The 120,930-nt window shown below is 36.7% G+C and overlaps 1 protein-coding gene and 1 long non-coding RNA gene across 2 annotated transcripts; both read right to left on the bottom strand.

The window, feature by feature from the left end:
* Positions 1 to 8,388: 8,388 nt before the first annotated feature.
* On the bottom strand, positions 8,389 to 10,129 carry LOC123575730. Its single transcript, XR_006700959.1, has 2 exons — positions 9,881 to 10,129; positions 8,389 to 8,793 (listed from the first exon to the last, which is right to left on the bottom strand). It is a non-coding gene; the product is annotated as an uncharacterized LOC123575730 (long non-coding RNA).
* Positions 10,130 to 20,077: 9,948 nt separating this feature from the next.
* On the bottom strand, positions 20,078 to 104,915 carry ZCWPW2 (zinc finger CW-type and PWWP domain containing 2). The gene is given in 9 exon segments (XM_045436402.1): positions 20,078 to 20,725; positions 24,054 to 24,178; positions 30,349 to 30,416; positions 31,500 to 31,558; positions 55,471 to 55,517; positions 67,524 to 67,638; positions 92,789 to 92,948; positions 104,580 to 104,893; positions 104,895 to 104,915. Coding segments are annotated over 9 exon segments (1,071 nt in total). The 3' UTR covers positions 20,078 to 20,563.
* Between the last annotated feature and the right edge of the window lie 16,015 nt (positions 104,916 to 120,930).

Here is a 120,930-nt window from a genome sequence, read left to right as displayed (position 1 = left end):
CAATGCCATGGATATGACAACTGGCTCTTAAGCCAGGACCACAGTAGGGCTCATTCCTTCGGCAGTGCTAAGGGGCAGCGGTCTCAGATGTGCTTCCTCCTTGTTACTCATGAGGCAGGGAAAAGAAGTGAACGTATTGAATAGATGTGGGAGGCTAAGCAATCAATACAACCAAGATGCCCCCAGAGCAGCATAGAGGACTGCATCAAAGGCCCCGGTGCTCATCTCTCCCTGTGGCATGAGCACTGGTCATCCCTCTCCCTGAAGACGCAGAGTCAATCCCCCTGCCTTTGCGACTGTGCTCAGCTACGTAAGTTGTTTTGGACAAATAGAATGAGATGGAAATCACAGTGTGCAAATTCCAAGCCTGCTCTTTGGAAAACCTTGCATGTTTCTGCTTGTTCTCTTGTGCTCCTGCCATGAGAAGAACATGCCTCAGCTAGGTCTCTGCCCCGTGAGTGGGTGACAGACATGGAATAGAGTTGTCCCAGTTAAAATCAGAGCCCCCAGACAGTCCCATGATGCATGACAGACAACTACTAAATGTGTGCATTATACTAATAAATGCTCGTTGGTGTGAGCCACAGAACTTTGGGGAAATTTGCTACATAGCTAGAGCTAAGTGATGTCACAGGAATTAGGCAGAGGCTGAGTCCCAGCATTCAAGTTGATAGACCTTTTCTACAAACACTTTCCCTTAACCTGCAGCAACTCCTCCTTTCTGCTTCTGTTTCCAGTTCTAAACTCCTGAGAGGGACAAATAGCTGGGGAGGATGGAGTACAACCTCAGAGAAGATAGTTTTCTTTGTGTTCAGGGGCCAGAAAACCTTTCCAAAATGTCTGCCACCGTGGGGCCATCTTCCCAGGCCAAACACTGTGAGTGATTCCTCCTTCCACCTGTATCTCCATGCACTGCAGACTGTTAAACATCTCACCCCATTCCAGATCCAAAGTCAGCAATCAAGAAGAGTAAATGGTAATAAGAACAAAGCACTATCGGGGCACCTGGGTGGCTCAGTCAGTTAAGCATCCGACTTCAGCTCAGGTCATAATCTCACGGTTCACGAGTTCTAACCCATGTCGGGCTCTGTGCTGACAGCTCAGAGCCTGGAGCCTGCTTCAGATTCTGTGTCTCCCTCTCTATCTGTCTCCCCGCGCCCCCCCCCCCCCCCCGCCCCGGCCACTTCAGGCTCTGTCTCTCAAAAATGAATAAAGTTTTTTTTTTAATGAATAAAGTTTAAAAAAGCATTTAAAAGGTTGTTTCCCTGGACAAGCTGGGACTGGTCCTTTGTACCCCAAAAGGTAGCTGTTCTGTGTCCTTTGGATGCTCCACATGGCTTATGGAGACTTGGGCCTGTCACAGGCTTCATTTGAAAGCCTTATCATAGCCTTTAAAATCCAAGTAAACTACTTTCATAAAGTCCTGTGAAATAGGGATGCCATTTTTGTTTACTCTTTTCAAGAATTTAATAGCTAGAATGATGTTCCCTTCCAGAAAAGGTTGTGGTTACCTGTTTATTTTTTTCCCACTTTGTAGTATGAGGTCTTGAAATAATATCTGAAAAACATCTTTTCTGGAGCTTAGGGGTAAAACTCACTATTCTATCATTTGGGGGACCACTTTATTCTCTTTTCAGAATACAGAATTAATTTTGGTCTCTTGGCTACTTTAAATAACCACATTTCCTTTTTTCTAAGGTTTTTTAAAAAATGTTTATTTAATTTTGAGAGAGAGACAGAGACAGAGAGAGAGAATGAGAGGGGGAGAGGCAGAGAGGGGAGACAGAGTATCCAAAACAGGCTCTGCACTGACAGCAGAGAGCCCAATGTGGGGCTCCAAGCTCACACAATATGAAATCATGATCTGAGCCACAGTCAGATTCTTAACCAACTGACCCACCCAGGTGCCCCCCATTTTCTTTTTTTATGAGAATAAACGAGTATTTCCAACTTTGAGTTCCCTGCATTCACATTTTAACTTTGTCTTAATAGATTTGAGACCAAAAGAAATTTTGACTGTTCATTTAAAAAAAATTAAGGACTTAACATTAAAAAAAAAAACCCAAATAATTGAAAAATGGACACAAAAAAGTGCACCATAAAAAAAGATGCATGATAAATGGAGCTTCCTTCATATCAGATTTTCATTTATTCTACTACAAACTGGAAAGAAAATACTTAGACTTACCTAACTTAAGCCATTCAGCCAGTAACTCTTGAAAAGCTGTGCTACTTTTCTCACAATGTTTTCTCTGTAACCCGCCTCCTGTTTTGGGGATATATAGCAACTCTTCTAAAAACTGGGGCACCTGGGTGGTTCAGAAGGCTAGGTGTCGACTTCAGCTCAGGTCATGATGTCACAGTTTGCGAGTTGGAGCCACATGTAGGGCTCAGCCCTGACAGCTCAGAGCCTGGAGCCTGTTTCAGATTCTGTGTCTCCCCCTCTCTCTCTCTCTGCCCGTCCCCTGCTTGTGTTCTCTCTCTCCCTTTCTCTCAAAAATAAATAAATAAACATTTGAAAAACCATGAATAAATATGCTAGAAGGAGTGATAATGCAACTTTGTCATTAAAATCTTTTTTAATGTTTATTTTTGAGAGAGAGACAGAGACAGAGACAGAGAGACAGAGCAAGAGCGGGGAAGGGACAGAGAGAGAGGAGATACAGAATCCAAAGCAGGCTCCAGGCTCTGAGCAGTCAGCACAGAGCCCAACGGGGCTTGAACCCACAAACCATGAGATCATGACCTGAACCAAAGTCAGATGCTTAACCAACAGCCATCCAGGCACCCTATCAACTTGATCATTTTAGACAAAGACATGCCAACCAATTTGCTAAACAGTTTCAGCTCTTTACTTGGCTCCAAAGGTGTTTTTCTGTTTTGCAATTGTATTTATTTTTAAAGACTTTATTTTTAAGTAATCTCTACACCCAGGGTGGGGCTCGAACTTACAACCCCGAGATCAAGAGTCACATGCTCTACCGACTGAGCCAGCCAGGTGCCTCTATAAATTTATTTTTAAGTTTAATTTGATTTCAAGATAACCATGAGTTCCTAAAAGCTTGAAAACTCAGTGAAAGCCAGGGCACAGAAAGAACACATGTTCCAAAAATAACTTCCTCATCACATTCCTCCACCAAAATGAGTGGGAAAAGGCACCGATGTGCCATTTTAACCCAGGGACAGGCCCAGCAGTCACTGGGAAAGCTATCAATAGATGACAAGTCAGCAGTGTTGGCACTTATGTTTTAGGCAACGGTTAGCCATGAACACCAATGAACTCTGCAAATGGCTGCAGAGCATGAAACTCAAACGTGCACTTACGAAGCAGATAGGGCTGGGCACAGCCGTCCTGCATCTCTCTAGCCTCAGGCATTAGTATGGCTGGTAGTCACCATGACTTCAAAGAGTAAGAGAAGAAATGTAGACTGGTCAAATCACATACACTGGGCTATGGAGCAAGACAGTATGTGTCGTGTGGAAGGCCACAGTTTCGGAGCCTGGCTGAATCGGAACCCCCGCTTGGCTACCAGACTCGGCAAGTTACAGAAGGTTTTTGTGTGTCAGTTTTCTCATCTGTAGAACAGGAACAGTAGCAATGCCCATCTCATTGAGTGGCTATGAGGATTAAATGTGTTATTTCAAGCCTCTGCACAGACCACAGTGCCAGGAACATAATAAGCGTCGAGTGAAGTCAACTACCATCATTCACGTAAAGGAAAGTGGAGTGTCAAAGCAAATACACACCAAGTCTGATTTTTAAACTCTCGATAATTAAGGCCTTCAAAATGCCATTTACACCCATCACAAATTTTCTTTCTCTTGAAAGAAACATTCAATTGAAAAAAAAAAACAAACCACAAATTCAAGGGCGCCTGGGTAGCTCAGTCGGTTAAGCTCTCCATTTCAGTTCAGGTCACGATCTCATCGTTCATGAGTTTGAGCCCTACGTCGGGCTCTGAAATGAAAGTGTGGAGCCTGCTTGGGATTCTCTCTCTCTCCCTCTCTCTCTGCTCCTCCCCTACTCATGCTCTCTATAAATTAAAAATAAATTAATTAAAATAAATAAAATTAATTAATTAAAATAAAAAATTTTTTAAGAACTCACTTAGCTTTTCTTGATTCTCCACCATAAACTTCCCATGGTTGTTACTCTGTAATAAAACAGAATGAGTGTCAGACTAGTAGATGCTGTCTGCGTGTCTCCTATCACCTTGTTACCATCAGCCTGATCATCTCAGTCCATTCTAATGTGCACAGCAGGCCAGAGGCCTGGGGAATTACCATCCTTCAGAAGAAGCCCTTAACCAGTGGGAACGGGTGTATAAATACCCCAGGTTCCTCACCCCCTGGGTGGGATAGCTCTGAGGCATGTGCCCTATGCTGGCTCCCAGGGTTCCCCAGCAGGACTGAGCTCCAGTTGCCCGTGGGGGTAGCTTGCTGACAACACAGCTTCGGTGACCTCTTACTTTCCCTGTGTCACTTCCCCACCTTCCTACTATACTGTTTTGTCTGGCACAAATGATCTGTGTTAACTATCCCAAATAAACCACTTGAGCCCAAGTCTTATCTGATTCTGGGGGAAACTCCAACTAAGACAACCAGCAATACAAACACACAATCTACAAAAATGTGTTTTAAAACATATTTGTCCTGAAATAAAAAAAAATTATTGGGGCACCTGGGTGGCTCAGTCAGCTGAGCACCAGACTCTTGATTTTGGCTCAGGTCATAATCTCATGGTTCATTAGATCAAGTCCCACGTTGGGCTCTGCGCTGAGTGTGGAGCCTGCTTAAGATTTTCTCTCTCTCTCTCTCTCTCTCTCTCTCTCTCTCTCTCTCTCCCCCCTCCCCTTTCCCCTGCATGCATGCACTCAATTTCTCTCTTTTTCTCAAAAAACAGTATATATATTAATGCACACCAAGCAAATTTCTCAAGAAATTCCAACTTATTCGTAGAATTTGTTTTGAGCTTTAGATATTTAATGGTTTCTGAAGAACTTTTTCTTTTTAAAAACCTTTGGCTCACAAATGCTATCACACAGTGAACATTTCTTTTCTTTATTTCAATCTCATTTGAGACTGAGAGAACAGCTTTGACCTTGTTTAGAGTCACTTGAACTCTGTGGGCTCCAAGCTAACTTTTTCTCTCACACCCCAAGCTCCATTTACTGCCAACAAAACATGACTTTCTGGTTCAAATAAAAATACCTTTGAAAAGCCTTATAAAAAGGTTCATAAGATGTGTTGGTGTTTCAAATGGATCTGAGGTGTATAAATGAATCAGGAACACAGATTAAGTTTCCTTTGAAATATAGTTTCCAAAAGAAAGGAGTCCTTGGGAGAAAATATTTATGAGGATTTACTGCTTTGTTTTGTTTGTTTGCTTGTTGTTTTACTTAAAACAGTTAAAGGAGTGCCGAAAATTTGTCTTCAGTAAAATTACCCTTGAATTATCTTTAAATTTATTTTTTTAATGTTTATTTTTGAAAGAGACAGAGACACAGTGTGAGCAGGGGATGGGCAGAGAGACAGAGAGAGGGAGACACAGAATCCGAAGCAGGCTCCAGGCTCTGAGCCGTCAGCACAGAGCCCAAGGCAGGGCTCGAACCCACGGACCATGAGATCATGACCTGAGCTGAAGTCAGACTCTCAACTGACTGAACCACTCTGGCGCCCCTGCTTTGAATTATCTTTAAATTGCTGTTTAGAGACAACCATTTCTCTGGAGAATAAATATTTAAAGTTCTTGCTACTTAGAGAACCAAATTCTTGAGTTTCTGTCAATCCAAAAAAATTGTTTTAATGTTCTTAAATCAAATGTCTTTAAGGATTATGCATTTAACACAAACAGATTTCAGCATATGTTTACATTTATGCCAAATTTATAAGGTCACTGGTATTACAGTTCATAAAAAAATCATTTGAAAGAAAGATTGAACTTTCTTTACCTTTAAAATTCATTTGCTTGCTTTCCATTGAAGTTAATGATTTTGGTAAATCATTATCATATTCAAGTGTCTCTATATTTTAAACACTTCATATTAATTAAATATGCACCAAAGAGAGATTTTTTAAAAATTTGTTTTTAATGTTTATTTATTTTTGAGAGAGAGACAGAGTGTGAGCAGGGGAGGGGCAGAGAGAGACGGAGACAGAGAATCTGAAGCAGGCTCCAGGCTCTGAGCTGTCAGCACAGAGCCCATTGTGGGGCTCGAACCCACGAACCGTGAGATCATGATGTGAGCCAAAGTTGGACTTTTAACCGAGCCACCCAGGCACCCCACAGAGAGATTTTGTTAAAAATTCCTTTGCCTATACACAACTAGGCTAATAAAAAAATTCTGTAGAGATTTAAAGAACTCGCTTTCATAACCTATGAGATAAAGTAAACACATTTAGAACTGAGAAAAAAATTCATTATAAATGATACTACATATGCCTGGTCCTCAAGTATTTTAAATTAATTTGCTTTGATAAAAATGTACAGCAGTAGGTTTCTGGGTAAAGTATTTATTAAGAGCACTGCCTTTTGGTTATTTGTAATATTTTGCCTTGTAATTTGAATAGCCTCTTATTTAAGAAGAAAAACACGTACAGTAATTTTTTTTCAGTACTAATCTTTTTTCTTTAAATAACATACTGTTATTCCTTCCCACAAACAAATCCTAGCCTTTAAATAGTTGTCCTTTCTCCTTTCTAGTTATATCTCAGTGGCAATCTCTCTATTCTCTTCCCCCTGCATGCGCACGCGCGCGCACACACACACACACACACACACACACACACGTGCACATCCTCCAGTATTTCTGTCTTTGCATCTATTTCTGTGTCTCTTTCTGGCTTCCTTTCTGATTCTTTCCCTCTACCCTACTCCCTGCCTTCCCCTATGTCTCCCTCTCTATGAAATCTCTTCAGAATTAAAACACAAATAAAATAATTCATTAATTTGCCAAGATAATGTTTATGAAACAGAGCAAGCAAGAAAGAAAATCAGTCACCTTTGTATCAAGAGAACAGCAATTGCTGCCATAGGAGAACGTGCAGGAGCTCTTGTTTACGTGATAATTTAAAATGTTAAATGTGAGTTTAAGTTCTGCATTATGCCTCTCAGAGGGGTGTTTACCTATTAAAGATAAACTTGTTTATCTGAGGTGAAATGCAAGATTAAAAAATTCAGATGTCTATGAAATACAAACACAATTTCATTTATTTATGATCACGAACATGCTGTAATCAAAGCAGAACTCATTATTCAGTGATCATTCGATTCATTGTGACATGTGTTTCCTCCAGCAAGAGAGGGAAAGGAGGTGAAACTTGCAGCAGAGAATGACAGAACATTTAGGAAACAGAGTTTTATTTGTTCTTCTGTTGGAAGAGCTAATTACTCATCGATTTGAGACCTAATGTCTTGATGAACATATATTGATTGAGCCTGATTATTTCCTGCAATGTCAGAAACATTCACACATATTTGTGTTACTACCAAAGCTATGTAATTTATTGGTGGGCACTAATGGCTTTAATGAAGTCAGAAAGCTTCAAGTGCAGAAGTAATGAAAGGAAGATTGCAATCAGTGAATTGTCTAATTCTTCATTCCGGCTACAAATATTAGCCTATTTTGACTCATTAGCTGTGTTCCTGTTTATATCATGATTCATTTACATAAAAAGGTCTGTTTAAATTACACCAGTATCTGGTGCCCTGGTCAAATTCAGAAAACCAAGGGAAAGTGGGGTCCGAGCCCCTGAGACAGATTTAAATGTGTAGTTGGACTGGCGAGAAATACAAGCTAACTAGTGAAATCTGCAACAAATGGCGGTCTCAGCCTTAGCCGTGTTGGCCCTGTTGAATGTGCCACATTCTTCCAGTCTCATGGCCTTTGAACTGGCCATTTCCTCTGCCTGGGATGCTCCTTCACAGGTACATGCACAGTTGTCTGCTCAAATGTCTTGACAGACATTTGATATGACATTTGATATCAGACATCATGCCTTCCTGACACCCAATATCAAATATATAAAGTAGCATGCCCATCTTTTATTGTTGTTCTGAGCTTCATATCTTCACTGACTTGGTCCATATTTATATTTTCAATTATTATATGTCTTATCCACCAGCATTTACTTAGTTCTTTTTTGTTTACTGCTTTCCTAGAAGAGTGTCTGGTAGGCATTAAATATTTGTTGATTTGACTAGAAGGTAATTGTGAAGTATTAACATCATTTATTTTGGCTAATATCTCAATATCATGCAGGTCACCATGAGAAATGAAAGATATGATTCTTTTTTTAAAGATGCTTATAATCTATTTGTTGGTAAAAGCCTGTCACACATTATATTAGTTATCCGTTGCTGTATAACAAATTACCCCAGAACATTAGTAACTTCAAACAATGAACATTTATTATCACACACAGTTTCTGTACATCAGGAATTGAGGAGTGCTTAGCTGGGTGTTTCTGGCTCAGAGTGTCTCATGGGGTTGCAGTCAAGATACTGGCCTGGACTGTAGTCATCTGAAGGCTTGACTGGTGCCGGAGCATCACTTCCAGAAGAGCTTAGTCAGGTGGCTGTCAAGTTAGTGCTGATGTTGGCAGAAGGCTTCAGTTCCACCACGTGGACCTCTTTTAAGGCTGATTGAGTGTCCTCATGACGTGCAGTTGACTACTTCTGGATGAGTGATCCAAAAAGAGAATAAAGTGGAACCCACAATGTCTTTTATGACCCAGCCCTGGAGGTCAGAGTCTGTCATGTTTGAGATATTTTGATGGTTACACAGGCGAACCCTGTTCAGTGTGGAAGGAGCCAAACAAGAGTGTGAACACCAGGTGAGAATCGTCTTAGAGACTGGCTACCACACATGAAATAAATAACGGCATATACATGCCCATGTGTAATTAAGTGCTACATGGTAAAAACATTCAAGGTTCAATTAATTTTGAGAATCTAGACTTAAATAATTAGAAAGGCTAAGTTGGATGGCAAATTTAACCCTCATTTGGGCAAGGATGTTTAAACATTTATAAACAATATTTATTAAGGCCTTTTTTCTGTGCTAGGACCACAGATTATGAATAAAGCCCAGACCCTGGGAAGGGAGTACTCATAGTCCATTGTGTGGAAGGTCATAATTTTGGAACAATAATCATTTTGAATGAATTTAAATACATTTTGCAGGGCAAGAATTATCATCCAAAACCAGTTTTTCTCTGGGCACTAAAAATAAAAAGTACAGATACACAAAATAAGCACATATGTGGATGGAAAATAAAAGTCTTCATGTTCTCATTACAAGCAATTTCAATTTAATACAAGAAAGGTGGATTTTAGGAATCATCACCTAAGTAATCTAACATCAAAAACTCACCAATCGTGATTTTAATACACCAGCAGAAGCCATGTGACTACCTTAATAGAAGTATTCAGTGAAAACTGGTCTATTCTCTCAAGCACCTCGATTTCCCTACTCCTCCCAAATTGGAATGTAACTTCCTAGATTTTTAATTTTATCAGCCGACCAAAACGTTTTCCAGACCAATGACTCTGCCCTAGTATTTGTCACAATGATTGACCAAAAGGACATCTAATGTCCAAATCAAGTGACCATTGTTTCTTTTCACATTTGCCCATTACCTGGTTTATTATTCTTATCTCAGTCACCTTTCAGCCTGAGTCTATGGCCTATGTTAATGCTAGTCTTCAGCCTTCTCTAAGGAATTAGAAAAAAAAAACAAAAAAAAAACAAAAACCTACCATCTCATAGTCATTTAGTTGATGTTCTTTAAGACAGAGATTAACCCAACGCACTGTTTTAAGTAACATAAAATTCAAGTAGAAACCAAACCCCAGTCTAGCAGAGAAATAGACACACACCTCTGGTGGAAGATAATAGATGATAGCCACAAAAAGCCTTGCAACTGTGTAGACACTCTGACTTATTAATTCCTCTTCTAGAAAAGAGTTGAAAGAAAAGTAAGGTACACAAAGATAAAATGATAAGGATGTTCATGACAGAGTGGTTTATAATTGTATAGTTAAAAATCTGGAGGGGCACCTGGATGGCTCAGTCAGTTAAGCGTCCGACTTTGGCTCAAGTCATGATCTTGAGGTTTGTGACTTTGAGCCCCATGTCGGGCTCTGTGCTGACTCTCAGAGCCTGGAGCCTGCTTCGGATTCTGCATCTCCCTCTCTCCCTGCACCTCCCCCACTCATGCTCATTTTCTCTCTCTCTCAAAATAATAAACATTAAAAAATTTTTTTAATTAGAAAAAAAGAAAAGAAAATGTGAAAACAAATTAAACATCCATTAAGAGAATATTTTGTGGTATGGATAAAAATACAATGCAATCCTTAAAAATCATGTTGTAGAACAATATCTCATGGCATGGGACTACATTCACAATATATGGTTAAGAGAAAAAGGCTATGGAAATAACTATGTGGTTGTTGCTCCTTATGTGCATTTAAGAGTACATATTTATTTGGAAATAAGATTGTAAGAAATTTTTAAATGTCACCAGTGATTTATCTGTAGTTGGTGGAATTGCAGGTGATTTGGATTTTCTTATTGGAATTTTTTCTTACTCTTGTTCCTCTGCTATCTCCAGGACAACATGCCTGGGCTAGCGTGTTGCAAGATGACAGGTGGTGCATAAAGCAGAGCTGAGTTGCCCCATTTCCCCATCTAAGACTGTTAGCTGGTCCTCGATAGGTAAGTGAGCCCACCTAGTACAAGCCACAGAAGAACCACACCTGAGTAGACCCACAGCTGCCCACAGACAAGTGAGATCACCTGAAAGTAGCCAAATTGGCTGAACTTTTCAGGCTCCCAAGCTAAGAGATGTGCTTTGTTGTTTGCCATTGGCATTTTGTGGTCACCTGCTACCCTGCATCACTGTCGCGATAGATAACAGATAGAGCTAGAGCTTGTCAGGGTTTGGGGAACTGGAATCAAAAAGCAACAACCACCTGAGATTCAGTCCAAAGGTGCTTGAGTATAGAGCTTGTTAGAAAACATTTTTGAACAGGCTAGACCGGCAGAAAGTTCAACATCAATCTAAAAATAGAACTGCTGTTCTCACATGTGCGAGGCACTATGCTATGGTCTGGGTGGGTCACAAGTGGAAGGACATGTAGCCCCTACCTCCTGGAGCTCACAACCGCAATAGCGGGAATTTCTGGACCCAGATGCCGCTCTCAGAGAGTTAGCAGCAATTGTATTAGTACACTACAGCACCAAAGAGCTTCAATTTGCTGAAGTTGGTTAAAAATGCATTAGCTCTTCTCCAACATGATTCTGAAAGCACAGTAAAATCAAAAAGTCTGTTCAGCTGCCCGATGAACTTGAAGTAATGAGGTCTATAAGCTGACTTGAACAGAAGAAAATGATATTAAGCTTTCATGGAGGACAAATGAAAGTATCTACCTGTAACCTTGCTGACAGCCAGAGACCCTTTGCCATTTAAAACTCTGTGGTGCATTATTCCCAGGCAGCTGAGAGTTTAATAAGACTTCGCAGAGACACCTAACCTCCCGGTCCCCGGCTGCCTGCTGGCAACCCTAAGGCACTCACTGTGGAAGCTGACAATCCGAGCTAACATCAGGGCACAGATTTCCTCAGACACAGGGGCACAGGTTGGCATAGCAATGTCTGCCTGCTGCCCCTCCGTGCATGCAAATCGCACAATGGTCTGGTTCCAAGCTGGTCATGGTGCCCAGCACCCTTGGGTGTTTGATCTTGGAGATTGTGGTGGTCACCGCTCTTCATCATTGCACTAACCTGGCTCCCCTGCTGAATGAAGAGCTGCCATTTAGTGTGATATACAAGGCTTTCCTTGAGCAAAGCCCAACCTGCTTGGTCCAGCCTTAACTCCCAATATTCTTCGAATCACACCCTCCACCCCCTGCACTCTGGTTACTCGGCTTAGGTATTTGCTGTTCCTGCTTTTCCCACCTTTGTGCTTTGTTCAGACTGTGACTTTCATCGTCTCCAGCCAGCCCACTCTTCCACCTTCCAATTCTGGCTTTGCTTCACAGGTCTCTCCCCAACTAGACTGTAAAAATAGTAGTGATACTTACATAACATGCAATGTGCCAGGAACTTTGCTAGGCACCTTGCCCATCTTAACTCATTTTATTCTGTTCAACAACTCTAGGAGATGAGTGTTATTACTATTATTATCATCACCATCATCCCAATTCTCAGATGAAGAAAGTGAGGCTAAAGCAAACTGCTCAAAGTCAGAATCAGCTCCACAGGTTTGGAGATCATGTGTGCCTTGTTCACTGTTGTATTACTAGCGCTTCGCATGAAACCTGGCCCATAGTATTGAGTGAAGGAATGAATAAAATGCCACCACGAAGCTGTGTCTGCAGTCAGAATTAATCTTCCTCTCCTCTCCTTTCACAGGTCTACTCCAGTACTTAACACGTAAGTACCTAACACATAACCTCGTAAGGTTGGACCCCCATTTCCAAATAATCTGCACTTTCACACTTCTCTGTACATCCACACCCTAACCCTCCTTTGCTTGGAAGAAGTCAGGCTTTCATAGATCAGGTAGTTTCCAGCTCTGGTGTTGCCTGAGAGCAGCTGCTGCTGAGAGATGAAATTAGGAGTCCATGGGGGAGGTGGAAGAAAGACCGTTGGCGGTAGTTGGAGGCTGTGTGGCCAGTCCTCTACCCTGAAGAAGCACAAGGCTGCTCCCCTCTGCAGTGAAAGGGCTCCAAGAGCTTGCTGGCGCATTTTGAACTCCTCTCCAAGAGGAGTGTCCCTTGCCAACCTCCCCTTCTGTGCCTCCCACACTTTGGCTTCATCACCGAAGCAGGGGAAGTTATGGAGGTCATGGAGGAACAGGGGGCAATGGATTGCAGCCAGGAGACTCAACAGGAAGTGGAGAGCATAAATGATGGTGATCCCATAGAGGACCTGGGGTCTGATCCAATTGTATTGGTAAAAGCACTGAGTCCCCTTAGGTCAAGACCTTATGGGGTTTAAAGATCAGGTGTCATTGTCATTGGCCCTCTCCGCAATTCAAGAGGAACCAAAGCAGGGCTTGAGTGGGGAGCCCTAGTTCTGGCTTAACTCCCTCCATGAATAGCTGTTGGCAGCTGAGGGCTAAAGCTGTCTGTAGACGTCAGACTCCGTAGGGTGGTTTCTCACTTCTGGCAGGGGGCACCTGAGACTAAAGGAATCGTATTAAAGGATTTTGTAATTATTGACTCTCAGCTATCTAGAAAGAGAACTCCCTTCTGCTTTTAGACATTCCATCTTCAAATGCATTTTCTGCTTTGTGGACCACCTATATTTATTTACATTCTTCCATCACTAGATTGTAAGCTCCAGAAGAGAGGAGCATGACCATATTCATATTTCTCTTCTGCCTGCTCCTTTCCCTCTGCAAACTGCAAGAGGCTTGTTGTACAAAATTTTAAATCTATGTAATTTAATTGTATGTCATAATAAGCAAGTGTCATTGCCAAAATAGACTAATTCTGGCCATATATTTTGGTGAGCTTTCTGGCTTTCAAAAGGTCTTTGGAGCCAGGGCCTAAATTCCAACTTGCTGGAGGAGGGCATGCTGAAATACAACCCGTGCTCCCTGTGAAAGGCATCCATACGTTTATTGGAAAGCATCTAAAATGCCACAGAATCTGCCACTACTCATCAATACTGAGACTCCCCCCACCCCTTTTCTTTTTTAATGGAATGAAGAAAACAAGGTGATTTAAAGCCATAGCTAAAATTCAACAGTGAGGGGCGCCTGGGTGGCTCAGTCGATTAAGGGTCCGACTTCAGCTCAGGTCATGATCTTGAGGTTCATGAGTTCAAGCCCTGTGTCGGGCTCTGTGCTGACAGCTCAGAGCCTGGAGCCTGCTTCGGATTCTGTGTCTCCCTCACTCTCTGCCCCTCCCCTGCTCATGCTCTGTCTCTCTCTCTCCTTCAAAAATAAATAAACATTTAAAAAAGTTAAATTTAACAGTGAGATAGATGTCCCTTAAAAGACAGACATTGCTGTTAACACGCCCATCAGAGAGAGGGTCACATGCCGCCAGTGATGGTTTCCAAAACTTAATTTTAAAAAAGAGAAAAAAAAATTCTGATATTGATGACGGTAGATGGAGAGATACAAGAGTAAGACAAGTGATCATTTCAAATGCATAAATTACATTTTATCTCAGTAATAATTAATTGCAGTGTACTTAAGCACATACTCAGTTTCCTTCAGAAAGAATAAATAGAAGATAAAGTTGATTTACGAGCATTTTCACATAAAATCTCATTTATTCCTCACAACAATGCTTTTGTTTAGATAGTTCCATCCTCATTTTACATAGGAGGAAACTAGATGATCATTCCACCACCCACCTAGTAACCAGATCATTAAAGAATATAGACAGTTATAAAGGGAATGGGATCTGAACAAACAGAAATGTACTCAAATTCTGGCCTTTCCATTTATTGGTCATGTGACTTAGGCAAGTTGGTAAAATCTGAACCCCAAACTAGATTTAGCAACTTAAAACCCTTTGATACAATACCAAAAGGGTAAGGAAGACTTGGAAGACTTGAGGAACAGAAAGGGGATGGAAATATATGCACACTTTTTTTTTTTCTTTTTTGGCCAAATGAGATATTTCACCATTATGGGCCTATCTACCTTTTGTAATTATTATAGAGTCTAAAAATACTTAAAAAAGAAGTGACCCACTCTTATGAACCCTTAGTGATATTTTGGTGGTGCTGGTATCCTATTAACTTATAATATCTCTATATATGCTGCCTCCGTGATAAAGCAACCTGAGGCTGGGCAGGGAATGGGCTAAGCCCCATCAGTTGAAGAGCCCATCTGGGCCTGATCCAAAAAAAAAAAGCTGGAAGGGTCACTGGGCAGGCGTTGGGCTAGCACGCTGGGTCCAACCCAGGAGACAGGGCTATTTTGATAGAAGCTCCACCCTAAGGAGAAAACAACCCATGGGTCAGATACAGCTGGAAAGCTGCCACAGCTGGAAAGCTGCCACCACACCCGACCTGTGAAACTGTTGCTGGAACCAAGAAATCAAGTGTATCAGTTGACTACTGCCACAAAAATGCTGTGTAACAAACAACCCCAAAACTCAGTAGCTAAAAACAATAATACTGTATTCTATTCTGGACCTGCAGATCACCTGGGGCAGCTCTGCTTCATTCTGCAAGTCTCTGGGTCTGGGTCTTCTCCCGGGACTTTCATCCTCCCTGAATTAGAGGGCTTGTCGCGGCATGTTCTTTTCAAGACAATGCCAGAGGTACAAGAGGTAAAGAAGAAACACCAAAAGCCTCTTAAGGCCTTGACTATGAATTGGCCCCATCACTTCAGCTCTATTTCATTGATCAAAGCAGGAGGCCAAGTGCAAAGTCACAAGGCCCGGTACTAGTACACTCTGTCTGTGATAGAGCCATGATAATTATACAATGCAGGGAGATACAAAGAACTTGGATCAGGAACTCAATCAATGACTGTCCACCTGCTTGGCTACATTATTCGCATCTCTCCAATATGAAAACAGCCCATCCCCATCAAAGGACACCACAAGTCTCACCCTATCATGTATCAGGCTCAACATTTAGGACTTCATGATTTACATCTGGTCCAGATATGAATTGGACCTATAAACTGAGAAGACAAATCACAGGCCCCATCCCCTTTCCACACCCACACAATATGCATTGGTATAACAGAGACAGGAAAATCACAGTAAACACCTCATTCAAAATGAAGAAACTTGTTCCTTAGTGATTCTGAAATCCTTCTAGGCAAATTAGCCAAGTTTCCCTGCCAAAGGAGGAGGATATGTTTCTTCATCAGACCTTGGTCCTGCTCCCAGGGGAAGGGAAGGTGAGCTGGGGGTGGGGTGGAGTCTGGTAGTGTAGGAGGAAGATCTTTGGTCCATTGTTCTCTACAGCTCCTAGCTCTGTCCTCTGAGACTTCCTTTTCCATCATCTTCCTCATTTGCTTCTGAAGAGGACACTGAAACTTCTACTTCTTTTGGGTGGCTAAGTTTTCCTAGCCTATTTCCTACATAGAAAACTGGGGGCTCAGGGGTCTTTTTTCCCCTCTCATATAGTTTCAGTCTCGTTTAGTTCAGGCTATTAGTACTTAAGGTGGTGTCAGTTTTTCTACAACTTAGTGGGTTTTCTATGTATTTGATTCTAGTCCATTCTATGTGTCAAAACCACAGTTATTTTCAAGACAGGCTTTTCTCTCCAGATTTAATTACTAGCACTTTGGGCATGTCAGGTGGCTGCACTACTATACCTTTAAGCTTTGCAGGAGGTTTAAAAGTCATTTTGTAATAGTTTGTAATGTTATTAGCCACACCCCTGATTGGGTCCTTACCCTGAGGCCATGTTTTCCTGCAAGCCCCCTAGATTTGGTCTTTGTCTCTCTTGCTGTGATTCAACAACCAACCCCTGGACTTGATCACTGTCCCCAGGCTACATTTTAATTTGAGAATCTTTTTCTGGTTGGAGAGGCTGAAGATTAAAAAGTTTTATTTTTTAACCCAGCAACTTCTGGGCTGCTTGCAAACTGTGTTTTATTTTGTTTGGTTCTGAGCATATCTCCTTTCTCATAGTATTTTCCTATATGCATTTAAAAGAAAACAAGTCATTCTTTCAGAATTTTTCTTGGAAACAAGTTTCTCCTCTCTCCCCTACCCTTTCATTTGCTGCTCACTACTCTGCATGCCTATACCATGCAACCACTCAGTGGGTGGGAAAATCCTAATATTTAGATTTGCGTACCTAGAATATCCCACTTGGACCTTAACGTCAAATTTGTCTTTACTAAACAACTCTTTCAGAATTCTACTAAGTGACAGCAAGAGTTGGCTCAGACCTAAAAGAGAACTTAGAATTTTTTAATTGCACTATGTTTAGACCTCTTCTTGGAACCATACAGAGGAAGAAATAATAGAGCAGGATTTGGGTATTTCTATTTTGGATTTTCAAAATCTTACCTGTGTCCCTTGGAATGTCCACAGATGCAAATTCTACTGGTCTGGAAGTATCTGGAACAGAACTATACCAATTCTTAACCCCAATAAGTGGTGGAGTTATGGAATGCCAGCTATTTGGTAGAGGCATTAGGTTATAGAATGGTTTTGTTCCATGAAAAGCAATACACAGTTCACTTCAGTTTTCATGAATAAAAGTTTCCTCCAAAAAGAGCTAACTGCCAATTTTTTCCACAAAGCCTCTAGATAGTTTATGATAGTGCTTAGGTCTATTAGTGGACATATTAACTATCTGTGACTCATCACCCTCCACTGCAGAGCCAGGAAATTCAAGGCTGTAGACACTACAGACTTTTGCAAGTGCAAGGGTGCACTCCTCTCTTTATCCCACTGGTGGCAACAAGTCAAAATACGTAGCCTGTCTCCACTAAAGATAGAGCTAAGCTTCTTACCACTGGAAATACCTGCATAAATCCAGCTTCTGCATGAGGCAAATGGACCAGGACTTCCTAGAATATAGGGCAACAGAGTTGGCTTTGGTGCTTAACTTTCCACAGTCTGTAGATCTAAGTGGGGACTCAGCTTCTGGTGGACCCAGCCCTTCCATAGGTTCATGGAGGCTACAGACTAGCTGGTCAATTCATTGCAAAGAGGATTAGTCAGCCACTCCTCAAACTAGACAAAGAGGAGGTCTTATTCCAACCCAAAGGCTCAGGCAGAAGGTCCTAACATATTGCTTTATAGCTCCCATATCAAACTTGGTATAACTAGTGTGCTTAGAATTTAATCTCCCTTGATGAGCAGATACAATTTCCTTATAATGTCCTCCTCTGGGCCTAGCAGGAGGCCCTAGCTATAGAGGCAGGGTACTGTCCACCTCCAGGCCTGCCCTGGGAGTCAGCAGAGTCAGAGAAGTCTTTGGCCCCAGTCCCCCAGAAGCAGGTGTATTACCTCAGGTTCTGCTGAAAGAAGCACATTTAGGCTTTAGGCTTTAGGCTTTAGGCCTAGGATAACCAGGCAGAGGCAGTCAGAAGAGAAATGCTTTTGAGACAACAATCATGGTCATGACTTGCATAGTTTTCTGTGTGTTAAGATTGCTCTATGCATTTTATGTCTATTCATACATTTCCTTTCACAGCAACTTCTACTCTATAGATGGAAAAAAGCCCTGGCTCAGAGAAGTTAAGTAACTTGCTTCCGGTCTCCCAATGAGTCGTTGGCAGCACCAGGACCTGAAGGCAGGCATTGTGTTTCCACAGTCCCACTGCTATGCCCTGGTGTATGTTGAGCGGCCTGCCCTGAACATGGGGTCTTTACCAGCAGGTAGGGTTTGCCAGCCAGCCAGGCAGGATTCTCAGCCTTGAGGACAGAGATGTTAGTTGACTGCTCCTTCATCCGTTTTCCTGAGCACATTCTATCTGGAAATTTGAAAGGCTATATTCTCACATGGACAGAGGCTCCCCTCTGTCCTCTTCTTGGAAAAGGCCTTTTCCCTACGAGCCTCTTCTTGGAAGGAGATTGAAGTTTCCTCTGCAGACAGAGCCAACCCAAATGTTTGTCCTCAGGACCAATTTGAACTGCCCAAGTGCACAAAGACTTCAGTGGAAATTCCGGACTTCTGCAGCTTAGAACATGGCAGAGATGAATTCAGTCTGGAAATTTCAGTGTCTTACCCATGGACTCTAACTTGGAAGAGCACTGGCTGTTCCACCAACAGGAATTAGCTGCAAGTGATCTAATTAGTCTACCACCTGGGGGCTTAGATCAAACACTCGAATTGTGGGTAAAATCTTTCAAATACAATTGTAGTCATTTTATTGTTGATTCTAAGAAGTAACAGGAAAATGGGATCGATTACTTCTTGAGACATTTTGTAGGCTGTGAATATAAAATCATAGCGGCGAGAGAAAGAGGCAAAGTTTTTCTGAAAGGCTATGGAGTAAATTCTGTTAGAAGAAAACGAGGAAGCCTTGGTTTCCACTGTTTGATACCATTTAGAAGTAAACATGATGCAGTGAGAGAGTAGTCATAGTCACTCTGGCTCATGGCGTGGTTCTGAAAGGCAGGCTCTGTCAAAGCACGAAGAGTTTCGAACCTTTGCTGAACTCACACAGTTTCGCCCCAAACTTGGTATCTGCCCCACGCTTCTCATCTGCACCTATTCTGACCTTCGGTGAACAGCACTGTGAATACAAGAACCCTGAAGTCGACCCCACCTCCCCCCTACTGTCGCATGCCTATTTCCATTCTCAAAATCCTAATAATCCATTCATTGATGTTAATGCAGCTGGAAACCATTCTGCTCTCTCCATATAGCACCACCATATTCAGGTTCGCATAATCCTGCAACTGGATTTCCCAAGCAGCCTCCTAACAAGGAGCCCCGTCTCCAGTGCTCTCTTGCTCACTCCATTGTCTGTGTCGCTGCTGGTGTGATCTTTCTGAAATGTAAAAGGGACTCCACGGTCTAAAACTCTTCACTTGGCCCCTACAGGTACAAGTTCCTTAGCCTGTGTACACAGTGCTACTCATCTGCTGTGGCTACCTTCACACCAGCATGTGGTTACTCCGGCTAATTCAACTAGCAATAGGTCCAAGATGCTGAAAGCTTTCTCTTCTCTCTTCAAGCTTTGTTTTCTGTTTCGATGTGCCTGGAATGCCCTTTCCCTGATCCCATACTCCCAAGAGAGACATGGAGAGAGAGCGAGAGTGGGTACTAGAGATGGATGTGCGTTAGAACACTTATGTGGAAGGACACCCACTGAAACTGCTCATGGGAATCCCTATGGAATGGGGTTTCAGGGAGGCGTTAAGGAGTGGTATTGTAGGATGTACTTTTTGCTTTCCTATAACGCTGAGAATTTTTTTATTGTGAGTATGCTTAACTTAATCTTATATTTTTCACCATGTTTTCCATCCTCACCTTCAGAGATACTGATTTAATAGGGAAGCATCCAGGATTCTGATCTTCCACAGCCTCCCACCTCCACTTAATCAGGTTTTGGAATCATGGTTGAAATGATTATTTCCAGTATAAGGCAACTGACACCTTTGAGAAGAACCCCAACTCTAATATACAATAATTTTTTTATTATTTCCTTTTATTTTATAGTAGCTTAATTCCACTACCAATACACATACTCAATCTCTACTATGCTTGAATTATATGGAAGAATTATAATAGCCTCGACAGCCATCTAAATAGCCACATTTGAATAAAGGGCCTAAATAATCATTGTAAAGCACGTGTTTGCACAGTAAGTTTCATAAACCATTTTAAAATTAAGGCAAACAAGAAAAAAAAATCTACAAATACAAGTATCAGGGTTTCTTAAATGCTAAATTGTTTTTTTAAATCCTAAATCTTAACACTAACTTGAAGACCATTTGATTGGCTCTCAAAACAATGGATATTCTAAAAGCATAAAACAGGAAGTTGTTACAAATAGCAACTTTGGTATAACATATACCTATCTCCCTACATGTTTTCAAGTTTTTGACTTTCGAAAAATATAAACACGTAACTTTTTATAATTAACTTTTGAAAATATCAATAATACCTTAAAATTCAGACATTAGAGCATCTATTTCTTTAAACTTGTTAGTTATATCTTCAATACATTCTCCAGCTTTTAATTTTATCCCATCAATTACAAGACAGTCTTCTTCATAGTGGTTTTCAAATGGACCGCCTGCAGGAACTTCAGGGCTGCATTCAGATAACTGTAAAAATAACCATACAATTCATCAGAACGATATCAAATTTACTGGAACACCGGCTTAATTATTTGAACCAAATGTAAAGTAGTCAGTAACTCCACAAGCCACAGCAGTTACCCAAAGTGTTCTGTTATGCTGGTGGTCAAATAATGATCCCCATGTAGAGTATAATGTACAAGAAATGTGTTCATATAAGAATAACTTATTATTCAGGTCGTATTTCTTTCCCCCAACATTATACATTTTTAGGTTTAATATTACGTGTTGGAAAAACATGATCAGTTTCATTCTATGACTTTTCTATATTTATTTATTTTTATAATTATTATTACAGGGAATACAGCTTAAAACTGTTTTGAGTCACACCTTCTATGCCTATCTTCTCCTAAGCCTCTGCATGACTTACAAATAGCGATAGCTTGATCTAGCTCGGTGGGAAGAGACACAAGTAAAAACAGTGCAGATATACATAAACACATACAAGATTTATAACTTCAAGATTCATTAAAGGTAGAGATAACTTCCATGAAATTAAGAAAAAAAAATACATGTAATTTATACAAGTATTTTCATGTAACATCAAAAACTGTACCTTTTAATACAAATAATTATTCAGCAAACTCTGTTTTATTTGTATATGGCTTATCTAATTTGTGAATTATTCTGGAAGATTTTATAAAAATCTGATATTAATTTCCTCTTCTTGCTTACAAAGTTGGGGCATGAAAACCAGTGTTAATATTAGCTAAGGAAGAGCATAATTAGGAAGGTGACTCTACTGAGGAAAATATTCTCATAAAACATTTCAACGACAGATAGAAACGAATTTTGATTATCCATGTGTGTATGCTTTCTTTTTTATGTTGTCACTCTCGCTCATTGGTATAAATGCTTGAGAGTTATCAACCTCAAACCTGATACATGAAATGAAGAATGAAAACACCATCAAATTTACAACTTTGAAAATAGCTTAACCAAATCTGCTTAGAGAATAAACATGCTTAGCACCTTAAAATTATCAGGTGGCTCTTTTTGGTGTGTTAGCTTATAAGAGGCCACTTTCTCCTACAAATAAAACACAGCTCCAGCGTTAAGCAGTGTTAACTTTGGAAGCCATATTAATTTTCCCTATTAACTTGAATGAATGAATGAATGAAAGAAGAAAGAAAGAAAGAAAGAAAGAAAGAAAGAAAGAAAGAAAGAAAGAAAGAAAGAAAAGAAGCCCTTGTGGTGATCATTTCTTTTCTTTTAAACTGAAAATTGTCCCAGCTTTGATAGTTGGTTTCATTGCTATTTTTCTCATTTAAAAGTGAACAAGGCCCTAAATATACAGAACCTGGTGTGAATGCCAGACTTAACAAAGCTCAGTGTGGAGAACGGCTTATGAACCAGTCTGCAGGAGGCACTCACCTGCCTGCCAGCAAGTTAAGATGGTTAATTTTTATAATTCTTAAGTGGCTTTTGAAAGCATAAAATATTACAAGAATCTAAAACAAAAAGCAAGCTCCTGCCTGGTGATATATTATTAAAACTACGTATTTTACCTTAAGGAATAAAAATCCAAAGTAATTTTCTGTTCTATCAAGTTACTAGTTATAATGGTAAAATAGAAGCCAATTCTGTGGCTGTAAAAGCTCCAGGACATCTCTATAAAAAACCAACCTGGCTGTATTTTTGAGAAGAGAAACTGCAAACACTGAAAACGCGTTGCACAAAACCATATGGTGCTCAAACAAAGCACACATTTGCTGGAAAAGACTAATTGCATATTAATTATATGTCTATAACATATATGTTGCTAATCTACAGATCCTGTTTGACAAAAGGTAAGATCTATAGAAAGAAAAATTTTTTTTTTCAAACAGGAACTCTAATTGGAAAAATGGCATTCACAACGGTACAAATTCAGGCACAAGTTGATATTGCTGGTGCTACTTAAGAAAACTATGGTTTTCAATGTGGTAAGAGTTTTTAGCATTAATTTTATTTCCTTTTGGTGTATTGCTCTCTTTAACTGTAAATCTTGTATATTTTGATTTCCAACTCGGTAAAGGAGGTGTTTACGAATCATCTTTATTCTTGTTGAAGTTCTGAATGAAATCATGCAATTGGGCAGTCTGCCAAAGTGGGTAAACAACCTTGTCCACGTATAAATCCACCTTTTCCAGCATCTGAGAAGAGACAGACTCGGGAATGGGCAGTTGCTCAACAGGAGAATGTGGGAAAAGAGAGGAAGTAAGGAAGTCTCAGCACTTACTCTCTCCAGGACTGCCATTGCCAATTCTCATCTGTAATAACAGCTAACCTTGGGTGTCAGTTACTATGCAAAGTACTTTTCCCGGTTTGCCTTATTTAACCCACAAAGAAATCCTCTTGGGCAAGTGATAAGCAACTGTGCCAAATTACACAAGTCCTCCCTGGCAGGACTGGGCTTAGGACATTGGTATTATATTCCAGAGTAAGAACTCCCAACCAACTCCCAACTCCCAATTCCCAAGTCCAGTGTTCTCTGGACTCCAGGCACAGCATATATCTAAATGAATGAATGAGAGAATGAATGAAACCTTAAGGATACATGACTTCTTGCTGCCATTTTTCTTCCTATCTGGAGAACAGCTGTACTGCCTTGAAGAAGTGTCTGCCTTATGACTTATTTTTCTCATACCTACCACACTGCTGCTCTGTATTAATGACCTAGGCTTGTACCCTCATTTTATTTGCACAAACATGGAGCTGCTTTGCTGGGAAGTTTGGTAATTTATGTTATCACATATAAGAACTGAATAAAGTAAGCATGCATGGCCTTTCTCAGTCCAACATAGCTAGCCAAAAGGAAAAAAAAAAAGACAAATCTAGTTATGAATGGTGAAAAGTATTCCAATGAAAAATTCTACCTCCAGTGTGTTGATAATGAGGTTTGTCCCTACAGAAGTTGTCTCTGTGCATGAACCAGGCAGGGCAGATTTCCTAGCAAGCTGCTCTTGTCCAGCCTCCTCTCCTGACTGTGAAATTGGCAGCGGTAGGCAGTTCTCTCTACGGTGGCACCCGACCGACTACTGTGAGCTCCTTCCACTCTTTCTTCACCCCAACCTCAAAGATCCAAAAAACAAAGGGCTCCTCCACACTCACAGATTTTTTTTTTCAAAAACTGATAGCTGTATTCTGACCTTTCAACAGGTTACTAGTTTATTCACTTCAGGATAATCAAGGGCTCAAATTTCAGAAGGGAAAAATGTTTTTCATATAATTAAAATGTACAGCCAGGAATAATTTCTGCCATTGACAGAATCTGAACTTGCTATTTAGGCCTGATAATGATTACCGGTGCTACCTTTTCTCCTGTGTTCACTTCTTCTCCACGCTCCTCTTCAGACTCATCAGGCGCTCCTGTGGGCTCTAGTGCCTGCTGTAGCATTTGCTCCAGCTCTGTTAGTAAAACTTCTGTCTCAGAGACAACTAAAAATCATCATTAATATAATAGAAAAAATGCTACATTTTAATTAATTCAATCTAATCCATAATCTTAACCAACTCAAAAGAGAAAATCTAAATGTTACAAGATAAAAAACAAATATTTTGTATAGTTCTCACATATGGCCTCTGCTTAATGCAAAATAATTAAGGATTTCCAGGTGAATATTTTCCAATTATTCCTGTCAAAATGTAGGTGATATTCTTGCTATGTGTAGATCATAAAAAGCTCACTAGAAGTGTCTTGTTTTGCCTTTTTTTTTTTTTTTTAAATCAGGGCCAAACTAAATTGTTTTTTATAAACCAGAGGTCAGCAAACTTTTCCCATGAATGGACACAGAGTAAATATTGCAGGCTTTGTGGTCTCTGTCACAATGACTTCATTCTGCTGCTATAGTGCAGACCATACACGTGTACCTAAATAAATGAGAGTGACTATGTTCCGATAAAACCTTATTTACAAAAACTAGTAGCCTGTGGGCCAGTTTGCCATGCCTACAATAAACTATTAAAACTACTGTTAAAAGGAGAGACGATGTAATTAAGTGGTCAGGCTAAACACAGGCTAGTCTACTCCTAATCCGAATACCAACACATCTTAACTGCCTAATATACGTATTATATATATGTGTGTATATATATATATTTAAATACCACACTTACAAAATTTGTGTGTGTGTGTGTACTACTGTGACATGAATTCACTGAATTTGCGGACATAAAATAATATCCCCACAAAAGAAATGAACTCCTATTAAATAACTCTATAGTCTCAACTACTGATTAATAACATGCAGTTGGATTCCTGACTTAAATAAAATAAACATTTTTGTTTCATATAGACTTGTTGAAGTAAAAATCAAGGAAAGGAAGTCACATGTGGCCTGCTGTCCTGCACAACAGACAGATGGAGCATCTGAGAAGTCGTTCCAAAGGCAACACAATTCAAAGCGAAAGGCCATGAATACACACCCCATTATTTTCCACTCGGGTGACAAAAACTGGACATAGTACCCTCTATTATCCACCATTCTTTGGCAGGACACCAAAAATCCCACTACGTAGAACATCTAAAAGTTCATGGAACACGAAAACAGACCCACGCAGGACATATGCTTTGGAGCTAACCTATTATCAGTGAATATGCAAGCAGGGCATTCTCAGCACTAACATTCAGTTTTAATCTAATTGTTGAACATATTTAAAATTCTTCTAACTAATCATGTTTAGGAAGATTGCATATGTATATGCATCCCTTTATGTTCACACACACACAGAAGTATCCTTGTAAACTAAGCATGTTTAAAGGTAAAAAACAGAGATTATTAATGTGAAAAGTCTTATGCACTGTTTCCTCCAGTTCAAAAGAATCCATGTTTTATTAGAATCTTCTTTGTTGGTAATTTCCTCTTATCTAGTACTCGTAAGAAAGAAAGTTTAAAATTCTGCTAGAACGTTATTAAATAATACTGTCAAAGTCATGGGAGGTTATGAAATAGAAAATTTTCCCTTTGTTGGTTGTCACTACAGTATTAAAAAACAACTTTTAGTTAACATTTTTCACATCACAGTTTTGTCTACAAAAATAATTTTTCTGTCAGTACTTATCACTTTCCCCAAGTACTTTTTTATTCAGTCAACAAATATCAATTATGTGCCTACAAAGGGCAAGGGACTCAAGGGCAGGCATTGACCAACGAGCCTTCCTGGCCATCATCTCTTCCTAGCCAATCTCAGGTTTTCTCTATGGAAGACTTCTTTCCAAACAGTTTGAAAGTAGCTTTCTGATAAGCCATTTGCACACCTTAGAATCAGTTCCTATGTTTAAAAACAAAACAAAAACTGTAGCTGACATGTTAGTTGTGTCCACATAGATATGTGTGCTGTGGTAATTGGTAAAGCGTAAGAACACAGAGTTTTAATTATTACATTCTAAAACAATGCTATTCAGAATTTGATGGGCATAAGAATCACTGGGAGAATTTACTAAAAAAATACATGAATGCAACCCATGTTTACCGAATCAGGATTTTCTAGAGGAATGTACATTTTTATTGAAGCTATTTTGTTTAACGAATTGACTTCTCTTTATGATAGATTTCTTACTAGTAACCTGTTACTGAACAGACAACTACTTGTGGTTATCTTCAGACTGATTCTCCAGTCCCACTTACAGATGTTGTGTTTTCCTACTTTATATTCTGAGTCTATGGAAATTGATACTGACATTTAATGCACTGTTGAGAAGATGAATTTTAAGCTATGCTGTAAAGGAAAAATGGACACAAACATCTTTATATTTCTAAGGCTAGGCTAAAATACAATCAATTTATGATAATGAATGTCATTGCCAAATGGCATTGTAGGCTCTCTGTTTTCAAGTGATCTGGAAAAATATGTACACTGCCTTCTGCTCAAAGGGTAGACAAAGTAATGGATGACTTCATAAATCAACTAGGGTTCATAACATCAACTTGATTGATGTCAAATTCTGCTTCCAGAGCAATGGGAGGTTTGCTTTTCTAAATAGGTATTTCTATATTGTAAACTGACAGAATTCAAAAATAATTCTCAAGAAATAGCAGTTACCGTAATGTACAAACTAGGTTATCAAAATTGGCCAATGATATCCTCCAAAGATAGAGGCAGAATGAATGCCTTTGCTGATTGCATGACCAATCATCTTCTATCAATACTGATTATCCTGTGGTTTCCCTGAGTTGTTTCAATTTGCTGTTTAGAGTAAAGTGGTAGCATTACAGTTATTCCATCACTCAGAAAAAGTTTTTTTTTTTAAAAGGTAAGAAAAATATATCTCTTATATTGAAGTCCATACCTGGATTTTAAAAATGAATTTTTATAAAATAATCTGTGTAGTTTTTCCATTCCTGATAAGAAATAGCTTACTGTTTGTCTCTTAAATAAATCAGTCACTATTTTAAAAGTCTTCAAGGTATACTTATGGGGTTTTCTCCAATCTGTATTTTTCTACTAAATGTTTAAAGAAGCTGTTTATTTTCTTGTATACCCAAAGCTGGTATTGAAAAATATCATCTGAAATAAATTTGCAGGGTCATTTCAATATTGAAATTTTGAAAGCATTCTTACAGAAGGAGGCTGAGGAGGAGGAAAAAGTACTTGGTTTTGTTTTGTTATTAAATAACCACAAACACTCCTCTTGTGTGCTTACAATTTAAATGTAGAGATGAGTACAATACAAGTTAGAATGTAATGAAGAAGAGAGCACCATTCCTGGAGACACAAACAGAAATAGGAGGCAAGGAGCTTTCTAGGAAAGGGGCATGTGGGCCAACCCCACCTTTTACCCTAGAGGCTAAAGCTGACTCCAAACCAAGAGTAGGTGGGCAAAGTTTGTCCTGAGCAGCAAAAAATCACCTGTCTCCCTGTCCCCCTTCTACCTCCCAGCCCCAGCCCCTAAGGTCTTCATGCTCCCCTAGGGCTCACCCCATGATCCAGACCTTTCCTAGATTAACCATCTTTTTCCATGCTTATCTATCTCAGGTGGCTGATGAACACATCCTTTGCTAATTTGATAATGAGTGTCATAGATTATCAGTTGGTCTGGGATAATCTGCCAATCTTTTTTTAAACTTTTATAGACTGTTTACTACGCAAGAATAAAGGAGGTATTTTCTAACAAAAAAAACCATGATACAACAAAACAAATGACTAAAACCAAAAGATCAAAAGAAATCAAAACCAATTCATTAAGGGGGATACAAAGGGCAATAATGAGATTTTAAAAGTGCCTAGGTCAACTACCAGTACTGTGCCCAACCCCCCTGTATTTCGCTTTAAGTTTCCTGATACTCAAAGCAACCAAGGAAACAGCTGCACACTTTGATTAATTTTAAGAAGATATGTGACAAGAGCACCTGGGTGGCTCAGTCGGTTAAGCCTCCGACTTCCGCTCAGGTCATTATCTTACAGCTCCTGGATTCAAGCCCTGCACTGGGCTCTGTGCTGACAGCTCAGAGCCTGGAGCCTACTTCGGATTCTGTCTCCCTCTCTCTCTGTCCCTCCCTCACTCATACTCTGTCTCTCTCTCTCTAAAAATAAATAAACATTAAAAAAAGGAAGATAGTGACTGAGAAAAACCATATAACCTCTTAAGTGCCTTAGTTTCCCCATTGATAAAATGGGGGATATAATAATATCTAACTGTTTATCTTATATAGCTCTTGTGAGGGCTAAATAAACTAATATATTCACAGTGTTTAGAACAGTGAAGACACAGAGTAATTGATACAGGTGTTGGTATTATTAGTTCATCATCATAGATGAATTTTCTTGTCCCTAAACACTGAAAAAAAAAAAAGACTTATAGGGACAATACAAATATAGCACATAATATTCCTGGTACTAATTTTCCCCAAAACATAGATATGCTCCACAAGTAGTTATTTCTTAGATTAAATCTATATAGCCATGGGCTACAGTTTAAAATATTTAATGATTTCTATTAATTTTCTATTAATTTCTATTCAATTTTTTCTATTAATTTCCAGAAATTCTCTCCTTGTTGGATAAGAGGGCTTCTACTGCATGTCTTTATTACAGATGAAGCAACTGATACTTGGACAGGTAAAGTAGCACTTAGTTAGCTCTCCTCCTGATCTCTAACTAAAGGACAGAGAAAAGAAATGGGTAGAGCTTAAAAACTAGAAAGGAACAGCAAATCTGGGTAGTAGGCTGCTGGGATACTTTAGCACTTGGGAGTGTAAGGAAAGTGGCTCCAAAAAGTGGGGCAGACATTCAAGAAGAAGACGGTAGAATTTTCACTTGATCAAGGACTGATCCTACCTCAGGCTAAGAAGAAAAGGAGTGATATCAGAGACTTAGATCAAGGGATCCATGGAAATATGAGTAGGGGTAAAAAAACTGAGGAGGGTTAATTTACTGAAGAAGAACCACTCTTTCCAGAAGTAGTCAGCTCTTGCAAAGCACACAGTAAACTAGATATTTCTGTTTTTTAGTTGTTCACAATGTGAAGAAGGAGTAAGACACAGATCAGGTTCACGGTCTGAACAATTAACTACTGAGACTTGAGAGCCATTCAGAATGTGAGACTCCTAAAAGGGTATCAGTGGATATTCATGGAGATGTATTCACCCATTTACACAGAAGAGTGATTTCCAGTCAATGGAGTCATGGCTGTGATGTCCTGGGGTTTCTTCCAAGGTAGCCCATTTGAGTCAGAGGGGGAAAGGATCCCAGCATTGGAGCCCTCAGCTGCAGTGCCAAGGTCTCCTAGTGGGAACTCAGTCCAGGGATGAGCAGACTTTTGCCTTTCCACAGCAATATCTGAACTAATCATGGGAGGCAAAGGGACAACTTGGCCAAGAAAAGGCACCTGAGTTAGCAGGAAAGCAGCAGCGGAATACATTTAAGAAGAGATAGAAACAACAGAATTTTGTGGTGGTTTAGGACAGGAACAAAAGGATTTTTTAAAAAATAACCACTCTGTCCTTCTTCTGACTGCTTTCCTTTCTTTTGATAAGACTAAAAATGAATGGCTGATTTAGCCATTTGAAAGGCAGTGCCATAGGACCTGGGGGTGGCCACAAAGGAGAGGGAGTATGGTGCGGGCAACTTCTTGGGGTTTAATGGGCTTTGAAACCTCTTTGCGTGGCTGCCAAAGTTCCATCTTGCAAATAAGCATTTGCCTACTTTTCAAGACTAACAAAAATGAAGGAAGAGTGAAGTGGTTTTGAAAACTTAAACTTTCTCCCCACATTCACCCTACTGTGTTCTAATACCAATGGCAATTAATTCAGCTGGAAGCCCCAAGCTGCTGCTTTTCTTCTTTCTCTCCCATTGGCACCCCTAGGCCCCCAATAATTTTGGAATGGGGAGGTCTGGATTTTAATGTATTGATGTAGGTATTTCCTCCCACAACTGCTGGTGCTTTATTTTTAAAAGAAATTAAATACATGACAGAGCCAAATTTAATGCAAGAGAATAGAAACCCAAAGACAACCCAAATACCTAGTATGAAAATTAATACCAAAATGACTCACTAAGAGTTCTCTTATATGTATATATACACAACATTTTTTTTCTTCAAAGAATGACAACTACATTCGGTAGAATTAGAGGTATAAGAACCAGAAGCAGGACAGGCCTTCACATACCCACATTTTCCTTTGACATGGCGTCATCTGAACAAACACTTTCGAAAGAGTATTTTAAAATAGGTTTCCTAGAAAAAGGATTTGACAGAATTAGTTTCAAAAGATTAATCACGTATATTTAAATGGCCATTTATGTATATTCATTGATCATTGTAAATTATGAATATATTTCTTTATCTTGAGGTAATTTTCCTTGGTTTTTTAATACAGTAAGGCAGCATGATGCAGTGAAAAACCAAAGGGGAATAATATTGATCTGAGCCCTCACTAGGTGAAAAGCACTAATGATCTACCAAGTACCTTACATAGGCTTTTTTATGTAATTCTCGCCCCGAAAACCTACTAAGTAATTGCTGCTCTCATTTTATAAAGAAACTGAGGCTCTGCAAAATTGAGAAATTTGACAATGTAGGTAATGGTTGAACATGACAGGGCTAAATTCTTTCAGACTGCAAAATCCATGCTTTTTCCACTACCTGTGTCACTGATTTAGAGTTAGAAAACATTTGTTCAAATGTATTTTCTCTAACCATAAGATCTTGAGAAAGCCACTTAATTTCTCTAAGTCATAAAGTTTTCATCTTTTAAATAGAGATGATTATAACATACCCCCTACCTATTTGATGAGGTTACTGTGAAATATAACTAAGATAAGGCAGTAAGTCTTTTTAAAAAAAGGTAATTACTCATCCTCTGAAAAAGGACAAAGAATAAGAGGAGGACTATCATATCAGAGCCAGTATTTGTCTTTGAGCAGGACTACTCTTAATACAGCACTAATTATCATTCATCAAAAAAATAAACTGTATGGTTGGTTCAGTGATAAACACTAAAACTTGTCATTGGTGGCTTATCAATTCATTATAAAGGCCTGTTTCTGGTTTGCACTATTTTAAACTAAACACCTGCTTCTCATATGGTTGCTCACCTGATATTAATCTTATACTGTTCTGGTTCAACATATTTATATAAACATAAAGCTTTCTCCATACTTCTAAGACTATTACTTATCACCTTAATTCTTTTAGAAAATTTTAATGCTTCCCTAGAGAAAAAGAATCAAGAATCAGGGGTAAATGTCATAATAATTAAATCTATTTCATACACTTCAATTTCATCACAATACTTTTCAATTAAAAAAAAACCCATACCTTATCCTTCTTCTAAATTTTGGTTTCTTTTTGCCAGTAGTGTTTCTGGAAACTTGCATCTATAAAATAACAACAAAAGGATGAATTAGTTCAAATGAGACTAGATGAGTTCAGTAAGATAATGAGTCCAAATGGCCCAAGTAATTTAGTCCAGAAGAAAAACTCTGACTGTAGGTCTCAACCACACCTATAACTCTAAGTCAACCACCTCATAGTCACTACAATTACACCAATCTTCTCAACTTCCAGGAATGGTAGACTAATCCAATATGAATTCCTATCTACTTCCCTTCCTCACTTCACAGACACATAATAATACAAAGTAAAACAATCTTTACATTTTTATACATACATGACCTTTAAAAAAAAAAGAACTATTCAGATGCCAGAAACACGTGGAATGCAAAACTATAGATAGGAACTGACATGGTGAAGGCCTACCAAAAGTGTATACCAGGATAGGGCCAAAAGGGCTTGGGATTTTAATGTCTAAGCAAAGATGAGATGAAGGATGTGGAGAAATTGGAACCTCCCTACATTGTTGAAGGGAAGGTGAAATGGTGGAGCCACCCTGGAATATAACTTGATAGTTCTTCAAGATGCTAAATGTAGAATTGCTATGTGATTCAGCAATTCCATTCCTAGGTATGTACCCAAAAGAAACAAAACTATTATGTCCATACAAGAAAATGTATATAAATGTTCACAACATAATTATTCATAATAGTCAAAAAGTAGAAACAACCATCAATGGAGAGATGATATGTGATCTATCCATACAATGGAATATTTAACCTTTAAAAACAATGACTAATTATACTGAAAAATACTAAACATGGGTGAATCTTGAAACCATTTTGCTCAGCGAAAAGTGAAAAAAGTCAGACACAAAGACCACATGTTGTAGGATTCCATTTATCCAAAATGTCCATAAATAGGCAAATCCATAGAGACAGAGAAAGATTAGTAGTTTCCAGGGACTAGGAAAAGGTGGGAAATGGGCAGTGACTGCCAATGGGTACGAGGTTTTCTTTTAGGGTGATGAAAAAATGTTCTAAAATTATACAGTGGTCTTGGTTGCAAAACGGTGATTATACTAAAAACCATTGAATTGTATACTTAAAAAGAGTGACTAAATTACATCTCAATAAAGGTATAATTTTTTCAAAAACTTGGTGACATGGAAAAATGGAAAGTAAAGAGATAGGATATATCAATGACTAGCAAAAGGAACCCAATGTAGCAATATTACTGTTAGAAGAAAGCATAATCAGAGATAAAAAAAAGCTATTACCTAATGCAAAAAGAAACAATCCACCTAGAAAGTATAACAGTTCTGACCTGTGTATACATAAAATCTTAGCCTTAAAATATATAAGGCAAAACAGAAAAGAATTACAAGTAGAAACTGATAAATTTACAGTTAAAATGGGATATTTTTATTTACTTCCCATAAAAAACTTATAAAGCAAAAAAATTAGCAAAGAAACAGGAGAATTCAACAATACAAATAATAAGTTGAATCTAATAAACACATATAAAAACTGGCACTGAATAATTAAAGAATACATACTGTTTTCAAGCTTGAAACATTTACAAATTTGACCACCTCTTAGGTCACAAAGGAAGCCTCAAAAATAGTAACCGCTGTTTTAGAGGCATATTCACTGACTAATATACATTAAGAAATCAAGCCCCAAAAGATAAGTGAATAAAATTTGTAATCAATTCATAGATGTAGACGAATTTATACTGTCCCATAAATCTTTCTGTGATAAGAGTTATGAACTATGTCATTTAGGTCAGAGTTCTTGTCTCATATTTTAGTTACTGGTATATGTGACTTAGCTTCTCACTTGGTAGTACATTTGTCTCCATGCCATACCCTGCATGCCATAGGTGCAGATAAAGTGTTCGTGGAACAAATGAATGAGTAAGTGTTCAGACAGAGATACAATAAACACAAATATCACAAGGAGAATACAGTGTCAGTGTTCCCGTCCATTCTGAACTGTCCTGTTTGTCGATTTAGGCTTTTAATGAATTCGTACGATTCACCCTCATTTCCTAAGACAGAACCTCAATGCCACTTTCACCTCTATGTTTGTTACCTTCTTTTATTTGTCTTTTCACTTTTACCTGCTAAAGTGAGCAGTGTCTCAACCCATTTTGTCTAAATCTTTCATAGTTACACTGATCTTAATTTTACTGATCTTGAATTAAGTATCCACACTGCAAGGGTGGGATTTTTTTTTTTTTAACATACTAAATGTTTAGCAGCTAGCAGAGTGCCATTCATATTGCTATGTTCAAACGCATTAACTAGAATGAGATGAAGGTTGAATTTAATAACTCTCAAAACATTATTAAATAGCTTAAATACCTTAATAATCATTCAAGGGAAGTTTGTAAAAAAACACTCAGGGAATTCATATTATTATGATGCCAAAAAAATAGGTGTTTTTTTGTGATCTTCAACCTCAAGTTAATATTCAAATATTTTTTCCACCATTTGTTTTATATATATATGAAAGTAAATAAGGTAAAAATGTATATGGAACTAGATTGTCTAAATCATTGATCTACATCTCTATAAAGACAATGTACAGCTATTATTTTTAACTCATTAAGGATCAGCTTAAATTATGTGCATATTTGAGTTTAAAGTGAAAGCGTTGCTACAAGGGGAAATAAGATTAAGGTAACAAAGTACAAACTATTTCATAGGTATTAATAGAAAGAAATACTGTTAAATAGCTACCATAAATCAGGAAGATTTCTGTTAGAGATAATAAATTCCTTCCTACTTTGTTAAATATTCCACAGCAGCCAAAATGAACTAGTCAGTATCACCAAATGTCCTGTGCTTTCCTGCTCCAGGGCTTTGATAAAATATGACATGATGGAGAAGAACACTAAATTTGGAATGACAGGATCATGATTTGAATTTAATCCCTGGTACTTATTACCTGTATCACTTTTGGTAAGTCACTGACCACTGGAATATCTAGCAAGAGCCTGGTATGAAGTCAACACTTAACAAATATTTTCCAACTAAATGGCTATTCTGAATTTCAGGATATTCTTTTACAACTACTGCTTAAATAAATAAATAAATAAATAACTACCTCAGAGCATTTAGGGGTAAGATGAAATTAAAACCATGCCAGAAAGTATCTAACAGTACTCAACAATTAGTCTACGTTTGATCATTGTTTGTTTAACCTATTAGACTACTCCACTGGATTAGTGTCAGAATTCTATCCTTTTTCCTTAAAGCATATGACAAATGGAACTTATTAGCACTTTGGTATGGTTGGACTTATGGTCCATTCGTTCCCCAAGGTTGCCATAACAAATTACCATGAACTTGGTAAAGCATCAGAAATTGATTTTGTTATAGGGCTGTAGGATAGAAGTATGTCTCTTATGGACAGACTCTTGTGTGTGTGTGTTTGAAAAAAAAAATGTTTATTTATTTTGAGAGAGAGAGAGAGAGAGAGAGAGAGAGAGAGAGAGAGAGAGAGAATGAGGAGGGGAGGGGCAGAGAGAGAGAGAGATAGAGAATCCCAAGCAAGCTCCACACTGTCAGCACAGAGCCCAATATGGAGTTTGATCCCACGAATCAGGAGATCATGACTTGAACTGAAGTCAACAGTCAGATGCATAACTGACTGAGCCACCCAGGTGCCCCTGGACAGACCCTTAAGGACAATTTCATTGGGTTAGGATCCACCTAATTCAGGATGATTTCATATAAAAATCCTTACCTTAATTACATCTGCAATGATCCTTATTCCAAATAAGGTCACATTCTGAGGTTCCTGGTACTTTTGGGGGCTGCTATTCACCCACAAGTAGATACTATAATCTTTATCTATTCCACCCCTTCCACTTCTCTTCCTGTGTTACACTGCTGATTCTCCTATGTCGCCGAGCCCCAGGCTATTCAGAGTCAGGACCACCATGTGAGAATCAGCAACAACTGAGAGTTTGTTAGACATGCAAATTCTTATGTCCGTCCTAGGCCTACTGTGGGGTCCAGAAATCCATTATTTAAATAAGCTATTCAGATGACTTGTATGCAAACTGGAGTTTTTCAGGCATTAGTCTATCTAGCCCACACCCATCCATACAAATATGTTATATATTGTCATTGATTATAAGGAAACCAAAGCAAGTATTAATTCTTTTCTTGTTAGATCTAAAAAAAAACAAGAGACGTACATAAAGAGGGCAAATGCCATTTACTGCGAAAAAACGTGTGTGTGTGTGTGTGTATGTGTGTGTGTACATATATATAATGATAATTAGGATTACTGGCTTGAATTGCAAGTGATAGAAGTGCCTCTAATTGCCAAGATCAGATAATCCATAGGAATTGTGTTTACATCAGATTTATATAATCTTCATAAAGTGACTTGACATTGTCCATTTCCTTAAATCACTATTCATCTAAATGAAAATCATTTTATTTTTAAGAAGAACAAGTTTGCTAGCTGTGTTAAATCTGAGGACATAAAATTTTGATTCAGCATTTTATGCTCATAGAAGACATAAATATGTTTTGTAACCTTCCATTGAGAGTAATTATCAGTCAATGATCACTAAAGAGATGCTTACTTTGACAGAATTTCCAAACATGAATCTGTGCCTTGAATAATGTACACAAACTCCTTGTCAAAAGTTATCATATAGAAGGAAATGCCAATATTCTCATTTCCCTTTGGAAAATCTACTGGGAAAGTATGCTTGGAATAAGGATGAAAACCAGTTTTATGCAGCATTGTAAGTGGTGGTTATTACTTAATCTGAGTATCTGGAGAGTACAAATAATAAAGTTAAGTCTTCGGACCTAGATAATGATTGTTTTTCAATCTTCTTTGAAAAGGGGGAAAGTTAAATAATCATTTTCTAGCTCTATTTTAAACACGATTTTAATAGAATACAAATCTAGTGCTTCTTACATAAATGTCAGTCAATTACCATATGCTCCAGTCCAGTCACTCTCACTAGAGTTCAGTATTCCTGCAAGATTTGGACAATATCAGAGATCAGTCCTTGGCAATATGATTTATAAATATCTTGCTGTCCCCTGCACTATCTTTAGCCATGTCTAAGTTCTCACTAAAGTACTGAGGATTTCTCTGCTTTGAGGGGCTTAGCAGAGAAAACACTGGAGTGTGTACTCAAGCAGTGAGCTGAGACACAGGAGAATATTTTCCCTAAAAATAGAAGTTGACCACTAGACCACCTTAAATAGAAGGCATGAAAGACTTTCTATTAACACCTCCCAATCCTGGCTGAGGATACAAGTAACAGCATACTTCAAGAAACTCTATGACTAGCTACTTCACTGACAATTTTTAAAGTCTTGGACTTAATTTTTTTAATAGTTTTTGACTATCTATAGCAGGGATATAACACACAAATTCACTATGGTTTTTAAAAAAATAGGAAAGATTTCAATTATATTTATAAAGAGATTAAGAATACTAAAAGCCAATAAAAACAGGGTGTCTAGAGACTCAAAGACCCCCATGAAAAGCAGCACTTATGTCACAGTTGTTTATCTGATTAAATGGTACCAGTAAATTAGATTATTTCATATCTATTTTGATATTCTAAGAATCCAAGTCAGTTGCAAACAATTCCTATTTGCACATAGTTTTTTCTAAAGCAAGAGGAATGTTAGGATAACATAGAGTCTCTAAGGAAGACTTCGCAGAATTGACATACAGGCCTACCTTGAAGATATTATAGGTTCAGTTCTAGACCACCGCAACAAAGTGAATATTGCAATAAAGTGAGTCAAATTAATTTTTTTGGTTTCCCAGTGCATATAAAAATTATATTTACACTATACTGTAGTCTATTAAGCATACAAGAACATTATGCCTATGAAAACAATGTACATACCTTAATTAAAATACACTTTAGGGACATCTGGGTGTCTCTTAAGCACCCGACTTAGTTTTGGATAATGATCTGACAGTTCATGAGCGAGTCCCACACAGGAGTCTGCGCTGACAGGGTGGAGACTTCTTGGGATTCTCTCTCTCCCTCTCTCTCTGCCCCTCTCCCACTTGCATGTGCACATGCATGCTACCCCCTCTCAAAATAAATAAATAAACATTAAAAAAACACTTTATTGCTAAAAAATGCTAATCATCATCTGACTTTTCAGTGAAACCTAATCTTTTTCCTGGTGGAGGGTCTTGCCTCAATGTTGACGGCTGCAGACTGATCACAGTAGTGACTGCTGAAGGCTGAGATGGCTGTGGCAATTTCTTAAAATAAGGCAACAATGAAGTTTGCCACATCAATTGACTCTTCCTTTCACAAACAATTTCTCTGTAGTATGTGATGCTGTTTGACAGCATTTTACCCATAACGGAACTTTCAAAATTGGAGTCAATCCTCTCAAACCCTGCCACTGCTTTATCAGCTACATTTATGTACTATTCTAAATCCTTTGTCATCATTTCAACAATATTCACAGCATCTATGCCAGGAGTAGATTCCATCTCAAGAAACCAGTTTCTCTGCTCATCCATAACAAGCAACTCCTCAATTGTTCAAGTTTTATCATGAGATTACAGCAATTCAGTCCCACCTTCAGGCTCCGCTTCTAATTCTAGTTCTTTTGCTATTTCCACTATATCTGCAGTGACTTTCCCCAGTGAGGTCTTGAATAACTCAGTGTCACCCATGAGGATTGTAATCAACTTCTTCCAAACTCCTGTTAATGTTGATATTTTGACCTCTTCCCATAAATCACAAATGTTCTTAATGACATTTAGAATGGTAAATCTTTCCCAAAAGGTTTTCAATTTACTTTGCCCAGATCCATCAGAGGAGTCACCCTCTATGGCAACGATAGCCTTTTGAAATGCATATCTTAAATAATAAGACTTGAAAGTTGAAATTACTCCTTGACCCATGGGCTACAGAACGGATGTTGAATTAGCAGGCATGAAATCAACATTACTGTCATCGTACATCTCCATTATAGCTCTTGGGTGACTATATTCATTGTCAATGAGCAGTAATATTTTAAAAGGAATCATTTTTTCTGAGCAGTAGGTCTCAACAGTGGGCTTCAAATATTCAGTAAAACATATTGTAAATAGATGTGCTGTCATCCAGGCTTTGTTGTTCCATTTATAGAGCACAGGCAGAGCAGATAATTTAGCATAATTCTTAAGGGCCCTAGAATTTTTAGACTGGTAAGTGAACATTGGCTTCAACTGAAAGCCACCAGGTACAATAGCCCCTAAGAAGAGAGTCAGCCTACCCTTTGAAGGTTTGAAGCCAGGCACTGACCTCTCTCCAGCTATGAAAGTCCTAGATGGCATCTTCTTCCACTATATATAAGGCTATTTCATCTATAGCGAAAATCAGTTGCTTAATGGAGCCACCTTCATAAATTATGCTAGCTAGATCTTTTAGATAACTTGCTATGGCTTCTACATCAGCACTTACTGCTTTACCTTGCAATTTTATGTTATAAAGATACCTTCTTTCCTTCAACCTTATGAACCAATCTCTGCTAGTTTCAACTGTTTCCTCTATAGCTTCCTCACCTCTCCAGCCTTTGTAGAATTGAAGACAGGGCCTGGATTAGGCTTTGGCTTAAGGGAATGTTATGATTGGTTTGATCTTCTATCCAGAGCACTAAACTTTCTACATATCAGCAATAAGACTGTTTTATTTTCTTATCATTCATGTGTTCACTAGAGTAGCATTTTTGATTTCCTTCAAAAACTCTTCCTTTGCATTCACAACTTGGCTGTTTGGTATAAGAGGCCAAACCTTCGGCCTGTCTCAGCTTTTGACAGGCCTTTCTCATTAAGCTGAATCATTTGTAGCTTTGGATTTAAGGTGAGAGACATGTAATTCTACCTTTCACTTGAACACTGAGAGGCCACGATAGGGCTATTAACTGGCCTAATTTCAATACTGTGCGTTTCAGGGAATAGGGAGGCCCAAGGACAGGGATGGTAGACAAAGAGGGTAATGGATGGTCATTGGAGCAGTCAGAACGTGTTTACCAATTAAGTTTACTGTCTTACACAGGCATGATTTCTGACACCCCAAAACAATTACAATAGTAACATCAAAAGTCACTGAACACAGATCAGTGTCACAAATATAATAATAATGAAAAAGTTTAAATATTGCAAGGATTACCGAAATGTGACACAGAGACAGGCAGAGAACAAATGCTGTTGGCAAATTGGCACCAATAGACTTACTCAATGAAAGGTTGCCACAAATCTTCAATTTGTTAAAAAACACAACATCTGTGATGTGCAACAGAAAAAAATGCAATGAAATGAGGTATGCCTGCATTTCAATTAAATGCTAAAAAAGCTGATGCGTGAGAGCATCCAATGGTTATAGTACCCATATTACACCTTTGTTCTGGATAAAAGAATGAACATTGAGAGCTTCATTATCTGTTTCTTTGCTCCATCAGCTTGAGTGGTAAAGATAACCAGCCTGATTCTCTGACCCATGGACACTGTCAAATCTTCTGAGCCTTTATCCTCAGCATTGTGCAAAAGAAGATGATCTCTCTTCTATGTTGGAATACATAGACTCTACACAAGAGCATAATTAAAAAAAAATATTCTTTAAGAAATTTTGTCTAGATCCAAGTCTTTAAATCAACTCTCTGAGGATTTCAGAAGTTGAAATGGAAGACATTCTTGCACTTACATTCATGGGAGGGCATGGAGGATATATCTCCCTTTAATCTGTATGACTATGTATGTCCCCACTATGTAGGGGGCATACAGATTTAAGATGTGTGCCTAATATATGTATTTCATGATACAGCAAATTATTTTGGGATCAAAGTGAAGGTATTAAATACACAGGCAAAAAGAAAGATAAATATCATTTCAAAGTCATTATAATTTTAAGGGATTAAAAGGTAATCATTTATAGGTCTTCAAGAAGGCAAGAGGGTTGCATTGTCTAATATAAATGAAAAGTTGGAAGGCTTGTTGGAAGAAGCCAAATGTTTATAAATTTGAAATTACAGATGAATTCTAATATGTTATGAGTAAATTCTCCTAATTTTCACTGACATTTTATTTTTTCCAATGGTAACTCTTTCCCTTTGCAAATAGAAAAACAGTAGTTATTACTATTAGGCATAGAAAGATCATTTAATATCTAGTGCAATACCTACAGTCTATAAAATACAAACTTGGGGCGCCTGGGTGGCGCAGTCGGTTGGGCGTCCGACTTCAGCCAGGTCACGATCTCGCGGTCCGTGAGTTCGAGCCCCGCGTCGGGCTCTGGGCTGATGGCTCAGAGCCTGGAGCCTGTTTCCGATTCTGTGTCTCCCTCTCTCTCTGCCCCTCCCCCGTTCATGCTCTGTCTCTCTCTGTCCCAAAAATAAATAAACGTTGAAAAAAAAAATTTTAAATACAAACTCATTATTCAAATTCCTATTATACATTAAATCAATAACCACTCTCTATTTATTACTAACATTGTTTTTGGTTTTAATGGAATGGGATAAGGAAGGTGCTGGCAGATGAGACATATTCCAAGCTTTAGAAGAAAAACAGATTCATCTTGTATATAGGTTGATGTTGGAGACGTGACCGATGGGTCTCTGAATCAGAAAGAAAAGATAATACTTGTAATGAATATAATCAGCAAAATAAGTGGAAGAAAGCTGCATAACATAACCTTTAGTTCCAAATAACAAAAAGGACAATACCTAGAAACTTCATGTGACAACCAGGACTCAACATGAAGAGATTTTTGTTCTTAACAAAAGAGCAATCACATTTTGTAGAATTATCTCTATTGCCTTCTGGCTCAACATTAAAATATAGAGTAGAAAACAGAGAGAGTAATAGTTGAAAAGTTTTGAATTTTTTTAAGTATGTAAGAACTCAAATTCCAAGTGAATTAATATTTTGAGTGAATGTTTAAATGGGTATTATGTATACAGAAGCAAAAACTATTCTGTTCAACACTTCTATTATTTTAGTGTCAACATTCAAAAATGATACTTTTGTTTGTTTTCAGTAATTGGGACAAAAACAATTCTTAAAAGAGAGAAAATTATTGATAAACATAAATTTCTGTTTACCAAGTACCACATCTGCATAACAAACCTTGAATTTTCTCAGGTAATCACTGCACTGGAAAAATTACTGGTTTAAGAAGGCATCACCAATATTCCTCTCCACTTGCACCTTCTACAGCACCCCTGAGAACTACAACCCCAACAACAACAGGCAGCCCAACAGCCCTGAGATGGTAAAGATGCCTTGAATAGCCAGCTGCTAGCCAACACATCTTCCACAGCAAGCAAGCCCCGTGAACTTGGAGAATAGCATGCATGACCTTCACACTAGGACACTGTTGCTTCATCTCCAGGGAAGATAAGGCACATTTTCCCCCTATCCCCCAACTCCCACTGACCATCTTATTAGAATGACAAGGAGACAAATTTGGCTAAAGTCAGATCCATGGACTGAAAGTCAGGGCAGAGAAAGAGTTAGGCAAATATTTAAGTCCCAAAGTAAACTTTGTTCAAAAATTTAAGGACCAAATATAATCATTCACACCAGAAAACAGGTACTCTGAGTCAAGGGATCTTTGTTTGCTCTCATAAGTGGTATATAAAAACCTCTGGGGAGCGTCTGGGTGGCTCAGTTCTTTGAGGGTCCAACTCTTGATTTTGGCTCAGGTCATGATCCTAGGGTCATGGGATTGAGCCCCACATCGAGATGGGTGTGGATGCCTGCTTAGGATCCTCTCTCCCTCCCTCTCCCTCTCTCTCTCTCTTTCTGTCTCTCCCTCCCTCCCCCTCTGCCACTCTCCCCAACTGGTGCACTCTCTCTTGCTCTCAAATTAAAAAAAAAAAAAAAAGCTCTGGATATCCAAGATCAATCCACTTTCTAATTTTAGTATTTTACTGCTAATAGTTACCTATAGAACTCCCATAGATTGTAATTCAAGATAAAGAGGGAAATCTTACAAACTAATTAAGCATTTTAGTTATTAATTTACTAAAGAGTATCTTGTTAAAAACCAGGGGCACCTGGCTGGCTCAATCGGGGGACCATAAAACTCTTGATTTCAGAGTTGTGAGTTTGAGTCCCATGTTGGGAATAGAGATTACTTAAAAATAAAATCTTAAAAAAAAAAAACCACTTCCCTGGAAGTCTATTTCACAACACTGCTTTATAGTGGTACAGGATAATTGAAATTAGTATAAAAAGATGATTTAAAGTGTTAAATGGATGATTTTCTACATTAATATATATTTATATGTATTTGAAAAAAGCAAATGCACAACAAAATAGTACAATTACATTTTAAAATTTAGATTAGGAAATGTTTTGGGGTGATAAAAATATATTCCTCTTTTTTAAAAAAATATATTGATTTTGGGAGGGAGCGCAGGCAGGGGAGGGGCAGAGAGAGGGGGACAGAGGATAGAAGTGGGCTCTGCAAGGACAGCAGGGAGCTGGATGTGGGGCTTGAGCTCACAAACCGGGAGGTCATGACCTGAGCCAGAAGTCTGACCCTCAGCAGACTGAGCCACCCAGGTGCCCCTATATTCTCTATTTTGATCAGGGATGGTAGTTACAGGATTGTATACACTTAAAAACTCATGAAACTCTACACTTAAGATCTTCCATTGTGTTTAAATTTTACCTCAATCAAAAATTAAATTAAGAAAAATGTAAGTCAAATGAAGAAAACTGTAGTAACTAACAATATAGAAAATGGCAAAATGGTGATAGAATACCTGAATGATTCAAGTTTGGGGAACACTGGCCTATCTATGGAAAGGTGAACGACACCCACAAAGAATCCAAAAGGAAACTAAGTGAGTTTTGAATTCTGACTGTGACTCTTCCCAAGGGGTTCTTCTGCTTACTATTCTTTTCAGAGATTTCTCTCTGCCTGAGGCTAGAAGCCAGCATTAAGGATCTATTATAATATTTATCTTTGGGGAAAGATGCATATAAAGCTAGTGAATCAAGTGAGTTGCAGTACATGAATTCCATATTAACAGCAAGCTTATTAATTAACACAAATATTTAGACATCTAGTCATAAAATATAAGCAACTTCTACTGAAACTGGGCTAATGAAAATTTCCTGCTTTAGTATAAAGAATTTTTGCAATAATTTTAGGGGAAAATATTTTTTTCATCAGAAAATATAATAGCCTAATTTCCTCATATGGAAATGTATAAATCAAGAGAGTGATCATTAATTTTGTCTTTCAAAGTGCTACAAGTTAAAGTCTTGGCATTAATAAAAGCAAAGTGTTAGGAAAAAAAGATACCCATACATGCACATTATAATCTCTGTATATAAGCCAAATTAGAAAGCCAAATGACAAAGAGATCCTTTTCCAATTAGTAACAATATCTGAGATAGCCTTAATTAGAAATATATAAAATTTTACACTAAAAAAAACCTAAAGAGAAATGAATAGACAGTTATGTTTCTGCATGCGTTTATTTAGTATTATAAACATGTACTTTTTCCCTAAATTAATACAGAGATTTTCTACAATGCCAATCATCTCAACAGAATTCTTCTTGGGACTTCACTAAATAACTCTAAAGTTCATTTGTGTGTAATTGAAGCTATTTAAATTGTGCCTTTATTGGGGCGCCTGGGTGGCTCAGTCGGTTAAGCGGCCGACTTCGGCCCAGGTCATGATCTCGCGGTCTGTGAGTTTGAGCCCTGCGTCGGGCTCTGTGCTGACAGCTCAGAGCCTGGAGCCTGTTTCAGATTCTGTGTCTCCCTCTCTCTGGCCCTCCCCCGTTCATGCTTTGTCTCTCTCTGTCTCAAAAATAAATAAACGCTAAAAAAAAAAAAAATTAAATTGTGCCTTTATTGGGGCTGCTAAAGGAAAGGCAAGATAGGGTAGGGTGAACTGTTCAGGATTGGCTAGTTTGAATAATTCTGGAGGGCTCTGGCCTATGGGAATGGTCTCCAGTTGCCTGGTACTTGATTCTGGGATGATTTAGGGCAATGGAAGTAATGGCTTCATGTTTCAGAGTTTGGTAAGAAGGTGGTTGAGGGATATGGGCTTGGGACTGGTTGGTTTACCTATGAAAGATGTACCCTTTGCTACCTAAAGCGGCAGTCCTTCGCCCACTAGAAAGTTTTTTTTAAATGGCAATACATCATAATATACAGAAAACAGAAATATACATACATACACACACGTATACACAGACACAATACAATCTGAAAAAGTAAACAGACAAAAACCAGGAAAACAATTTTTGAAAAATTAGTCATGAAGGATCACAAATTCACGCATTAAAGATAAACAATAATTAAAGCAATTTGAAATCTGTTTTAAGACCAGATAGATTGGGGCGCCTGGGTGGCTCAGTTGGTTGAGGATTTGACTCTTGATCATGGCTCAGGTCATGATCTCACAGCTGGTGATTTCAAACCCTGCCTTGGGCTCTGTGCTGACAATGCAGAGCCTGCTTGGGATGTTCTCTCTTCCTCTCTCTCTGCCCCTTCCCTGCCTGTGCTGGTGTGTGCATGTTCTCTCTCTCTCTCTCTCTCTCTCTCTCTCAAAACTAAATAAATACACTTAAAATACAGAGACCAGATAGATGAATAGATATAGAAATAGGTATTTTGACATGTTAAATGTCATGTGTTACTTTATGAAGAAGATATATTATACATTATAAAGAAGATTCAAAACAGTAAAGAAGGGAAAGATTACTTGTTAGTCAATAAATGGTATCGGAGGGACACCTGGGTGGCTCAGGTTAAGCATCCGACTCCTGGTTTTGGCTCAGTACATGATCTCATGGTTTCGTGAGTTCAAGCCATGTGTCAGGCCCTGCGATGACATTATGGAGCCTTCTTGGGATTCTCTCTCTCCCTCTCTCTCTACCCCTTCCCCACTCATACTGTCTCTGACTCCCTCAAAATAAATAAACTTAAAAAAAATTAAATGAATGGTATTGGAATAACTAGCAGTATAGGGGAGGAAAAATGTCTTTTTCCTCTATCTTTCTAAGTTCTCAGTTGGGGCCCCTGTAACAAAAAAAATAGATTAACAAGAGAAAAGCATATGGATTTATCTAATTTAAGTTTTATGTGACCTAGGAGCCTTCATTAAGAACATGAAGACCCAAAGAAGCAGTTAAACCTGAGAGTTTTTATGCTACGCTTGAAGAGTGGAAGGTCATGGGAATATGTGACAGGACAGGAAAGGGTAGGAGCTAATTGCAGTAAACTGTGGGAAGCAGTAAGGCTTATTCCCTCAGATTCCTCTTGGGCTCCCTTTGTCATCAGAGGCAAGAAAGCTCCTTTTCTTCCAGTCTAGGGATGACATCTCACATGAGGCTCTTATAACCTGCTCCAGGGAACGTCAGAAAATCCTTCCTGCACCTGCCATTTCACAAATTCCTTCCGCTTGAAATACTCAATATACCAAGATGCCATATTTGGGGGTAGCATGTCCCGAACCCCATCATTAGCAAGTTGTGTAAAATTTTTACACCCTATTCTCACACCTCATATAAAAATAAATGCATATTCCCATAATAATAGGAAAATGCATAAAGCTATGAAATGCATAAAGGACATAGCACTGTGCTTTGCGCTTTACACAAATTGTCAGAGCAGTCTTACTTTGCAATACTTCCATTCTTCCCACTTAGCAGGAGGAGACTGAGAGCTTAGAGGTAAGCAGCTAACTTAAGACCACACTGCTAGAAGGTGACAGAGCCAGGATACCTTGACAGTCTACCTCTAGATGTCCTCTTCTGTACTCACTCTACTGCATTAGTATCTATGAAGTCTATGCTAAGTAATAAATAAAAAATCTCAGAAATGTAGATGTGAGCACACCACATACAAATACTTCTGTATTTCCAGGGGAAAAAATGACAGAAAAGCAAGCATATATTGAAACTATGACAAAAAATTAATATTTTCATTACTAGTATATAAAATGTTCATCTAGGGGTGCCTGGGTGGCTCAGTCGGTTAAGTGTCTGACTTCAGCTCAGGTCATGTTCTCACAGTCTGTGAGTTCGAGCCCCGCGTCAGGCTCTGTGCTGACAGCTCGGAGCCTGGAGCCTGCTTCAGATTCTGTGTCTCCCTCTCTCTCTTCCCCTCCCCTGCTCATGCTCTGTCTCTCTCTGTCTCAAAAATAAAAAAAAAAAATTCAAAAAATTAAAAAATAAAAAATAAATAAAATGTTCATATAAATTTGTAAGAAAATATTAAGAACTCAGGCACAATTTACCTCAAGTCAAAGAAATGCAAATTAAAAGAATAAAGTATGATGTACCCTGGCAACAAAATCTTTATGTAATAACACCTGTCGATGACTGTGGTGTTTGCATGCACTGCTGGTGAGACTGAACAACCTGACATGTTCCTATTTATTGTCCTAGGGATCCTTCTACTGGGAATTATCAGAAGGAAACAAAACATGTGGTGGGAAAGGAAGCAATATTCACAGAGATTTGCATCAAAGTGTGACCAACTGCAATAGGAGAAAGATGAAATGAATCATAACATATTTTAATAAAGGGCAGTCTTTTAAATCATGTCACAAAAGCCCTAAAGTCCTAAAAGAAAAAGTTTTACTATATATAAGCACAGCAAGAGAACTAGAAAAAAACTTAAAAGGCAAACCGAAAAAATGTTTGCAGCATATTAACAAAGTATTAAGGATCAATAACTAAAGAGAGCACCTACAAATCAAGAGAGAGAGAGAGAGGCAGAGGCCAGCCTACGGAAGAAACGGGCGGGAGTATAAATAGGCAGTTTTCAGAAGAAATATAATGTCCAATAAGTACATTAAACAATACTCAACTTCATTAAAATAAAAAAAATAAGTAACAGCAAATGAAAGTAACAATGACATGTTTTTCACCTTTTAAATATTGGCAAATATATAAAGATTGGTGATATCTAAAGCTGGCAAGAGAGTGAGAAAAGCATTGGTAAGAATATTCAGATATAGCTGTTTTGAAAAGAATTTGACAGTACTTTACTAGAATTTTTAACTTTTATTTGGAAATAATTTTAGAATTGCAGAAAATTGCATATTAGCTCAAAAGAGTTCCCATATATCCTTCACCCTGCTTCCCCTAATGTTGTTAACATTACACATATCATAGTACAATTATCAAAACAAAAAATTCACATTGCTATAAAATTCTTAACTAAATAAAGATCTAATTCAAATTTCATCAGATTTTCCATTGATGTCCTTTTTTTTGTTTCAGGATCCAACTAGGATTACACATTACGTTTGGTTGTTATGGCCTTTGTTTCCTTCAATATGTAACAATATTTCAATCTTTCCTTATATATAACCACATTTTAAACACCCACATCATTTACCCAAGAAATTTCACTTATAGGAATTATTCTGTTGAAATTTGTGCACAAATGTGCAAAAATGGACAAGGATGCTTATTTCCAGATTTTGAAATCCTGAAATGTTAGAGGTGAAGTAACAAGCGGGAAGAAAATGACTTATCCTTTCCACTTTAAACACTTTTGCATTCCTTGGTATTTTTTCCCTAGTATGTATTACATAAGTTTATAATAAAAATACAATAAAACAAATTATAAAGAAAAAAGACTGTTAATGGCTAGAGTTGGCATGTTAAAGCAGTCTCGATATTCTCTTACACTAATAACAGGACAGTAATTGGTAAAATAACATTGGGGAATATTTTGGATGGGAGATGTTTAACAATTTGGCAAAATTTAAAATGTGGCTACTCTTTGAAACAGCAAGCCCTCTTCTAGAAATTTTTAGTGTAGAAATATTTACAGAAACATTTAAAGAGGTTTGTATATACTGATGTTGCTGCATTTTTATTTATAATTTTACTAATTCAGAATCAACCTAAATGTCCAAGAGAGTGTTCTACATGAAGACATTTCCATAAAATTATATGCTATGCTACTGGGTAAGACCTGGTAAATCTCTGACTTGAAAAGATGTCCAAAATATATTATTATTATTTTTTTTTAATATTTATTTATTTTTGAGACAGGGAGACAGAGTGTGAGCAGGGGAGGGGCAGAGAGAGAGGGAGACACAGAATCCAAAGCAGGCTCCAGACTCTGAGATGTCAGCACAGATCCCGACGCAGGACTTGAACCCATGAACAATGAGATCCTGACCTAAGCCAAAATTGGACACTTAACCGACAGAGCCCCCCAGGTGCCCCCACAATATATTATTGAATGAAAAAAGTTTAATTCATTTATGTTAATAAAGTACACATATGTATACATATACATATTTTATTTATTCATAAGCATTTATTTGTGCACATGATACCTATATCTATACATGCATAAAGTATATAAAACTATTAACAGTTGCTTTTCTTTTTTTTTTTTTTTTTTTAATTTTTTTTTCAACGTTTATTTATTTTTGGGACAGAGAGAGACAGAGCATGAACGGGGGAGGGGCAGAGAGAGAGGGAGACACAGAATCGGAAATAGGCTCCAGGCTCTGAGCCATCAGCCCAGAGCCCGACGCGGGGCTCGAACTCACGGACCGCGAGATCGTGACCTGGCTGAAGTCAGACGCTTAACCGACTGCGCCACTCAGGCGCCCCAGTTGCTTTTCTTTTAAAATTGAAATTATAGCTGGGAAAGGGTTTATACCTATTTTTTGTGTTTAAACATTTTTTTTAAATACTTATTTTTGAGGGAGAGACAGCGCTTGAGTGGGGGAGCGAGCGACATAGAGAAAGGGAGACACAGAATCTGAAGCAGGCTCCAGGCTCTGAGCTGTCAGTACAGAGCCCAAAGCAGGGCTTGAAACCATGAAACATAAGATCATGACCTGAGCTGAAGTCGGACGCTTAAGTGACTAAGCCACCCAGGTGCCCCTATTTTTTGTTTTTTTCACAATGCTACTTCTCTAATTAAAAACAAAACAAAACAAAACAAAACAAAACAACTCTTAAAAGTAATAAGAATGGTAAAACAACATGAAAAAGATTTGTGATAGAATGCATAAATGAAAACAATAATGGTACATTACTCAATGATTAAAGCCATGCAAATAAACATATGCATATAGAAATAACTGTAAACAAATGCATAAAATTAATTAAAAATTATAATTAAGGGGATGGATTTTGGATGATTTAAAAATTCTGTTCTCCAAATACAATGTTATTATATTACTTCAAAAAAATTATATTATGATTAAAATGTTGGACTTCCTTAAAAAAATACTTTTACATAATCTTAACTATCTAATAGACTATGATGCTATTATAAGTCTGAAAATTTTAAATATTCTTAAATCCTTCCTATTTCTAAGAAGAAATTAGAGAAGTACTAGCCATTTATTAAACAAGTACCTACAAAATGTAGCAAACTCTATATTGTTTTAATTGCTTTTCATGTTAACCTTTATAACAACCATACAAGATAATTCTTACTGTTCCCAAATCAGAGATTAATCCAATGAGGCACAAAGATGTTAACTTGCCTAAGGTCACACAACTAAGTAGCAGAACTAGCCCTTGAAAGCAGATCTAGTTCATTCATAAGTTCCTATTCCTTCTACCACACTATAGTGTTTCCTGAATCTTCGTTTTTTATATTCAAACATCTCGCAGAACTGTAACAGGCAACACCATCAGCTACTCCACCCATCTTCCCCATACACTACTATTTTTATTCTTTTATTTCTTCATTTCTTGGGCCAAGTGACCCAGATATTTACTCTGGTCTGCACAAGTCCTTTGACATTCTGAAAGTATTTACTGAGCTGTTATAAATATTTCATGGAATATTCGAGCAGGAAGGGATTTAGGAGACAATCCAGATCTTCCTCTTCTTTTTTTTTTTTTTTTTTTTTTTTGCAAGCGGAACTCAGAGGTAGGTGAGACTTACTCTAATTCTTTTTCATTCAGACTGCTGCCATTGGGCAGAGCAGTGGTCAGGTGAAAAGGTGTGGGCACCTTTACTACTCACCTCTATCTTTTTTTTTTTTTTTTAATTTTTTTTTTTTCAACGTTTATTTATTTTTGGGACAGAGAGAGACAGAGCATGAACGGGGGAGGGGCAGAGAGAGAGGGAGACACAGAATCGGAAACTGGCTCCAGGCTCTGAGCCATCAGCCCAGAGCCCGACGCAGGGCTCGAACTCACGGACCGCGAGATGGTGACCTGGCTGAAGTCGGACGCTCAACCGACTGCGCCACCCAGGCGCCCCTACTCACCTCTATCTTAACATGTGGCTGAAGAGCTAAAAGAAGGGGCCTATGGGAAAGACAGAGCCTTGCAGATAGAGCTCTCATACTTGACCCAAGAAGCACTTTCCTAATAGGCACTTAGGAACAGTATTCAAGGTGGGAACATTCTTATACCTTGGTTCAAACAGGTTGTAGAGACTGCCACTACAACTCAGCACAGGCCAACACCTAACTTTGACAACTTATTCCTCAAGGTCATTTCATGATTCAAGGGAGGCAAGTGACACTGTGGTTAGCTTTAATCTATCAAGCCCATTTGGGGAATTTATCCTATAAAAATAATGGCATCAGTATTTTAAAATATATGCATAAAGATGTTTATTAAAGCATTGCATGTAGCAGTATCAAACCACAACAGCAAGTTGAAAAACTCCCAAACTTTCATCAATATAGAGCTCACTGATTAAAACTGATATATCTGTTATGGTATGCTATGTAGAAGGCTAAAAACAGATCTGTATCTGCTTAAGTAGTTAAATCTGTAGAATAATATATATAATAAGATCTCATTGTTGTAAAAACAAGACAATCACAAAGCATTTATACATGTACATATATACCTCTGTTTATATAAATAAAGAAAATAGACTATTAAGACCTGCAACCCAGGGTAAGGGGCTGTACAGAAAACTACCTTACTTGTTTTTATCATTCATCTTTGTAATGTAATTTTTGCAGTGGTGAACATCCCTATGCCTATTTTCTTTATTCATTAACCATAGACAACAATGATTACCTCACATAATTGTTGTTGAATCAAATGAAGTAATGTATGTGTATCCCTGGCCTTTGTAGGCACTTAATACATCATACTGTTATTTTTTAAAATTTTTATTTATTTAATTTTGAGAGAAAGAGCATGAGCAGGGGAGAGGCAGAGAGAGAAGGAGATACAGAATCTGAAGCAGGCTCCAGGCCCTGAGCTGTCAGCACAGAGCCCCACCCGGGGCTCAAATGCATGAACGCAAGATCAGGACCTGAGCTGAACGCTTAACTGACTGAGCCACCCAGGTCCCCCACATATCATCATCATCATCATCATCATCATCATCATCATCATCATCATCTTTTGCTTTCACACCAGCAACTTTCTTTTGTCCACCTATAGTGTTTTATATAAAACAGTTCTATCTTAAAAAATTTTTTTAACCTTTATTTATTTTTGAGAGAAAGAGAGAGAGAACAAGCAGGGGAGGAACAAAGAGAGAGGGAGACACAGAATCTGAAGCAGGCTCCAGGCTCTGAGCTGTCAGCACAGAGCCTGACGCAGGGTTCCAACCCACGAATTGCGAGATCATGACCTGAGCCGAAGTCAGTTGCTTAACCGACTGAGCCACCCAGGCGCCCCAAAACAGTTCTATCTTTAAAAAAATACTGTCTTCGATATCCATAGATCCAAATGTATAAAAAATAAAAGCTACCATACAAAATAAAAGCTACCAAAAGTTGAAATTAACACTCAAACTCTAATAGGACTAGCTTGCTAAACTTTAATAAAAACTAAGAAAAACTAAGATTAAGTAAAATTATCTAAGGAGCACTGTGGGAGTTGTGGCAAATTCCTTAACTTCTCTAACTATAAATGATCTCCTTTGTAAGATGATGATGATAATGTCTGCTATGCCTTCTTCCCAAATAATCTCAATATGTAAATATTTAAACATAGATTTCTTATCACTATTGTAAAGTGTTTACAAATGGAAAGGGTAGCAATACTATGAAATATTTCTAAATGTTTATTTTTTTGAAATACAAAGAGATCAATACATTTCATGTATCTGTGTTTAGTAATGTTTGATTTTAAGACTGTTAAAAGTCATCTCAAATTTCCTATTACAGATTTATAAATGTTTTCCATGATTTCTCAGTAACTGCACTTCTATTCTTACAGCTAAATATATACTTAAATACATTACAATATGTTGAATAGAAAATAAGTAAATTATTCAATAATTTCAAGAACAATGTGTTTATTCCACTCCATAAAAAGCCTGCACTTGCATGCAGTTTCTTAACAATACAGTATTGTAAATGTAGATTCTCTTCCTTATGATTTTAACATTTTGTTTTCTCTAGCTTAATGTATTGTAAGAATATAGTATATATTACATATAACATACAGAAATCTGTATTAATCGATTATTTACGTTTTTAGTAAAGCCTTCAGTTGGCAATAGGCTATTAGTAGTTAAGTTTTGGGGGAGTCAGAAGTTATACATGGGTTTCTGACTATAGTGGTCAGTGCCCCAAACCTCTGTTGTTCAAGGGTCAATTGTATCTCTGTAGTTTGCTGAGTCTAGCAGCACATTCAAAAATCATGCCAAATGTTAAACAGTTTTTGTGAAATAGTTCTGTTCCATGCATTGCAAGATATCTAGTTTCCTTAACCTTTGCCCAACAAAATGCCCTGTATTCCCCAAATTACTATAACCCAAGACACTTCTACAAATACCTAACATATCTCATAGGGAGATGTCTCTCAAATTATCTGTGTTAAAGGACGTTTTGTCCCTAATTTGCCTAAGATCTATACTTCTATACAAAATTAAAAACAGAAACAAGTTACTAGGAAAAAAGTGAAATAGAAAACAAATATAAAATATAAGTTCTATTTTATCATTACATTCAACAGAAAAAATGACCCTGTGGAATTACTATACAAGTTTCTAAATGGTTCCTCTCATTTTTGGCTTTTATCTCATTGCAGACCAATAATAAATAGTTTGCAGACCAGCTCTGGTCCATGGACCACACTTTAAATAGCACTGTCCTAAAGACAGTAGTATAGCTTTCACTGAGAATCACTGGTAAAAATAAAACAGTATATAAAAATGTTAGTTATTATCCTTATCATTTTTTATTCTAAATATCCTTTAGCTGAGACTAAAATAAACAATTCTACCCACATTAACAATCCTATCTCAAAAATTCCTGTCTAAATCTTCAGACATACACACAAGTCCTATTTCCTCTTGTTTGTTTTTAAACGCTTATGTATTTATTTTGAGAGAGAGAGAGAGAGAGAGCACTCCCGTGCAGGCAGAGGAGGGACGGAGAGAAAGGGAGAGAGAGAATCCCAAGTAGACTCTGTGTTGTCAGCACAGAGCTCGATGTAGGGCTCAATTCCACAAACTGAGATCGTCCTGCGTCAAAATCAAGAGTTGGACGCTCAACCGACTGAGCCACCCAGGCATCCCTTCTTTCTTTTTTAAAAGGCAACCTTGTCTTCTATGATATTGACTTCCTCTCTGCAAAGGTGCAGCAACATTATTTAGCCAGTGAAAAGTACAGACTACTTTTACAAGTCAAAAAGCAAAAGAGTTGATTTTAAAAAGGCCCATGACCTATATACATACTCAGAATATAAAAACAACACTTACTTCCTTGCCTGTTCATCTATAGGTTTGTGTCCAACATCTTTTCTGTTCTTCCAGGTTACACTCAACCTTTCCTGGGTCCACCCTGCACCAACACCACCATTCAACCCAGGAAATACTACAGGGATAGGCTTTCCTTTCAATCACAGTTCTTTTTATGACACCAATATATTATTTGTCTAAAAGAATTTGTTTTAAGAATTGGCTCTTTCTCTTTTTTCAGTAGTGTCCTGTTAAGAATACTGTCACTTGAGGAGAATGTCAAAGGTTCATCCTATCCCAATCAAGTTTTGACAATAGGTAGAGTTAAACATCTCCCTGCATATACAAATTGATATGTTAGAATTCTTTTAAAATGCTCTTGACTTCACAAACTTTAGGGGTGCCAGGGTGGTTCAGTTGGTTAAGCGTCCAACTTCGGCTCAGGTCATGATCTCACAGTTCGTGAGTTCCAGCCCTGCCTTGGGCTCTGTGCAGACAACTCAGAGCCTAGAGCCTGCTTCAGATTCTGTGTCTCCGTCTCTCTCTCTGCCCCTCCTCTGCTTGCACTCCATCTCTCTCTCTCCACCTCTCTCTCTCTCTCTCAAAAGTAAACATTAAAAAATAAAAAAAAAATTTATTCAAAGATTCTATGTTTAGATTTATACAAATGGCTGATACTGTTCTCAACTTCAAGGTAAAGTCCACATTAAGCTGTGAATTTTAATTATTTAAATCTTCCATGAGATTGCACACATTCCAATAACATGGTATACAAAAAATATTTTAGTATAGGAGAGTATGTTTGTGAAATACAACTTTTAAAAACAATTTTTTTAATGTTTATTTATTTTTGAAAGACAGAGAGAGACAGAGCATGAGTGGGGGAGAAGCAGAAAGAAAGGGAGACACAAAACCCAAAGCAGGCTCCAGGCTGTGAGCTGTCAGCACAGAGCCTGACGTGGGGCGCAAACCCACAAACTGTGAGATCATGACCTGAGCTGAAGTCAGACACTTAACTGACTGAGCCACCCAGGCACCCCTGTATGTGAAATATAAATAAAAGCAATTACTTACTTGTTAACTTTAAATATTGCTATCATTCTAATTCCTCATAAGTCTGTAACACTGATATAAGTAATCATAAAAATTAAATTTCTAGTGTTAACCTAAAAAAGGAAAAATGCACTCAACTAACATTTAGAAGAAAATACTGATTATATGTCATTTTGCTTTTAAATATTAATTCAATTTTCTTTTAAAAATAGCTTTAATCAAATGGAATTTGAAGTCTGCATATTTTATATAATGAAACATGATCTTACCCTTTTCTTGGCTACCACAGCAACTTTGCCATCTGCTTTGGATTTATCTGTAAGATAATAAAGTATGGCTGTTTCAAAAAAGTGCCTACACTCCTGTTCAAATAAATGCAACATTATACAGTTAGAATTTTCTACTTTCTCATGCTGTGATATGTGTTTTCAATGATTTTTTAATCATAATGCTATTAAACTCAACTTCTCCAAGTTGAGTATAACAAAATAATCCAAAGGTAATAATATCAGGGATCCGCATAGTTACTTGACAAGCCTCCTCCCTTAAATCTAACTGGTTGGCTGGATGTTTCCAAGTTAGCAACTAGTGTATCTTATTCCAGGTTCTGGTCAGCTAATGTGCTCTGGAGTATACAGGACCTGGAATGAAATCCCAGCTATCTCCACTTGCACATCTACTCTATGCCAGACATGGATAAAGACCTTACATAGACAATCTCTTGTTTAAACCTCATGATAAACTTGCAAAAAAGTATGTAGTCCATTTCCCAGCTAAGAAAGTTAAGGCTAAGTACCCTGCCTGAGGCCATGCAGTGGGGCCAGACCCATCTGACTGCAAGTGTTTAATCTTTATGTCTGCAGCTTCCATGCAGGACCCTTAAGCAACACTCAGCAAGGAGGATGATAAACAAATAGCACGTAGAAAACTATGTTAAGATATAATTTTGATATATGTAAAACTGTGCGTGTGAATTAGTAAAACTTATTGGCAATAATAATTAAGAAATTGTATTTTTTATGGGTTCAATGTAGAATTCCAACGAAATGAGTTGTACATAAATTTTTATTCACACATATGTTTTATTAACCTTAATATTGTGGTAATGAAAAATGAAGAGAATTATGGACATTAATAATAAGGTTTTAGGGTTACACTTAACATTAAAAAATACCCAAAAATTTAATTTATCAATGTAGGACTATAATTCACAATGAAAACTTGAAACAAACAAAGAGAATAAATATCCATGGATATGAGAGTAAATAAATGCTGCCTATCTAAAAGCAAATTTTGCAGTAAAAAATTATTGGCATAAAGCATACAAATCCAGAGAAACAGGTTATTATATTTATGCCTATAATTAGTTGGCCACATGTAAACTGTCCTCTTTCCTATGTTCAGCTGTGTGCTTGAAATAATCCCTTCTTCTGGAATACCCTTTTTCTCCCCACTGATGAATGTATAAGACCATCCACTGTCACAGAAAATTCTTCCAACTAGGAGAAATAACCACCTTTGTTGCAAAACCACAGTCATGACAGGACACAGAACTTTCTTCCTTGTCTTATGGTTACTTCTATATACGTCAAAGCACCCTACAAGACTAGAATGTGCCTTAAAGTCAGGGGCCAAGTTTTATATGCAGTAGGTGCTCAAATTTTTTTATAATTAATAAATGTACATGTATCTTATTCAAAATCTCACATGGATCTGAAATACACACTTTACCTGAACAAATTAATATAACTTACGAGTTAAAATACATAGAACATTTACATGGTATGTTCTCAGACCCTTAGTTTCTTTATTGATAAACCAGGAGTAATAATTATTACCTTATTGGTATATTGTGAGATTCAAGTAACAGAATTTATGTAAATAAAACTCCTAAAACAATGTGTGGTAGATAATAGATTATTAACAGTGTTCTTTTACATTTAGCTAATAAAGACATTCTGGGGTATGGGTGCATGTGTGTGAGACAGAGAGAGACAGAGACACATACAGAGAGATCTTAACCCTTGCAATACTAGGAAAAATAGGTTAGTGATTATACATGTTACTGTTGTATCATCTTGTTAAGTGATTCCATCATTCTACCATTTAAATAATTGTTTTAGTCTTTTTAACATAGTTGGGAATAAACTGATGAGTAATGATAAAATAGCAAAGATTAGTAAAATTCCATAATGCATTTCAGATTTACAAAAGAGCCCTGATGATAATTACAAGATAGAATAAATTTTGTTGTATCTAAATTTTTTTTTCTCTTTCTTCTTTTGAAGACCTCTAATAACAATGAAAGTCATGATGAAATATCAATCTGTACACGCAGTTGAAAATGTACATAGAAGAAACTCAAAACTAAAATTGGATCCAATGGACCTTGGTCATATACTGGTCTTTTTTCCAGTTAGTGAAAAAAGAATACAATTTTGTTATTTTTCTCCTCAAAATATACATCATTCTTATGTAAAATTTCCAGTAGGGAGACACATTTGGAACAGAAATATCCAAACTGTTGTTCAAGGAACTTTTTATGTTGAAACGTTGCACAACCATCTCCCAGTGCAATATAGAAGTGTTTTGGGGGGTAACAACAGCCACTCTGATTTTCAAAGGGATTTGCCAAAGGGAAAGTCTGATGTAATGCTGAAAAACATTACAATCATTAGCAATTTTCCTATTAATAACAGTAGGTCCGTGTTCAACTTCAGCAACATTAAACACTTTCTAAGAGCTGAATTTTCCCTAGTGAGAAAGGTTTAATTTCCTCCCTTCAGAAATCTCTGCATGTAGGGACCCTCACACAGAGTGAAAAGCAGTTAACAGGAAATGTAGATTCGGATAATTAAAAGGGCCTTTACTCCTCTTCTGGGCTACATCCATATCATCGTTTTAAAGTGCAAAAGAGGAGCTGCAGGTAGAAAATGAAAATGTTCCGAATCAGTAGAGGTGGTTATGCCTCATGACTCATAACAGATGTTAAATTTTTTTTATTTACAACCGTATTAGAAAGGAGTACAAATATTAACATAAATCAGTGGCTTCTTTTTTAAAAAAAATATTTTTTAAAGCTTATCCATTGATGGCCTCAGAAAATCTGTTAGTATATGCTTCTTTAAAGGTGACAGCTGAAAGCATGTTCTTAAAAAGGTAGGGGATATTCCAGTTTCCAATCTGGCATGTAAAGAGCTTAGAAGTCACACTCCATCCTCACAACAGGTAAAAAGCTGAACAAATTGAAAATCAATAACTCTTCTTAGATCCCTTAGAGAAATGAGGTCACAGGGCAAACCGCGGCCCCCAAATTTGGAGAGACAGGTGAATACAAAGAATCACAACTTAATGGAGCAGAAACCTCCACAGGAACTAGTGCTGGGGTAGGAACACATGAACGGTAATTGATGAATTGCTGGAGCCTCAATGTGAACAAGCCTGAGAGAGAAAAATTCTTGGGGGACCCAGTCATGCAGGAGGGAGGCACACTTTTATGCATTTACCTCCAGGAGCTATATCGGGTTCTCATAATAAAGACTGGAGAAAAACACCTTTGCACTTCCTCAGTGGGAAGAAAAAAGTAACCATTTTGAAATATGCCAGAGCATTCAGTTCTTAGCCGTTTGCTTTGAAGAGAAACTATTTTACCAGAGCCTAACCTATTCTGGTTTTCTCCAAGCCTGACCAATTAGTGGGGGAGGGAAATACCCAAATCAAGCATTCTATGGTTTTCGACGCAAGGGAAGGGAAATACCAACTCGGGATCCCCTCTATCCATTATGTACCATGTAAGGGGGTGAAAAAAAATGGGAAGCACGTGTACAGTTCAAAGCCCAGGACTAAGACCTAATCATAGAACTATAGAATGCTTGGAGCATCTGGGTGACTCAGTTGGTTAGGATTCAACTCTTGATCTTGGCTCAGGTCATGGTCTAATGGTTCATGAGATTGAGCTCCATGTCAAGCTCTGTACTGACAGTGCAGAGCCTGCTTGGGATTCTCTCTCTCCCTCTCTCTCTCTCTCTGCCCCTCCCCCCTCACACTAGCACGCTCTCTCTCTCTCTCTCTCAAAACAAACAAACAAACAAACAAACAAACAAACAAACAAACAAACAAATATAGAATGCCTTCCCTAGTCCCGCATGCCTTACCACTACACTGCTAAAGGTCTCCTTACCACAGTTTCCATTACCTGGTACATCATGTTTGTCTTTCCACAAAAAATACAAAGCATACGAAAAGCAAAAACCAGTCTGAAGTGACAGAACAAGTATCAAAAGTAGACCCATGTATGTCAGAGATGTTGGAATGATCAGACTGTGAATTTAAAACAAGTACACTTAATACGGTAAGGGCTTTAGCGTTAGAAGTAGGCAACATTCAAGAACAAGTGGTTATTGTAAGTAGAGACATGGAAATTCTAAGAAATAATAAAAAAGTGCTGGGGATTAAAAATGCTGTAACAGAAATGAAGAATACCTTTGACAGGTTTCATCACTAGATTGGACACAGTTGAGGAAAGAATCTGTGAGCTTGAGGATATATTAATAGAAACTTCTAAAACTGAAAGCAAAGAGAAAAAAAATTGGATAACAAAAGAACAGAATATCCAAGATCAATGGGAAAACCACAAAAGTATAATATATGTGTAATGGGAATACCAGACAGAAAAGAAATAGAGAAAGGAACAGAAGAAATATTGGAAGCAATAATGACTGAGAATTTCCCCCGATTTAACGTCAGATACCGAATAATGATCCAGGAAGCTCAGAGAACAAGCAGTATAAATGCCAAAGGTAAGCGGTAAGCAAAGATAAAGGAAAATTATTGAAAGAAGCCTGGGGGAGGGTGGTGTGCCTTATCTGTAAAGGAGCAGATAGAATTTCATCCAATTCCCCTCAGGACCTGTGAGAACAAGAGGAGAGTGAGTGAAATAATTAGTGTTGTGAGAGTAAAACCCACCAAATTAGAATTCAGTACCCTGTGAAATTATCCTTCAAAAATAAAGGCATATATATTTTGTCAGGCAAAGAAAAATTGAGGGAATTTGTTACCAGTAGATTTACCTTACAAGAAATGTTAAAAGAGAGAGGAAAATGATGTAGAGTAGAAACTTGTATCTACATAAAGAAAGGAACAGCATCAGGGAATGACTAAGTGAAGGTAAAATATAAACTTTTAATTTTCTTATTCTTTAACTGAAAACAATGTGTTCAAAATAGTAATAACAGCAACAATATGTTCAACTTAGGAAAACCATCTCCTTAAAAAGTTTTTTTTTCTTAAAGAAACTTGAAAAGAAAGCATAATTGATATGCTAAGAAAGAAAAGAAAACAGAATTATATAAAATGTTCAATTAAACTACAAAAGGCAGAAAAAGAGTGAAAGAAAAAATAGGAGCAAAGAAAAACAAATGGAAAACAGTAACACATATGGTAGCTATTAATCCAACTATATCAATAACTATTTTAAATTTCAGTGTCTAATTATACCAATTAAAAAACAAAGACAGAGTGGATCAACTATATGCTGTCTACAAAAAAACTCACTTTAACTACAAAGACACACAGAGGTTAAAAGTAGAAAAATAGAGATATAGCATGTTAACACTAATTAAAAGAAAGCTATATTAATTTCAGACAGAGAATGCTTCAGAGCAAGGAAAGTTATCAGGGATAAAGAGAATATTAATTAATAATACAGTGGTTACTACTCCAAGAAGACATAATGATTATTAATATAAATGTGTCTAACAACAGTGTCAAAGCATGTAACACAAAAATTGATAGAACTCAAGGAAAATAGATAGACCCATTATGATAATTAGAGACTTTATCAGAAATGAGCAGGTCCAGAAGGCAAAAAATCAGTCAGGACATACAGTAGTTCCCCTTTATCTGTGGAGGATATGTTCCAAGACCCCCAGTAGACACCTGAAACCATGGGTAGTAATAAAACCTATATATACTGATTTTTTCCTATATATACACATAGTCATGATACAGTTTAATTTATAAGTTAGGCAGGGTAAGAGATCTTAATACGATAGAATAATTATAACCATATGCTCTGATAAAAATTGTGTGAATATGGTCTCTCAAAATCTCTTATTGTAATGTACTCATCCTTCTTGTTATATGAGATAAAATACCTGCATGATGAGATGAAGTGAGGTGAATGACAGAGGCATTGTGACATACTGTTACGCTACTACTGACCTTCTGATGAAACATCAAAGGAGGATCACCTGCTTCTAGGCCACAGCTGACCACGGACAACTAAAACTGTAGAAAGTGAAACTGCATATAAGAGGAAACTATTGTACTTTGAACTCAACACCATCAATCGACTGAATATAATCTACACCTACAGACTACAACCTCAGTAGCAGAATACACATTCTTCTCATGCTCACTTGGAACATTCACCAAGATTGACTATGTTTTGGGCCATAAAATACTCCCTAACTCACTTTTGAAAACAGATATCATACAATAGTCTGCTCTCAGACCACAGTGGAATTAAACTAGATAACAAAACAAAACAAAACAAACAAAAAAACCTACAAAGATAACTATAAAACCCTCTAAATACTTGGGAGATTAAAAAACACATTTCTAAATAACATATGGGTCAAAAAAGAAATCGTAAGAGAAATTTTAAAATACTTCAGACTAAATGAAAATGAAAATAAAGTTTATGAAAATTTGTAAGATGCAATAAAAGCAGTATTTAGAGAGGAATTTACAGCATTAAAATGTGTATATTATGAAAAAACAAAGACCCAAAATCAATAAACTAAGCTTCCATCTTAGGAAACTAGAAAAAGAAAACCAAGTTAAAATACGAAGTATGCACAAAAAATAAAAATTAGGGCAGAAACCAATGAGATTGAAAACAGGAGATCAATTGAGGAAATAAAACCAAAAGCTGTTTCTTTGAAAAGATCAATAAAAATAAGACACTAGCCAGGCTAACTAGAAAAAAAGGACAGAAAACATAAATTACTAATATCAGAAATGAAAGAGAGGGCATCATTACAGATGTGAAAATATTAAAAGGATAATAAAAGGAAATGCTGTCAATAACTCTATGCCCGCAAATCTGATACCTAGATGAAATGGACCAATTCTTTAAAAGACGTAATCTGTCAAAAGTCACACAAGAATAAACAATCTAAGAAGCCTGTATCTTTTTATAACATTGAATCAATATAATAACCTTACAAAACAAAAACACCAAGCCCAGATGGGTTCACTGGTGATTTCTACCAAATATTTATGGAAGAAATTATAGCAATTCTCTATAAGCTCTTCCAGAAGATAGACAGGGGGAATACTTCCTAATTCATTCACTGAGGCCAGTATAACAAAACCAAACAAAGACATTACAAGAAAACTACGGACCGATTTCTCTAATGAACACAGATGCAAAATTCTCAACATACTACAAATCAAATCTAACAATGTATAAAAAGAATTATACACCATAAGCAAGTGAGATTTATCTGAGGTATACGAGGCTGCTTCAACAATCAAAATCAATTTACGTAATCAATGACATCAGTAGGTTAAAAAACAAAAGTCAAATATGATCATATCAGTTGTGCAAATAAAGCACTTAACAAAATCCAACACACCCATGCATGATAAAAATTCCCAGCAAACTAGGAATAAAGGGAAACATCCTCAATTTGATAAGGAGAAGCTATAAAAATCCTACAGCTGACATCATACTCAATAGTAAGAAGCTCAAAGCTTTTTCCCTAAGATTAGGAGTAAGTCAGAGATGTTCCTGCCTCAGAACTCTTTTCAATATTGTACTGGAACTCCTAATTAATGCAATAAGGGGGAAAAAAGGAAGAAGAGTATAGATCGAGAAATAATAAAACTGCCTTTCTCAGTAGATGACATGAATATCTATGCAGAAAATCCAAAAAATCAAGAAAAATACTCCTGGAACAAATAAGTGATTATTGCAAGGTTGTAGGGCACAAGGTTAATACACAAAAGTCAATCACTTTCCTATTTACCAGCAATTAAAAAGTACGATTTGAAATTAAGAACACATTACCATTTACACTAACACCCCCCAAATGAAATACTTAGGCATAAATTTAACAAAAGATGGACAAGATTATATGAGGAAAACTACAAAACTCTGATGAACAAAATGAAAGAACTAAATAATGTGGATATATTTCATATTTATGGATGGGGAGTCTTAATATTGTCAAGATGTCAGTTCTTCCCAACTTGATCTATAGATTCAGTACAATCTCAATGAAAATCCCAACAAGTTATTTTGTGGATATCAACAAACTGAATCTAAAGTTTATATGAATAGACAAAGATACAGAATAGCCATCACAATATTGAAGGACAGTCAGAGGACTTCAACCTACCTGACTTCAAGACTTACTCTAAAGCTACAATAATCAAGACAGTGTAATATTGGGAAAAGAATAACAAATAGATCAATGGAACAGAATAGACTGCCTAGAAACAGACTCTATAAATATAGTCAACTGATCTTTTACAAAAGAGCAAAGACAATATAATGAAGAAGAGTGTTTTCAATAACTGGTGTTGAACAACTAGATGTCTATGTGCCAAAAATGGATCTAGATCTAGACCTTACACCTTTCATAAAAATTAACTCAAAATCACACATCTAAATGAAAAATGCAAAACTATAAAACTCCTAGAGGGTAACACAGGAGAAAATGTAGATGACCTAGGATATGCTGATGACTTTAGATATAACATCAAAGGCAAGGCCCATGAAAGAAATAATTAATAAGTTGGACTTCATTAAAATTAAAATGTATGCTCTGAAAAATGCACTGTCAAGAGAATGAGAAGATAATCCAGAGTGAGAAAAAAATATTTGCAAAATACATACCTGACAAAAGGACTGTTATTTGAAATATACAAAGAACTCTTAAAAGTCAACAAGATGAACAATTGAATTAAAAAGGAGGCAATGAAAAGACACCACAGCAAAGAAAATTTATAGATGGCAAATAAGCATATGAAAGCATGTTCATCATCATTGTATGTCATTTTCTAATGACATTTAATTGCAAATTAAAACACCACTGCAGACCTATTAAAATGGCCAAAATCCAGAACACTGACAACACCAAATTCTGGCAAGTATGTGGAGCAACAGGAACTGTCATTCATTTCTGGTAGGAATGTAAAAATGATGCAGCCACTTTGGAAGATAGTTTGGCAGTTTCTTATAAAACTAAACATACCCTTGCCATATGATTCAGCAATTGTGTTCCTTGGTAGTTACCCAAATGAGCTGAAAACTTATGTGCACAAAAAAACCTATGTTGCATGTTTATGGCAGCTTTATTCATAATTGTCAAAACCTAGAAACAACCAAGATGTCCTTCCGTTGGTGAACGGATACATAAACTGTATTACATACAAACAATGGACTATTTTTAGTACTAAAGAATCTACAGACATGGAGAAATGTAAACACATATTACTAAGTAAAAGAAGTCAATCTGAAAAGGCTACATACTGTATGACTCCAACTATATGATGTTCTGGAGACTAAAAAGATCAGTGGTTGTGAGGTGTTGGCAGAGTGGTAGGAGTGGGGGAGAAATGAACATGTGGAACACAAAATTTTTAGGCCAGTGAAAAACAATTCTGTATGATACTACAACGGTGAATACACATCATCATACGTTCGTCAAAACCCATAGAATGTACAACACAAAGAGTGAACCTTAATGTAAACTCTGAATTTTGGGTGATAATGATATGTCAGTGTTGGTTCATGCTTCTCTGGGGCCAGAAGTTCATAGTGGAAGATACTGTATGGGTATAGGGCGGGGGCTTATGGGAACTCTGTACTTACTGCTTAATTTTTCTGGGAACCTGAAATTTTGCTGCTCTAAAAAGAAAGTTTATTTAAAACAAAACAAAACAATTCTAGGAAAAAAAAAGGTAGAAATAGGAACATCCACTCTAAGATGTAAAGCATGTAAGAAAATATTAATCCTACAAATAACACAAAATCCTAAAGCTAAATTATAAAGAGACTATATGGATAATACCCTACTCATTTTAAAAATACAATTATAATGAATGTTCCTACATAAGAAAAATCTTTCTATACTCAGAAAAAGAATCACTTACTCGGAGTAATAGTTAATATAACAAAAAACAGGGGAACTGAATTATGTGGACAGGACTTTGAAATCTCTTACAGTATGAGCAGGTCTGTATTTTTTACATATCATTTACTGACCCGGCAGATTTCAACACTGAAAGAGTTGCATCAAACATAATAGTGTGTCAATGTCTGCAGTGTAGGGAGAATTCAGGCCAAGAAATTAGGAATCATTATTTCTGGGTTGGAAAAATAAATTTTGGGGTGAAGAAATTCTCAAAGTTGTTGGGATGAAATAAGTTGTTTGCCTCTAAACTACTCACCTTTTGTAAAATATCTGAATAATGGCTATTTATGTCTCAAAACCACTTCTGAACAAAGTTAGAAGCTGGATACGTACACGAATTCACCCTAGAAGCTAAGCAAGGACTATATTGTCTCTTTTGGAGATAGTAAAGAGTGAGTCTGAAGTGAGCGAGCCTCTTATGGCAAAGACTGAATTCCTGCAAGTCTCTTCATGCCCCCCATCTACAAATGTAGATGACTTAGGTTGCTAATGACTTCAGATAGAACATCAAAAGCAAGGGCCACAAAAGAAATAATTAGTAAGTTGGACTTCATTAAAATTAAAATTTCTGCTCTGCAAAATACACTGTCAAGAGAATCAGAAGATAATCCAGAGTGAGAGAAATATTTGCAAAATACATATCTGACAAAGGGCTGTTATCTGAAATACACAAAGAACTCTTAAAATTCAACAATAAGATGAACAAAATGAAAGTCTCTAGGCATGGATTCTCTACATTCAGACTGAATTACATCAATTTCTGCATGCAAAAATCATCAGTCTTTCAGCAAAAAAAATGGTCTGCTACAAAACCAATGAGAAATAACCCCTCTCCATAGACTCTGGACAAGTAAGAATGCCAAAGGACCCAGACGTTAATACTCCGGCACACACACGACAAAGACACAGTTCCATATTTATTGAAAGAGTGTATCCACTGCTAGTGTGAAATGGCTGTAATATAATTTTAAAAAATAACTGACTATATTAGTTTACAGTATTTATATTAAAAAACCCTAAAAACCTAAATATTTCAAAGTTTATTTTGGTTACACAAGAAAAATGTATAATCCATGAAAAGAATAAAATTGCATTTGTGACAATACAGTGAGTTCAACCTTTACTGCTAATAAACAGAGACATTATATTTTCAGCACAAGGAATAAAAATCACATTCATGGTAATAAATGTCCCTTTTCCCAGTTTCAGAGTAAACCAGAGTAATGTGCTTGTCATTCTTTTCCACTGTTTTTAAATCTACTTATTTCCTTTAAAATCTAAACCTAGATAGCTGGGTTAATATTTAAATTTTTCTTAAATAAAATGTTTTCACCTATAAGTTTTTAAAAATATATATTAAGCTTCTCTAAGGGAGGAAAAAAATACCACTCTTACTTTCAAATTCAGTCAGCACTGAAGGCCAGATCCTTCCATAATCTTTAGAACTTAAGGTGATAATTATTATCGCTAAGCAGCAAAATTTAAAAACATATTTAAATTTATTGAAAATCATCATTTTTATGTGAAATCACAATCAGAGTTAAAAATGTATCCTACCTACTATAATCATTATGATGAATTCATTTAAAAAGCTATCTATAAACCATAATATTGATGATTCAAAAGAACTTTCTTTGAAAATGACCTGAAATCTTACCATATTTTTTTACCTAATTAAAAAAAGAAGTTGATGATTGTTTTTATCTCTGCCTTGAATCTGTTCACAAATAAAACATTTTGAAAAATACTTTGGTCTGAAATAATACAGCACATGCAAATGAAAGTTTCATCCCAGAAATATATTTTAAAGACATAGCTTCTAATTGTGAAATATGATACTTTGAAATACATAAAAGAACTTACGTAGGTAGTCTAAGAGTAAAGAAGATGATAGAAGCGTTAATTAAATCCCTTGCATTTAAATAGAGTGTATGCTTAGTTTCAGAGGGTGAAATACATACTATTAATCCATAGAAAACCAATTTTTCAGTGGACAAAGATATATCCTATCCCTATGAAAAGAAAATTTTTTAAATGTGCAAATATATTTCAGAAAGCATGCATCTGAATAAATCCTCATTTGGGAGTGGTAAAGAATAAAAAACCTCAAATACCCTGTTTGGATAGGCGGCACACTTCCAGTCTTCGCTCGTGAGAATGTCCATAGAGAAGGTATGCTTCTTGTAGTGCACTTTTATACCATTTCTTTTTCTTCGTACATGTTCCTAGCTAAAGAAACACAGAAAAATAATGACTCATTTCTAAATGTATAATTTTGTTTTAATATCTACTTGATTTAGCTATTGAGCTGAAATTAACCCGATTTAAGCATTGTAACATACATTATGTAGACTTTGGTATATAATTATTATTTCATTATTAGAGTATAGCAAAGTTGTGGGGATGTTGTACATTAAAAGCCAAAGGGTTAGATTCTTGATTCACTAAGATAATATTTTAATATAATTCCTCTCACATTTAAAAAGTTACAAAAAGTTATGACCACCAATGTAACAAAGTAGTCAGGATTAATATATTTTGTTAGCATAATTTGATTCTCTTTTAAGTAACATAACAATGATACCGAAGTGGTATAAACTGAAAAGCCAAGTTTCTTATTGTAAGAAAATTAACTCCATTCACATCCAGTTTTGAGTTATGGCAGAAAAGTGACCTATTCATACAAGTTCCTTAAACTTTTGCCCCAATTTCTTCATCTCTAAAATGTGAATAACAGCATATACTAATCATAAAGTTTCAGAAGTATTAAATGAAATAATAGATGACAGTTTTCTGGCATAGCAAGCACTCAATCAATGTTATTCTACTTGAATTCAGTACTTTTTCTACATGTAATTTATTTTTACAGAAATTTTTAAAGAGAAAAAGAATGAAAGAATCTCTAGGTTAAAAATGACTTTAAAAATTATCTGACCCACTAATTTTTCCATTGTTATTTTAGAACTTGACTAAAAGTTTTTTTTTAAGATTTTATCTTTAAGTAATCTCCACACCCAATGTGGGTCTTGAATTTACAGTCTTGAGATCAAGAGTTACGTGCTCTACTGACTGAGCCAACTAAGCACCCAAGAATCTGCCTAAAAAACTTTTTATAATGTTTTTAAATGTTACAAATTATAAAATTCATACCACCATTTTCTTTTTTGGAAGTTTACCATAAAAAAAAATACAGGTTTTTATTCTATTATTCCATATTTACCACTTACATATAATAATCATATCTTTATCTAAGATACATAATTTACTCCTTATACAGAAATGTAAATCTATATAACACCTATATTTAATTCATTTAGAGAATGAAACTATCCATATATTTAAAGCTCTTCTCAAACTCCACCTTATTCTTGGAGTCCCCAAATTAATATCAACTATCTGTTCCTGTTACACTTAATATTTTCATTTAATCATTCACTACATTCTGAGTTGTATTATAGTTATTTGTATTCATGACTGCCCCTACCCATAAAATGAAAAGTCCCTGAAGACAGAGGCAATAAATAATATTTCATCTTTCTGTCCTCCATAGTACCCATTCGCCTAATCTCACTGCATATTATGTAAGCATTCCGAAAGTGCTTGTTAAATTGCATGTTGTTCTAGACAATGATTTATTTTATAAAAAGGAGTCAGGGGCGCCTGGGTGGCGCAGTCGGTTAAGCGTCCGACTTCAGCCAGGTCACGATCTCGCGGTCCGTGAGTTCGAGTCCCGCGTCAGGCTCTGGGCTGATGGCTCAGAGCCTGGAGCCTGTTTCCGATTCTGTGTCTCCCTCTCTCTCTGCCCCTCCCCCGTTCATGCTCTGTCTCTCTCTGTCCCAAAAATAAATAAACGTTGAAAAAAAAAATTTTTTTTTAAAAATAAAAAAAATAAGTAAAAATAAAAAGGAGTCAAAGAATATAATCAAACAAAAACCTACTTTTTTTTTCAGAAACCTACTTTTGTGCACAGAATATTTAAATTTCATTCATTAGTTTCATAGAAAAAGAGGCAGATACAATTTAATAGATATTAGAAAATTTAAACTAAGAATATCTAACTTAGTATCTGCATGTTTAAGATATTTTTGCAGCTCTAATGTTATGGTGCTAAATAAGAAATCAGTGAAAAATAGCTTAGAAGCTGATATGGCACTAAACAATTGATGTTAAGAAAATTTCTTGAGAAAAATCAATACTACAGATAGCTAAAGTAAACTTCGGTGAGTTTAGGGAACAAAAAAGCTTTTTTAAAAACTTGTGTCTGAGATTCTTTCAGAATTTACCAGTAAGTATGTGCCATCTAGTGGTAGTACAATCAAACATCTTCAAAGAAACAAAAAATTAAGGCTATAATTTATAAAGAATTTTGAATTCCACAATTAGGCTCAACTATGCACTGTATTTTCCAACTAAAGTGGTGTGTACACACCCTGAAGGCTGGAATGTGCCGCCATATCCATCGCTGGTATTGTTTCTCCCAAAGGTACCCATTATTACCAGTTTCTTTCACAGTCGTTCACAGCTACTGTATGGATCTACAAACATTTATGTCATTTGTATGAATATATCTAATTTTACAGAGTGTTGTGAACAGTTACATATACTTTGAGTTTTTCAATTTGTCTTGCATATTGCTTCGTTTATTGATTTGACATATTCTAAACGCTTGGGATCTACCACTGAAGAAGGTAGATAAAGCTTACCTTCATTCTAGCTAGTGAAACAGACAATCTACAATAAACATAACAAATAAATAAAACCTACAGTATGTTAATAGGAGGTTACAAGTTCTATGTAATAAAGAAAAGTTAAGGCAAAAAAGTAGGGTAACTCTCATTGAAAAGGTGACATCTGAGCAAAGACGTGAAAGAGGACAGGGAGTTAACCATGTAGATATTCCAAAAAAGAGAACTCCAAGCAGAGAAAAAAAAATACTCTAAGGTGGGAGGATACAAGTATATTCAAGAAGCATTGAAGAAACCAAGGTGGCTGAGGCTAAATGAAGAAGGAGAGTAACAGGTAATGAGATCACAAAATTAACAGGGGCTAGATCATGGAGGTCCTTTCAGGCCATTGCAGGGATCTTGCCTTTTATTCTAAAATGGGACCCATTCCATAGTTCTGAGCAGAAAAATAACATTTGATTTGATTCAGTGTTTTAAAACATTCTGATTTTTTATACTATTTATTTATTTATTTAATTTATTTATTTATTTAATATCCAAATTAGTTAGCATATAGTGCAACAATGATTTCAGGAATAGATTCCTTAATGCCCCTTATTCATTTAGCACATCCCCCCTCCCACAACCCCTCTAGCAACCCTCTGTTTGTTCTCCATATTGAAGAGTCTCTTATGTTTTGTCCCCCTCCCTGTTTTTATATTATTTTTGCTTCCCTTCCCTGATGTTCATCTGTTTTGTATCTTAACATCCTCATAGGAGTGAAGTCATATGATATTTGTCTTTTTCTGACTAATTTTGCTTAGCATAATACCCTCTAGTTCCATCCATGCAGTTGCAAATGGCAAGATTTCATTCTTTTTGATTGCTGAGTAATACCCCATTGTATGTATACCACATCTTCTTTACCCATTCATCCATCAATGGACATGTGGGCTCTTTCCATACTTTGGCTACTGTTGATAGTGCTGCTATAAACATGGGGGTGCATGTGCCCCTTTGAAACAGCATATCTGTATCCCTTGGATAAATACCTAGTAGTGCAATTGCTGGGTTGTAGGGTAGTTCTATTTTCAATTTTTCGAAGAAGCTCCAAACTGTTTTCCAGAGTGGCTGCACCAGCTTGGATTCCCACCAGCAGTGCAAAAGAGATCCTCTGTCTCTGCATCCTTGCCAACATCTGTTGTTGTCTGGGTTGTTAATGTTAATGTAAGTGTGAGGTGGTATCTCATTGTGGTTTTGATTTGTATTTCCCTGGTGATGAGTGATGTGGAGCATTTTTTCATGTGTCGGTTGGCCATCTGGATGTCTTCTTTGGAGAAGTGTCTATTCATGTCTTTTGCCCATTTCTTCACTGGATTATTTGTTTTTTGGGTGTTGAGTTTGATAAGTTCTTTATAGATTTTGGATACTAATCCTTTATCTGATATGTCATTTGCAAATATCTTCTCCCATTCTGTCAGTTGCCTTTGTTTTGCTGATTGTTTTCTTCATTGTGCAGAAGCTTTTTATTTTGATGAGGGCCCAGTAGTTCATGTTTGCTTTTGTTTTCCTTGCCTCTGGAGACCTGTTGAGTAACAAGTTGCTTCAGCCAAGGTCAAAGAGTTTTTCCTGCTTTCTCCTTGAGGATTTTGATGGCTTCCTGTCTTATGTTTAGGTCTTTCATCCATTTTGAGTTTATTTTTGTGTAAGGTATAAGAAAGTGGTCCAGGTTCATTTTTCTGCATGTTGCTGTCCAGTTTTCCCAGCACCACTTGCTGAAGAGACTGTCTTTATTCCATTGGATTTTCTTTCCTGCTTTGTCAAAGATTAGTTGGCCATATGTTTGTGGGTCCATTTCTGGGTTCTCTGTTGTTACATTGATCTGAGTGTCTGTTTTTGTGCCAGTACCATACTGTCTTGATGATTACAGCTTTGTAATACAGCTTGAAGTCTGGGATTGTGATGCCTCCTGCTTTGGTTTTCTTTTTCAAGATTGCTTTGGCTATTCGGGCTCTTTTCTGGTTCCATACACATTTTAGGATTGTTTGTTTTAGCTCTGTGAAGAATGCTGGTGTTATTTTTATAGGGATTGCATTGAAAATGCAGATTGCTTTGGGTAGTATTGATATTTTAACACTATTTGTTCTCCCTCTCCAGGAGCATAGGATATTTTCCCATTTTTTTGTGTCTTCTTTAATTTCTTTCATAAGCTTTCTATAGTTTTCAGTGTATAGATTTTTCACCTCTTTGGTTAGATTTATTCCTAGGTATTTTATGGTTTTTGGTGTCATTCTGATTGTTTTGACCAAAATAAACTATACAAAGGCATGTAGATATAAGATTACCAGTAATAACCTAGGCAAGAAATGATGGTGGTATAGACCAGGATACTGGCAGCCATTGTGTTGAAAAGTGGTAGGATTCTGGACATAATTTGAAGTTACAGCAAAATAAATTTCTTGACCAACTGAAAATTGGGTGTGAGAGAAGCAGAAGATGACCCTAAGGCTTTTGGACTGAACTAGCAGAAGGATGAACTTTGCTGTCAAGTGAGAAGAAGGCTGTCAAGGAAGTGAGATTCTGGGGGGGAAGATCAAGAGTTCAGACCTGTTGGTACAAGATGTCTATTGTGACATCCAAGTGGAGATACCAAGTAAGAGTGTGGTAAGGAAATTCAGGAGAGAAATGAGAACAGCAGATAATATTTATGAATCATACACACACACACACACACACACACACACACACACACACACACAGAATTTAAAGCCAAGAAACTGGATGACATAACCAAAGTAATGAGGAAACAGATGAAGGTATATCCACACACGTGCTTTGTATGTGCCATTATTTATTTGACAAATGCCCTAGCTATGAACATTTAAGCTATTTCTAATATTATGTAATTTGAAACAATGCTTTAATAAAAAAGTTGTGCATATATCACTTTGCCCATGTGAAAGTGTAAGAAGAGTAAATTCCTAGATGTTGAATTACCAGGTTTGAAGGTGTATTTTAAATTTTGGAAGTTACTGTGAATTCACTCTTGAATGAGATGGTCACAATTTACAATGCCACAAACAGTATGTTTCCTCATACCCTGGAGAAGACTTCTGTGACCACACTTTCAGATCTCTGTCAATATTTTAAGAGAAATACAGTATTTCTTTTTTATTATCATTTTCATTTCTTAAATTTAGTAATTATGAGAAACTTTTAATATTTTTCCAACTTTACTGAGGTACAATTGCCATATAACTATGCAAATTTAAGGAGCACAACATAATAATTGGATGCCTGTGTATCTTGTAAAATTATTACCATAATAGAGTTAGTTAACACCTCCATCAACTCACACAATAACTCGTGTGTGTGTGTGTGTGTGTGTGTGTGTGTGTGTGGTGAGAACATTTAAGATCTGCTTTTTTTTTCAACTTTCAAATACATAGTACAGTATTATTAACTTTAGTCACCACGTTGTACATTAGATCCCAGATCTTATTCATCAATTTTTCACATTTTTAAAAGCCATTTATGTTTTCTTTTCTACAAGTGATTGTTCAAGTCCTGTGTTAGTATTTATATAGGTCTTTTTCTTATTGGTTTATAAGAGTCTTGTATAAATTAAGAAAGTAATACACTGCTACATGTATTGCAAGTATCTTTTCCTGTTGACAGTTAATTTTTTAGATATATTTGTATTTTCATTTTGTTCATTTAAATCTTTCATCCTTCTAGCACTAATTTGTGTGTAAGTTATGAGGTATAGCTTCTACTTTATGTTTTTCCCAAGTAGCCATTGGTACCCATACAATTTATTAATAATACAACTTTAATTATTTGAATACAATCTTAACCACTAACTATATTTCCAAGTACTTTGGAGTCTATTTTTGGACTTTATATTGTTCTATTTATCTGTCAAATCACTGTTAGCATGAAACTGCTTTATCTAATGGGGCTTTATTATAATTTTGTATTTTATAGGCCTACTTCCCTCTTCTATGTTTAATTTTCCTATACATTTTAGCATTCATCTTAAGCCCTTTTTTAAAATTGAGATTACATTAAAAATAATTTAGGGAGAGGGGCGCCTGGGTGGCGCAGTCGGTTAAGCGTCCAACTTCAGCCATGTCACGATCTCGCGGTCCCTGAGTTCGAGCCCCGCGTCGGGCTCTGGGCTGATGGCTCAGAGCCTGGAGCCTGTTTCCGATTCTGTGTCTCCCTCTCTCTCTGCCCCTTCCCCGTTCATGCTCTGTCTCTCTCTGTCCCAAAAATAAATAAACGTTGAAAAAAAAATTAAAAAAAAAAATAAATAATTTAGGGAGAATTGACATCTTTCCATATTAAATTTTCTAAACCAAAAAGAGGATTATATCTTTCCGTTTACTTAGGTTTTATTTTCTGTCTCTTAGTAGCATTTTGAAGTTGTATTCACATAGCTCTTACATATGCTTCTTAAGCTTATTCTAGTGTGTTATGTATGTTTTGTTGCTATTATAAATGGGAACTTTTATCCATTCATATTTTCACACTGGTTGCCTCTGTATACTAATTTTATAACTGCCATATAATTGAATTTTCTTATTGTTTAAAATAGTTTTTAGATTTGAGTTCCATGGTTTTTCCAAGTAAACAAATTATCTACTAATAATGATAATCTTGCTTTTTTCTTTCCTGTATATGTACTTTGGCTCCTTTCTTTGGCTAATTATATTAGCCAATTCTACCAGGACAATTACATAATTGTAGTAACCTTACATACTTTTAAAAACCCAAATTTCCTACCAGAACAACCAATGTCTTCTCTAATTAAAATAGAACTTTCAGTTGAATGAGTTCATGTATTTTTCAAGACATGCAGAAGTGATTCACATTTATTTAAATAGACTTCTTCTGCAGAAGCTACCAAAAAGAAATGTTTATTTGTAATCACCTTCATATACTAAACTGTTTAATACATTATCATAATCTTTCAACTGGAATTTGCCAAGAAAGGGCTTCTGGATTGACGAGAAAGAAATAAAGACACAGCATTTCACCAAACATAATAGATTCATTCCATACACTAATTACTAGGGCAAAATTTGTAAAGGATGAATGAACATCATGCTTGAATGAATTATAGTAATAACACTGTGATTAGGTTCAATATTAAAATACTATAGTATTTAATGAGATAAATCTTCAACTTGAAGGTTTACATTTTAGACAAAATTCAGCAAAGGAAACAATTCTATTTTGAATAAGCCTAAACTAAGGCAAAAACTACCTTTTCCTGGTTTTTTTAAGAAAAAAAATTTTTTTAAACAAAGATAATCTTTTAAAGGCATGAAAACATTTAAATTTACCATTGCAGCCAAAAGTCAAGTAAGATAATTAGATTAACACAGATTTTTTCAAAACCAAGTGGTATTGAAAATAGGATTCAAGCTCAAGCAGAAAGTAACTGCCATTCAAACTCACTCTATCAACTGCAATGTGGAGGTGTTTAACACTTGACTGAAATCTACAGCAACTCTTGTGACTTTCCTGATAACTCTCAGATAATAAAATGTCCCAGAGTTACTTATTTAGTTCCCCGAAATTTCAAAAACTACAATGTCTACTTGCATGTAAGAAACAAAATTCCAAAACTGCATTTGAAGTTAAAGCTTCTGTTCCTCCTCAAACTAGGGACATACTGTAGGCTAAAGTGGTCCTCCTTTTCCTCCATGTGTTTCTCTTTCTCTCCCCACATCTTCTGGCTTCTCTGGGATTGAAAAGATTTGGTGTGGAGAATGGAAGAGAAATTGCAATCAATATTTTTGACTGCTACATAGCAGTTTGGGGTTGGTGCTTTCTAGGCTTAAAGCATTTTTTTTATTGTGGGGTGCTTTGTGGGTTTTTGGAGAATGTTTTCTACCAACTAGGAACAACTTCCCTGACAGAGGAGATCTTTCTTGAGCTGGCTGCTTTCAATCAACCCCCTACCCCATTACCACTTTTCCTGTATTGCTCTGTCTAGATTTCACGGGAGCAGGAAGCCATCTTTATTTTTTTTAATTTTTATTTTTTTTTCAATATATGAAATTTATTGTCAAATTGGTTTCCATACAACACCCAGTGTTCATCCCAAAAGATGCCCTCTTCAATACCCATCACCCACCCTCCCCTCCCTCCCACCCCCCATCAACCCTCAGTTTGTTCTCAGTTTTATTTAAGAGTCTCTTGTGCTTTGGCTCTCTCCCACTCTAACCTCTTTTTTTTTTTTTTCCTTCCCTTCCCCCATGGGTTTCTGTTAAGTTTCTCAGGATCCACATAAAGTGAAAACATATGGTATCTTTCTCTGTATGGAGGAAGCCATTTCTAGAAGACCCTTCTAAAATGACTACTTGGGGTGCCTGGGTGGCTCAGTCGGTTAAGTGTCCGACTTCGGCTTAGATCATAGTCTTACAGTTTGTGGGTTCAAGCCCCGCGTCAGGCTCTGTGCTGACAGCTCAGAGCCTGGAGCCTGCTTCAGATTCTGTGTCTCCCTCCCTCTCTGCCCCTCCCCTGCTCACACTCTGTCTCTCTCAAAAATAAATAAACATTAAAAAAAATTAAAATGACTACGATTCTTTTTCCCATGTTGCCTGCATCCTCTCTCCCCCAAACCATGGGAATGCTGGCCATTCTCAGTGCCTCTAGATCTTTTCATTCTGTTGCTAGACCTGATAACCAGGCGCTCTCACTCAGATTTCTCAGAGGAAAGCACCAGTATGTTGTGTTGCTCAAGCTCAAGAGTACACACATCATGCTCTCAAAAAATCCCTCAAACAGGAAAATGAACATCTTTCCTTTTCACAAAATGGGTAGTGAGGAGGTATAGGGAAAATGCCATAGAATATCATTACTTTCTCCAAAGAAATTCCTGTATGTTCAACCTCAAACCTTTTATATCCTTGCATAAATTAGGCAAAGGGCTGCCAAGCCAGTTTTAGCCCCTCCTTTGCAATGTGAAAGTCTTGTACCTTAGTTTGCAATGTGAAAAGTTATTTTTGTCATCTTTTGTAGTCTTAAAGACTTAATGTATTTCACTAAAACCTGAATATATTTTAATGTTAAAACTTCCAAATTTTCTCCCACCCCAAAACAAACAAAACACAGAAAAGTTTTCAAATATACTTGTTTAAGAAGGAAATTTTAAACGCAGCTCTTTAGCAAACTTTCAAGGTGCTAACAGCTTATAAAGTGAAGGATTAAGATCAACAACTTTACGTAAGATCATAGAAAGGACAGGACATCTTCAAATCCCAGTAAATTCTATGATGCAAAGACAGAATATCAATTCCTTTGTTACGTTTATATTACTGTGGCAACTTGAGGTTTATCAATCAGTTTATTAAATTTAGGGTGAAGGGGAAAAATAAGTAATCATAGAGAAAAAGAAGTAATCATCATGGAAAGAAAAGGAAGACTCACAGTCTAAAAATTTGTGTGTATTTATGAATGTAAATAAGAGATTCTTGATAGATGTATTCTTGGTGGATGAATAAACATGTAAATATTTGGAGTAAGGATGAGGTTTGAGACTCTCACAGATGGTTAGACAAGGAAGACAGTACCCTGTGTCTGGGAAAATTCCCAGCTATGTCCAAAACTGAAAAGGTTGTAAGGTACTGTTTTATATGATCTTGTTTCAACTGAGTGTTATTGGCTGACTGAAAGGACTTAATATCATTTTTACATTTCCCAGGATTTGAGGAAGAAATTGAATGTCCCTTTTCATTGAATAAGGTTTGTGCTATCACCACATACTAGTATGGAGTGGCAGAGTCAAAGAAAATAATGTATATGTGCCTGTTCACCCAGGAAGGCCAGAGGAATGAAATCTGTAATCCAGCAGAAATTTGTATCTTTTGTTCCTTTGTATTTTAAGATTGCTTCCCCACCTATGAGTTATTCAAAGTATAAAAACCTGAAGCTCTAGCAGGATAAATCTTATGCTTCAAACTTGAATGTGTAAGCAGTGTTCCATTACCAATTTTTGCTAAATAAAAATCAATGTAATATCCCACATCCAACAAGGATAAGAAATTTGATCTCAGGCATCCTTAGGTTCCTCTAAATTGGAAAGAAATATATGATGCCTGAAGAGTGAAGACAGATCATTACTCTACAACCCATAGTGGTTTCAAGAATAACAACATTGTTGTTCCAGTCCCTTGAAGTCAGACAGTCTAACAGCTTCTTTGCCACACTGAGGCAGAAGAAGCTTTTTGGAAGTTGGGAACCTTGATGGCATGAGTTCAGCATCCCTCTGGGTGACACAGTGCCATTTTCCTCTGAGGTACTGCCGCTGCCCAGGGCACTGACAGACTTTGTCCTCTTCCAAGTCGGAGAGGCTCTTCTCTGCACAGATGCCCCTGCCCGTCCCTCTCAGAGGCAATGACTTCTCTGTACCCAGTCCACCCTTCCCACCCTTGAGGGACTCAGGTCAGGAAGACAGGCAAGTTCTGCTTTTGATCTCTACAACAGAAAATTCCCCTGAGACAGGGGAGCACCAGGGGTCTGACTACCTTTTAGAATAAATGAAATGGGAAGACACAATCAAAACAAGTATTATCAACCACCCATTGGTGTTTGGTTGGCTGTGGGGAAGAATTTCTTCGCTAAGGGACTTCGAGTATTAAAATAGATAGGTCCTCCTCCCTCCTCTCCCCTTGGCACCCTGCTTCCTTATCCCCCCTATTACTTTCCCTTCAGTTTCCCCCACAGCACTCATCAACAACTAACATACCTTATCTCTCATTATTGTCATTTATTTGTTTACTATGGGTCTTACCCTATTAATTTAAGTCTCACGAGGGCATTTGAATTTTGTCTGTTTTATTTACATCTGAGCCTAGAAGAGTCACAAACAATAGGAGCTCAGTAAGTGTTATTAAAAATAGATTTTTTTTTTGTTCAGGGTGGCATTGATACAATCCAGTCAGAAAACTGGAGATGAAAATGAAAGGCTACTATATTTTAATCCTGAATTATGTGATTAACCCTAGAAAAGGAGAAGAAAAATTTATAAACATGATAACTATCAAAGACAATACAGAACTTCAGTTTTTATACAGAATTCAGATCTGTAAAATATTTCATGGGCCCATTGATTTAGCCCATGATATTAGTAGTATATTTTTTCTTAGGAAAAAGAGTGTGTCTAATTTCAAGTCCTTTAAATATGCAAAAACTCGTACCTAATTTTAAAACTAAAGTAATTCAATCAAATGATTTTTAATGTGACCTATTTTGGGGAGGGTAGAGTCTCACTACAATTCTGTAGATACAACAGTAACATCTATGATCCAAAATTATCATTCTGGCTATGTCAATATTAAAGTTAACTGCAGAATAAGTACTTATAATTTAGACAATGTATTTTTTACACACAACGTTCAGCATATATTAAAGACCTGAAAAACTAGAGTCATAGGTACTTAGCCTACTTTATTGAGCTTCATAAATTTACTGAAATGACTTCACATATTGACCATTACTTTAAGTTATTTCTTACATAATATGTCTTTAGAAACATAAGGATATAATTCATACATTTCATAATCTAAAAAAATACAAAATAATTTTCCTTTGGGATGCATCTCCACTAAATGTTTGGGGATCAACACTACTGCCTATTCTAAGGTATTCTGCCTAGTGATTTACGTTAATTGCTGCTATTTATACATTCAAACTTGCAGTGCAGCTCGCTGACTCTAACCATGCGTTGCCCTGATGCATGGTTCTATTTACTATCTCACCAAAGCTATCGCTCTTCTCCTCTGTTGGGAAGATTGTTTTCACTTACAGCAATTCAGTAGAAAGTTAATCACAAGGATATCTTGTCCTCCTTAAATTGGATTTCTCCAAAAGCAACCAGTAATCCAGACAGTAAGAACATTCCTGTTCCTTGGATGCACACTAGAAGACGGTCAGTCACAGCACACCCACGTGCATCACACACTCCTTGGCTTCCTAATACCCTCCACTCTCACCTCTCATCTTTAACATAGGTTCATAGAATCTTCATATAATCAACTCTGGATTATTTAGACAGTTTATTCCAGTTTTTGAACACCAGAAGCAAATACTGCTTTCAAGATCTTATTAATTTATTGTTTACTCTAAGTTTCCAAAGACATAAATAGGAATTTTGCTTACTCTAATTCAGCAGGGTTTTAAGATGAAAATAATTTATGTCCCCCACTCCCCACACTAATGTTAAGTGTGAACTAGCTAGATTGACAAAAAAAAAAAAAAAAAAAAAGTTCTAGTTCTGTTTAGTCTGATCCTTTACAGAGATCTGAGAGATTATGTATCACACCTGAGAGATAATACTGAGAATGCAAAGAATACTAGGGGAGAAATTAGGAAGAAAGAATAAGGAAATCTGAGAGTCCAATTAAAGTACGATTCCATTACTTGGCTTGAAATATTGGGAAATATTACCAAATATAACCAAAACAGGAACTGAGTATTCCTTGCAAAGCTGGGTATAGAGGGAGGGATAGGAAGCCAAGCAGTTTAAAATAGTCTGAATGGAAAATGAAAAAATTGCAGGCTATGATATAAACTTTTTATTAACATATATTTACTAACATAATGTCTATTTACTTAGATATTGAATATATAAGTTCTCTTCCTATTAGGATAGACAACTACTATATGCTGTGGTTATTATTTTTTTTAAGAAGCCTCAGTCTGACACTTTAGGCTGGTCTATTATTTACAGACATCCTTCTGAAAACAATTTTTATACAAACAATACGTCGGTCATTTAGTGTGATGGACCTGAGATCAGATTTTGAGAGGAGAGAAAAAGTCTTAAGAGGGCTCCAGCTGTCACTGCAGGGAGAAAATCAACCACCACCAAAGGAGGGAAACTGTTTAAAGGGACAGGGGAATCTAACATCACAATTTTGCTAAAGATTTGTCTGGCTTGTTTAGCACCACAAACTCATAAACACATTTACACATTTACACATTTCACACACACACACACACACACACACACACACACACACACACACACTAAAAATATACATTTTGGCGGTGCCTGGGTGGCTCAGTCAGTTAAATGTCTGACATCAGCTCAGGTCATGATCTAATGGTTTGTGAGAGTTCAAGCACCACAGTAGGCTGTCTGTTGTCAGCACAGAGCCTGCTTTGGATTCTCTGTCCCCCTCTCTGTCTGCCCCTCCCCCACTTGCTCTGTCTCTCTCTCTCTCTCTCTCTCTCTCTCGCAAAATAAACTTAAAAAAATAACATTTTCATAAACACCTTATTTAGCTAATTCTAATAAAGATAGAAAGTAGGTATTTATGGTAAGATAACCTGCTATATAGTGGTTCTTCAGATTCACCAAGGAACTATATAGATTCACAGAACACTCCCCAGTGTGTAGGTTCAGGAATAGCTAGATAGATATGCACACACGTGTGTGTATTTTTTATCCTAGTTTTATTGAGAAATAATTAACACACATCACTGCAGAAGTTTAAGGTATGCTGCAGGATGTTTTGCTTTACATATACTGTGAAATGGTTACCGCAATAGGTTCAGCTAATATCCATCTTCTCATATAGATACAATAAAAAGAAAAGAAAGAAGAAAAAAATTGTTTTCCATATGATGAGAACTCTTAGGATTTACTCTCTTAACAACTTTCCTATAAATCACACAGCAGTGTTAGCTACAGTCATCATGGTGTACCTCATAACCCCTAGTACTTACTGATCTGCTAGCTGGAAGTGTGTACCCTTTGACTACCTTCTTCAGTTCCTTCCCCCCACCCTCCACATCTGATAACCACAAATGTGATCCCTTTTTCTGAGTTTGTTGTTGTTTAGATTCCATATGTAGGTGAGGTCATATAGTATTTGTCTTTCTCTGTCTGACTTATTTCACTTAGCATAATTCTTTCAAAGTCTATTCATGTTGTCACAAATGGTAGAATTTCCTTATCTTTTTTAATGGCTCAAATACAAAGAACAGTAATGTTTTTAAAGAGCTCTATGGGATAATGTGATACTGAGCAATTTTGGGAACCAACAGTAGAGTATAAAACAAAAACAAAAACAAAAAAACAAAAACACAAATCCTGGCATCAAGTACCGATGTTTGCATTAAATGATAACCAATTACTTCTAAGGTTACAAGAGAATAAAATAAATACTAAGCTTTAATGACAGCCATGGAGAGGTTCTAAATCTGTGGCCAGGAATCAATACACTAAACATGAAGAAAAAAGCTTTTACACCTTTGTCAAACTTTGAAAAGTTCTGGTTTATGGTTAAGTTAATTAATCAAGTAGGTTGAATTAACAGCATGATATCAGTAAGAATGACTTTGGGATACTCCAGTTTACAGATGATAGCTTATTATAAATTTGGTATGCTACTGAAGATTAGAAGCAGATGGCTCAATATAAATGTCAAGAAGGTTGACATATAATGTAAAAACCTGGAGTTTGTAATCAGAAGACCTAGGCTTCAGTCCCAGTTCTGTTGCTGTGTGATCTCAGGCAAGTCACTTAACCTAAGCTTCAACTTTCTTAACGATGAATGAAGATCACATGCGATAGTGTATGTAAAAAGTACTTTATAAAATGTACAGCATTTTTTGAATGTCCATTAGTAATGTCATAAGTGATCAGAACATAAATATTTATCATTTGGTCTATGCAATCCGAGAAAATGAGATAGGAACTCTATTCACAGTAGGGAGGAGTTGACTAAGTATACGTTTGATTTCCGTTGGCGATCTATTAAAGAGTCTATTACTAATTAAAAATATTTTTTTGATGTTTTTATTTATTTTTGAGACAGAGAGAGAGAGACAGACAGGCAGAGAACACGTTGGGGAGGGCCAGAGACAGAGGGAGACACAGAATCTGAAGCAGGCTCCAGGCTCTGAGCCGTCAGCACAGAGCCCGATGCATGGCTCGAACTTGTGAACCATGAGATCATGACCTGAGCTGAAGTCGGACGCTTAACCAGCTGAGCCACCCAGGCACCCCTATTATTAATTTTTTAAGTTACTAATTTAATCAATGCTTCTGTAGTATTAGGTGTCAAGTACAGTTTTAAGCACTTTACAAACAACTCATTTTAACTTCTTAACAAGCTCAGGAGGTGGGTACTATTATCTTCATTTTACAAAAGAGGAAACTGAGGCACTGAGTTTAGAACTTGCCCAAGCTCATATAGCTAGTAAGTGACAGAGCTGGAATTCATACACATCAAGCTCCAGAATTCATGGGCTCTACCACTATAAAATTTTATTTCACAAATCTCAAAGACGGTGTTATGAAAAGGCTCATAGCCCATATCATAAGAAATACAGTGTACTGAAAATAACAGAAAACTGCCATCTGGATTTTCTGTATCAGGTCATATTTACACTACTTAGGAAAATTTTTTCTAGGATTATTATCAGTAGTTGAAAACTTAAATCACCATTGAACGTATGGTTAAATACTAAATTTTATGTTACATATATTTGATCCCAATTTTTAAAAAGAATCAAAAACTTAAATCAACTTTATTTATTACATACAGTTTAAAGAATTTTACATATTCTGATTTCAAGTTGTAGACTTTTATTTTGCAAAACTAAGTATATCACTGAGTCTACAGCAGCAAGCAAGAGAGCTGCTGTAAATACTGCTATGTAAAATGACAGTATTAGTAACAAATTGTTAGTAATGAAGCATTACTAATATATTGATGAAATAGACCACAGGAAGCAAAGTGAGCACTGAGCCAATAGATAATTTTTAAGGCCTCTGCTCATCTAAAGCACTGCTCTAGCTAGGCTGCCTGTTATAGCTAGGGACATTCAACAGAACTGGGAAAACAGGTTTAAATCAACCAGGAAAATAACATGTGCTTATTTATCTCGGGCTTAAAAATGCCAGGATTGGTCTAACAGATTTTAAGCAACAGTATGTGTGGTTATCAAGACCTGGACCTAAAGGAGAGTTAGTTGGATGCTATTTTCTTTTCTTTTTTTTTAAGTAGGCTTCACGCCCAGCACAGAGCCCAATGTGGGGCTTGAACTTATGACCCAGCTATCAAGAACTGAGCTGAGATCAAGAGTCGGATACTTAACCAACTGAGCCACTCAGATGCACCATATCAGAAGGAATATTTTAGAAAATTATTCGTTAAATAGAAATCCACATTATTTCATGTGTTCCTTCAACCTTATGGGGATGGCCAAATCAAAATGATAGTAAAAGTCTGTTGGTTCAGACTGAGCCACCCAGGCATCCTGGTTGTGATTTTCTGCCCCACATTTGCTTATTTTTAATAGAATATGTTTATGGGAAAACAATAGTTGTATTTATTACAAACAGATGCCCAGATTCTGCTTTGTGATAGAATCATAAAAGCAGGTGGGAGTTCTAGAAGAGGATGGCTAAATATGTGATGCAGAATCAGCACATATTCTGGGAGCTAAACAAATGGTAAGTAAGTGGTAATTCTGAAATTTATTTTCAAAGTTAGTTCAATCAGTAATGTTTAGGGTTTAGCGATAATGGGTTTTGTCTGAGTCATAGACTGGTCCTAGCTTTTGGCTAGAAGATGTGATACAATTAATCAATATGTGGGGGAATTTTTTAAAAACAATGAAAAAAGAAAGTTAATAGATCAATTGTAGACTTTCAGTTATATGATTATGAGTTTTGAACTTCACAATTCCCTAATGGAAGAATGTACCAAAAAGTTACTCCACTACTATTTACTAATTTAAGAACATCAACCTAAAAGACTGATTTTATTTATTTTACATTTTTTAATGTTTGTTTATTTTTTGAGAAAGAGAGAGACAGAATGCAAGTGAGGGAGGGGCAGAGAGAGAGGGAGACACAGAATCTGAAGCAGGTTCCAGGCTCTGAGTTGTCAGCACAGAGACCGACGCAGGGCTCAAACCCACAAACCATGAGATCATGACATGAGCCAAAGTTAGACATTCAACCAAATGAGCCACCCAGGCACCCTAAAGACTCATTTTAAAGCAGGCCTACTAATAAGGGATATGACTCTGAAGACAATTTAGTAAGCCTCATATTTTGGCTTATGAACAATGATCTGACTCTGATTTCTTTAACAGAAACTAAACACTTCTAGAAAATTGAGAAAGCTATATATTGGAATTTCCTAGAAAAGATTACTGCTGTTGCAGTGAAGAGTCAATATGAGAAACCTAGGTGATACTTAATACATTTTTCATGCATTTGATGATGGGAAAGGTAGCCACTTGTTCTATCCTTTATAATCTGACTATAAAGTTGGTCGTATTATTTGAATTTGGACTTTTTAACTTCAGTAGAAGTTCACAGCTATCTAAATTCATAAGAGATGAAGTCGGAAGATGACAGAGGTGAACTCAAGAATTTATTTGGAGCAGCAAAGTCAGCATACATAAATGTGAGTGAATCAAAAAGCAGAAATAGAGATAGGGAAAGAAACTGGTTTCATTCAGTTGCAAAGAACATGAAAGATAATATTTCCTATTCTCCTTCCAAATTCCATCAAACAAATCCAAAGTATTCTCAAGACATTGCTGATATTGGGGACTATTCACTCACCAAGGAGTCAGATTAAGAAGGCTCTAACTTATCTCCTGCTTTCAATATTTCAGAGCACTTCTGTTTATAGTCTACTAGAAAAGCATTGCAGCAATGGCCTCTTTCAGTCATGTGCTAAAGAATTAAAGGATACGATGATCAATTAGCTTTATTTCCTCCCATTTCTGGGAGCATAATGTTAGTTGATAAAAAACACTAAAATTGTATCATTTTTCACATATGATCTTAATCAAAAGAAAAGATCTTTTCTCCTATCTTATTGTTCTTGGTATCTTTTTGGTACTCCTTTCTGTAGATATGGGTTTCTAGGGAAAGGAAATAAATAATTTTAAATGTATACTTCACCTGTAGTTTCAGTGAAGAACATCAACTAATGTTTATTAAAAACCTACTACAGAGACTACACTAATTGTGATGAGCATTAAGGGGTGTACAGAATTGTCAAATTACTATACTGTACACCCGAAACTAATATAACTTTGTAAGTCAACTATGTTTCAATAATAATTAATTTAAAAAGAACCTATTACATGACAAGCACTGTGACAAATGTTTTGCATGTATTATCTCAGCCTCTATAGTATCTTTAGGAGGCAGATACCATTATAACCTCCATTTTAAGATGAGGTATGTGGGATTTGTAAAGACTAAGTGACTCGCCTGTAGTCAATCAGCTAGTAGGTAACACAGAACACAGCCAACGTTCAAACCCAAAGAGCCTGGCTCTAGGGCTTGCCCTTTGAACTACTATGACAAGTTAAATTTTTTCCTAATATACATTACTACAAAAGTTTTCTTGGCATATTAGTCACAAATAAGGTCACAGTTATGGAAACATACTCTAATTTTCTTAACCTTTCTCCAGGCCAAGAACTAAAGAATGCTTAGAAAACAAGCACACAAATAAAAAATCTGAATCCGATAATACCAAATTTATAGCAAATTTTATATCAAATATGGAATTCATACAATAAAAACTTATGAGAATTTGCTTGTTATGCAGATTATTTGCAAGCAGGAACACGGTGCAAAAACACATATAGAGAAACGATCCCCAACTTATGATGGCTCCACTTAGAATTTTTCAACTTTACAATGGTGCAAAATGATACACATTCAGTAGAAATCATACTCTAGGTTTTGAATTTGGACCTCTTCCCGGGCTAGCGATATGTGGTGGATACTTTCTCATGATGCCGGGCAGTGGCAGCAAGCCATAGCTCCTGGTCAGGCCACAATCACTACAGTAAACAACCGGTACATTGACAACCATTCCATACCCATACAACTATGCTTTTTTTCACTTTCAGTATAGTATTCAATTACATGTAATATTCAACACTTCATTATTCACTAGGCTTTGTATTAGATGATTTTGCCCAACTGTGGGCTAATGTAAGTGTTCTGAGCACATTTAAGGTAGGCCACACTAAGCTATGATGTTTGGTAGGCTAGAAATATTAAATACATTTTGGACTCATGATATCTTCAACTTATTATGGTTTTATCAGAATGTAACCACACTATAAGATGAGAAATATGTGTTATATATATATATATATATATATATATATATATATATATATATATACATATATATACACACACACACACACACACACACACACACACACACACACATACATACACACATATATATAATTGATATTACAAATGTAGTTTTCCATGGAGTTAGATCAACAGATTTGCATCCAGTCTTATTCCATTACTCTAAGAGCAAAACACTGCCTGATGATCTAGTTATACACTAATTTGCTAATCCTTATTACAAACTACACTCTTAGAATTTGGATCCTAATAAGCAAAACACTTGCTCAAATAGATGTTAATCCATATTCACTTGTTATGATGATTGCAAATGTAATTTGAAAATATCAAGAGTTCTGCTTGGTCACTAGTCCTCCAAAGGGGAACAATAAGGGGCAAACAAAGAGCAAGTCTACCAGAGACTTCCACGATTCAACCTTTTAGAATTAAAAGATGAGAATTTTCCTCATTTTGTAGGCAAATGTGGGGAAAACATTCACAATAAACCAGGCCACTGCTGATGCATAAGTAAACTGGCATGCTATAGAAAGATAAATAATTTGGACTTTGGAGTTAGACAATGATTCTAATCATTATCTCATCTGTTGGTAGTTGAATGATGTTGGGCTAGACAAGTAGCCTGAATCTTGGTTTCTTTTATATGTCAAATAGTGACAATCTTCATGGGATTGCTATGAGACTTTAAAACTTATATGAAAAGGATCTACTCAACACACGGCCTATGGCAGAGACTCATTGCATCTTTGCTGTCTGTGAGCTCTTTTAGTCATTGGAGTCATCACAGTGCATGTTGACATCGGAGCCCTTTGTTGGAGAATATTTATTAGACCCAATTTATATTCAATAAATTGATCATCAGTTGGTAAGTTCTACTCATATGTTTATCATTATACAGAAAAGAAATAAACTTACTTTATAAGTTACTACAGGGTAACAAGTTGTGTTATTTCTATTTACAGACTGGAAGATTTAGAGTACTATGATTTTAGTCATTTGGCCAAATTTTTCGGAGTACTGAAATTTCAAAATGGTCCATCTAAAGATACAAGTTACAAAGAACTGGGACATCCTTTGTGCCATCACTAGTGCATTTGTTGGAATAATCCCATGGGCTTAACTAAACAAGGCCTGTATCTTCTTCACTTTGCTTATCTGTTATCTGGTAGGGAGGGGGCAGTAGCAGTCATTCAGGGATCCAGGCTGAGAGAGTAGCAAATCGACATTTCAAACATTTTTGGTCACAGTGCCACGGGGAAAGTGAACTCTGGAGGATGTTGCCCTGCACACATTATGTGCTCAAAAAGGTGGCATTCATCAATTCCACACAACTCACTGGCCCCACCCCACCACAAGTATCAAATATGCAATTCTTTGTAATAGGAGGAAAGAAATCTGGAAATTTTTGGAGAGCACTATTAATGCTACTCCAATTAGGAAACAGAATTAGGAGTTGCAGAGCTCAACTTTAGCAATATGGCATTGCTCCTTGCTCATCTTCCTGGAAAATACAGGCAACTCCGTAATATAATGGGTTAATACACAAATGATATCCAAAGACATAGTCGCATACCTACAGGTACACCCTACATACAGTAGTAAGCAGACCACTAAAATATAAAGCCAAAAAAATCCATTCACATCATGGACAAAATAAACCCTTAAATTTTGCATTGAAGCATCATAGCATCAGGGGTGAACTATCTATGTTTTCTTGGCAATATGAAAAACTAGAAAACTGCAGGCCAAGCAATCACTGGTTGGAGTGCATTATTTATGTCCTAGAAAAATTATAATGACTCTATACAACCAATAAGATGGATGATCAACTTAAACCTACTAAAAATTAAATTCAAATTATATATCAGCTTTATCAGCAATATCTATAAATTATGCAGAATGTTGAGTGACAGGAATGACCTTAAAGTTGTGTTCAATCAAACAGATTATTATGGGTTTGACATGTGAACATATGGCAGTAAGCATAATCACCAGGCAAACCAAAGTAAAAGACTAAGCAAAGAAATAGAAGGCAACAGGAAACAGTAAGCCATAACCAAAGTTATATTACTACACTAGTCAAGATAAAGCCGACAAAACTCTGCCTCAAGTTGAGAAAATTTAGTCTCTGGCCTACACATTAGATTCATCTGAGGAACTTGAAATTACTGAGGCCTGGCCCTACACCAAGAGATTCTGATCGAAATGATCCAGTAGAGTAGAGCTCAGGCATTGCCACATTCTTGTTGCTGTTGTCATTTTCTTGTTATTTTGTAAAGCTTTCTAATGCACAGCCAGGCTTCAGAAATGCTAAACTAAGTCATATAGTCTGTCAAGCTAAAAAATAAACTTGCAAATAATGGGTTCTGCAGACATGTATCTACTAAATACAAAAGAACAACATTTGGGTTAATTGGGGAAAGAACTGTATTCCGTGTATCAACTCTTAAAGAAAATAGCCATCTGGCACATGTTCATATTTATTTTAAGTAAGGGGGGAGATGGGTTTCAGCTGTCTATAGAGCTGCTGATTTTATAGTAAATGAAAAAATAACTGTATGAATAAACTAATATAAATTACAAATGTACAATCTAAATATTGCCTTCAACTGCTTTCTAAAGCATATCCAGTGTATCTATGAGAAGTTTTATATGTTGGGGAAAAACTTATCCTCTATACCTATCAGTAGGCAGTGACAGAGCTCTGTTGTGCTTTCAACGATAAAATTATAAGTCAGTGGTCCCATAAATATATCAACCAGGGGAAACTGACTATTCAAAAAAAAAATTGACAAACATGAACTAAAAGAGTTAAATTTTTCATAATCTAAAATATAACAATATTTCATTTTCTCACAGGTGCATATAATGTCTTTGTAGGGTTACATATTTCTCTCCCACCTTAACATATACACTGCAGTGTAGTCCATATTTAGTGAAAACTCTTAAATATTTAATCACCTGTTAAACTAAGCTTATACAAATTAGGATAAAATGATGTTAAAATAATATATGAAATAAGAGTTGGTTTAAGCAGTGAAAGTTATAAATCCTTTGCCAGTTTTAGAAAAAAAGATCAGACAGCTTGTACAATGTGCATCCTATTCCAATTCTAGAAAAATCTTTAAGTCCACATTGGCTACTATACAGTATTTTTCATGTGAGTGACCTTTTTTTATGGAGGAAGGGGTGTGAACTTAATATCTGGATCAATGTGGTATAGTGTAGAGACAGAATTTGATGCTATGGGAGCTCCAGTGAAGAAAGGACCATTAAAATATTAAATTTCGGGGCGCCTGGGTGGCGCAGTCGGTTAAGCGTCCGACTTCAGCCAGGTCACGATCTCGTGGTCTGTGAGTTCGAGCCCCGCATCAGGCTCTGGGCTGATGGCTCAGAGCCTGGAGCCTGTTTCCGATTCTGTGTCTCCCTCTCTCTCTGCCCCTCCCCCGTTCATGCTCTGTCTCTCTCTGTCCCCCCCAAAAAATAAATAAACGTTGAAAAAAAAAATTAAAAAAAAAAAAAATTAAATTTCTGGGAAGTCTAGACAAGAGAACTGTAGGTTGGGGCTAATACTATCTCCATCTCCCAGGGACAGGGAAATCTCAGCTATCCCTGGATAATACATAGATTGAAATTATTCTTTTTCAACCAATTTCTCATATGTAACATTTTTGTTTACCATTTTTCTACCTTGGTTGGCAGGGTTTCTGGAGTCAACCTCCTTCATTTCTGTTTCTTGAGTAGTTTGGGGGCAATGAGGCTTCAATGTGAGTCTTCCCATCCTGGTAAGTGGAGATCCTTAGATAGGCAGGAGTGGGGAATCAGAGCACAAAGGAATAATCTGACTTGTGCCAGCTGAATTAGGTAGAAGGGAATTAAAATTGTAGCCTTGAATGAAGAGACCCACAGAGAAAGTCATCCCTATTATTATCAGCTCCAAGGGAACAAGAAAAAGACACAGACAAAAAGAGTGAGACACACACACACACAAAAGAGCATGTAGGAAAGGTACCCTGAGTGACAGTAGAGAAGAGAACTTCCCAAGCCTGTGGGCACCCAATGGGTTATCTACCTAGAGTACCTGGCTAGCTGGGAGACTGGGGGAAGGAAAAGGGGAAATGAATACTTTATTTTTCTCTGTTCTCATCCTTGTTAGGGGCCTGCTTAATTTAAGGAGCCCTGAATTGATGGTCTTTGCAAGAATTTCCAAGTTTGCTTTAATGCTTTCAGAAGGTTAAAAACTTCTGGGTCCCGATGCTTGAGTTTAGCTTTGTTTAGCATCAGATTTTTTTCCTTGTCCCAGGGATTAATGGTATGCTCACTGGAATCAACTTAAATTAATCCTGACAGAATTCAAATCTTGAGAGAAATATTAGTTGAGACAATTTAAAAATTCACTTCTAGTTTTCACTTATATTTAAATATAATTTCTTAAGAATGCCTTGCTCTTTACCATATTGTCAAATGTCTAAGATTCTAAGGCCTGCTTCATGAGAGCTAGCAGGTTTTCCCGTCCTTTAGGAAAGGGGAGAAGGGCACAGAAGGGAGAACAATTCTTCCTGTCTTCTGTGGTTGCCAGCAGAAGTGGCTAGGAACACATCCAAAATGTCAAAGCAGAGAAGGTGCCTCACATTAAGATGACTGACTCACAACTACCATGGAATGAATGTATGCATGTTATTTCATGCTTAAATATTTTTATTAAAATGGCCTTCCATTCCAGTTTCTTTCAAGTTGCATGGAAAAAAGATAGTGCTTATGCCAAAGATATAGTAAAAGCCTGTTTTAAACTACCTCAAATTTACACAGATTTACTTACACTGTGGATTAAATGGTGTGGTTTAAATGCACATTCATCTATATGTGTATTGGAACATATATATGCTTCACCATAAAATAGAAACAAAGGAATCCACATTTCTGACATCTATTTTTAAATCAGATTTCTAATGAAAGCATGGTTTGCAGATTTAAAGTTTCAATATTATAAAACAGACACAGATAATTGAATTGATTTATAATAACTAAACCAAACCCACGGAAATAGATCCACGTCACCTACTCTCATTAACCTGAGAGTCCAGCCTATTCATTAATTGTAGTGTGTGATTTAAAGTTTAAAAAGATACTGAAGGAGTTAGTATAATGAAATATTCTGTTTGAAATTTGAAACTCTGGTTGCATTCCACAATTAATTTTCCCTATAAGCGGCTACAACTTAGAGTCTTCTCAAGGGAAATTTTAAAAAATTACCAACTGATAATCTTAAAATTGTTTCAAAAGGCAATTATGTAAAGTCCTCCATTGATTCATACTATATTGCCATTAGAAAAATAAAATTTAAAACTGCTCTAGTTTTCACACTTCCTTCGAAAAAACTTCTTTAAAAATCCAAATATTTGGTTTAAACAAATAGTATATACTATTTTGTTCATATAAGTATAAAACTAAATAATTATGTATCTTTTAGGTTCTGAGACAAAAATGGCCATAACTAAAAACAAGCACCAGAAGAATAAAACTCGGATGTTACTGTACCTACCTTTAATGTGATACTATAATGTCCAACAAATGTTGCATTTATCCATGATCTTGAATGGGGATCACCCAGGAATTCTATGTGATACTGTTCAACATTTCCATCCAGGTCATAGGTCACATATTTCCCTTTAAAAGGATCTGGGCAAAGTATCCCTGGCCAGCTTTCAAAAGAAAGTAGTTTTAATTATTTTGATGCTTTAAAAAAAAAAAGGCAGAAATCAATACATCTGTTACAATCATATATCAAACTTTCTCCTAGGAATTTTTAAAACTCCCCCAAATTAAACATATTCATACTTGTATCCTTTAAAAGTAGGATATTCACTTGATAGATGTAATCAGTGGTATCTTTGTAGATATAGAAAGGTTTGGAAAAGTCACATATTGAAGATAAACATAAGATACAAGGAAAAAGAATTATAAGACAGAAGGATGATCTCCAGGATCTGTAAGAGACATTTAGTCAGGGCTAATAGGAAATGTAAGATTCATGGCAGCTTTGAATCAACTCTAACCAATCAGAAGGCTTAATTACTAAAATGTCAACCCACTGACAGTTTCTGACAGGGTAGAAAAGAGCTGGCATTTCCTGAGCCAAAGGGCTCAGGCCTGCCAAAGGGGTACTGGCAGCTTAGGCTGCGATAACACTAAAAATTCTAACTACTGTGGGAAATGCAGAAACAGAGCTCAGCAGTTCTATATTGCCCCTTCCTTGCATCTGCTCCACTGGAAGACCAAATTTCTAAAAATTTTTAGTTCTAGAAATAAGATTTATCCTTTACTAAAAATAAATCTTTAGAGGTATGTTCTTTCGTGACATAAACCTCTAGAAATTCCTTGATAGGTTTCATTTTTCCATATGGCAAAAACATATAAATATATATATATATATATACATATATATACATATGTATATATATCATATGTATATGTATTTAACATATATAAAGATATATATATCACACATATATATGTGATATATATAAAGATATATATATCTGCATATGTATATAGATGTTTTTAAGATATATATATATATATATCAACTAAGTTTTGACTGTTTTAGCAATCTTTTGAGACTCTGGCCTACTGTTCGGAGACTAATGCAGGAAAGGAAGACAGCAAATAAGGTCAGGAAGCTGTGACTAAGGAATGCCAAGTTCTACTTCAGTTTGCAGCTCTCTTGTGAAAAAAGGTAGTCAGGTTCAAATCAGAAGATTCAGGCTCTTGTTCTGCCTTCTACCAGACAAGAGGCCTCAAGCAGGTAACTAGGCCTTGCTATGACTCTGGTTCCTCACTGTCCTAGTTATAAAATTCAAACAAGTACATGCTTTATACATTTTTTGGGTTTTGGCAAATCAAAATATTGTAGAGTGCCATCATTATGAACCAAACTGTGTTCCCCTCACCAAATTCACATGTTCAAGTCCTCATCTCCAGTATCTCAGAATGTGACTGTATTTGGAGATAGTGTCTTTAAGGAAATAACTAAGTTAAAAGGTGGGCCCTAATACAACATGACTAGTTTCCTTATAAAAAAAGAATATTATGACACATACATGCACAAAGGGAAGACCATATGAAGAACACAAGGAGAAAACCATCTACAAACCAAGGTGAGAGTCTCAGAAGAAATCAACCCTGCTGACACACCTTGACCTGAGAATTTTAGCCTCAGAAGGGTAAGATAATAAATTTCTGTTATTTTTAAGCTACCTAGTCTTTGATAATTCGTTATGGCAGCCCTAGCAAACTAATACAATCATATACAGTAAGATTGTTGGTATAAATGAGAAGTAGGAAGAATGATACAAAGCATTATTTTGCCACATTTATCTAGAAACTGGACAAATTAGACATTTAGATAATTTTAAAACCTAGAGGAAGCATACAAATCATGCTATAAAGAATCTGAAATCACAAAAATGCAAAATCTACAAATTTCTTGGGTTTGAGGACCATAGATGGTTGATCTTCTACCAAATTATCTATTGATATGAGAGTTACAAAGTCCTAAATATAGAAATACATCTACCATACCACTGTAAAAAAAAGTCTTTACAGATCACAAATAACACAATGTAAACTAACACAATATGTCATAGTTAGTATTAATGAAAAAAAATTTGATTCCAGGAAGCTGACATATCCCAAGTATAGTTGCCAGGTGATGACTTGGGTGCACCAGTCACCAGGGATGGTGGAGTATGTGAATTGAACAGGATGCTGAGCAGAGTTCTTTGACTCTTGGGCCTTTCTGAGTTAGGAGAAGGGGCTGTCTGGCAGCCCTAGATCAGGGAAGAGGAAGGGCTGGAGGATCACAAATTGAGTCAGACAACATAGAACCCAAAGAAGTCTAATATTTTGGAAAACTGGAAATGATAATGGAAAAGTCAAAGAGAGGTTCAGGACCTATCTAGTTATTATCAGGTTCACATCACAGTATCACTGCTATTTGGCAATCTTATTGGGCTCAAGAGTGCTTAAAAGAAACCTTGAGTGGAGTTTATCTTTTAAATCTACATTGGAAATCTACATTTCTGAAGGAACCCACTCAAAAGAAAAAGATTTCAATAGGCAAATAAATGATTAAGAATGAATGGCAGCTGCATTGGACACTTCTAACTTATCAGAAATCAAGAAACAGTAGGTCCGCCAACTGGATTAATAACTACTTTAAAAGAAGCCAAATTGTGATTGTTATATTTGTTGACTGCTCTGTAAAATGTAAGGGGTTCGTGTTTAATACTAGGTGATTTGCACCTCACAGCAATTTTAAAAAGGATTATTGCCAAGCAATATCAAATTATAAGTAGCATCAACTCCATTCAGTGTAAAACAATCACAGGATTTATAACACTTGAGACATGAAAAGAAATTTTGCAGTTACTATGTTTAAGATAAGCTTTTCTGACACAAATTCTGATACAACTTCTTTTACACACAAACCTATTGGGCCCAAGAGTATTCAATTTAAATTATTACTTTAAAAAATATAAATAAAAATAGAGGTGACTCCTAAAAATAATTAGATGCCAATGAAAGAAAAAAGCTTCTATTCAATATTTAAAACATGTTATATTATAGAAAATTTTGCATGCTGGTTTACAGATGAATTATGAAAAGTATCATCAAATGTCCAAATAACTGGGGCCCTTTAGTATTTCTTCAGGCAGTGCAAAGGAATTGTCTGACTCCTAGTCAAGCAGGACTAGATAGAATGTACGAAATTGCAGGAGAAGCTGAGGAGAGGCAATGGCTGCAGAAAGCAAGATTACCTCTCTCCACATGCGACAGCCATCATTTTCTCTGACTCCGTGTGACTGAAGAAAGCTGATGTCCATTTTTTTGATCTCACTCTGAACTCCATTTGAGTTCTAAAACTGTCAACAATGACACTGCATTGTGCACCTCCACCCCCCGATTTTTCACATTCATATTGATGAGAAATTCTAAAGTGTTGTCTGTGGGCTTAGAGGGAGAGAGGGAGAGTAAGAGATGGCAACCCGATGGGAAGGTATCAGAATTACAAGAAAAGTCGTGTGATAAATTTTAGAATCTGTGGGCGGTGGGAGGTAAAATACACAAATACAACACAAATAGATCCATGTATTGGAATCCACTTGGAGAAAAGGAGGAATTTGGATACAACAGGTAACTTCAAGTGCAAATATACCATGAAGAAACTGATGTCTTACACATTTCTCATCCAGCAGAAATGATCTTTTTTTTTTTTTTTAATGTGTATTTATTTTGAGAGAGAGAGGGAGCATGCATGAGCAGGAGAGCAGTAGAAAAGAGAGAGAGAATTCCAAGCAGGCTCTGTGTCATCATCACAGAGGCCAACATGGGGCTCGACCTCACAAACCATGATGTCATGGCCTGAGTTGAAACCAAGAGCCAGACACTTAACCGAATGAGCCACCGAAGTGCCCTAGAAATGATCTTTAATAAGATAGCTACTGCCTTCAATAGAAGTTGAAGCTTAAGCATGATTTCAGTTGCTGTGTATTTATACTCAGTGAGAAGTACATGACTGTTATTTTCAAACCATGGTTTGGATGTTTAAGAGGAGAGCAGATTTTACTTGGGCCTCCTTCTTTATCTGTGGGAAACAAAATGGATGAATTGGAATCATCACTAACTGAATGTTATACTTGCCACAAAATCTCTAAGCTGTACCCAACTACAAGGGGCTGATGGGAAGAGGAGATTCCCCATCCCCACCCCCCCCACACTATAAGTATATTAATCTATAGGCAAAATAATGCAAATAAGAAGTAATCAAATAATATTTTATAATAGTGAAAGGATCTAGTAGAAATCTCATTTTAGAAATTTAAATACTATATCTAAAATGTATCACTGGATTGGTTTGTTAATTTAAAGGCATATTTTACTATTAAATTTTACTACTACACTACATTATAATGCAAATATATTTTCTATAAACTTATTTTCGTATTTATCAAAACCTTTGTAAAATGTCTGTGTAAATATGCCCAAGGTAGTTACCCTAAATAGAGCCTAGTTTCTGCTTGACAATGTATCTTCTTCTGCTAAGGAAAATATGCACCATTATTTTTCACTTTTAACTTCTATGCCGTTTCTAGCTGAATACCATGCTATTTGATCGATTTTTAAAAATTAAGGGTGCTTAAACATTAGGAAGATAGTTTTTCTCTTCTTAGTACATGTAGGTATCCCCACCCTAAGCACAACAGACATGCATAGATCAAAGACAAGAAGCTACATATGTACTTTTGTAAGCATGTAAGTGTGGAGGTATCTCACAATGTGGAGGTAAATGTAACTATTATAAATTGATTTTCCATGGAGTTTGCCCATAGACAAAGTGCTTTCTCTTGACAATTATTTGTTTTTATTACATAAAGATTAAATAGGCCTTTCTAGATTCTGTATCAGTCTCTCTTTGGCTTTTTTAGCTTTATTAGAAAAGGTCAACTCTTTTGTAAAGACTAACTCTGAGATGTTGATAAGATTGAATTTTTGAGCCTTCAAAGCTCAGTGTTAAGACCCATAGGCTAACAAGAACTGACCCAGATAATGTTACTTCCTAAGTGTCTCCATAGCCGCCTAGCTGGTCTTCCCACTTGAAACTTCAACGTCTTTAATGTTGCTTAATTAAGAACTGATGCTTGATTGTTTTTAGTGGGTTAATTCTACCTTTATATTCTGCTATTGCAATTTATCCTGTTATAATCTTTGTATGTATTTACAGTAACAAATAAAAAAATATAACTAGATTTGAGTTTTTATATTTTAAAGTTATATTTTAAGCCTGTATTCAACTATACTTATTTCATAAAGAGGAATACATCTGATTACTTAGCCAAATGCATTCTACTCTTTCCAATAAGCAAGAAGGTAGATATAGCTGCATTTTGCAGGTATTCTGATGGTTCTAATCATAGATTAAGACACATTTAGGGGCTGGAGTAAAACATGTTTCATGTGTATTTCAAGTTCTAACCCTCAGTTATAAGCACAAAACTGCAAAAGAAATTCCTAATCAGATTTATAACATAATATTTCAGATTTAGTGACAAGAAACAAATACATTTCTTGAATTAGTTATTGAACCTTAAGAATTTCCATTAGAAAATAAAACCTCTATGCTTTCAAAATATTAACTTTAGATCTGAAAAATGACATGGGACTACAAATACTGTCATAAGTAACATCATAAAATAAGCATTTATATTCATGCCTTTTTTTTTAGAGAGCAAGAGCAAGTGAGTTGGGGAGAGGGGCAGGAGAGAGAGAGAGAATAAGAATCTTAAGCATTCTCCATGCTCAGGGTGGAGCTGGATGCGGGACTTGATCCCATGACTCTGAGATCATGACCTGAACTGCAATCAAGAGTTGGTCACTCAATCAACTGAGCCACTCAGGTGCTCCAATATTCATGTCTTTTAAAATATTTTTTTACATAGCTATCTAGCTCCTCTTCATGCCAATCCTAATTATTTTACAGAAGAAAATAATATTTTTATGATTTAAATAAATAATATGTATATATTTATAATATTTCATATTTGATCTCTAGAAAAGTACTCAGTAGCAAATGGTACATATCTCAGAGAGATTTCCATATTTGCAAAGACATTAAATGTATTAGTTTGCTAAAGCTGCCACAAAAAATACCATAGAGTGAGTGGCATAAACAACAGAAATTTATTTTCTCATAGGTTTGGAGGCTTTAAATCTAAGATTAATAGGTCAGCAGGGATAGCTTCTCTTGAAGCCTCTCCTTGGCTTGTAGATAGCTACCTTCCTACTGTATCTCTACATAGTTTTTCCTCTATGCATGTGCATCCCTGGTGTTTCCTTGTGTGTCCAAATTTCCTGTTCTTTTTTTTTTTTTTTTTTTTAATTTTTTTTTTCAACGTTTATTTATTTTTGGGACAGAGAGAGACAGAGCATGAACGGGGGAGGGGCAGAGAGAGAGGGAGACACAGAATCGGAAACAGGCTCCAGGCTCTGAGCCATCAGCCCAGAGCCTGACGCGGGGCTCGAACTCACGGACCGCGAGATCGTGACCTGGCGGAAGTCGGACGCTTAACCGACTGCGCCACCCAGGCGCCCCCAAATTTCCTGTTCTTGTAAGAATACTAGTCAGATTGGTGTGGGGCCCACCCTAATGGCTTATTTTCACTTAGTCATCTCTTTAAAGGCTCTGAATCCAAATACAGTCACTTCTGAGGTTTGAGCTTGAAAGTATGACTTTCTGGGGACCACAATTCAGCCCACAACAGTAAGTGACAGAATAAGAACATAAATGTAGGTATTGAATTGAAGGCCTCTTATGTATGTGTTGTGTGTGTGTGTGTGTGTGTGTGTGTGTGTGTGTTGTGTGTGTGTGTGAATGTGTATATGTATGTTAACGTGAGTCCATCACAGTCTCTCTATGAAAGAAAACATCTTATATTCTTCATGAAGAATAGCTAACTGTGAATGAAAACAAGGTAATATGAGGCAGAGTATCCTAGCTTTGAGAATGTTAAGTATGAGAATCAATGTAAAATAGCAAGGGATTCTGGGAAGATAGTGCCAATGTTATTGTAGTTTTAGAATCTCCTGAAATTTCCCCATAAGTACAGGTGGAACAACTATAATAGCAAAGCCAAAACCTGACACACAACATCTGTAACAAAACTAAATGATAAGCTATCCACATAAACTACCAAAATAGAAGCAGGCAGGTTCAAACTACTGACAGTTACAAGACCCACATATTACTAGCATCTGTATGAGGGGAAACGGTGGGAGGGGGAAGGCAACCAGAGGTCTGATGGGTTTGTGAAATAAGAACCTCAAAACTGAAAGAAGTACTTATTGAAAAGTGCAGCAAGTCAACGTGAGCACAGCAGCCAAACTACGAGGGGGATTACAACAAAACCTGAAGGTATCAGAGCAGTCTGGGCCCTATGAACACTTAAAACTAACCAACAAAAAGCTCCTTTATCAGGACAAAAGCTTACACTGATGAGAAATTGCTGGAAGTATAATCCAAATCAAAGAAGAAAGGATCAATACAGATAAAGGAAAGAGAAGGTACAAATAAAAGTGGGGATACAACACCAAAAGCACCATCCATGAAAAAAAGATGGGTAAGTTGGACTTCATTACAATTAAAAGTATCTGCTCTGCAGAAGACATTGGTAAGAGAATAAGATAAGCCACAGCCTGGGAGAAAATATTTGCGGGGCGCCTGGGTGGCGCAGTCGGTTAGGCGTCCGACTTCAGCCAGGTCACGATCTCGCGGTCCGTGGGTTCGAGCCCCGCGTCGGGCTCTGGGCTGATGGCTCAGAGCCTGGAGCCTGTTTCCGATTCTGCATCTCCCTCTCTCTGCCCCTCCCCCGTTCATGCTCTGTCTCTCTCTGTCCCAAAAATGAATAAACGTTGAAAAAAAAAATTAAAAAAAAAAAATATTTGCAAAAGACATATCTGATAAAGAAATGATATCCAAAATACAAAAAGAACTCTTAAGCTCCCCAATAAGAAAATGAACAACTGAATTAAAAGATTGGCGAAAGATCTGAGTAGACATCTCACCAAATAAGATATACAAATGACAAATAGGCATATTAAAAAATGCTCCACATGACATGTCATCAGGGAAATACAAATGAAAACAACCATGTATGTCCATGAAAATACATAGGGGAAACTTACATGCATATCACTAAGCCAAAGAAGCCAATATGAAAACGCAACATATCATGATTACAATAATATAGCAATCTGGAAAAGGCAAAACTATGGATACAGTAAAAAGATCTCCAGTTGCCAGGGGTGGTGGGATGGATGAATGGTGAAACATAGGAGATTTTTAGGCCAGTGAAACGATTCTGCATGATACTATGATGGTGAATACATGTCATTATACATGTGTCAAAACCTACAGAATACACAGTACAGAGATCAAACCCTAATGTAAACTGTGGATTTTGGTCACCAGTGATAGGTAAATGCCGGTTCACACACTGTAACAAATGTGCCACACTGTTCTGGGATATTGATGGTATGTGAGGTTGTGTGGAACAGGGGAGGAAATATGTGAAAAGAAAAATGCTAAGAAATTTCAGAAAACAAGTTCGTATTTTTGATACTTTGAGAAAATAATAGAATAAAGGGCTCTGGGTATACGATTTAGACAAAAAGGCTAAAGAAAATCTATTCTGCAGATTCCAGTTCTGGACAAGTTGAAATAGACTCAATTCTCTATATTTTTCCCACTAAGTACACCAAAAATTTCTGGGTATTATATTTCAAACAAACATAAGAAGATTCTAAAAGATGAAGAGAAAATAAGCCAGATAAGGACCTTGGGACCTGAAGAATGATATGACAGGGAGCTGCCTGAGTGTTCTTTTTGCCTCATTATCTCCTAGATTGGGTGCTAAAGAAGCCAGCAACTCAGAGACACCAATGGGTGCAAAGGAACAAAAAGTCCATATGAAGCTTGCTTTCTCAAGTCAAAGGACCAGCATAGGGAAAGCCTAGCAAGACAGAAAACTTTTAAGCAATAGCTGGGAAAACAGCTAAATACCATGGAAAAATCTGCAGATCCCAACTCTATCCCCATCAACAAAGGTCAAGTGGTGAGCCTACACTTCAATACACCCAGCAGTAATAAAGCCCCATGTCCTTCCCACTCAGGTGGTGGCAGAAGAGGCCTACTGGGAAGATGGAATTGTTATCACCTTCCAGCATTAACGTGGTTCTCCCCCCATGGTATCAGTGGAGGTGAGTAACAAGATACTCTACCTCTCTCAGCCAAGTTGGTGACTTGGCTCAACTCTCATCCCTGCCTACCAGTAATGAAACACCCTTCCCTTCCAAGAGACTAAGTGAAAGCTGAGTAGAAAACCTAGGCTTCCAACTGCCACCTGGCTGTAAAAAGAGGTTCCCTCATATCCCTTCAGTGCAGTAGTAGGAGCAGCCTGCTAAAACAGATTTAAATAAAATCCAAAATGAAAATAAATAGAAGATAGAGAGAACCAAATGTACATTTTACAACAGAAAATACAATAACCAAAACAAAAAAGTCAATGGATACTCTCAACAGCAGAATGAATATGAAAGAGGCAAGAATCAGTGAACTTAAAGTAGAAATGATCCAATCTGAACAACAGAGAGAAAACAGACTGAAAAAAATCTCTTAAAGAACAGAACTCATGTCATATAAAATGAAAGAGACACAGCAAGAGTCCCTCCAAAGCAGCTCCTGCCCCAATACAGCCTGCAAGCAACTCCAAGGGAACTGGTACCACTCCAAAATGACTTCTGCCCCAGGGAGAGGGGAAGATAACCACACATATCAGTGCCCCCACAGTCCCAGTGGCCAAACCTTATAGCTGGCAGCACAGAGAGGGTGCCCTGTTGATCAGTCCAACTGTTGCCCCAACAGGCAGACTGGGGACAGACATCTGGTCTGACTGCTGACACCACCCAACCACAAGCCCATGACAACCTAGACTGACCCCTTAATGGCACAAGGACCAAACGTTGCCTAGCGCACCCACAAGCAAAGTGGGCCGCTGGAGCCAACTGGACTAAGGCAAATGCAACTCAGCCACATTAGTAGGGTGCAAGCAAATCACACAGGACACACCTCTGTTTCTGGTGAACAGGGAGCCTTGCATTATAGGCCACAACAGGACCTCCTCTTCATAAGGCCACCACTTTCAAGATCAGGAAACATAGCTGACTTCATTAATACATAGAGACAAACACAGAGAGTTAGACAAAATGAGGAAACAGAGGAATATGTCACAAATGAAAGAACAGTACAAAACCACAGCAATACAGCTAAATGGAACAGAGATAAGTAATATGCATGATAAAGAATTCAGTAATGGTCATAAAAATACTCACTGGACTTGAGAAAAGAGTGAAGGATCTCAGTGAGACCTTCAAGAAAGAGCTAGAAAATATAAAACAGAACAAGTCAGAGATGAAGAACTCAGTAACTGAAATTAAAGAAAAAAACACACACACTAGAGGGAATCAGTAGCATATTAGATGAGGCAGAAGAACAGATAACATCTGGAGGACAGGGTAATGGGAAGCAAACAAACTGAATACCAAAAAGAAAAAAAGAATGATAAAAAATGATAACAGGTTAAGGGAACTCGGTAACATCATCAAGCATAATAAAATTTGCATTAAGGAGTCCCAGAAGGAGAAGACAGAGAAAAGGGGCAGAAATTTTATCTCAAGAAATAACAGCTGAAAACTTCCTTAATCTGGGGAAGGAAACAGACACCCAGATCCAGCAATCATAGAGAATGCTCAAAAAAATCAACTCAAGGATGTCCACACCAAGACACATAATAATTAAAATGGCAAAAGATAGCAATAAAGAGAATTTTAAAAACAGCAAGAGAAAAAACAATTACATACAAGGGAAGAAGCCCCATGAAGCTATCAGCTGATTTTTCAGCAGAAACTTTGCAGGCCAGAAGGGAGTGGTCATAATACATTCAAAGTGCTGAAAGAAAAAAAACAAACAAGAAAAAACAAAAAAACAAAAAAAGCCCCAAAACTTGCAACCAAGAATACTCCAGCAAGGCTATCATTCAGAATAGAAGGAGCGATAAACAGTTTCCCAGACAAACGACAGTACATATTGCACACTTGGGAAAATCAGTCTAGTGTGGGAAACGGTGAGCTATACAATAGTAAATCTATAGAATCTAAAAGAAAAAAAATATTTTGGGCATCTAGTCAACAATTATAGAATATACATTCTTTTCAAGACAGACTATGCTGGGCCATAAAATAAGATTCAAAGAAACTGAGTACAATATATTTAAACTAGAGCTCAGTATCAATAAGATATTTAAAAATCCCCAAATATTACATGACTTAAAAATACACTTCTAACAGCTCATTTGAAAGAAGATAATCACACAGAAAATTAGTAAATATTTGAAACTAAAGGTAATAAAATACAATATATCAAAATTTGTGGGATAATAGCTAAAGCTGTGCTTAAAGATAAATTTACAGCTTTGGTTGCCTATTTCAAGAGGAAAAAGGATTTAAATCAGTTACCTAAAGTTTCTAATTTAAAAAATTAGAAAAAGAAGAATCAGACCCTAACGTATCAGGGAAATAATAGTGATGAGATCAGGAAACAGTAAATAAGAAATCAGACAAATAGTAGAAAAAAGTTGATTGTTTGAAAAGTTTAAAAAATTCATAAACTTAGCAAGACTGTAACTCAATGGTTTATTATAAAACAACAACAAAAACTTTACCTTGGCCAACTCTGTAATTTTACCAAAACCAGACTTCCAAGAGGGAGTTGTGAATAGACAATCTTAAATCCACTTTGATGAAGCTGAGACTCTTCAGGAAAGTCTTCTTCAGCAACAGAGCACTTATTGTATCTTGAATCAGTGTTCATGAAGCAGTACCATGGTTTATTGTGATCAACTCTGGCTGCATCCTCACTTGACAACAATCTCCACTTCAAACAGCTTTCATACTCACACTGAACCCACAATTTGTTTACGTACATACTGTTTTCCGCTGAGGAATCCATTGCAGCATTACAGTATTCTACTATTACCATCCAATTTTTCTTTTTCCATAAATGCATTTAATCTGGAAAACCAGAAGAAAAGAATAAATATTCAAGAATATGAGGAAAGAAAGTTCAAACTAAAATCAGAGAAACAGGTCTATTCTACCTTCTTTGTCTACATCTTCTCTATCCCATAAAGACTATACATTTTGAACAATGTATGTTTCCACCTACCCAGAAAGAAAGGAACAAAATAGAAGCATCAATTGCTCTGGGCATAAAATGCTTCAAACTTAAAAATAATTTTTTAAGTAACAAATAAAAATAAAAATAAGTATGACCATTTTTACAGAGAAAACTGAAGCTAAGAAAAGTAATTTGTTTGAGGTCCCAGAGCTAGGATATGGTAGAGTTGGGATTTAAATGCAGGCAATTTGGCTCCAAATTCTGTGGTCTTACCTACTTAAGCTGTACTGCCTCTTGGGATGTATATGTATATGTATATGAATTACGTGATAACCCTTTTCTAGTTCTGACGAAAATCAAGTGTAACAAAATATTTCACCATATCAAAGTTTTAAATCTCCTTTTAAAACTAAAGGAATCTTTTGCTTATACAGTTTTGCCTTTTATCCATTAATTCAAGTGGTTTGAAAAAAACATTTCTCCGAGTATTTTATTATAAAAATTTTTAACATACAAAACATTAGAATTATATGATTAAGCCTCCAACTTCTAGGCTCAATAATTATGTGTGTACTAAAAATAATATAACTAAAATAAAGTAAAAATATTAGCAACTTATTTTGCAATAAAAACCTACTTTAAAGAATGATGTCAATATACCATATTCATGAGTTAGTAAAATACCATTCTCTAAGTATAAGCACCATTTAAACAAGCTCTTAATTCATGAGTTAATCATATGTTTAGAAACTCAATTACTTATCGTATTACAGGGTCACCACAAATTGCTTTAGAAATTTGCAACATATGCCAATAGCCATGGCTCACATTTTTTTTTTTACCTGTTAATACTGCTTGTGTGAAGGTATCCACAGAAAATAAACTTACAAGAGACTATTCTACATATACGAAGACCCAAGAATATTTAGTGTGGCACTATTTATCATACTGGAAGAGTGGAAAAATCTGAAAACATGAAGACCAAATCTTCTGGAAGATAAATATAAAATTTTGCTAATAATAATTAGAATCATTATTTTTTAATTTTTTTAATGTTTACTTATTTTTGAGGGAGAGAGAGAGAGAAAGAGAGAGAGCATGAGCAGTGGAGGAGCAGAGAAGGAGACACAGAATCCCAAGCAGGCTCCAGACTCCTAGCTGTCAGCACAGAGCCTGGCTTGGGTCTCAAACTCACCAACAGTGAGATCATGACCTGAGCCTAAGTCGGACACTTAACCAACTGAGCCATCAAGGCACTCCGTTAATAATATTAATTTAAGATTTCTGGTTATTTAACTGGTGAGGAAATTTACAAGAAGCAAGACTGCAATTTAGATTGAAGTTGAAATGGCTAGTCTTCCCTATTCTCTGAGCCACTAGATGGTACAGCAGAAGTTGCTGAGTTCAGACTTCAGAGGCAAATTATATGTGAACTCCAGGACAACTCACCAGTTGTCCTTGGGCAAGACATTATTTTGCATTTCACATCACATTATGTGTATTTTCCTCCTGTGTGTGTGTGTGTGTGTGTGTGTGTGTGTGTGTGTGTGTGTGTGAGAGAGAGAGAGAGAGAGAGAGAGAGACAGAGAGAGAGACAGAGAGAGTTTTGTTTATGTATTTTCAATCATTGTATCATCTTTGACTATACTAAGACAGGCATAATATTGAATAGAAGCCATGATGATAGACACGTTTTTCTAATTTCAAAGAGAATGGTTCTATTTGACTATAAAATCAAATATGTATATATATATTTGTAGAGAACATTAAAAGATTACAAATTTTTTTTCCTTTAATTACCAGTTTACTATAAGGATTTTTTTTTTGCTAGTCATGAAGTACTGTTGAATTTTATCAACTGCTTTTCTGTATATATTTAGGTAAACAAAGACTTTGTTAAGCCTGTTAATTGGGTATGTTGTAATAATGAATTTATTAATGATAAACATACTTGCATTCCAGGTAAACCCTACATTGTCAAGCGTTAGGAGAATTTTTCTTTAACATATATATTGCTGTATGAAGTTTATTAACAGTTATTTAAGATTTTATATGATTTTATATATAAGATTTTATTTAAGATTTATATATATAAACATATGCATATGTTTATAGATGAGATTGGTCTAATAATTTCAATTCTCTTCTTTTTTGTCTCTGGTTTTGATATCAAGATGAAAATAGTCTCATAAAATGAAGTGCAGAATGTCTCCCCTTTTGGCAAAGTTTGCCCAAGGGAGGAATTCCCAATTCTGCCATACATCTAAGAATTCTGGTGTATCTACTATGTCTCTCATTATGTTTCTTTCACTCTGAAACTTGTTTATATCTTCTTTACACTTCATTCATCTTGTCCATACTTTTTAAACAACCAGAGTTTGAGTCTCCCCATTTCTTCTTTTCAAGTTTTTATTTAAATTTTAATTAAGATATAGTGTAATAATGGTTTTAGGAGAATTTAGTGAATCATCACTTATATATAACACCCAGTGCTCATCACAATATGTGCCCTCCTTAATACTCATCACCCATTTAGCCCATTCCCAACTCACCTCCCCTCCAGCAACTCTGTTTGTTCTCTATACTTAAGAGTCTCTTATGGTTTGCCTCCCACTCTTTTTTTTCTCCCTTCCCCTATGTTTATCTGTTTTGTTTCTTAAATTCTGCATAGTGAAATCATACGGTATTTGTCTTTCTCTGACTTAGTTCGCCTAGCATAATAAACTCTAGCTGTTTATAAAATCTACATTGTTGCAAATGGCAAATATCCATTCTTTCCTATGGTTGAATAAGATTCCATTGTATATATACTACTTCCATTGTATATATGTATACTTCCATTGGACACTTGAACTTTTCCCATAGTTTGGCTATTGAAGATAATGCTGCTATAAACATGGGGGTGCATGTGCACTTTCAAATCTTATTTTGTATCTTTTGGGTAAATACCTGGTAGTGCAATTTCTGGGTTGTAGGGTAGTTCTATTTTTAACTTTTTGAGGAAGATCTATACTGTTTTTCAGGGTGGCTGCACCAGTTTGCATTCCCACTAGCAGAGTAAGGGGGTTCCCCATTCTCTGCATCCTCACAAACCTCTGTTGCCTCCTGTGTTGCTAATTTACGCATTCCAACAGGTGTGAGGTGGTACTTCATTATGGTTTTTAAAAAAAAATTTTTTTTAACGTTTATTCATTTTTTGAGAAACAGAGAGCATGAGTGGGGGGGAGGGGCAGAGAGAGAGAGACACACACACACACACACACAGAATCCGAAGCAGGCTACAGGCTCTGGGCTGTCAGCACAGAGCCGAATGTGGGGCTCAAGCCCATGGACTGTGAGATCATGACCTGAGCCAAAGTCTGATGCCCAACAGACTGAGCCACCCAGGCGCCCCCCTCATCGTGGTTTTGATCTGTATTTCCCTGATGATGAGTGATGTTCAGCATCTTTTTGTGTCTGTTATCCTTCTGGATGTCTTCTTTGGAAAAATGTCTGTTCATGTCTTGCCCATTTCTTAACTGCATTATTTTTTGGGTGTTGAGTTTGATAAGTTCTTTATAGATTTTGGATACTAACCCTTTATCCAATATGCCATTTGCAAATATCTTCTCCCATTCTGTAGGGTGCCTTTTAGTTTTATTGTTTCCTTCCCTGTCCAGAAGCTTTTTATTTTTATGAAGTCCCAAGAGTTCAGTTTTAGTTTTGTTTTCCTTGCCTCCAGCAATGTGTCTACTAAGAAGTTGTTCTAGCAAGGTCAAAGAGGTTGCTGCCTGTGTTCTCCTCTAGGATTTTGATGGTTTCCTGGCTCACATTTAGGTCTTTCATCCATTTTAAATTTACTTTTGTGTATGGTGTAAGAAAGTGGTCTAGTTTCACTCTTCTGCATGTTGTTGTCCAGTTTTCCCAATGCCACTTGTTGAAGAGACTCTTTTTTGAATTGGATATTCTTTCCTGCGTTGTCAAAGATTAGTTGGCCATATAGTTGTGGATCCATTTCTGGGTTTTCTATCCTGTTCCATTGATCTATGTGTTTGTTTTTGTGCCAGTACCATACTGTCTTGGTGACTACAGTTTTGTAATATAGCTTGAAGTCCGGAATTGTGATGCCTCCAGCTTTGCTTTTCTTTCTCAAGATGGCTTTGGCTATTTGGAGTCTTTTGTGGTTCCATACAAATTTTAGGATTGTTTGTTCCAGCTTGGTGAAAAAATGCTGGTGGTATTTTGATAGGGATTGTATTAAATGTATAGATTGTATTAAATATGTATATTTGGGTAGTGTAGACATTTTAGCAATACTCGTTCTTCCAACCTATGAGCATGGAATATTTTTCCATTTCTTTGTGTCCTCTTTCATTTCTTTTATAAGTGTTCTATAGTTCTCATATTACATATTTTTTACTTCTTTGGTTAGGTTTATTCCTAAGTGTCTTATGGTTTTTGATGCAATTGTAAACAGGATCAATTCCTTATTTTCTCTTTCTGCTGCTTCATTATTGGTGTACAGAAATTCGACAGATTTATGTACATCGACAGTATATCCTATGACTTTGCTGAATTCGTTTATCAGTTCTAGCAATTTTTTGATGGAGTCTTTCAGGTTTTCTACATGGAGTATCATGTCATCTGCAAATAGTGAAAGTTTTACTTTTCCTTGTTGATTTTGGTGTCTTTTATTTCTTTATGTTGTATGATTGCTGAGGCTAAGACTTCTAGTATTATCTTAAAAAGTAATGGTGAGAGTGGACATCCCCATATTGCTCCTGACTGTTGGGGAAAAAAGCTGTTTTTCTCCATTGGCTGGGGGTCTTTCATATATAGCCTTTATGATGTTAAGGAATGTTCCCTTCATCCCTAGTTTGTTGAGGGTTTTTATCAAGAACAGATAGTGTATTTTGTCAAATACTTTTCTGCATCTATTGAAAGTATCATATGGTTCTTATCTTATCTTTGATTAATGTGGTATATCATCTTGACTGATTTGTGAATACTGAACCACCCTTGCAGCTCAGGAATACATCCTAGTTGATCGTGGTGAATAATTTTTGATTTGTTACTATCTTGAGAATTTTTTGCATCCATATTCATCAGGGACTTTGGCCTATAATTCTTTGTTTAGTGGGGTCTTTATCTGGTTTTGGAATCAAGGTAATGCTGGCCTCATAGAATGAGTTTGGAAATTTTCCTTCCATTTATATTTTTTGGAACAGTTTAAGAAAAATAGGTATAAACTCTTCTTATGTTTGGTGGAATGCTGCTGGGAAGCCATTTGTCTGTTAGGAGATTTTTGTCTGTTAGGAGATTTTTGATTACTGATTCAATTTCTTTGCTGGTTATGGGTCTGTTTAAATTTTCTATTTCTTCCTGTTTCAGTTTTGGTAGTTTATGTCTCTAGGAATTTGTCCATTTCTTCCAGATTGCCCTATTTGTTAGCATATAATTGCTCGTAATTTTCTCTTATAATTGTTTGTATTTCTGTGGTGTTGGTTGTGATCTCTCCTCTCTTATTCATGATTTTATTTGTTTGGATCCTTTCTCTCTACTTTTTAATAAGTCTAGCTAGGGGTTTATCAATTTTATTAATTCTTTCAAAGAACCAGCTACTAGTTTCATTGATCTGTTCTACTGTTTTTTGTTTGTTTCTGTATCATTTATTTCTGCTTTAATCTTTATTATTTCCCATAGTCTGCTGGCTTTAGGCTCCATTTGCTCTTCCTTTTCTAGCTCCTTTAGGCGTAAAGTTAAATTGTGTATTTGAGATTTTTCTTGCTTCCTGATGTAGACCTGTTTTGCTAGATATTTCCTTCCTATAACTGCTTTTGCTGCATTCCAAGGGTTTTGAACTGCCATGATTTGTTTCATTTTCTTCCTTGTATTTTTTTTCTTCTTTAATTTCCTGGTTTAACCCAATCATTATTTCATAGGATGTCCTTTAACTTCCATGTATTTGTAGTCTTTCCAAATTCTTTCTTGTGGTTGACTTCAAATTTCACAGTGTTGTGGTCAGAAAATATGCATTGTATGATCTAAACCTTTTTTGTATTTGTTGAGGCCTGATTTGTGACCCAGTATGTGATTTATTCTAAAGAATGTACTACGTGCACTCAAAAAATAATGTGTATTCTGCTGCTTTAGGATGAAATGTTCTGAATATAAATGTTAACTCCATCTGGTCCAGAGTGTCATTCAAAGCCATTGTTTTCTAATTGATTTTCTGCTTAGATGATCTGTCCATTGCTCTAAGTGGGGTGTTAAAGTCCCCTACTATCATTGTATTATTATCAATGAGTTTGTTTATGCTTTTTATTGATGTATATATTTTAGTTATTATGAGTTGGGGGCATAAATATTTACAATTATTATATCTGTTGGATAGACTCCTTTATGATACAGTGCCTCCTTTATCATCTGTTTTAAAATCTAGTTTGTCTGATATAAGTATGGCTACTCCAGCTTTCTTTTAACACTCATTAGCATGATAGATGATTCTCCATTCCCTCACTTTCAATCTGCAGGTATCTTTAGGTCTAAAATGAGTCTCTTGTAGGTAGCATATAGATGGGTCTTGTGGGGTTTTTTTTTTCATTTTTATTTTTACTTTTTTCCATTCTGATACCCTATGTCTTTTGATTGGAGCATTTAGCCCATTTACATTCAGAGTGATTATTGATAGGTATGAATTTAGTGCCATTGTATTACCTGTAAAGTTGGTGTTTCTTGAGATTTTTTATCTGTTCCCTTCTAGTCTTTGTTGCTTTTAGGCTTTCTTTCACATTCAAAAAGCCCCCTTTAATATTTCTTGCAGGGCTGGTTCAGTGGTCACAAACTCCCTTAGTTTTTGTTTGGGAAACTCTCCTTCTATTCTGAATGACAGACTTGCTGGATACGGTATTCTTGGCTGCATATTGTTTGCATTCAGCATGTTGAATATATCATGCCACTCCCTTCTGACTTGGCAAGTTTCTGTGGAGAGATCTGCTGCAAATCTTCTTTGTCTTCTCTTGTAGGTTGGGGACTTTTATTCCCTTGCTGCTTTTAGGACTCTTATCTCTTAAAATTTTGCAAATTTTACTACAGTGTGTCTTGGTGTTGGCTGGCTTTTATAGATTTTGGTGGGAGTTCTCTGTACCTCCTGGATTTCAATGTCTATTTCCTTCCTCAGATTAGGTAAGTTTTCAGCTGTAATTGCTAAAATAAACCTTATGCCATCTTTCTCCTCTCTTCTTCTTCTGGGACTCCTATGATACAAATGTTATGCTTTATGGAGTTGCTGAGTTCCCTAAGTTTATACTCATGATCCAATATTTTTATTTCCCTCTTCTTTTCAGCTTCATTATTTTCCATAATTTCATCTTGTATATCACTTATTCATCCCTCTGATTCTTCCATCCTTGTGGTCATTACATCTAGTTGGTTTTGCATATATCTTACAGCATTTTTCATTTTGGCCTACTAGTTTTTAGTTATCTCTGCAGTAAGGGACTCCCTAGTGACTTTTATGCTTTTCTCAAGCCCAGCTAGTATCCTTATGACTGTTGTTTTAAATTCTGGTTCAGGTAGGGGTGCCCAGGTGGCTCAGTCAGTTCAGCATCTGACTTTGGCTCAGGTCATGATCTCATGATTCATGGGTTCGAGCCCTGCGTCGAGCTCTGTGCTAACAGCTCAGGGACTGGAGCCTGCTTCAGATTCTGTGTCTTCCTCTCTCTCTCTCTCTCTGCCCCTCCCCCATTTGCACTCTGTCTCTCTCTCTTAAACATTAAAAAACATTTAAATTCTTGTTCAGGTATATTACTTATATCTGTTTTGATTATTCCCTGGCCATTACTTCTATCTCTTCTTGTTCTCTCTTTTGGGATGAATTCCTCCATCTTGGCATTTTGTCTAGATCTCTGTCTTCTCTGCATTAGGAAAACCTGTTATATTTCCTGCTCCTGAGAGTAATGGCTATATTACTAAGATGTCATATACTTCCCAGGGTATGGTGCTTCACGAAGTGTTTTGGTGTATGCTGTTTGTGCTCTGCTGTTGTGGTTTGGCTGCTCTTTTCCTCAGATCAGTACTCTGTAGAGTTTCTCCTTACCTGCAGTGGGGAGTGTTTGGACCTTGTACAGTATGTGGCAAGTTTTAACTAGGTGTGTTTTAGTCTGCTTGTTAAAAAAGGTTAGATCCTATTTCCTCTAGAGCTGAAGTTTTGCAGCACTCTATGGTCAGTAGACTTGGTGCTTGCAGAGGGTTTATGCTGGTCTTGTGGGGGAGGAGCCCTCCTCAGCTCTGACTTTCAGAGCTTGCCCTTAATAAAACAAACAAACAAACAAATACACCTGCAGAGCTCAGGGGGGCAGGGCCTGGTGTAAGTGGCTCAAGCCTCTACTGTGGGCATTGTGCCTCTCTCTCAAGTACATCTGTGCTGATGGAAGGGGTGAAAAATGGCATCCACCTGCTCTAGTCCCTAGAGAGGGTAGTTCACGCCTGCCACTCTTCAGGAAGCCCTCACGGAAGAGTGAACAATCCCTTCTTGTGTCACAGGCTTCCATCAGATCCCTGCCTTCACCCTTGTCTGTGTCCAAACTGTCCACCTTCCCAGTGGCACAGCGCTCCTGTGTTTTACATCAGGTGTGCTGGCTGGCGTTCAAAACTTCAAACTTTAGGGACCTGGAGTGGCAGGGTGCAAACCTACACTGATCCTCTGGGGAAGGATCATGCCATGCTTGGCTGCTTCCAATTTGTCCCAGAAAATCAGTTCCAGGACTGAGCAGGGGCTTGGGAGTTTATGGTAAAGTGCAGCCAAAAGCTAGCTTCCTGGTTAGTTGCACTTAGCAGGTGCATTATGCTGATGAATGAGGCAGCTCAATGGTGCCTGCCTGGTCTTTTGTCCCCTTAGGGGCAGTGCCACCTCTCCCAAATGCACTCCAAGGAGGAGAACTGTCTCTCCTCGTGGGACCCAGGATAACCTCAGACCACGCTGTCTGCTCCCGGACCTCTACCCTCCTTCTCCAGGAGTACCACCACATCTACCAGGATCAACCTTGGCGATGGTGTGGACTTTTAAAACTTCAGACTTTGAGCTCTGCTGCTTGTAAAAACTTGTGATAATCAGCCACTCTCATTTCCTCAATGATTTGGGGGAAGTGTTTTTCTTGTGCACCACCCTGCACCTGTATGCTGCATTCTTCCTTTTTCTTTCTCCTTTCTCTGTGATTAGGGCTCCCTCTCCTCTGCAGCACACTATGATTCTTTTCTCCCCCAAATCACTCTCTGCACTTCCTACCTTCCATGATGCAGCCTCTTTTCTCCCTCTAGTTGTTCAGTTTCTTCTCTCAGTGCTCAGATCAATTTCTTGGTATTCAGAATGATTTGATATTTATCTAGCTGTGTTCAAGGAACAAGGCAATCACAGAGTCCCCCTATTACTACACCATCTTTACTCTCCCCATCTTTTCTTTAGAATTCTATTAATAGCTGCACTTTATTGTCTCCTTCCTCCACTTTCTTGGGCATTCTTTGTTGACCTCATCTTTCTCTTCTTGAGTTGGTGCTTAGATGATTCATTTTCAGTTTTTTAAAAAATTTTATTTTATTGTGGTAAAGAAGCAACATGAGATCTACCCTCTTAACAAAATTTTGTGTATAATACAATATTGTTGACCATAGGTTACAACACTGTATAGCAGATCTCTACAGCTTATTCATCTTAATTAAAACTTTATGCCCACTGATTAGTAACTTCCTGTTTCCTCTTTAGTCCCACTCTTTTGAATCTATGAATTTGACTATTTTAGACACCACATATAAACTGAATCATACAGTATTTGTCTTTCTGTAGCTGGTTTATTTCACTTAGCATAACAGCCCCGAATTGACCAGTATCCAATATTTTGCAATATTTTGCATGTTGCAGAATTTTCTTCTTGTTTAAGGTTTAATAGCATTCCCTTGCAGGCTTTCTTCATTCATCCATCGACAGAAACTTAAGTTATTTCCATATCTTGGCTATCATGAATAGGGCTTCTATGAACACAGGAGTGCTAATCTGTCTTTGATATCCTGATTTCATTTCTCTTAGATCGGTATCCAGAAGTGGGATTGGTGGATCCTACAGTAGTTCTCTTTTTAATTTTTTGAGGAACTCCTATACTGTTTTTCATAGCTACCATTTTGCATTCTTACCAACTGTGTACAAGGTCCCAATTTCTCCACATTCTTACCAATATTTATTATCTTTTAATTTTTTGATAATCGTCATCTCAAACAGGTGTGAGGCAATAAGTGGTTTTGATTTGCATTTCCATGGTGATTATTGATGTTGAGGATCTTTTCATATATCTGATGGCCACACATATGTCGTTGGAAAACTGTCTGTTCAAGTTCTTTGTCCATTTTAAAACTTGATTGTTATTTCTATTAATTGTAAGAGTTCCTTATATATTTTGGGTATTAACTCCTTATTGAGTGTATAGCTTGCAAATATTTCATTCCATTCTATTTTATAGGTTGCCTTTTTTTGATGGCTTCCTTTGCTGTACAGTAACATTTTAGTAACAAAAACCTAGTTTTTGTGTCAGATCCAAAAAAATCACCAACAAGACCAATCTCAGTGACCTTTTCCCCTATGTTTTTTTTTTTTTTTTTTTTTTTAATAAGAGTTTTACAGTTTCAGGTCTTTAATTTAAATCCTAAATCCTTTTTGAGTTGATTTTTGTGTATGGTATAAGATAAGGAACCAATTATACTCTTTTGTATGTGAGTGTCCAATTTTATAATACCCTTTATTGAAGAGATTATCCTTCCCCTATTGCATATTGTTGGTGCCTTTGTCGAAAATTAGTTGACCATATATATGTGGGTTTATTTCTGGGCTCTCTATTCTGTCCCATTGATCTGTGTTTTTATGCCAATACCGTATTGTTTTTATTGATATAGTTATGTAACATACATAAGAAGGTATAATGCTTCCAACTTTGCACTTCTTGCTTAAAATTGCTTTAGATATTCAGGTTCTTTTATGATTCCATATGAATTTTAGGACTTTTTTTTTTCTATTCCTGTGAAACTGCCATTTGAATTTTGATACGGATGGCACTGAAAGTGTAGATCACTCTGTATAGTATGGACATTTTACAATATTAACCCTTTCAATCCATGAACATGAGATGTCTTGCTATTTACTTGTGTCTTCAATTTTCTTCATAAATGTTTGATAGCTATCATTGTATAGATCTTTCACCTCCTTTGTTTATTCTTAAGAATAAGATGCAATTGTAATTGGTATTGTTCTCTTAATTTCTTTTTCAGATGCAATTGTAAATGGTATTGTTTTCTTAATTTCTTTCTCAGATAGTTTGTTGTTAGTGTGTAGAAATGCAACCAATTTTCATTTGTTGATTTTGTATCCTGCAAGTTTACTAAGTTCATTCATTAGTTTTAACAGTTTTTGGATGGAGTCTTTAGGGTGTTCTATATATAAGATAATGTATTCTGAAAACAAAACAAGTTTCATTTTTCCTGATATGGATGCCTTTTATTTCTTTCTTTTGCCTAATTGTGCTGCTTAGGACTTCCAGTACTAAGTTGAATAGAATTGATGAGAGTGGGCCTCTTTGTCTGGCTCCTAATCTTAGATGAAAACTTTTGGCTTTTCAGCAGTGAGTATGTTAGTTGTAAGCTTGCTATATAAAACCTTTGTTTCTTTGAGGTATAATCCTTCTATACCTAACTTGTTGAGAGTTTTATTAAAGGTTATTAAATTTTGTCAAATGCTCTCACTGCATCTACTGCAATGATATCATTTTTTTTTCTCTTCATTGTGGCATATCATGTTTATTTAGAATATGCTAAACTGCCTAGACCCAGAAACAAATACAACTTGATCACTGTATGTAATCCTTTTAATATGCTGTTGAATTCTGTTTAGTAGTATTTTGTTGAGAATTTTTGCATATATATTCATCAGGAATATTGGCCTATAATTTACAATGTCCTTATCTGGCTTTGGTATCAGGGTAATGCTGGCCTTGTGAAATGAGTTTGGAAGTGTTCCCTCCTCTTCAATTATTTTGGAAGAATTTGAGAAGGACTGTCATTAAGTCTTTAAATATTTGGTAGAATTCACCAGTGAAGCGATCTGTTACTGGACTTTTCTTTGCTGAAAGATTTTTTTATTACTGATTCATTTGCCTTAAGAGTTATTGGTCTGTTCAAATATTCTGTTTCTCCGTAATTTGTTCTTGGTAGGCTGTGTGTTTCTAGGGATTTATCCATTCTCCTAAGTTGTCCAATGTTTTTGGCATATCATTGTTCCTGTACTCTCCTATGATCATTTGTATTTTTGTGGCATTACATGTAACATCTCTTTTCTTATTTTGAGTTTTCATTCTTTTTTTCTGTTAGGCTAGCTAAAGGTTTGTCAAATTTATCTTTTCAAAAAACCAACTCATAATTTCATTACCTTTTCTATTTTCTCTCTGGTCTCTATTTCGTTTATTTTTGCTCTGATCTTTGTTATTTCTTCCTTCTACTCAATTCAGGGGTAGTGCTTCTTCCTTTCCTAGTTCCATGTGATGTAAAGTTAGGTTGTTTGAGATCTTTCTGTTTCTTTGATGTAGACATTTATCACTATAAACTTTCCTCTTAGAGCTGATTTTACCACATCTCCATAATTTTAGCATGCTGTGTTTCCATCTTCATTTGTCTCAGATACTTTTAAATTTTTTCTTTAACCCATTAGTTGTTCAGAAGCATGTTGTTTAATCTCCACGTATTTGTGAATTTTACAGTTTTTCTCCTGTTACTGATTTCTTGTTTCATGTAATTGTGGTCAGCAAAGATGCATGATGTGATTTCAATCTTTTTGTATAAGACTGGTTAGGTGGCCTAATAAATGATTTATCCCAGAGAATGTTCTATGTGTATTCTGCCACTGTTGGATGGAATGTTTTGTATATGTCTGTTTGATGTTTTTTTGTCTAAAGTGTAGTTTAAGTCCAGTATTTTCTTACTGATAGTCTGTCTGGATGATCTATCCATTGTTCAAAGAGGGGTATTGAAGTCTCCTATTGTTTCTTCCTTCAGATCGGCTAATGTTTGCTTTATATATTTAGATGCTCCAATATTAGGTGCATATTTTTTTTTAACATCTTATTGTTGAATTGACCACTTTATCATTATGTAATGGCCTTGTCACTTATAGTTTTTGACATAAAGTCTATTTGTTTGATATAATTATCACTGCACCTGTTCTCTCAGTTTCTATTTGCAGGAAATATCTTTTACCATCCCTTCACTTTCAGTCTATGATTGGATAATTAGTTCATTTACATTTAAGGTAATTTTTGGTAGGTAAAGTCTTTTGTTAATTCTTCTCTGGGTGTTTTGTAGACCCTTTGTTCTTTTCTTCCTCTCTTGCTCTCCTCTTTTGTTGTTTGGTAATTTTCTGTAGTAGTATGCTTTGATTCCTTTCTTGATCTTTTGTGTATCTACTACTGGTTTTCGCTTTCTGGTTACCATGAGGCTTACATAAAACATTGTAACAGTCCATTTTAAGCTTATAACTTAACTTGGACAGCATATAAAAGCTCTATATGTTTACTCCCTGACCCTACATTTTATGTTTTTGATGTCATAATTTATATCTTTTTAGTGTACTCATTAAAAAATTATTACAGCTGTAGTCATTTTTAATACTTTTGTCTCAACCTTTATACTAGAATTATATGTGATTTATACATCACCATTATATATTAGAGCATTCCAAATTTGACTATATATCCACCTATGCCAGTGAGTTTCATACTTTCATGTTTTCATTTTACTAATTAGCACTTTTTCTTTAAAAAAATTTTTTTTTAACGTTTATTTATTTTTGAGACAGAGAGAGACAGAGCATGAACGGGGGAGGGTCAGAGAGAGGGAGACACAGAATCTGAAACAGGCTCCAGGCTCCGAGCTGTCAGCACAGAGCCCGACGCGGGGCTCAAACTCACGGACCGCGAGATCTTGACCTGAGCCGAAGTCGGCCGCCCAACCGACTGAGCCACCCAGGCGCCCCACTAATTAGCACTTTTTCATTTCAGCTGGAACAACTTCTTTTAGCATTTCTTGTAAGGCAAGTCCAGAGGTGATGCTCCTTCAACTTTTGTCTTATCTTTATCTCCTCTTCAATTCTGGGACAATTTTGCCTGGCGAAGTGTTCTTGGCTGGCAGTTTTTCTTTCTTCCCTTCCTTCTCTCCTCCCTCCCCTCCCCTCCTTCCTCTCTTCTTCCTTTTCTCCATTCCTTCCTTCCTTCTTCTTTGAGAACTTAGACTGTATCATTCCACTTCCTTCTAGCTTACAAAGTTTACCCTGAAAAATCTGCAAGTAGTCTTGGGGCAGGGGTTATCTTGTATGTAACGTGTTGCTTTTCAATCATTGCTTTCAAAATTTTTTTCTCTTGAACTTTTGAAAAATTGATTATGTCTCAGTGCAGGTCTCTTAAAATTATCTTGTTTTGTGCTTTTTAAAGTTTTCTTGATCTGGATGTCTATTTCCCCAGGTTTGGGAAGTGTTCAGCCATTATTTCATTTAATAATCTCTCTGTGCCTTTTTTTCTCTCTTCTCCTTTTGGGACTCTCATATTCTCATAATGTGTTTATTCCTCCACTTGTTGGCATCCTGTAAGTTCCTTAAGCTATCTCTACTCTTTTTCCTCCTCTTGACTGGATGATTTCCACTGACCTCTGAGTTTACTGATCCTTTCTTCTGCTTGACCTAGTCTCCTCTTGAACCCGTGTACTGAGTTTTTCAGTTCACTTGTATTCTTCAGCTCTATAATTTCTTTCTACTACTTTTTAAATATTTTTTCTCTGTTGAAATTCACTTTGTTTATGTATTGGTCTCATGACTTCGGTGAGCATCTTTATGGCCATTATTTTTTTTTTTATTTTTTTTTGTTAACGTTTATTTATTTTTGAGACAGAGAGAGACAGAGCATGAATGGGGGAGGGTCAGAGAGAGGGAGGGAGACACAGAATCTGAAACAGACTCCACGCTCTGAGCGGTCAGCACAGAGCCTGACGCGGGGCCCGAACCCACGGACTGCGAGATCATGACCTGAGCCGAAGTCGGCCGCTTAACCGACTGAGCCACCCAGGCGCCCCCATTATTTTGAATTAGATGACAGGTAAATCATTTATCACCACTGGTTTTATCAGTGAGGTGAGTTGGAAGGAAAGGCACAGGAAGTTCCCATAGTAGGTTCAGGATTCCATAAGACTACTAACTGTGTGCTCCATCAGTTCCCTGATGAAGGATAATTAGAATCCTGGCCCCTGGGCAGCAGCTGGGAAATTATGTAACCAAATCCCTTCCAGAGAGAAATTGAGAGTCTTGTGTTTTTGTCTGCTTCTTCTGTACTGATGGTAGGGGGATGTTGGTAGGAAGTGCTTACACATCTATTAAAAACTGCCTCTTTGTTTTTGGTGATAAAGGAGGACTTGTGAATGCCAAGCCCTTTTGGATCTCTGAGCTAGGTGATTTGGGAGCCAGTCCCTTAAGAGGCAGTCATGACAGGTGGGATGCTAGATGTGTGGACAAGCTCTTTCCAGGGAGAAGGTGGACACTTGTTTTCATCACTGGAGTGAGGGGAAAGAAAAGTACTGAAGTACCCATAATCCCTTTCAGGCCCCTAGAGAAGTCCAGTCAACTTCCAGATGAAGGTTGATTAGAAACTCAACCTTGGGTGGGGGGAGAGGGAGAAGACACTGGACCCTCAGACAGCAGCTATAAAAATGTGCAGTCAAATCCCTTCGATGGGGAAACTGGTAGCTTTGTCTTTTTGTCTGTTCTCTCTGTGTTGAGCCCACTGGTATAATCACGGTAAGTGCTCACACTTCTGTTTAAAACCTCCTCTTTGTTTAATATGGTC

This window comes from Leopardus geoffroyi, chromosome C2 (genome assembly GCF_018350155.1).
Source record: "Leopardus geoffroyi isolate Oge1 chromosome C2, O.geoffroyi_Oge1_pat1.0, whole genome shotgun sequence".
Lineage (NCBI taxonomy): Eukaryota > Metazoa > Chordata > Mammalia > Carnivora > Felidae > Leopardus > Leopardus geoffroyi.
The sequence above is the reverse complement of the archived record's forward strand: the minus strand, read 5'-3'. Positions and strand labels throughout refer to the sequence as shown.